The 144,179-nt window shown below is 44.5% G+C and overlaps 5 protein-coding genes and 3 pseudogenes across 12 annotated transcripts; 7 read left to right on the plus strand and 1 right to left on the minus strand.

Moving 5' to 3' along the window:
• Positions 1 to 4,600: 4,600 nt before the first annotated feature.
• Positions 4,601 to 7,854, plus strand: LOC117735853 (kelch-like protein 10). Its single transcript, XM_034540744.1, has 5 exons — positions 4,601 to 4,798; positions 5,494 to 5,977; positions 6,355 to 6,972; positions 7,222 to 7,371; positions 7,501 to 7,854. The coding sequence occupies exons 1-5, from the start codon at positions 4,671 to 4,673 to the stop codon at positions 7,852 to 7,854; spliced, it is 1,734 nt and encodes a 577-aa protein (XP_034396635.1). The 5' UTR covers positions 4,601 to 4,670.
• A 5,009-nt stretch (positions 7,855 to 12,863) lies between these two features.
• On the plus strand, positions 12,864 to 16,065 carry LOC117735854 (annotated as a pseudogene).
• Positions 16,066 to 18,939: 2,874 nt separating this feature from the next.
• LOC117735859 (kelch-like protein 10) lies at positions 18,940 to 23,986 on the plus strand. The gene is made up of 8 exons (XM_034540754.1): positions 18,940 to 18,947; positions 19,072 to 19,096; positions 19,181 to 19,291; positions 21,194 to 21,282; positions 21,622 to 22,105; positions 22,483 to 23,100; positions 23,351 to 23,500; positions 23,630 to 23,986. Exons 1-8 carry the CDS (start codon positions 18,940 to 18,942, stop codon positions 23,984 to 23,986), a joined length of 1,842 nt encoding a protein of 613 aa, XP_034396645.1.
• A 5,124-nt stretch (positions 23,987 to 29,110) lies between these two features.
• Positions 29,111 to 32,259, plus strand: LOC117735860 (annotated as a pseudogene).
• Positions 32,260 to 38,217: 5,958 nt separating this feature from the next.
• LOC117735861 lies at positions 38,218 to 40,533 on the plus strand (annotated as a pseudogene).
• Positions 40,534 to 43,661: 3,128 nt separating this feature from the next.
• On the plus strand, positions 43,662 to 45,401 carry pebp1 (phosphatidylethanolamine binding protein 1). Its single transcript, XM_034541088.1, has 4 exons — positions 43,662 to 43,897; positions 44,192 to 44,301; positions 44,766 to 44,866; positions 45,011 to 45,401. Exons 1-4 carry the CDS (start codon positions 43,763 to 43,765, stop codon positions 45,226 to 45,228), a joined length of 564 nt encoding a protein of 187 aa, XP_034396979.1. The 5' UTR covers positions 43,662 to 43,762; the 3' UTR covers positions 45,229 to 45,401.
• Positions 45,402 to 46,241: 840 nt separating this feature from the next.
• On the minus strand, positions 46,242 to 96,512 carry taok3a (TAO kinase 3a). 6 transcript variants are annotated; one of them, XM_034541084.1, is made up of 22 exons: positions 96,271 to 96,512; positions 81,931 to 82,056; positions 76,981 to 77,092; positions 70,672 to 70,915; positions 68,829 to 68,900; positions 68,106 to 68,207; positions 67,742 to 67,787; positions 67,007 to 67,103; positions 66,564 to 66,677; positions 65,830 to 65,921; positions 65,608 to 65,701; positions 63,448 to 63,529; positions 59,535 to 59,702; positions 58,610 to 58,807; positions 56,820 to 56,957; positions 52,486 to 52,722; positions 52,127 to 52,255; positions 50,919 to 51,122; positions 50,128 to 50,367; positions 49,562 to 49,774; positions 48,988 to 49,170; positions 46,242 to 47,318 (listed from the first exon to the last, which is right to left on the minus strand). In XM_034541084.1, exons 4-22 carry the CDS (start codon positions 70,801 to 70,803, stop codon positions 47,157 to 47,159), a joined length of 2,703 nt encoding a protein of 900 aa, XP_034396975.1. In that variant the 5' UTR covers positions 70,804 to 70,915; positions 76,981 to 77,092; positions 81,931 to 82,056; positions 96,271 to 96,512; the 3' UTR covers positions 46,242 to 47,156. The 6 variants fall into 6 exon arrangements, with proteins under 6 accessions (XP_034396975.1, XP_034396974.1, XP_034396973.1 ...); XM_034541083.1 differs by having other exon boundaries at positions 81,931 to 82,075; XM_034541082.1 differs by lacking the exon at positions 81,931 to 82,056.
• A 2,069-nt stretch (positions 96,513 to 98,581) lies between these two features.
• suds3 (SDS3 homolog, SIN3A corepressor complex component) lies at positions 98,582 to 106,251 on the plus strand. 3 transcript variants are annotated; one of them, XM_034542001.1, is made up of 12 exons: positions 98,582 to 98,783; positions 100,391 to 100,460; positions 100,598 to 100,653; positions 101,124 to 101,195; positions 101,959 to 101,978; positions 102,117 to 102,273; positions 102,517 to 102,612; positions 102,731 to 102,792; positions 102,892 to 102,913; positions 103,645 to 103,768; positions 104,652 to 104,736; positions 105,330 to 106,251. In XM_034542001.1, exons 1-12 carry the CDS (start codon positions 98,672 to 98,674, stop codon positions 105,426 to 105,428), a joined length of 975 nt encoding a protein of 324 aa, XP_034397892.1. In that variant the 5' UTR covers positions 98,582 to 98,671; the 3' UTR covers positions 105,429 to 106,251. The 3 variants fall into 3 exon arrangements, with proteins under 3 accessions (XP_034397892.1, XP_034397893.1, XP_034397894.1); XM_034542002.1 differs by lacking the exon at positions 98,582 to 98,783 and adding an exon at positions 98,835 to 99,536; XM_034542003.1 differs by lacking the exon at positions 98,582 to 98,783 and adding an exon at positions 98,837 to 98,890.
• The last annotated feature ends 37,928 nt before the right edge of the window (positions 106,252 to 144,179 follow it).

A 144,179-nucleotide genomic window follows, 5' to 3' on the forward strand; every position in this document is an offset into this window, starting at 1 on the left:
TACATCACATTCGTATTGGAATCCCCTTGTTCTGTCAAGTTTGGGACATCTTCGAAAACATTAGCTAACCAAGACCTGAACAGACAGGAAGTAGTTTGGTTGATGCTGGAATGGATGGTCTGATAATGAATTGTTAGGGTTAGGAAAGCCTATTGGTCACAAAAACCATCCTGCATAAGGATGTATTATTGTACTTACAAAGGCATGTGTTTTGTGCTCTTTTTCAGCGTTACAAAATTATATTTTCCTCCATTTAATTCTGCCAAATACATAAGAGAATGTATTGTCAAGCTGGCTGTATAGCTGACGAATACGTGTTTTCAACAACCTTTAGTGAGGACAGTACACTCGGGCTATTTGAGCGGCGAATGATGCCCAGGTGCTCCATGGTGTCAAACTCCGCCTTATCGAGAGCAGCCGCCAAGCCTGATCGGAGTCCGACAGTCTTCAACGGGTGGACTTTCAGAATAGCAAATTTGTTGCTGAACGGGGGATTTTTGAGGATGCTCACTGTCATGGGAAAAAACTGACCTTATGCCCTCTGAGTAATAATATAGCCTGAGAACGATGATAGTTACCAGATGTGTTTAATGGATATAAATGGTTTATGATATGTCCAGCGTTCATATAATTTTTTCCACAAGTCAAACATGAATGATTACGACTGACTAGGGTGGCGCAGTGAGACAAAGGGGTATGCTGACATTACTCTGAGCTCCACTTCAAAGTATACCTCTGTCGGCGTCCATTCAATTGAACAGAGCTGTTTTTTTGTCTGGGGAGGGTGGGGGGCTTCCCTGTTGTGTATAAGGATTGTACACACACAGCGAACAAGGTCAGACTATGTTGATCTCCCCTCCGAGAGCGTCTTCATCTTTTTTCCACCACAAATTGGCGACGAGGATGGGATGGACGCCCATATCTGGACTCCGGTGGACGGCAGAAGGCACCTTAAATAGATGATTATTCCCCCAAGGGTGAGAAGCTGCCATTCAGTGGAGAACGGATTGCCGATCCAATCAGACAGTCATTAATAAAAGTTTGAAAGGCCAATTTCACAACTATTGAGAGTTGTTGACAAACGTCATGCTTATCCTGTGGTGTTTTCTAAGAGTTTGTAAGCATCTGGTGAATCCTAAAAAAATGATTGACGCACACGAGCAGGAGATTGTCCACGACCATCTGCGCCCCCGGCCTATGACCTTGAATAGAGAAGGCTGCAAAGTCAGATACCATCGAGTGATCCGGGCGTTGGAATCTTTCATGCGGTGGAGCCATTGGAGCGAGGCGTGGTCCAAACAGAGGGTGAATGAGGGTCCATGGAGGTCATAGCGCAGAGAGTCGACTACCCACCGGATGGCCAGGCACTCCTTCTCCACCGGGCTGTACCTGCCCTCTCTCCCTCGCTCTCCGACAGCTTCCGGCTGGTGTACAGAACAGGGCGGTCAACCCCCTGTACCTGTTGGGACAAAACGGCCCTCTGTTCGATGCGTCAGTCTGCAGAGTAAAACGGACAGAGAAGTTAGGTGTATGAAGGAGTGGTTCCCCACAGAGAGGTTGTTTTATGTTCTCAAACACCAACTGGCACTGCTCTGTCCACTGGACCGGATCTGAGGCACCTTTCCAGGTCAGGTCAGTCAAGGGGCTGGTCAGATCTGCAAAGTTTGGGATGAATCATCTGTAATAACCCGCCAGCCCCAGAATCTGCCTCACTCCCTTTTTAGTCTTGGGCCGCGGACAGGCGTGGCAGAACATTCATTCAGAACATGTCATGAGCAGGTGTGGTGGAACATTTATCATTAGTGTTTTTCCTTAATGTAACTGTGTTACCAAACTCTGGGAATAGAGTTCAGCTCATCTTATTATTGTATAGTCCTCTTGTATATTGTGTCTCTCCCTATCTATCTGCTCTCAAGAATGTCCACAACACCATCTGGGAAAGCAGGTGGTGTCTGTTCACATGGACGCCGTGAGAAGGAGAAAGGAGCAAGAAAGGGAGGAGGGCTGAGGGGCAAACACTTGATCAATAACATGACTGTATAAGACTATGTCGCACTATCTTTTCTGGGTCAGACCTAACCATTTGTGGGACGGAGCTCTCGTCAATCAATTGAATTATTCCAAGTTTCTGTTTAATAAATACTTAAAGACATTTAAGTGTTTGGACATTACACTTGTTTTCTCTAAGGGAAATTGGAAGGGTTAATTTCAATCACATTTGGCGACGAGGATGGGATTGGACATGTGATTGGGACTTCGTTGGACGACAGACGCGCAAAGAGAATAGTTGATTCCTCCCGAAAGGTGAGAGGCTGTCCTCAGACGGAGTTCGAGATTGCCGCTCCAATCCTGCATTTGGGGGAAAGAATCCCGGCCGGTGAGAGAGCATTTTGTGATGTAAACAGACACTTCGAAGGGCCGTAACTTGCTGGCTCGCACATTAGGGTGTCGGACAGGCATGTCCGGGTATGCTTGCTTATTGGTATGCTTGCTTATTGTAGTTTTAATCTTGTGTATCTGATGCACCGCATCTTTCTGAAAATTCTGTAGGCAAGCAGCTGAGGTTTTTGTCTTGTTTTGTCTATCTTAGGGCTCACCTGCCCGCTGCCCAAGTGGTACCCCAGATACCGTACCTCCCTTCATCCAACTGCACACTTCCCTAGGTTGGCAGTGAGACCCGCCTGTCTCATGAACTCTAGCACCGCGTCCACTCGCTGCACATGCTCTGCCCAGGTGGTGCTGTGGATGATTACATCATCCAAGTAGGCGCCAGCATATGCAGCATGCGGATGCAGCACCCGGTCCATGAGGTGTGGAAAAGTGACTGGGCCCCCAAACAACCCAAAGGGAAGCGTGGTGAATTGGTATAAACCAAACGGAGTGGAGAAGGCCGTCACAACTGATGACGACTAACACAAAGCGATGTCCGCGTGCACTCCGGTGAAGTGGCCCGATGGGGTCCATACCGATTCGCTCGAACAGTACCTCCATTAATGGCAGAAGATTTTTCGATCCTTCCCTAATCACGGATTTCCATCGCAACCCATTGGAACGTCAGGAGCCGTTCCTAGAGGGGGAGGTTCTATCACAAATTCCCCTTCATATTAGCTGTTTTCACCCTGTCTGCCTGGTCAATTAACTCTCATGTCATTTCAGATCCTGCCCGTCACACCTGATCATCCCTCATTCCCTTCAGCTGTTCCTCATGCCCGTCTCACCTGCAGCCCATTTCCTCATTAATTCCTCACTACTAAGGTCCCTTCACTTGTACTTGTCTTCTGCCAGATTGTCTTGTGTGTTAGTGCCAAACTCTCCAGCGTAAATTTGTCTCATACCTGATCTACCTGTTCTGACCCTGTTTCGCCTGTCTCGTCGACCCTGGATTTTGCCTTCCCCTTTCGATTTGTTTGCTTGTTTCGACTGACATCATATGTTTGACCATGCCTGAAACTACACTAAAAGTATTTTGCTTGTCAATCTGCCTTTGATTCGTGCTTGTGAGTTCCAGTACCTGTAACCCCTACACACTGTCACTCATATCGTAAGCCATCCCACTTGTCCTGTGAATTATGTCCAAGCCGAGTCCACTGCAATATATTTAATTATATTACTATAGAAAGTCATAGCTGTTCCCTGCCAGTCAGGAGTCAGTGTTGTGATCTTTGCTCAGCTTTATCCAGCATACCCTTAATAATATACTTCCATTTTATATAGTGCTTTTCTGGGTACTCAAAGGCGCTTTACATAGGACAGAGACAAACGGAACAAAAAAAAAAAAAGGCAAAGAAGCAAATAAAACAAACAGAACATTTTGGGTAAAGAAGAAAACCGGAGAAGCTGTGCGGAATGAGTCATGTAATGGAGGGTAGGGTGCAGGGGTCAGCAGGTGAAGGCGACTTTGAAGAGGTGGGTTTTGAGGGCTTGCTTTAATGTTGATAGGATGGGAGCGTGTTGGATGTGGAGGGGGGGGTTCCAGAGGAGGGGTGCAGCAGCTGATAAGGCCCTGTCACCCCAGGTCTGGCGCTTGGTCCTGATGGTCTTCAGAGTGTTTGCACCAGCGGACCTGAGGCAACGGGTTGGGGCTTGGATGGGGAGGAGGTCTGAAAGGTAGGAAGGAGCCATGTTGTTTAGGGCATTGAGTAATATTTTTAAGTCCAGCCTGTATTTGAACAGGAGCCAGTCGAGGTTGCATAAGAACGGGTTGATGTGTTCATAGCGGCGGGTGGAGGTGAGCAGTCGAGTGGCAGAGTTCTGAACATATTGAAGTTTATTGAGGATTTTGTTGGGAGAGCCATAGAGGATGCTGTTGCAGTAGTCAAGTCTGGAGGTTATGAGGGCATGGATGAGAAAGGTCTTTAGTGACCTTTGCTTGACCTGACTTTCTTTAATTGTCATCCTGGGATATTTAGCTTGTTCACCAGCTCTGCAATGTCAGATGAGGATCTGTCATACATAAAACTAATTAAGTTGCAGCATTAGATAATGCATAACTTAATGCATCAACCTGTCTACAGGTTGAATTGGATGATCTCAGTTGATCAGTGATGTAATATGAATCCATTCAAGAATTAGAATTCTAGAATTCTTGCACCTTCCTGGACTCAAAAAAACTGTTTAGATTCAAGAGACCAGTCAACAACCAAGGAACTCTCGTGCTCAAGGAAATCAAGATGAGCGACCACTCTGTGTTTAACGATCTCCGGCTGGAGGGACAATTTTGCGACGCGGTCATCAAAGTGGAGGATGTGGAATTTGAAATCCACAAGGTCATCCTGTGTAAATGTAGCCCCTACTTCCTGTGAGTTGATTATCTGAAGCGTGTGAATGTATATCCTTCAAATTGGCAGATAAAAAGGGGTAATGATCTAAAGTCTGAGAGACTAATCACAATACGTAATGAGTTCATGGAGCATTTGTAATAAAAAACGAATTTTATCAGGTTGAGGATGGGTAAATGAAGGTCCTCGCTGACATTCAGGTCATTACAACTAAATATCAACTTCCATGAAGTGTTGTATTCTACATTGATTGCATTGTTATTCATTATTATTATATTATTATTATTTGAACGCAACAGTAGTCTCTCAGTTCCATAGTAATGTGCTTTTAAGCAGATCAGTAAAGTGTAGTAGCATTGAGTATTTTGTGTGTTCTGAAAAGTCACCAGATTGATTTAAGGCAAACTGAGATGGTCGATTCAACGCACAAATGGAACAGAGAAGCTGTTCACAGATGCAAAACACTGAGATCACAAAAGAAAACAAAAATGAAATACAAATGTAATATCAAATATTTGTGACATTCTTACTGCGAGTTACACTCTGAATGATGTCCGGTGGTGAACGTATTGTATAATTCTCCTTTAATGCATAACAGGGTTGTGTGTTGATTCTATTCATGCTTACTAGAAAACATCATTGTTAACAATGTGAGAAGAAAAATCTGAAGTCCGTTTCCAACCCTTTGCTTTTGCGTCTCCCCATAACCCCACAGTGCTCTCTTCCAACGCTGGTCGAGTTCAAACAAAAAGGTATTCGTCATACCGGGAATGTCTCCCGACATGATGCGGCTCATCATTGACTTTGCGTACACCGGCTCCGTTTCGGTGACGGAAGAAAACGTGCAGGAGCTACTAATGGCGGCTTATCAACTCAACGTGATGTACGTCGTGCAGACTTGCTGCGACTTCCTCGGTGAGCAGCTCCGTGCAGATAACTGCATCGGCATCTTTCAGTTGACCGACATCGTCTTATCCGCCGAACTGCAGCACAGGGCCTACCGCTACATGGCCGATCACTTCGAGGAGGTCGCTTACCATGACGAGTTCCTGCAGCTGCCCCTGCAGCAACTCATCGACATCCTCGAAAGAGACGACCTCAACGTGAGAAATGAGAGCGTCGCCTTCGAGGCCGTCCTTCGCTGGATCGACCACGTACCCGGAGAACGGAAAGCACACGTGGCAGTGCTCTTGTCTAAGGTATGATAACCTTCTGTCACTTTGTTTAGACTTACACCTTCAGCATTTTAGCCTGTGGTGTTATCCCAATTGCAGTAACAGTCAATTAACCACCTTAAATTAAAGTCCCAAGACCAAGTCCAGTTTCAGGGTGCTTTCATTCAGTTTGTGTTCAGAGACAAACTGTTTTAGAGAAGCTAACAGTACGTTAATCCTGCTATCTATTAGTGTATGTGTATCCAAAGCCAGATGTAGCTTATTCCTCAGAGTTTTTTCTTTGAAAGCATTCCTCCACGGTCCGCTATTAAACATTTCCCAGACTAAAATATACTGTATATAGAATGTTACCGGTCCAACAAGTTCAATTTAACGATCCTGTCCCGTTTCTCTCTGTATAGGTGCGACTGGCCCTGACGAGTATGGACTACATGCGGCTCAAGGTTTTCTCCAATGAGCTGGTGAAGACCAACACTGAGTGCGCGACAATGGTCTGGGATGCCCTTAAATCCATAAGTCACATCAGGACAAGCAACTCCTCTGTTGCTCAGCTCAGAAACCCTCTCGCCCGCCCTCGCCTTCCGAATGCCATCCTGTTGGCCATCGGAGGCTGGAGCGGCGGCCATCCAACCAACGGCATTGAGGCGTACGACGTCCGCGCCAACTACTGGATCAACGTGACAAACAATTGCGAGCGGCCCCGCGCCTACCACGGCACGGCTGTCCTCAACGGGAGCCTCTACTGCATCGGCGGCTTTGACCGGGCGGAGCATTTCAACAGCGTGCACCGGTTAGACCTGAGCACGCGCGTCTGGCACGAGGCGGCCTCCATGTGCCACCGCCGCTGCTACGTGAGCGTCACTGTGCTGGACGAATGCATCTATGCCTTGGGAGGCTTCGATGGGCGCACGCGGCTCAGCACCGCCGAGCGCTACAGGCCCGAGGCCAACCAGTGGAGCCTCATCGCGCCGATGCAAGAGCAACGGAGCGACGCCAGCAGCACAACGCTGCACAACAGGGTGGGTTGAAGGAAAGAGTAGTTTTTTACCTGTTGAAAAAACAAAATAAACCAAATTACGAAAAGTTACACAATTCTTGTTTCCGTGGGACCTTATGCAGTTATGTTGAGGTAATAGTTGGACAATTAGGGCGATTCTTCGATGATGGGATTCATCTTGCAATAGAGTAGAAATATCTCTGTATAATTTATAACCAGTTGAAGCCAGGAGAAGTGATTCTTTACTTAAAACCCCTCCTGTTCTCCCCAGGTTTACATTTGTGGAGGGTTCAATGGGAACGAGTGCCTGCAAACGGCTGAATATTACATCCCGGAGGCCAACCAATGGACAATGATCAGCCTCATGAACAGCCGGCGCAGTGGAATTGGCATAGTTGCATATGCAGGTCTTGTCTATGCAGTAAGTACACATGAAACGGTGACACACCAACTTGTGTGAAGTGTGAAGAGATTTATTCAACAGTCAACAGATGAATCAGAAAGAGTTGAGTGTGAGTGTTCTTTTCTTTCACCATAAATTTCACCAAAGGTTGGCGGCTTCGATGGCACTAACCGTCTGTGCAGCGCAGAGGCATACAACCCCGTAAATAACAGCTGGCACGAAGTGTCGCCCATGTTGACTCCCCGCAGCAACTTCGGCATCGAAGTGCTCGACGATCGGCTCTTCGTTGTCGGGGGCTTCAACGGCTTCACCACCTCCTACAACGTCGAGTGCTACGACGCGACGACTGATGAGTGGACGGAGGCTTGTGACATGAATATTTCACGCAGTGCCCTGAGCTGCTGCGTGGTGTCCAGGCTCCCCAACATGGCCGAGTACGTCGTCAGCCGAGACGCCCTGCCGTTTTTAAACGAGGACGCAAACTCAGACAAACAATCCTGAACTGTGCCTCGTGCCATCATTCACCCAGTTTTAAGACTTAAACCCACAAAAGAGAAATAAAATTTCTTTGTGCATTAATCTGCTGTCACTTTCTTTAACTTTTCAGTTTGTGCAACTGATAAGTTGCATGTTCTGGGAGGAGGATACTGTGTCCAACCCGCAGACACAGGGTTGAGCACCACTGCAACAATAACTCCTAAATACGACAGAGCTGTTAGAGGGCTTATTCTAAGCTTCTCCATCATCATCTGAACATAAGAATTGTTGTGTTTCGGGTTTGTAATCACATTTTCGTATCGGCCATCGCTCGTTCTCCTACTCGCTTGGCACAGCTTTGAGAAGTTTAACCGGCTGCAATCTGCATCGTCCCCGCTAGCTGCCGGCAAATACACCGAATACACACATTGCCTTTTTAAATAAATCGCATTCGTATTGGAATCCCCTTGTTCTGTCAAGTTTGGGACATCTTCGAAAACATTAGCTAACCAAGACCTGAACAGACAGGAAGTAGTTTGGTTGATGCTGGAATGGATGGTCTGATAATGAATTGTTAGGGTTAGGAAAGCCTATTGGTCACAAAGACCATCCTGCATAAGGATGTATTATTGTACTTACAAAGGCATGTAATTTGTGCTCTTTTTCAGCGTTACAAAATTATATTTTCCTCCATTTAATTCTGCCAAATACATAAGAGAATGTATTGTCAAGCTGGCTGTATAGCTGACGAATACGTGTTTTCAACAACCTTTAGTGAGGACAGTACACTCGGGCTATTTGAGCGGCGAATGATGCCCAGGTGCTACATGGTGTCAAACTCCGCCTTATCGAGAGCAGCCGCCAAGCCTGATCGGAGTCCGACAGTCTTCAACGGGTGGACTTTCAGAATAGCAAATTTGTTGCTGAACGGGGGATTTTTGAGGATGCTCACTGTCATGGGAAAAAACTGACCTTATGCCCTCTGAGTAATAATATAGCCTGAGAACGATGATAGTTACCAGATGTGTTTAATGGATATAAATGGTTTATGATATGTCCAGCGTTCATATAATTTTTTCCACAAGTCAAACATGAATGATTACGACTGACTAGGGTGGCGCAGTGAGACAAAGGGGTATGCTGACATTACTCTGAGCTCCACTTCAAAGTATACCTCTGTCGGCGTCCATTCAATTGAACAGAGCTGTTTTTTTGTCTGGGGAGGGTGGGGGGCTTCCCTGTCGTGTATAAGGATTGTACACACACAGCGAACAAGGTCAGACTATGTTGATCTCCCCTCCGAGAGCATCTTCATCTTTTTTCCACCACAAATTGGCGACGAGGATGGGATGGACGCCCATATCTGGACTCCGGTGGACGGCAGAAGGCGCCTTAAATAGATGATTATTCCCCCGAAGGTGAGAAGCTGCCATTCAGTGGAGAACGGATTGCCGATCCAATCAGACAGTCATGAGTAAAAGTTGGAAAGGCCTATTTCACAACTATTGAGAGTTGTTGACAAACGTCATGCTTATCCTGTGGTGTTTTCTAAGAGTTTGTAAGCATCTGGTGAATCCTAAAAAAATGATTGACGCACACAAGCAGGAGATCGTCCACGACCATCTGCGCCCCCGGCCTATGACCTTGAATAGAGAAGGCTGCAAAGTCAGATACCATCGAGTGATCCGGGCATTGGAATCTTTCATGCGGTGGAGCCATTGGAGCGAGGTGTGGTCCAAACAGAGGGTGAATGAGGGTCCATGTAGGTCATAGCGCAGAGAGTCGACTACCCACCGGATGGCCAGGCACTCCTTCTCCACCGGGCTGTACCTGCCCTCTCTCTCTCGCTCTCCGACAGCTTCCGGCTGGTGTACAGAACAGGGCGGTCAACCCCCTGTACCTGTTGGGACAAAACGGCCCTCTGTTCGATGCGTCAGTCTGCAGAGTAAAACGGACAGAGAAGTTAGGTGTATGAAGGAGTGGTTCCCCACAGAGAGGTTGTTTTATGTTCTCAAACACCAACTGGCACTGCTCTGTCCACTGGACCGGATCTGAGGCACCTTTCCAGGTCAGGTCAGTCAAGGGGCTGGTCAGATCTGCAAAGTTTGGGATGAATCATCTGTAATAACCCGCCAGCCCCAGAATCTGCCTCACTCCCTTTTTAGTCTTGGGCCGCGGACAGGCGTGGCAGAACATTCATTCAGAACATGTCATGAGCAGGTGTGGTGGAACATTTATCATTAGTGTTTATCCTTAATGTAACTGTGTTACCAAACTCTGGGAATAGAGTTCAGCTCATCTTATTATTGTATAGTCCTCTTGTATATTGTGTCTCTCCCTATCTATCTGCTCTCAAGAATGTCCACAACACCATCTGGGAAAGCAGGTGGTGTCTGTTCACATGGACGCTGTGAGAAGGAGAAAGGAGCAAGAAAGGGAGGAGGGCTGAGGGGCAAACACCTGATCAATAACATGACTGTATAAGACTATGTCGCACTATCTTTTCTGGGTCAGACCTAACCATTTGTGGGACGTAGCTCTCGTCAATCAATTGAATTATTCCAAGTTTCTGTTTAATAAATACTTAAAGACATTTAAGTGTTTGGACATTACACTTGTTTTCTCTAAGGGAAATTGGAAGGGTTAATTTCAATCACATTTGGCGACGAGGATGGGATTGGACATGTGATTGGGACTTCGTTGGACGACAGACGCGCAAAGAGAATAGTTGATTCCTCCCAAAAGGTGAGAGGCTGTCCTCAGACGGAGTTCGAGATTGCCGCTCCAATCCTGCATTTGGGGGAAAGAATCCCGGCCGGTGAGAGAGCATTTTGTGATGTAAACAGACACTTCGAAGGGCCGTAACTTGCTGGCTCGCACATTAGGGTGTCGGACAGGCATGTCCGGGTATGCTTGCTTATTGGTATGCTTGCTTATTGTAGGTTTAATCTTGTGTATCTGATGCACCGCATCTTTCTGAAAATTCTGTAGGCAAGCAGCTGAGGTTTTTGTCTTGTTTTGTCTATCTTAGGGCTCACCTGCCCGCTGCCCAAGTGGTACCCCAGATACCGTACCTCCCTTCATCCAACTGCACACTTCCCTAGGTTGGCAGTGAGACCCGCCTGTCTCATGAACTCTAGCACCGCGTCCACTCGCTGCACATGCTCTGCCCAGGTGGTGCTGTGGATGATTACATCATCCAAGTAGGCGCCAGCATATGCAGCATGCGGATGCAGCACCCGGTCCATGAGGTGTTGAAAAGTGACTGGGCCCCCAAACAACCCAAAGGGAAGCGTGGTGAATTGGTATAAACCAAACGGAGTGGAGAAGGCCGTCACAACTGATGACGACTAACACAAAGCGATGTCCGCGTGCACTCCGGTGAAGTGGCCCGATGGGGTCCATACCGATTCGCTCGAACAGTACCTCCATTAATGGCAGAAGATTTTTCGATCCTTCCCTAATCACGGATTTCCATCGCAACCCATTGGAACGTCAGGAGCCGTTCCTAGAGGGGGAGGTTCTATCACAAATTCCCCTTCATATTAGCTGTTTTCACCCTGTCTGCCTGGTCAATTAACTCTCATGTCATTTCAGATCCTGCCCGTCACACCTGATCATCCCTCATTCCCTTCAGCTGTTCCTCATGCCCGTCTCACCTGCAGCCCATTTCCTCATTAATTCCTCACTACTAAGGTCCCCTCACTTGTACTTGTCTTCTGCCAGATTGTCTTGTGTGTTAGTGCCAAACTCTCCAGCGTAAATTTGTCTCATACCTGATCTACCTGTTCTGACCCTGTCTCGTCGACCCTGGATTTTGCCTTCCCCTTTCGATTTGTTTGCTTGTTTCGACTGACATCATATGTTTGACCATGCCTGAAACTACACTAAAAGTATTTTGCTTGTCAATCTGCCTTTGATTCGTGCTTGTGAGTTCCAGTACCTGTAACCCTTACACACTGTCACTCATATCGTAAGCCATCCCACTTGTCCTGTGAATTATGTCCAAGCCGAGTCCACTGCAATATATTTAATTATATTACTATAGAAAGTCATAGCTGTTCCCTGCCAGTCAGGAGTCAGTGTTGTGATCTTTGCTCAGCTTTATCCAGCATACCCTTAATAATATACTTCCATTTTATATAGTGCTTTTCTGGGTACTCAAAGGCGCTTTACATAGGACAGAGACAAACGGAACAAAAAAAATAGAAAGGCAAAGAAGCAAATAAAACAAACAGAACATTTTGGGTAAAGAAGAAAACCGGAGAAGCTGTGCGGAATGAGTCATGTAATGGAGGGTAGGGTGCAGGGGTCAGCAGGTGAAGGCGACTTTGAAGAGGTGGGTTTTGAGGGCTTGCTTTAATGTTGATAGGATGGGAGCGTGTTGGATGTGGAGGGGGGGGTTCCAGAGGAGGGGTGCAGCAGCTGATAAGGCCCTGTCACCCCAGGTCTGGCGCTTGGTCCTGATGGTCTTCAGAGTGTTTGCACCAGCGGACCTGAGGCAACGGGTTGGGGCTTGGATGGGGAGGAGGTCTGAAAGGTAGGAAGGAGCCATGTTGTTTAGGGCATTGAGTAATATTTTTAAGTCCAGCCTGTATTTGAACAGGAGCCAGTCGAGGTTGCATAAGAACGGGTTGATGTGTTCATAGCGGCGGGTGGAGGTGAGCAGTCGAGTGGCAGAGTTCTGAACATATTGAAGTTTATTGAGGATTTTGTTGGGAGAGCCATAGAGGATGCTGTTGCAGTAGTCAAGTCTGGAGGTTATGAGGGCATGGATGAGAAAGGTCTTTAGTGACCTTTGCTTGACCTGACTTTCTTTAATTGTCATCCTGGGATATTTAGCTTGTTCACCAGCTCTGCAATGTCAGATGAGGATCTGTCATACATAAAACTAATTAAGTTGCAGCATTAGATAATGCATAACTTAATGCATCAACCTGTCTACAGGTTGAATTGGATGATCTCAGTTGATCAGTGATGTAATATGAATCCATTCAAGAATTAGAATTCTAGAATTCTTGCACCTTCCTGGACTCAAAAAAACTGTTTAGATTCAAGAGACCAGTCAACAACCAAGGAACTCTCGTGCTCAAGGAAATCAAGATGAGCGACCACTCTGTGTTTAACGATCTCCGGCTGGAGGGACAATTTTGCGACGCGGTCATCAAAGTGGAGGATGTGGAATTTGAAATCCACAAGGTCATCCTGTGTAAATGTAGCCCCTACTTCCTGTGAGTTGATTATCTGAAGCGTGTGAATGTATATCCTTCAAATTGGCAGATAAAAAGGGGTAATGATCTAAAGTCTGAGAGACTAATCACAATACGTAATGAGTTCATGGAGCATTTGTAATAAAAAACGAATTTTATCAGGTTGAGGATGGGTAAATGAAGGTCCTCGCTGACATTCAGGTCATTACAACTAAATATCAACTTCCATGAAGTGTTGTATTCTACATTGATTGCATTGTTATTCATTATTATTATATTATTATTATTTGAACGCAACAGTAGTCTCTCAGTTCCATAGTAATGTGCTTTTAAGCAGATCAGTAAAGTGTAGTAGCATTGAGTATTTTGTGTGTTCTGAAAAGTCACCAGATTGATTTAAGGCAAACTGAGATGGTCGATTCAACGCACAAATGGAACAGAGAAGCTGTTCACAGATGCAACACACTGAGATCACAAAAGAAAACAAAATGAAATACAAATGTAATATCAAATATTTGTGACATTCTTACTGCGAGTTACACTCTGAATGATGTCCGGTGGTGAACGTATTGTATAATTGCCCTTTAATGCATAACAGGGTTGTGTGTCGATTCTATTCATGCTTACTAGAAAACATCATTGTTAACAATGTGAGAAGAAAAATCTGAAGTCCGTTTCCAACCCTTTGCTTTTGCGTCTCCCCATAACCCCACAGTGCTCTCTTCCAACGCTGGTCGAGTTCAAACAAAAAGGTATTCGTCATACCGGGAATGTCTCCCGACATGATGCGGCTCATCATTGACTTTGCGTACACCGGCTCCGTTTCGGTGACGGAAGAAAACGTGCAGGAGCTACTAATGGCGGCTGATCAGCTCAACGTGATGGACATCGTGCAGAGTTGCTGCGACTTCCTCGGTGAGCAGCTCCGTGCAGATAACTGCATCGGCATCTTTCATTTGACCGACATCATCTTATCCGCCGAACTGCAGCACAGGGCCTACCGCTACATGGCCGATCACTTCGAGGAGGTCGCTTACCATGACGAGTTCCTGCAGCTGCCCCTGCAGCAACTCATCGACATCCTCGAAAGAGACGACCTCAACGTGAGAAATGAGAGCGTCGCCTTCGAGGCCGTCCTTCGCTGGATCGACCACGTACCCGGAGAACGGAAAGCACACGTGGCAGTGCTCTTGTCTAAGGTATGATAACCTTCTGTCACTTTGTTTAGACTTACACCTTCAGCATTTTAGCCTGTGCTGTTATCCCAATTGCAGTAACAGTCAATTAACCACCTTAAATTAAAGTCCCAAGACCAAGTCCAGTTTCAGGGAGCTTTCATTCAGTTTGTGTTAAGAGATGAACTGTTTTACAAATAAACTTGGTCTTAGCCAATAAAACCTTGTTGCTGCCCTTTCAAATGTTAAAACGCTATATGATAGCATTCTGAAAGGAGACTGGTCAAAGCCAACAGTACATTAATCCTGCTATCTAATAGTGTATTCAACGATCCTGTCCTGTTTCTCTCTGTATAGGTGCGACTGGCCCTGACGAGTATGGACTACATGCGGCTCAAGGTTTTGCCCAATGAACTGGTGAAGACCAACACTGAGTGCGCGACAATGATCCGGGATGCCCTTAAAGCCATAAGTCACATCCGGACAAGCAACTTCTCTGTTGCTCAGCTCAGCAACCCTCTCGCCCGCCCTCGCCTGCCGGACGCCATCCTGTTGGCCATCGGAGGCTGGAGCGGGTAGCGATCCAACCAACGGCATTGAGGCGTACGACGTCCGCGCCAACTACTGGATCAACGTGACAAACAATTGCGAGCGGCCCCGCGCCTACCACGGCACGGCTATCCTCAACGGGAGCCTCTACTGCATCGGCGGCTTCGACCGGGCGGAGCATTTCAACAGCATGCGCAGGTTCGACCTGAGCACGTGCGTCTGGCACGAGGCGGCCTCCATGTGCCACCGCCGCTGCTACGTGAGCGTCACCGTGCTGGACGAATGCATCTATGCCTTGGGAGGCTTCGATGGGCGCACGCGGCTCAGCACCGCCGAGCGCTACAGGCCCGAGGCCAACCAGTGGAGTCTCATCTCGCCGATGCAAGAGCAACGGAGCGACGCCAGCAGCACAACGCTGCACAACAGGGTGGGTTGAAGGAAAGAGTAGTTTTTTACCTGTTGAAAAAACAAAAAGAAACCAAATTACGAAAAGTTACACAATTCTTGTTTCCGTGGGACCTTATGCAGTTATGTTGAGGTAATAGTTGGACAATTAGGGCGATTCTTCGATGATGGGAATCATCTTGCAATAGAGTAGAAATATCTCTGTATAATTTATAACCAGTTGAAGCCAGGAGAAGTGATTCTTTACTTAAAACCCCTCCTGTTCTCCCCAGGTTTACATTTGTGGAGGGTTCAATGGGAACGAGTGCCTGCAAACGGCTGAATATTACATCCCGGAGGCCAACCAATGGACAATGATCAGCCTCATGAACAGCCGGCGCAGTGGAATTGGCATAGTTGCATATGCAGGTCTTGTCTATGCAGTAAGTACACATGAAACGGTGACACACCAACTTGTGTGAAGAGATTTATTCAACAGTCAACAGATGAATCAGAAAGTTGAGTGTGAGTGTTCTTTTCTTTCACCATATATTTCACCAAAGGTTGGCGGCTTCGATGGCACTAACCGTCTGTGCAGCGCAGAGGCATACAACCCCGTAAATAACAGCTGGCACGAAGTGTCGCCCATGTTGACTCCCCGCAGCAACTTCGGCATCGAAGTGCTCGACGATCGTCTCTTCGTTGTCGGGGGCTTCAACGGTTTCACCACCTCCTTCAAAGTTGAGTGCTACGACGCGACGACTGATGAGTGGACGGAGGCTTGTGACATGGATATTTTCCGCAGTGCCCTGAGCTGCTGCGTGGTGTCCAGGCTCCCCAACATGGCCGAGTACGTCGTCAGCCGAGACGCCCTGCCGTTTTTAAACGAGGACGCAAACTCAGACAAACAATCCTGAACTGTGCCTCGTGCCATCATTCACCCAGTTTTAAGACTTAAACCCACAAAAGAGAAATAAAATTTCTTTGTGCATTAATCTGCTGTCACTTTCTTTAACTTTTCAGTTTGTGCAACTGATAAGTTGCATGTTCTGGGAGGAGGATACTGTGTCCAACCCGCAGACACAGGGTTGAGCACCACTGCAACAATAACTCCTAAATACGACAGAGCTGTTAGAGGGCTTATTCTAAGCTTCTCCATCATCATCTGAACATAAGAATTGTTGTGTTTCGGGTTTGTAATCACATTTTCGTATCGGCCATCGCTCGTTCTCCTACTCGCTTGGCACAGCTTTAAGAAGTTTAACCGGCTGCAATCTGCATCGTCCCCGCTAGCTGCCGGCAAATACACCGAATACACACATTGCCTTTTTAAATACATCACATTCGTATTGGAATCCCCTTGTTCTGTCAAGTTTGGGACATCTTCGAAAACATTAGCTAACCAAGACCTGAACAGACAGGAAGTAGTTTGGTTGATGCTGGAATGGATGGTCTGATAATGAATTGTTAGGGTTAGGAAAGCCTATTGGTCACAAAAACCATCCTGCATAAGGATGTATTATTGTACTTACAAAGGCATGTAATTTGTGCTCTTTTTCAGCGTTACAAAATTATATTTTCCTCCATTTAATTCTGCCAAATACATAAGAGAATGTATTGTCAAGCTGGCTGTATAGCTGACGAATACGTGTTTTCAACAACCTTTAGTGAGGACAGTACACTCGGGCTATTTGAGCGGCGAATGATGCCCAGGTGCTACATGGTGTCAAACTCCGCCTTATCGAGAGCAGCCGCCAAGCCTGATCGGAGTCCGACAGTCTTCAACGGGTGGACTTTCAGAATAGCAAATTTGTTGCTGAACGGGGGATTTTTGAGGATGCTCACTGTCATGGGAAAAAACTGACCTTATGCCCTCTGAGTAATAATATAGCCTGAGAACGATGATAGTTACCAGATGTGTTTAATGGATATAAATGGTTTATGATATGTCCAGCGTTCATATAATTTTTTCCACAAGTCAAACATGAATGATTACGACTGACTAGGGTGGCGCAGTGAGACAAAGGGGTATGCTGACATTACTCTGAGCTCCACTTCAAAGTATACCTCTGTCGGCGTCCATTCAATTGAACAGAGCTGTTTTTTTGTCTGGGGAGGGTGGGGGGCTTCCCTGTCGTGTATAAGGATTGTACACACACAGCGAACAAGGTCAGACTATGTTGATCTCCCCTCCGAGAGCGTCTTCATCTTTTTTCCACCACAAATTGGCGACGAGGATGGGATGGACGCCCATATCTGGACTCCGGTGGACGGCAGAAGGCACCTTAAATAGATGATTATCCCCCAAGGGTGAGAAGCTGCCATTCAGTGGAGAACGGATTGCCGATCCAATCAGACAGTCATTAATAAAAGTTTGAAAGGCCAATTTCACAACTATTGAGAGTTGTTGACAAACGTCATGCTTATCCTGTGGTGTTTTCTAAGAGTTTGTAAGCATCTGGTGAATCCTAAAAAAATGATTGACGCACACGAGCAGGAGATTGTCCACGACCATCTGCGCCCCCGGCCTATGACCTTGAATAGAGAAGGCTGCAAAGTCAGATACCATCGAGTGATCCGGGCGTTGGAATCTTTCATGCGGTGGAGCCATTGGAGCGAGGCGTGGTCCAAACAGAGGGTGAATGAGGGTCCATGTAGGTCATAGCGCAGAGAGTCGACTACCCACCGGATGGCCAGGCACTCCTTCTCCACCGGGCTGTACCTGCCCTCTCTCTCTCGCTCTCCGACAGCTTCCGGCTGGTGTACAGAACAGGGCGGTCAACCCCCTGTACCTGTTGGGACAAAACGGCCCTCTGTTCGATGCGTCAGTCTGCAGAGTAAAACGGACAGAGAAGTTAGGTGTATGAAGGAGTGGTTCCCCACAGAGAGGTTGTTTTATGTTCTCAAACACCAACTGGCACTGCTCTGTCCACTGGACCGGATCTGAGGCACCTTTCCAGGTCAGGTCAGTCAAGGGGCTGGTCAGATCTGCAAAGTTTGGGATGAATCATCTGTAATAACCCGCCAGCCCCAGAATCTGCCTCACTCCCTTTTTAGTCTTGGGCCGCGGACAGGCGTGGCAGAACATTCATTCAGAACATGTCATGAGCAGGTGTGGTGGAACATTTATCATTAGTGTTTTTCCTTAATGTAACTGTGTTACCAAACTCTGGGAATAGAGTTCAGCTCATCTTATTATTGTATAGTCCTCTTGTATATTGTGTCTCTCCCTATCTATCTGCTCTCAAGAATGTCCACAACACCATCTGGGAAAGCAGGTGGTGTCTGTTCACATGGACGCCGTGAGAAGGAGAAAGGAGCAAGAAAGGGAGGAGGGCTGAGGGGCAAACACCTGATCAATAACATGACTGTATAAGACTATGTCGCACTATCTTTTCTGGGTCAGACCTAACCATTTGTGGGACGGAGCTCTCGTCAATCAATTGAATTATTCCAAGTTTCTGTTTAATAAATACTTAAAGACATTTAAGTGTTTGGACATTACACTTGTTTTCTCTAAGGGAAATTGGAAGGGTTAATTTCAATCACATTTGGCGACGAGGATGGGATTGGACATGTGATTGGGACTTCGTTGGACGACAGACGCGCAAAGAGAATAGTTGATTCCTCCCGAAAGGTGAGAGGCTGTCCTCAGACGGAGTTCGAGATTGCCGCTCCAATCCTGCATTTGGGGGAAAGAATCCCGGCCGGTGAGAGAGCATTTTGTGATGTAAACAGACACTTCGAAGGGCCGTAACTTGCTGGCTCGCACATTAGGGTGTCGGACAGGCATGTCCGGGTATGCTTGCTTATTGGTATGCTTGCTTATTGTAGTTTTAATCTTGTGTATCTGATGCACCGCATCTTTCTGAAAATTCTGTAGGCAAGCAGCTGAGGTTTTTGTCTTGTTTTGTCTATCTTAGGGCTCACCTGCCCGCTGCCCAAGTGGTACCCCAGATACCGTACCTCCCTTCATCCAACTGCACACTTCCCTAGGTTGGCAGTGAGACCCGCCTGTCTCATGAACTCTAGCACCGCGTCCACTCGCTGCACATGCTCTGCCCAGGTGGTGCTGTGGATGATTACATCATCCAAGTAGGCGCCAGCATATGCAGCATGCGGATGCAGCACCCGGTCCATGAGGTGTGGAAAAGTGACTGGGCCCCCAAACAACCCAAAGGGAAGCGTGGTGAATTGGTATAAACCAAACGGAGTGGAGAAGGCCGTCACAACTGATGACGACTAACACAAAGCGATGTCCGCGTGCACTCCGGTGAAGTGGCCCGATGGGGTCCATACCGATTCGCTCGAACAGTACCTCCATTAATGGCAGAAGATTTTTCGATCCTTCCCTAATCACGGATTTCCATCGCAAACCCATTGGAACGTCAGGAGCCGTTCCTAGAGGGGGAGGTTCTATCACAAATTCCCCTTCATATTAGCTGTTTTCACCCTGTCTGCCTGGTCAATTAACTCTCATGTCATTTCAGATCCTGCCCGTCACACCTGATCATCCCTCATTCCCTTCAGCTGTTCCTCATGCCCGTCTCACCTGCAGCCCATTTCCTCATTAATTCCTCACTACTAAGGTCCCTTCACTTGTACTTGTCTTCTGCCAGATTGTCTTGTGTGTTAGTGCCAAACTCTCCAGCGTAAATTTGTCTCATACCTGATCTACCTGTTCTGACCCTGTTTCGCCTGTCTCGTCGACCCTGGATTTTGCCTTCCCCTTTCGATTTGTTTGCTTGTTTCGACTGACATCATATGTTTGACCATGCCTGAAACTACACTAAAAGTATTTTGCTTGTCAATCTGCCTTTGATTCGTGCTTGTGAGTTCCAGTACCTGTAACCCTTACACACTGTCACTCATATCGTAAGCCATCCCACTTGTCCTGTGAATTATGTCCAAGCCGAGTCCACTGCAATATATTTAATTATATTACTATAGAAAGTCATAGCTGTTCCCTGCCAGTCAGGAGTCAGTGTTGTGATCTTTCCTCAGCTTTATCCAGCATACCCTTAATAATATACTTCCATTTTATATAGTGCTTTTCTGGGTACTCAAAGGCGCTTTACATAGGACAGAGACAAACGGAACAAAAAAAATAGAAAGGCAAAGAAGCAAATAAAACAAACAGAACATTTTGGGTAAAGAAGAAAACCGGAGAAGCTGTGCGGAATGAGTCATGTAATGGAGGGTAGGGTGCAGGGGTCAGCAGGTGAAGGCGAGTTTGAAGAGGTGGGTTTTGAGGGCTTGCTTTAATGTTGATAGGATGGGAGCGTGTTGGATGTGGAGGGGGGGGTTCCAGAGGAGGGGTGCAGCAGCTGATAAGGCCCTGTCACCCCAGGTCTGGCGCTTGGTCCTGATGGTCTTCAGAGTGTTTGCACCAGCGGACCTGAGGCAACGGGTTGGGGCTTGGATGGGGAGGAGGTCTGAAAGGTAGGAAGGAGCCATGTTGTTTAGGGCATTGAGTAATATTTTTAAGTCCAGCCTGTATTTGAACAGGAGCCAGTCGAGGTTGCATAAGAACGGGTTGATGTGTTCATAGCGGCGGGTGGAGGTGAGCAGTCGAGTGGCAGAGTTCTGAACATATTGAAGTTTATTGAGGATTTTGTTGGGAGAGCCATAGAGGATGCTGTTGCAGTAGTCAAGTCTGGAGGTTATGAGGGCATGGATGAGAAAGGTCTTTAGTGACCTTTGCTTGACCTGACTTTCTTTAATTGTCATCCTGGGATATTTAGCTTGTTCACCAGCTCTGCAATGTCAGATGAGGATCTGTCATACATAAAACTAATTAAGTTGCAGCATTAGATAATGCATAACTTAATGCATCAACCTGTCTACAGGTTGAATTGGATGATCTCAGTTGATCAGTGATGTAATATGAATCCATTCAAGAATTAGAATTCTAGAATTCTTGCACCTTCCTGGACTCAAAAAAACTGTTTAGATTCAAGAGACCAGTCAACAACCAAGGAACTCTCGTGCTCAAGGAAATCAAGATGAGCGACCACTCTGTGTTTAAACGATCTCCGGCTGGAGGGACAATTTTGCGACGCGGTCATCAAAGTGGAGGATGTGGAATTTGAAATCCACAAGGTCATCCTGTGTAAATGTAGCCCCTACTTCCTGTGAGTTGATTATCTGAAGCGTGTGAATGTATATCCTTCAAATTGGCAGATAAAAAGGGGTAATGATCTAAAGTCTGAGAGACTAATCACAATACGTAATGAGTTCATGGAGCATTTTATCAGGTTGAGGATGGGTAAATGAAGGTCCTCGCTGACATTCAGGTCATTACAACTAAATATCAACTTCCATGAAGTGTTGTATTCTACATTGATTGCATTGTTATTTATTATTATTATTATATTATTATTATTATTTGAACGCAACAGTAACAATGTGAGAAGAAAAATCTGAAGTCCGTTTCCAACCCTTTGCTTTTGCGTCTCCCCTTAACCCCACAGTGCTCTCTTCCAACGCTGGTCGAGTTCAAACAAAAAGGTATTTGTCATACCGGGAATGTCTCCCGACATCATGCGGCTCATCATTGACTTTGCGTACACCAGCTCCGTTTCGGTGACGGAAGAAAACGTGCAGGAGCTACTAATGGCGGCTGATCAGCTCAACGTGATGGACGTCGTGCAGACTTGCTGCGACTTCCTCGGTGAGCAGCTCCGTGCAGATAACTGCATCAGCATCTTTCAGTTGACCGACATCGTCTTATCCGCCGAACTGCAGCACAGGGCCTACCGCTACATGGCCGATCACTTCGAGGAGGTCGCTTACCATGACGAGTTCCTGCAGCTGCCCCTGCAGCAACTCATCGACATCCTCGAAAGAGACGACCTCAACGTGAGAAATGAGAGCGTCGCCTTCGAGGCCGTCCTTCGCTGGATCGACCACGTACCCGGAGAACGGAAAGCACACGTGGCAGTGCTCTTGTCTAAGGTATGATAACCTTCTGTCACTTTGTTTAGACTTACACCTTCAGCATTTTAGCCTGTGGTGTTATCCCAATTGCAGTAACAGTCAATTAACCACCTTAAATTAAAGTCCCAAGACCAAGTCCAGTTTCAGGGTGCTTTCATTCAGTTTGTGTTCAGAGATAAACTGTTTTAGAGAAGCTAACAGTACGTTAATCCTGCTATCTATTAGTGTATGTGTATCCAAAGCCAGATGTAGCTTATTCCTCAGAGTTTTTTCTTTGAAAGCATTCCTCCACGGTCCGCTATTAAACATTTCCCAGACTAAAATATACTGTATATAGAATGTTACCGGTCCAACAAGTTCAATTTAACGATCCTGTCCCGTTTCTCTCTGTGTAGGTGCGACTGGCCCTGATGAGTATGGACTACATGCGGCTCAAGGTTTTGCCCAATGAACTGATGAAGACCAACACTGAGAGCGCGACAATGGTCTGGGATGCCCTTAAATCCATAAGTCACATCAGGACAAGCAACTCCTCTGTTGCTCAGCTCAGAAACCCTCTCGCCCGCCCTCGCCTTCCAAACGCCATCCTGTTGGCCATCGGAGGCTGGAGCGGCGGCCATCGAACCAACGGCATTGAGGCGTACGACGTCCGCGCCAACTACTGGATCAACGTGACAAACAATTGCGAGTGGCCCCGCGCCTACCACGGCACGGCTGTCCTCAACGGGAGCCTCTACTGCATCGGCGGCTTCGACCGGGCGGAGCATTTCAACAGTGTGCACCGGTTCGACCTGAGCACACGCTTCTGGCACGAGGCGGCCTCCATGTGCCACCGCCGCTGCTATGTGAGCGTCACCGTGCTGGACGAATGCATCTATGCCTTGGGAGGCTTCGATGGGCGCACGCGGCTCAGCACCGCCGAGCGCTACAGGCCCGAGGCCAACCAGTGGAGCCTCATCGCGCCGATGCAAGAGCAACGGAGCGACGCCAGCAGCACAACGCTGCACAACAGGGTGGGTTGAAGGAAAGAGTAGTTTTTTACCTGTTGAAAAAACAAAAAGAAACCAAATTACGAAAAGTTACACAATTCTTGTTTCCGTGGGACCTTATGCAGTTATGTTGAGGTAATAGTTGGACAATTAGGGCGATTCTTCGATGATGGGAATCATCTTGCAATAGAGTAGAAATATCTCTGTATAATTTATAACCAGTTGAAGCCAGGAGAAGTGATTCTTTACTTAAAACCCCTCCTGTTCTCCCCAGGTTTACATTTGTGGAGGGTTCAATGGGAACGAGTGCCTGCAAACGGCTGAATATTACATCCCGGAGGCCAACCAATGGACAATGATCAGCCTCATGAACAGCCGGCGCAGTGGAATTGGCATAGTTGCATATGCAGGTCTTGTCTATGCAGTAAGTACACATGAAACGGTGACACACCAACTTGTGTGAAGTGTGAAGAGATTTATTCAACAGTCAACAGATGAATCAGAAAGAGTTGAGTGTGAGTGTTCTTTTCTTTCACCATATATTTCACCAAAGGTTGGCGGCTTCGATGGCACTAACCGTCTGTGCAGCGCAGAGGCATACGACCCCGAGAACAACAGCTGGCACGAAGTGTCGCCCATGTTGACTCCCCGCAGCAACTTCGGCATCGAAGTGCTCGACGATCGTCTCTTCTTCGTTGTCGGGGGCTTCAACGGCTTCACCACCTCCTTCAAAGTTGAGTGCTACGATGCGACGACTGATGAGTGGACGGAGGCTTGTGACATGGATATGTTCCGCAGTGCCCTGAGCTGCTGCGTAGTGTCCAGGCTCCCCAACATGGCCGAGTACGTCGTCAGCCGAGACGCCCTGCCGTTTTTAAACGAGGATGCAAACTCAGACAAACAATCCTGAACTGTGCCTCGTGCCATCATTCACCCAGTTTTAAGACTTAAACCCACAAAAGAGAAATAACATTTCTTTGTGCATTAATCTGCTGTCACTTTCTTTAACTTTTCAGTTTGTGCAACTGATAAGTTGCATGTTCTGTGAGGAGGATACTGTGTCCAACCCGCAGACACAGGGTTGAGCACCACTGCAACAATAACTCCTAAATACGACAGAGCTGTTAGAGGGCTTATTCTAAGCTTCTCCATCATCATCTGAACATAAGAATTGTTGTGTTTCGGGTTTGTAATCACATTTTCGTATCGGCCATCGCTCGTTCTCCTACTCGCTTGGCACAGCTTTAAGAAGTTTAACCGGCTGCAATCTGCATCGTCCCCGCTAGCTGCCGGCAAATACACCGAATACACACATTGCCTTTTTAAATACATCGCATTCGTATTGGAATCCCCTTGTTCTGTCAAGTTTGGGACATCTTCGAAAACATTAGCTAACCAAGACCTGAACAGACAGGAAGTAGTTTGGTTGATGCTGGAATGGATGGTCTGATAATGAATTGTTAGGGTTAGGAAAGCCTATTGGTCACAAAGACCATCCTGCATAAGGATGTATTATTGTACTTACAAAGGCATGTAATTTGTGCTCTTTTTCAGCGTTACAAAATTATATTTTCCTCCATTTAATTCTGCCAAATACATAAGAGAATGTATTGTCAAGCTGGCTGTATAGCTGACGAATACGTGTTTTCAACAACCTTTAGTGAGGACAGTACACTCGGGCTATTTGAGCGGCGAATGATGCCCAGGTGCTCCATGGTGTCAAACTCCGCCTTATCGAGAGCAGCCGCCAAGCCTGCTCGGAGTCCGACAGTCTTCAACAGGTGGTCTTTTAGAGTAGCAAATTTGTTGCTGAACGGGGGATTTTTGAGGATGCTCACTGTCATGGGAAAAAACTGACCTTATGCCCTCTGAGTAATAATATAGCCTGAGAACGATGATAGTTACCAGATGTGTTTAATGGATATAAATGGTTTATGATATGTCCAGCGTTCATATAATTTTTTCCACAACTCAAACATGAATGATTACGACTGACTAGGGTGGCGCAGTGAGACAAAGGGGTATGCTGACATTACTCTGAGCTCCACTTCAAAGTATACCTCTGTCGGCATCCATTCAATTGAACAGAGCTGTTTTTTTTGTCTGGGGAGGGTGGGGGGCTTCCCTGTCGTGTATAAGGATTGTACACACACAGCGAACAAGGTCAGACTATGTTGATCTCCCCTCCGAGAGCATCTTCATCTTTTTTCCACCACAAATTGGCGACGAGGATGGGATGGACGCCCATATCTGGACTCCGGTGGACGGCAGAAGGCGCCTTAAATAGATGATTATTCCCCCGAAGGTGAGAACCTGCCATTCAGTGGAGAACGGATTGCCGATCCAATCAGACAGTCATGAGTAAAAGTTGGAAAGGCCTATTTCACAACTATTGAGAGTTGTTGACAAACGTCATGCTTATCCTGTGGTGTTTTCTAAGAGTTTGTAAGCATCTGGTGAATCCTAAAAAAATGATTGACGCACACGAGCAGGAGATCGTCCACGACCATCTGCGCCCCCGGCCTATGACCTTGAATAGAGAAGGCTGCAAAGTCAGATACCATCGAGTGATCCGGGCGTTGGAATCTTTCATGCGGTGGAGCCATTGGAGCGAGGTGTGGTCCAAACAGAGGGTGAATGAGGGTCCATGTAGGTCATAGCGCAGAGAGTCGACTACCCACCGGATGGCCAGGCACTCCTTCTCCACCGGGCTGTACCTGCCCTCTCTCTCTCGCTCTCCGACAGCTTCCGGCTGGTGTACAGAACAGGGCGGTCAACCCCTGTACCTGTTGGGACAAAACGGCCCTCTGTTCGATGCGTCAGTCTGCAGAGTAAACGGACAGAGAAGTTAGGTGTATGAAGGAGTGGTTCCCCACAGAGAGGTTGTTTTATGTTCTCAAACACCAACTGGCACTGCTCTGTCCACTGGACCGGATCTGAGGCACCTTTCCAGGTCAGGTCAGTCAAGGGGCTGGTCAGATCTGCAAAGTTTGGGATGAATCATCTGTAATAACCCGCCAGCCCCAGAATCTGCCTCACTCCCTTTTTAGTCTTGGGCCGCGGACAGGCGTGGCAGAACATTCATTCAGAACATGTCATGAGCAGGTGTGGTGGAACATTTATCATTAGTGTTTTTCCTTAATGTAACTGTGTTACCAAACTCTGGGAATAGAGTTCAGCTCATCTTATTATTGTATAGTCCTCTTGTATATTGTGTCTCTCCCTATCTATCTGCTCTCAAGAATGTCCACAACACCATCTGGGAAAGCAGGTGGTGTCTGTTCACATGGACGCCGTGAGAAGGAGAAAGGAGCAAGAAAGGGAGGAGGGCTGAGGGGCAAACACCTGATCAATAACATGACTGTATAAGACTATGTCGCACTATCTTTTCTGGGTCAGACCTAACCATTTGTGGGACGGAGCTCTCGTCAATCAATTGAATTATTCCAAGTTTCTGTTTAATAAATACTTAAAGACATTTAAGTGTTTGGACATTACACTTGTTTTCTCTAAGGGAAATTGGAAGGGTTAATTTCAATCACATTGGCGACGAGGATGGGATTGGACATGTGATTGGGACTTCGTTGGACGACAGACGCGCAAAGAGAATAGTTGATTCCTCCCGAAAGGTGAGAGGCTGTCCTCAGACGGAGTTCGAGATTGCCGCTCCAATCCTGCATTTGGGGGAAAGAATCCCGGCCGGTGAGAGAGCATTTTGTGATGTAAACAGACACTTCGAAGGGCCGTAACTTGCTGGCTCGCACATTAGGGTGTCGGACAGGCATGTCCGGGTATGCTTGCTTATTGGTATGCTTGCTTATTGTAGTTTTAATCTTGTGTATCTGATGCACCGCATCTTTCTGAAAATTCTGTAGGCAAGCAGCTGAGGTTTTTGTCTTGTTTTGTCTATCTTAGGGCTCACCTGCCCGCTGCCCAAGTGGTACCCCAGATACCGTACCTCCCTTCATCCAACTGCACACTTCCCTAGGTTGGCAGTGAGACCCGCCTGTCTCATGAACTCTAGCACCGCGTCCACTCGCTGCACATGCTCTGCCCAGGTGGTGCTGTGGATGATTACATCATCCAAGTAGGCGCCAGCATATGCAGCATGCGGATGCAGCACCCGGTCCATGAGGTGTGGAAAAGTGACTGGGCCCCCAAACAACCCAAAGGGAAGCGTGGTGAATTGGTATAAACCAAACGGAGTGGAGAAGGCCGTCACAACTGATGACGACTAACACAAAGCGATGTCCGCGTGCACTCCGGTGAAGTGGCCCGATGGGGTCCATACCGATTCGCTCGAACAGTACCTCCATTAATGGCAGAAGATTTTTCGATCCTTCCCTAATCACGGATTTCCATCGCAACCCATTGGAACGTCAGGAGCCGTTCCTAGAGGGGGAGGTTCTATCACAAATTCCCCTTCATATTAGCTGTTTTCACCCTGTCTGCCTGGTCAATTAACTCTCATGTCATTTCAGATCCTGCCCGTCACACCTGATCATCCCTCATTCCCTTCAGCTGTTCCTCATGCCCGTCTCACCTGCAGCCCATTTCCTCATTAATTCCTCACTACTAAGGTCCCTTCACTTGTACTTGTCTTCTGCCAGATTGTCTTGTGTGTTAGTGCCAAACTCTCCAGCGTAAATTTGTCTCATACCTGATCTACCTGTTCTGACCCTGTTTCGCCTGTCTCGTCGACCCTGGATTTTGCCTTCCCCTTTCGATTTGTTTGCTTGTTTCGACTGACATATGTTTGACCATGCCTGAAACTACACTAAAAGTATTTTGCTTGTCAATCTGCCTTTGATTCGTGCTTGTGAGTTCCAGTACCTGTAACCCTTACACACTGTCACTCATATCGTAAGCCATCCCACTTGTCCTGTGAATTATGTCCAAGCCGAGTCCACTAAATATATTTAATTATATTACTATAGAAAGTCATAGCTGTTCCCTGCCAGTCAGGAGTCAGTGTTGTGATCTTTGCTCAGCTTTATCCAGCATACCCTTAATAATATACTTCCATTTTATATAGTGCTTTTCTGGGTACTCAAAGGCGCTTTACATAGGACAGAGACAAACGGAACAAAAAAAATAGAAAGGCAAAGAAGCAAATAAAACAAACAGAACATTTTGGGTAAAGAAGAAAACCGGAGAAGCTGTGCGGAATGAGTCATGTAATGGAGGGTAGGGTGCAGGGGTCAGCAGGTGAAGGCGAGTTTGAAGAGGTGGGTTTTGAGGGCTTGCTTTAATGTTGATAGGATGGGAGCGTGTTGGATGTGGAGGGGGGGGTTCCAGAGGAGGGGTGCAGCAGCTGATAAGGCCCTGTCACCCCAGGTCTGGCGCTTGGTCCTGATGGTCTTCAGAGTGTTTGCACCAGCGGACCTGAGGCAACGGGTTGGGGCTTGGATGGGGAGGAGGTCTGAAAGGTAGGAAGGAGCCATGTTGTTTAGGGCATTGAGTAATATTTTTAAGTCCAGCCTGTATTTGAACAGGAGCCAGTCGAGGTTGCATAAGAACGGGTTGATGTGTTCATAGCGGCGGGTGGAGGTGAGCAGTCGAGTGGCAGAGTTCTGAACATATTGAAGTTTATTGAGGATTTTGTTGGGAGAGCCATAGAGGATGCTGTTGCAGTAGTCAAGTCTGGAGGTTATGAGGGCATGGATGAGAAAGGTCTTTAGTGACCTTTGCTTGACCTGACTTTCTTTAATTGTCATCCTGGGATATTTAGCTTGTTCACCAGCTCTGCAATGTCAGATGAGGAATCTGTCATACATAAAACTAATTAAGTTGCAGCATTAGATAATGCATAACTTAATGAATTCAACCTGTAGACAGGTTGAATTGGATGATCTCAGTTGATCAGTGATGTAATATGAATCCATTCAAGAATTAGAATTCTAGAATTCTTGCACCTTCCTGGACTCAAAAAAACTGTTTAGATTCAAGAGACCAGTCAACAACCAAGGAACTCGTCGTGCTCAAGGGAAATCAAGATGAGCGACCACTCTGTGTTTAACGATCTCCGCTGGAGGGACAATTTTGCGACGCGGTCATCAAAGTGGAGGATGTGGAATTTGAAATCCACAAGGTCATCCTGTGTAAATGTAGCCCCTACTTCCTGTGAGTTGATTATCTGAAGCGTGTGAATGTATATCCTTCAAATTGGCAGATAAAAAGGGGTAATGATCTAAAGTCTGAGAGACTAATCACAATACGTAATGAGTTCATGGAGCATTTGTAATAAAAAACGAATTTTATCAGGTTGAGGATGGGTAAATGAAGGTCCTCGCTGACATTCAGGTCATTACAACTAAATATCAACTTCCATGAAGTGTTGTATTCTACATTGATTGCATTGTTATTCATTATTATTATATTATTATTATTTGAACGCAACAGTAGTCTCTCATTCCATAGTAATGTGCTTTTAAGCAGATCAGTAAAAGTGTAGTAGCATTGAGTATTTGTGTGTTCTGAAAAGTCACCAGATTGATTTAAGGCAAACTGAGATGGTCGATTCAACGCACAAATGGAACAGAGAAGCTGTTCACAGATGCAAAACACTGAGATCACAAAAGAAACAAAATGAAATACAAATGTAATATCAATATTTGTGACATTCTTACTGCGAGTTACACTCTGAATGATGTCCGGTGGTGAACGTATTGTATAATTGCCCTTTAATGCATAAACAGGGTTGTGTGTCGATTCTATTCATGCTTACTAGAAAACATAATTGTTAACAATGTGAGAAGAAAAATCTGAAGTCCGTTTCCAACCCTTTCTTTTGCGTCTCCCCATAACCCCACAGTGCTCTCTTCCAACGCTGGTCGAGTTCAAACAAAAAGGTATTCGTCATACCGGGGAATGTCTCCCGACATGATGCGGCTCATCATGGACCTTTGCGTACACCGGCTCCGTTTCGGTGACGGAAGAAAACGTGCAGGAGCTACTAATGGCGGCTTATCAACTTAACGTGATGTACGTCGTGCAGACTTGCTGCGACTTCCTCGGTGAGCAGCTCCGTGCAGATAACTGCATCAGCATCTTTCAGTTGACCGACATCGTCTTATCCGCCGAACTGCAGCACAGGGCCTACCGCTACATGGCCGATCACTTCGAGGAGGTCGCTTACCATGACGAGTTCCTGCAGCTGCCCCTGCAGCAACTCATCGACATCCTCGAAAGAGACGACCTCAACGTGAGAAATGAGAGCGTCGCCTTCGAGGCCGTCCTTCGCTGGATCGACCACGTACCCGGAGAACGGAAAGCACACGTGGCAGTGCTCTTGTCTAAGGTATGATAACCTTCTGTCACTTTGTTTAGACTTACACCTTCAGCATTTTAGCCTGTGGTGTTATCCCAATTGCAGTAACAGTCAATTAACCACCTTAATTAAAGTCCCAAGACCAAGTCCAGTTTCAGGGTGCTTTCATTCAGTTTGTGTTCAGAGACAAACTGTTTTAGAGAAGCTAACAGTACGTTAATCCTGCTATCTATTAGTGTAATGTGTATCCAAAGCCAGATGTAGCTTATTCCTCAGAGTTTTTTCTTTGAAAGCAATTCCTCCACGGTCCGCTATTAAACATTTCCCAGACTAAAATATACTGTATATAGAATGTTACCGGTCCAACAAGTTCAATTTAACGATCCTGTCCCGTTTCTCTCTGTATAGGTGCGACTGGCCCTGACGAGTATGGACTACATGCGGCTCAAGGTTTTCTCCAATGAGCTGGTGAAGACCAACACTGAGTGCGCGACAATGGTCTGGGATGCCCTTAAATCCATAAGTCACATCAGGACAAGCAACTCCTCTGTTGCTCAGCTCAGAAACCCTCTCGCCCGCCCTCGCCTTCCGAATGCCATCCTGTTGGCCATCGGAGGCTGGAGCGGCGGCCATCCAACCAACGGCATTGAGGCGTACGACGTCCGCGCCAACTACTGGATCAACGTGACAAACAATTGCGAGCGGGCCCCGCGCCTACCACGGCACGGCTGTCCTCAACGGGAGCCTCTACTGCATCGGCGGCTTTCGACCGGGCGGAGCATTTCAACAGCTGTGCACCGGTTAGACCTGAGCACGCGCGTCTGGCACGAGGCGGCCTCCATGTGCCACCGCCGCTGCTACGTGAGCGTCACTGTGCTGGACGAATGCATCTATGCCTTGGGAGGCTTCGATGGGCGCACGCGGCTCAGCACCGCCGAGCGCTACAGGCCCGAGGCCAACCAGTGGAGCCTCATCGCGCCGATGCAAGAGCAACGGAGCGACGCCAGCAGCACAAACGCTGCACAACAGGGTGGGTTGAAGGAAAGAGTAGTTTTTTTACCTGTTGAAAAAACAAAATAAACCAAATTACGAAAAGTTACACAATTCTTGTTTCCGTGGGACCTTATGCAGTTATGTTGAGGTAATAGTTGGACAATTAGGGCGATTCTTCGATGATGGGAATCATCTTGCAATAGAGTAGAAATATCTCTGTATAATTTATAACCAGTTGAAGCCAGGAGAAGTGATTCTTTACTTAAAACCCCTCCTGTTCTCCCCAGGTTTACATTTGTGGAGGGTTCAATGGGAACGAGTGCCTGCAAACGGCTGAATATTACATCCCGGAGGCCAACCAATGGACAATGATCAGCCTCATGAACAGCCGGCGCAGTGGAATTGGCATAGTTGCATATGCAGGTCTTGTCTATGCAGTAAGTACACATGAACGGTGACACACCAACTTGTGTGAAGTGTGAAGAGATTTATTCAACAGTCAACAGATGAATCAGAAAGAGTTGAGTGTGAGTGTTCTTTTCTTTCACCATAATATTTCACCAAAGGTTGGCGGCTTCGATGGCACTAACCGTCTGTGCAGCGCAGAGGCATACGACCCCGAGAACAACAGCTGGCACGAAGTGTCGCCCATGTTGACTCCCCGCAGCAACTTCGGCATCGAAGTGCTCGACGATCGTCTCTTCGTTGTCGGGGGCTTCAACGGCTTCACCACCTCCTTCAAAGTTGAGTGCTACGATGCGACGACTGATGAGTGGACGGAGGCTTGTGACATGGATATGTTCCGCAGTGCCCTGAGCTGCTGCGTAGTGTCCAGGCTCCCCAACATGGCCGAGTACGTCGTCAGCCGAGACGCCCTGCCGTTTTTAAACGAGGATGCAAACTCAGACAAACAATCCTGAACTGTGCCTCGTGCCATCATTCACCCAGTTTTAAGACTTAAACCCACAAAAGAGAAATAACATTTCTTTGTGCATTAATCTGCTGTCACTTTCTTTAACTTTTCAGTTTGTGCAACTGATAAGTTGCATGTTCTGTGAGGAGGATACTGTGTCCAACCCGCAGACACAGGGTTGAGCACCAACTGCAACAATAACTCCTAAATACGACAGAGCTGTTAGAGGGCTTATTCTAAGCTTCTCCATCATCATCTGAACATAAGAATTGTTGTGTTTTCGGGTTTGTAATCACATTTTCGTATCGGCCATCGCTCGTTCTCCTACTCGCTTGGCACAGCTTTAAGAAGTTTAACCGGCTGCAATCTGCATCGTCCCCGCTAGCTGCCGGCAAATACACCGAATACACACATTGCCTTTTTCAAATACATCGCATTCGTATTGGAATCCCCTTGTTCTGTCAAGTTTGGGACATCTTCGAAAACATTAGCTAACCAATGACCTGAACAGACAGGAAGTAGTTTTGGTTGATGCTGGAATGGGATGGTCTGATAATGAATTGTTAGGGTTAGGAAAGCCTATTGGTCACAAAGACCATCCTGCATAAGGATGTATTATTGTACTTACAAAGGCATGTAATTTGTGCTCTTTTTCAGCGTTACAAAATTATATTTTCCTCCATTTAATTCTGCCAAATACATAAGAGAATGTATTGTCAAGCTGGCTGTATAGCTGACGAATACGTGTTTTCAACAACCTTTAGTGAGGACAGTACACTCGGGCTATTTGAGCGGCGAATGATGCCCAGGTGCTCCATGGTGTCAAACTCCGCCTTATCGAGAGCAGCCGCCAAGCCTGCTCGGAGTCCGACAGTCTTCAGGTGGTCTTTTAGAGTAGCAAATTTGTTGCTGAACGGGGGATTTTCGAGGATGCTCACTGTCATGGGAAAAAACTGACCTTATGCCCTCTGAGTAATAATATAGCCTGAGAACGATGATAGTTACCAGATGTGTTTAATGGATATAAATGGTTTATGATATGTCCAGCGTTCATATAATTTTTTCCACAACTCAAACATGAATGATTACGACTGACTAGGGTGGCGCAGTGAGACAAAGGGGTATGCTGACATTACTCTGAGCTCCACTTCAAAGTATACCTCTGTCGGCATCCATTCAATTGAACAGAGCTGTTTTTTTTGTCTGGGGAGGGTGGGGGGCTTCCCTGTCGTGTATAAGGATTGTACACACACAGCGAACAAGGTCAGACTATGTTGATCTCCCCTCCGAGAGCATCTTCATCTTTTTTCCACCACAAATTGGCGACGAGGATGGGATGGACGCCCATATCTGGACTCCGGTGGACGGCAGAAGGCGCCTTAAATAGATGATTATTCCCCCGAAGGTGAGAACCTGCCATTCAGTGGAGAACGGATTGCCGATCCAATCAGACAGTCATGAGTAAAAGTTGGAAAGGCCTATTTCACAACTATTGAGAGTTGTTGACAAACGTCATGCTTATCCTGTGGTGTTTTCTAAGAGTTTGTAAGCATCTGGTGAATCCTAAAAAAATGATTGACGCACACGAGCAGGAGATCGTCCACGACCATCTGCGCCCCCGGCCTATGACCTTGAATAGAGAAGGCTGCAAAGTCAGATACCATCGAGTGATCCGGGCGTTGGAATCTTTCATGCGGTGGAGCCATTGGAGCGAGGTGTGGTCCAAACAGAGGGTGAATGAGGGTCCATGTAGGTCATAGCGCAGAGAGTCGACTACCCACCGGATGGCCAGGCACTCCTTCTCCACCGGGCTGTACCTGCCCTCTCTCTCTCGCTCTCCGACAGCTTCCGGCTGGTGTACAGAACAGGGCGGTCAACCCCTGTACCTGTTGGGACAAAACGGCCCTCTGTTCGATGCGTCAGTCTGCAGAGTAAAACGGACAGAGAAGTTAGGTGTATGAAGGAGTGGTTCCCCACAGAGAGGTTGTTTTATGTTCTCAAACACCAACTGGCACTGCTCTGTCCACTGGACCGGATCTGAGGCACCTTTCCAGGTCAGGTCAGTCAAGGGGCTGGTCAGATCTGCAAAGTTTGGGATGAATCATCTGTAATAACCCGCCAGCCCCAGAATCTGCCTCACTCCCTTTTTAGTCTTGGGCCGCGGACAGGCGTGGCAGAACATTCATTCAGAACATGTCATGAGCAGGTGTGGTGGAACATTTATCATTAGTGTTTTTCCTTAATGTAACTGTGTTACCAAACTCTGGGAATAGAGTTCAGCTCATCTTATTATTGTATAGTCCTCTTGTATATTGTGTCTCTCCCTATCTATCTGCTCTCAAGAATGTCCACGACACCATCTGGGAAAGCAGGTGGTGTCTGTTCACATGGACGCCGTGAGAAGGAGAAAGGAGCAAGAAAGGGAGGAGGGCTGAGGGGCAAACACCTGATCAATAACATGACTGTATAAGACTATGTCGCACTATCTTTTCTGGGTCAGACCTAACCATTTGTGGGACGGAGCTCTCGTCAATCAATTGAATTATTCCAAGTTTCTGTTTAATAAATACTTAAAGACATTTAAGTGTTTGGACATTACACTTGTTTTCTCTAAGGGAAATTGGAAGGGTTAATTTCAATCACATTTGGCGACGAGGATGGGATTGGACATGTGATTGGGACTTCGTTGGACGACAGACGCGCAAAGAGAATAGTTGATTCCTCCCGAAAGGTGAGAGGCTGTCCTCAGACGGAGTTCGAGATTGCCGCTCCAATCCTGCATTTGGGGGAAAGAATCCCGGCCGGTGAGAGAGCATTTTGTGATGTAAACAGACACTTCGAAGGGCCGTAACTTGCTGGCTCGCACATTAGGGTGTCGGACAGGCATGTCCGGGTATGCTTGCTTATTGGTATGCTTGCTTATTGTAGTTTTAATCTTGTGTATCTGATGCACCGCATCTTTCTGAAAATTCTGTAGGCAAGCAGCTGAGGTTTTTGTCTTGTTTTGTCTATCTTAGGGCTCACCTGCCCGCTGCCCAAGTGGTACCCCAGATACCGTACCTCCCTTCATCCAACTGCACACTTCCCTAGGTTGGCAGTGAGACCCGCCTGTCTCATGAACTCTAGCACCGCGTCCACTCGCTGCACATGCTCTGCCCAGGTGGTGCTGTGGATGATTACATCATCCAAGTAGGCGCCAGCATATGCAGCATGCGGATGCAGCACCCGGTCCATGAGGTGTGGAAAAGTGACTGGGCCCCCAAACAACCCAAAGGGAAGCGTGGTGAATTGGTATAAACCAAACGGAGTGGAGAAGGCCGTCACAACTGATGACGACTAACACAAAGCGATGTCCGCGTGCACTCCGGTGAAGTGGCCCGATGGGGTCCATACCGATTCGCTCGAACAGTACCTCCATTAATGGCAGAAGATTTTTCGATCCTTCCCTAATCACGGATTTCCATCGCAACCCATTGGAACGTCAGGAGCCGTTCCTAGAGGGGGAGGTTCTATCACAAATTCCCCTTCATATTAGCTGTTTTCACCCTGTCTGCCTGGTCAATTAACTCTCATGTCATTTCAGATCCTGCCCGTCACACCTGATCATCCCTCATTCCCTTCAGCTGTTCCTCATGCCCGTCTCACCTGCAGCCCATTTCCTCATTAATTCCTCACTACTAAGGTCCCTTCACTTGTACTTGTCTTCTGCCAGATTGTCTTGTGTGTTAGTGCCAAACTCTCCAGCGTAAATTTGTCTCATACCTGATCTACCTGTTCTGACCCTGTTTCGCCTGTCTCGTCGACCCTGGATTTTGCCTTCCCCTTTCGATTTGTTTGCTTGTTTCGACTGACATATGTTTGACCATGCCTGAAACTACACTAAAAGTATTTTGCTTGTCAATCTGCCTTTGATTCGTGCTTGTGAGTTCCAGTACCTGTAACCCTTACACACTGTCACTCATATCGTAAGCCATCCCACTTGTCCTGTGAATTATGTCCAAGCCGAGTCCACTAAATATATTTAATTATATTACTATAGAAAGTCATAGCTGTTCCCTGCCAGTCAGGAGTCAGTGTTGTGATCTTTGCTCAGCTTTATCCAGCATACCCTTAATAATATACTTCCATTTTATATAGTGCTTTTCTGGGTACTCAAAGGCGCTTTACATAGGACAGAGACAAACGGAACAAAAAAAATAGAAAGGCAAAGAAGCAAATAAAACAAACAGAACATTTTGGGTAAAGAAGAAAACCGGAGAAGCTGTGCGGAATGAGTCATGTAATGGAGGGTAGGGTGCAGGGGTCAGCAGGTGAAGGCGAGTTTGAAGAGGTGGGTTTTGAGGGCTTGCTTTAATGTTGATAGGATGGGAGCGTGTTGGATGAGGGGGGGGTTCCAGAGGAGGGGTGCAGCAGCTGATAAGGCCCTGTCACCCCAGGTCTGGCGCTTGGTCCTGATGGTCTTCAGAGTGTTTGCACCAGCGGACCTGAGGCAACGGGTTGGGGCTTGGATGGGGAGGAGGTCTGAAAGGTAGGAAGGAGCCATGTTGTTTAGGGCATTGAGTAATATTTTTAAGTCCAGCCTGTATTTGAACAGGAGCCAGTCGAGGTTGCATAAGAACGGGTTGATGTGTTCATAGCGGCGGGTGGAGGTGAGCAGTCGAGTGGCAGAGTTCTGAACATATTGAAGTTTATTGAGGATTTTGTTGGGAGAGCCATAGAGGATGCTGTTGCAGTAGTCAAGTCTGGAGGTTATGAGGGCATGGATGAGAAAGGTCTTTAGTGACCTTTGCTTGACCTGACTTTCTTTAATTGTCATCCTGGGATATTTAGCTTGTTCACCAGCTCTGCAATGTCAGATGAGGATCTGTCATACATAAAACTAATTAAGTTGCAGCATTAGATAATGCATAACTTAATGCATCAACCTGTCTACAGGTTGAATTGGATGATCTCAGTTGATCAGTGATGTAATATGAATCCATTCAAGAATTAGAATTCTAGAATTCTTGCACCTTCCTGGACTCAAAAAAACTGTTTAGATTCAAGAGACCAGTCAACAACCAAGGAACTCTCGTGCTCAAGGAAATCAAGATGAGCGACCACTCTGTGTTTAACGATCTCCGGCTGGAGGGACAATTTTGCGACGCGGTCATCAAAGTGGAGGATGTGGAATTTGAAATCCACAAGGTCATCCTGTGTAAATGTAGCCCTACTTCCTGTGAGTTGATTATCTGAAGCGTGTGAATGTATATCCTTCAAATTGGCAGATAAAAAGGGGTAATGATCTAAAGTCTGAGAGACTAATCACAATACGTAATGAGTTCATGGAGCATTTGTAATAAAAAACGAATTGTATCAGGTTGAGGATGGGTAAATGAAGGTCCTCGCTGACATTCAGGTCATTACAACTAAATATCAACTTCCATGAAGTGTTGTATTCTACATTGATTGCATTGTTATTCATTATTATTATATTATTATTATTTGAACGCAACAGTAGTCTCTCAGTTCCATAGTAATGTGCTTTTAAGCAGATCAGTAAAGTGTAGTAGCATTGAGTATTTTGTGTGTTCTGAAAAGTCACCAGATTGATTTAAGGCAAACTGAGATGGTCGATTCAACGCACAAATGGAACAGAGAAGCTGTTCACAGATGCAAAACACTGAGATCACAAAAGAAAACAAAATGAAATACAAATGTAATATCAAATATTTGTGACATTCTTACTGCGAGTTACACTCTGAATGATGTCCGGTGGTGAACGTATTGTATAATTGCCCTTTATGCATAACAGGGTTGTGTGTCGATTCTATTCATGCTTACTAGAAAACATCATTGTTAACAATGTGAGAAGAAAAATCTGAAGTCCGTTTCCAACCCTTTGCTTTTGCGTCTCCCCATAACCCCACAGTGCTCTCTTCCAACGCTGGTCGAGTTTCAAACAAAAAGGTATTCGTCATACCGGGAATGTCTCCCCGACATGATGCGGCTCATCATTGACTTTGCGTACACCGGCTCCGTTTCGGTGACGGAAGAAACGTGCAGGAGCTACTAATGGCGGCTTATCAACTTAACGTGATGTACGTCGTGCAGACTTGCTGCGACTTCCTCGGTGAGCAGCTCCGTGCAGATAACTGCATCGGCATCTTTCAGTTGACCGACATCGTCTTATCCGCCGAACTGCAGCACAGGGGCCTACCGCTACATGGCCGATCACTTCGAGGAGGTCGCTTACCATGACGAGTTCCTGCAGCTGCCCCTGCAGCAACTCATCGACATCCTCGAAAGAGACGACCTCAACGTGAGAAATGAGAGCGTCGCCTTCGAGGCCGTCCTTCGCTGGATCGACCACGTACCCGGAGAACGGAAAGCACACGTGGCAGTGCTCTTGTCTAAGGTATGATAACCTTCTGTCACTTTGTTTAGACTACACCTTCAGCATTTTAGCCTGTGGTGTTATCCCAATTGCAGTAACAGTCAATTAACCACCTTAAATTAAAGTCCCAAGTACCAAGTCCAGTTTCAGGGTGCTTTCATTCAGTTTGTGTTCAGAGACAAACTGTTTTAGAGAAGCTAACAGTACGTTAATCCTGCTATCTATTAGTGTATGTGTATCCAAAGCCAGATGTAGCTTATTCCTCAGAGTTTTTTCTTTGAAAGCATTCCTCCACGGTCCGCTATTAAACATTTCCCAGACTAAAAATATACTGTATATAGAATGTTACCGGTCCAACAAGTTCAATTTAACGATCCTGTCCCGTTTCTCTCTGTATAGGTGCGACTGGCCCTGACGAGTATGGACTACATGCGGCTCAAGGTTTTCTCCAATGAGCTGGTGAAGACCAACACTGATGTGCGCGACAATGGTCTGGGATGCCCTTAAATCCATAAGTCACATCAGGACAAGCAAACTCTCTGTTGCTCAGCTCAGAAAACCCCTCTCGCCCGCCCTCGCCTTCCGAATGCCATCCTGTTGGCCATCGGAGGCTGGAGCGGCGGCCATCCAACCAACGGCATTGAGGCGTTACGACGTCCGCGCCAACTACTGGATCAACGTTGACAAACAATTGCGAGCGGCCCCGCGCCTACCACGGCACGGCTGTCCTCAACGGGAGCCTCTACTGCATCGGCGGCTCTTTGACCGGGCGGAGCATTTCAACAGCGTGCACCGGTTAGACCTGAGCACGCGCGTCTGGCACGAGGCGGCCTCCATGTGCCACCGCCGCTGCTACGTGAGCGTCACTTGCTGGACGAATGCATCTATGCCTTGGGAGGCTTCGATGGGCGCACGCGGCTCAGCACCGCCGAGCGCTACAGGCCCGAGGCCAACCAGTGGAGCCTCATCGCGCCGATGCAAGAGCAACGGAGCGACGCCAGCAGCACAACGCTGCCACAACAGGGTGGGTTGAAGGAAAGAGTAGTTTTTTACCTGTTGAAAAAACAAAATAAACCAAATTACGAAAGTTACACAATTCTTGTTTCCGTGGGACCTTATGCAGTTATGTTGAGGTAATAGTTGGACAATTAGGGCGATTCTTCGATGATGGATTCATCTTGCAATAGAGTAGAAATATCTCTGTATAATTTATAACCAGTTGAAGCCAGGAGAAGTGATTCTTTACTTAAAACCCCTCCTGTTCTCCCCAGGTTTACATTTGTGGAGGGTTCAATGGGAACGAGTGCCTGCAAACGGCTGAATATTACATCCCGGAGGCCAACCAATGGACAATGATCAGCCTCATGAACAGCCGGCGCAGTGGAATTCGGCATAGTTGCATATGCAGGTCTTGTCTATGCAGTAAGTACACATGAAACGGTGACACACCAACTTGTGTGAAGTGTGAAGAGATTTATTCAACAGTCAACAGATGAATCAGAAAGAGTTGAGTGTGAGTGTTCTTTTCTTTCACCATAAATTTCACCAAAGGTTGGCGGCTTCGATGGCACTAACCGTCTGTGCAGCGCAGAGGCATACAACCCCGTAAATAACAGCTGGCACGAAGTGTCGCCCATGTTGACTCCCCGCAGCAACTTCGGCATCGAAGTGCTCGACGATCGTCTCTTCGTTGTCGGGGGCTTCAACGGCTTCACCACCTCCTTCAAAGTTGAGTGCTACGACGCGACGACTGATGAGTGGACGGAGGCTTGTGACATGGATATGTTCCGCAGTGCCCTGAGCTGCTGCGTAGTGTCCAGGCTCCCCAACATGGCCGAGTACGTCGTCAGCCGAGACGCCCTGCCGTTTTTAAACGAGGATGCAAACTCAGACAAACAATCCTGAACTGTGCCTCGTGCCATCATTCACCCAGTTTTAAGGCTTAAACCTACAAAAGAGAAATAACATTTCTTTGTGCATTAATCTGCTGTCACTTTCTTTAACTTTTCAGTTTGTGCAACTGATAAGTTGCATGTTCTGGGAGGAGGATACTGTGTCCAACCCGCAGACACAGGGTTGAGCACCACTGCAACAATAACTCCTAAATACGACAGAGCTGTTAGAGGGCTTATTCTAAGCTTCTCCATCATCATCTGAACATAAGAATTGTTGTGTTTCGGGTTTGTAATCACATTTTCGTATCGGCCATCGCTCGTTCTCCTACTCGCTTGGCACAGCTTTGAGAAGTTTAACCGGCTGCAATCTGCATCGTCCCCGCTAGCTGCCGGCAAATACACCGAATACACACATTGCCTTTCAAATACATCGCATTCGTATTGGAATCCCCTTGTTCTGTCAAGTTTGGGACATCTTCGAAAACATTAGCTAACCATGACCTGAACAGACAGGAAGTAGTTTGGTTGATGCTGGAATGAGGACGAATTGTTAGGGTTAGGAAAGCCTATTGGTCACATAATAGACCATCCATTCTAGCATCACCGAAGAAAAGAAAATTCCTTTTCTTCAGCGTGATCGAACTTAAAATGTGTGTTTATATTTGATATCAGTTTTCACATCATTTCAATACTCTTTTGTAGTACTCATCGGGTAAAGTATAAAGTATGTCTGTTTCCGGATGATCCGACAGCTCAACGATTGAGACTTTGACATGATCAAGTTCTTCTTCGTTGGCATTCAATTTACTTGACTTGCCAATTCAGAAATATAAGTCCATATCGGATACAACAATTATGTATTAATAGATGCCAAACGAGGACAACAGCCTGGAAGAAGTAATCATAGTCCACAGTGATTAATACACATGCAGACATCTGTCCATGCTTCCAGAAAACAAGAGGAAAGACACTCATTTGGACACTATCACTGAGATAAAGATGAACTACTTCAGTGTCAAATATGTCATTCAATGGAAAAAAACATTAGAATAATCTATATTAATGCAAAGAATAGAGAGATGTCGATTGTTATTTCTTGTATTTTCAAAATGTGCTCGTTCACTCTCGCTCAATGGAGACAGTTTATAACTTCCCTTTCATTTGCCTCAAGTAAACCTGAATGTAAGCAGGTAACACTCGTTAACAACTACCGACAGCCACATTCTGTAACTACCTGGACTTACAGGTAAACCTGAATGTAAGCAGGTAACACTCGTTAAAAACTACAGACAGACACATTCTGTAACTACCTGGACTTAGAGGTAAACCTGAATGTAAGCAGGTAACACTCGTTAACAACTACCGACAGACACATTCTGTAACTACCTGGACTTACAGGTAAACCTGAATGTAAGCAGGTAACACTCGTTAAAAACTACAGACAGACACATTCTGTAACTACCTGGACTTAGAGGTAAACCTGAATGTAAGCAGGTAACACTCGTTAACAACTACCGACAGACACATTCCGTAACTACCTGGACTTACAGGTAAACCTGAATGTAAGCAGGTAACACTCGTTAACAACTACAGACAGCCACATTCTGTAACTACCTGGACTTACAGGTAAACCTGAATGTAAGCAGGTAACACTCGTTAAAAACTACAGACAGACACATTCCGTAACTACCTGGACTTAGAGGTAAACCTGAATGTAAGCAGGTAACACTCGTTAAAAACTACAGACAGACACATTCCGTAACTACCTGGACTTAGAGGTAAACCTGAATGTAAGCAGGTAACACTCGTTAAAAACTACAGACAGACACATTCCGTAACTACCTGGACTTACAGGTAAACCTGAATGTAAGCAGGTAACACTCGTTAAAAACTACAGACAGACACATTCTGTAACTACCTGGACTTACAGGTAAACCTGAATGTAAGCAGGTAACACTCGTTAAAAACTACAGACAGACACATTCTGTAACTACCTGGACTTACAGGTAAACCTGAATGTAAGCAGGTAACACTCGTTAAAAACTACAGACAGACACATTCTGTAACTATCTGGACTTAGAGGTAAACCTGAATGTAAGCAGGTAACACTCGTTAACTACAGACACATTCTGTAACTACCTGGACTTACAGGTAAACCTGAATGTAAGCAGGTAACACTCGTTAACAACTACAGACAGCCACATTCTGTAACTACCTGGACTTACAGGTAAACCTGAATGTAAGCAGGTAACACTCGTTAACAACTACAGACGGACACATTCTGTAACTACCTGGACTTACAGGTAAACCTGAATGTAAGCAGGTAACACTCGTTAAAAACTACAGACAGACACATTCTGTAACTACCTGGACTTACAGGTAAACCTGAATATAAGCAGGTAACACTCGTTAACAATTATATTGGGGATTATATTGTTAAGTATGAGGATGAGCTATCTATTGGATTGTAATTTGAAGGTGGAGAAAACATACAAACCTTAATGCACGCACATATGTAGCATGTTAGAGTTTTAAATAACTTGTCCATGTCAATAACAATAAATAAAAATACAACTTTTAAAGCCAATAATGCCAAATTATTTTTTTTGCGTGGGGGAGGGGGGGGGCTGAAGAACATTTTGGGGGTGCTCGCGCTATAAAAATGGGACGTCTGGAAACAGAAAGCGTGTCAACGGAGGCTGCACGTGAGCTGGAGGAGAGACGAGCTGTGATATGATTGACGGGAATTTCAGCCAACCACAATCCACGTCGAGGGTGCCCTCTGGCGGCCACCTGCAGCGGGTGTCGTTTGAGTCGTTCACGTGTAAGTCAGATTGCTCGTAAATTATAAATATTATACCACACATGAACACACAAGAAGAATCAGTAAGTTAAATTACCTCCCACTTCTTGACAAAAGAATATCAGCCTTATATAAGCATACATTACTAATAGTGTATCGTTACTACGTTGAAATCAAACGTGGTAATAATCTATTTGGGAGTTTACATCAAAACTATCCACGCTGCAGTATGGAATTAACTTTAATAACACTATTATCACTTCTGTTTGTTTAAGGCTAATTAGAAATTCCCATATAACGATATTTTGCATCCAGAGAGTTCAACTTTTATTCAAGCATCTCTGTAATCACCCGGTGGTCCCTGAACGCAGCACTTTCTGCAGAGTACATTTGTGCGTTTCTTCAAGCGGCGTCTGAAACCGGACTGCGACGCGAAATGCCGGCGGATTTGAGCCCGTGGAGCGGCCCTCTCGCCCTGCAGGAGGTCGACGAGAAGCCGGCAGAGCCCCTGACCGTTAAATACGACTCCGTGGAAGTGGACGAGCTCGGCAAAGTGCTCACGCCGACACAGGTTCGTCAGCTCAGGCGAGCCAAGCGAACAACTCGGCCTCGTTTCTTTGTTAGCTTAAAAAAAATACACGGCGGCCATCGCTCTAATATTTTATTATTATTATTATTATTAATAAACACTGCTTTGGGTATCGGCCTGTGTTGCAAAACAATGAATCGGGTTCACGTGATGCCTCCAGCGTGTCTGCAGCTTTTAAATAGGTGGATATTCGCGCCCCCTAACGGTGGGGCGGTGGAAGCGCAGCCTGTCAACTGTCTAAAAAAAAAAAAAAACGGAACATTTCAACACCTGCAGGTGCAGAGTCGACCCACCTGTGTCGAGTGGGCAGGATGCGACTCCAGTAAGCTGTACACTTTGGCCCTGACCGACCCCGATGCTCCCAGCAGGAAGGACCCCAAATTCAGGTGAGAAGAGGAGGCGAACCGGGCTGGAGGTGCAGGAAGAGTCCAGTGTTGTCAAAATGAGAGTAATGGTTGTAAATAAAAGGGTAGTCCAGTCTTTCTCTATTTTCATCTGCTAAGAGAACCATCTCTGCATTGTAAGGAACCAAAAGGGTCCAGTCTTGTGGTCGTGGGGGGCATCGGCCCCTTTGTGGACCCTTGGTGGATTTATGGCGTGCAGGTTTCAAACTGCCATGTGGCTCAGGGGAACCTCACGTTGGCCCCCCATTTATCTTGCAAGCCGCCCAGTTTCTGTGCATTGACACGGATGCATTCAAGTACTTGTCAAGCACACGTGTGTTGTTTAGCACAGAGGTCTAGAGTACCGCATGGGTCCTTGTTTCCTTTGTGTCGAAGATATTTCTTTAATATTCACCATGTAAACACAAAATCCACAAGTCTTAGGTTTATTTTATGTTTCATTGTAGGGAGTGGCACCACTTTCTGGTGGTCAACATGAAGGGGAACGACGTGTCCTCCGGCTGCGTCGTCTCGGACTACGTGGGCTCTGGTCCTCCCAAGGGAACAGGTGAGGTGGATTTGTGTCCATGTTTTGCTAAACCTCCTTTTTATTCAAGCTGGATTTTTCCAGTTCTAAGGAGGTTGTTTGTTTTTTTCCCCCCAGCAGCGCTGTAACGCAACATTTAAACCTGCCGTCTCCCCCCCCCCCCAGGTCTCCACCGGTACGTGTGGCTGGTGTACGAGCAGCCGGGCAGCCTGTCCTGCACCGAGACCGTCCTCACAAACCGGTCTGGAGGCGGCCGCGGCGAGTTCAGGATCCAGAGCTTCAGGCAGAAGTACAGCCTGGGAGCCCCGGTGGCCGGGACCTGCTACCAGGCCGAGTGGGACGACTACGTTCCCAAACTGTACGAGCAGCTCGCCGGGAAATAAAAACGGAGGAAATCCCACCGAGGCTAAAAAAAAACAAAAACACAACAAAGCTTTTATTATTTTTTTAAATAAGTGTGGCACTGTTGCCTTCCATAGAGGTGACGAAAATATATCTGCTCCTCTCGATGATGTCACCCACACTCGTCTGCAATAAACGGGTTGAAACACCGAAATTGGTTGCGTTGCGTCTTTTAAATGTTCTCCGTGGTGGCCGGTAGATGATCAGACACATTTGGAGCCGCCATAACGTCTCAGTATTTATCTTTTTATGTTTTTCGTGATTAATCATCAGCGAGAGGATTATTTTTATTTAATTATTATTAATCGTTGCTTTTTGGCCAACAAAGTGTTTATGGGAGGGACACACATTTTAGCTTTATTTGCAATTGTATTATATATTTTTTTTATTTATTATATTACTATATAGATCGTCATATTTTACCTGTTCCCTGGCAGACCGGAGTCGTCGCCCTGACCTTTGACCAGCATACCTTAAGTGACCTCATCATTGCCGTCCCTGGATCTTGGCTCGTTTACCAGCTCTGCAAAGTGAGACGAGGATCTGTGACGCACACAATAATGACACATTAAACTATAACACACTTTACACTATAATACTGCAGCTGGATTTAAAAAGTGGGCCACGTTTAGTCAAGGCTTTAATCATCAATATGATGATATGAGCAATTAATATCGGACATATATATATATATATATAATGACACACCCTTAGTTTGTGTGATGAGCACTTTATTTTCAAATATATTTAAAAGCTCTGACAGATTCATGCTTTCTTTTTAAACTGGAAAAAAAATAAAAATAATTAAAGTGCATGCAATAATGAAGCATCATACTGGTCTGGTTTATAAGAAAATACACAGCTTGGGAGTTGTGTAAAGCCCCAAAAATAACGATCAGATGAAAAACCCATTGATACACGACTGACCCTCAAATACCATCTGAGGAGGAGGGGGGGGGGGGTGGGGGAGGGGGGGCAAAAAAAAGCGCCTTTGTTTTTTTTTTTTCTTCTTTGTTTTTTTTTTGATTCGAGTGACAGTTAAAATACAATACGAAAATAAGTAAAAGCTCTCCATAAATCCTTCTATACACAAAGTACAAGTCCCGCCCCCCCATGAAGCCCTTTGTGCTAGCCTGGAGTTGGACTTCACCTGTACTATTATTCACATTGGCTGCCAGTGCAGAGAAATCGGTCACCCCCCCCCCCTCAGTAATCAAATCCACCCGTCACATGTATTATTAGCGTACCTGTATGTACATGAGATTCGTGTCTCAAAAGTATCAAATTATTCAAATTTTTCATAAAAATGTCCTGATGAATAAATACCAAAAACGGTGGAAAGATTCAGCTCAAGACTATCGGCTGCAGAGGGATCGATTGGCTGTTTGATTTATCGCTCGAGACATCACCCCCCCCCATAATAAAAAAAAATAATGAAACATACCCAAATAAATTTTATCTCCTCTAAAACAGTTTTCTCTCCCTCCTCTCGTCTTCCCACTTTTTAAGTCACAACACAAGAAACACCGTGACATCGTTATTCTTACAAAAAAAAAAAAAAAAAAAACACATGACAACTACAGGAAGTTATCCAGCAAATTTTTTTTTTTTTTTTTTTTTTTTTTTTTGACACCACGAGAGGCAACGAGGGGGGAGGAAGTTTTTGATGGTTTTCGGGGGGGAGGAGAGGTTACTAAAACCATCGCCGTCGACTACGTCCGACCGGCCCAGAAAACACACTGGACACGATTCTGGAGACGTTTATTATTATTTTTTGTTGTTGTTTTTTTTTTTGCGTCCAAGTGTGTTTGACTGAGGGATCCAGCAGCAGTGAACACCTGCACTGTCAGGTAAAAGAAGAGGAGGGGTGTACTGAGGCAGGGTGGGGTCGGGGACTACAAGAGACCCCTCATCTGTAGTCCTCCTTGGGAAGGTCCAGGGTGCCCAGGTTGCAGAAGCCCAGCCGCATGCTCTCCATGTCGAAGCTGTCGATCTCGCGCTCCTGGCGCTCCAACAGGTGCTTGATGCGGTCGGTTCGCTCCTTCTGAATGGAAACCAGCTCCTCTTCAATCTGCAGGAGACATTTTAATTCGTTAGAATTACTTTGGTGGCATATATATATATATATATATATATATATATATATATATATATATATATTAAAGCTTTTTCTTTTAAGAGCAATTTGGGTTAAAAACCTCATTTTTGAGGCTTAATATTCCATTTCTGTAAATATTTGCCAGAAGTTCAATTCACCACATTACAAACTGCAGCCGGTGGTTAAACCGATATACGTCCGACGGTCGGATTGTAACAGTTACAAATGCTGTATTTATATTTAACGTGTTGGTTTCCAAGGTTACCGCAGAGTTGTTCGTGGTGTTTCTGTTTCCCCCCTCGTAGACATTTCACATCCCGGATTTGCATTGTTTGTTACTGTGATGGCGTCTGCGTGGCAAGTTGCATTACTGAGGTCGTGTCTGCTGGATGTTTTCAGTCACGCGTGCATGTGCACGTGCACGTGCATCCACATGCACGTGCATGTGTATCCACATCCACAGGTGCAGACAAAACACCGCATGGCGCAATACGGCAATCTGGGCAACCACTGAAAACTCCAGACTCCTGACCACGAGCCGAGCCGGAGGACAATAGTGCTTCTAAAACCATGACATCATCCCAGTCACCGTAGCGTCTAATCCCGGACGCGGCCAGGAGATGGCGACAGACCACCACGGAGGTCCACTGGGCCCCCAGCAGAACTGGATCCAGGAAGAAGGGGAACGTCTCTCCCTTTGTTGTCGGAGTGCCGTCTACGAGACTGTGGCGATGACGTCGGTCACTTTGGAAAGGAGTCGTGCTCGGCCCGTTGGTGCATATCCCAGCTCGGTTGAGACGGATTTGATGGAGCGGGGTCAACATTTATGTGAATAAATGTCAAATTGTAGTGTGAAAGCCGGTCGTCACAATTGAGGACGTAATAATAATTGATCATAATTGATTTGAAAGTTGAGGCGCGTCTAAAAGAAGGCCGAACGTGTCGTAACCAGAGAACCGCGCGCTGTCGTCACCGTTAGGGACCGTGTGGTCCATGCCACTGTGTGTGTGTGTGTGTGTACTCATGAGTGTCTCTCTAGGTCGTCTTTCCTGCCTGCTGAGGTGGATGCGATTGTGTTTCCAGACCGCTCTCTGCTTCAGCATCGAGGGCGTAGGACTGTTTATATCTCAGCGTGTGTTTGTCTACACACCTGCGTGCTTTGTATCTTTAAGAGGTGTCGTTACTTCCTCCATTTGGTGCTGGAGCAGGATGTCGGAGGACAGAATACAAATAATAAAAGGATTATTATTATTAATACTTTAAAACGACGACGTTTGTGTCTTCTTGTGCAGGATGGGGGGGGGGGGGGGGGGACCAAGACCAACCGGTGAGAAACGCTCCCTTTGAATGATGATATCGTACATTCAGGTTAACTATTCAAATGCGTCTTGTGACACACTATTAGCCATTGTCCCTAAACCGTGTCCTAAACATAACTTTATTTTATGTCTGTATTATTATTTCGAAGCGTGAGGTTGCTTCTCGTCTCTCTCGCTTTCGTCTTCGTTTGGAATTAGTGATTCTTGTTTTTTTTCTCCATTTCTTTTGTTCAATTTTTGTTTGTTTTTTTAGGATTCGAAGGTTCTTTAAACTTAAAAAAAGTAAATAGAAAGGCTCTTTCAAAGTGTTTGGTTCCCCACACCTTTTGTTCCAGGTGAGCCCGTCGCAGCGACACCTTCTGCTCCAGCTTCTGCTGCTCGCGCTCGTGCTGCGCCTCGGTCTGCATCTTGATCTTGCTCTGGTAGGCATTGAGCAGCTCCATCTCCTGCTGCAGCTGCTGCCTCAGGGCCTGGCACTCGGCTTCCTGGGCCTCGTCCAGACGCAGCTGACACCGCCGACCACGGACAGGGGAGAGAGGGGAGGTACAAAGGGAGGGATGGGTAGAAGGAGGAGGGAGGTACATTGATGAGACACCCAGAAAGAGAGAGAGAGAGGAGAGGGAGGAAAGAGAGACGGAAAGTAGGGGAGGAGCGGTGGAGGCGAAGGGATGGAAGAAAATGGAAGGGCAACAGGGAAGGACACAAAGAGGAGGAAGGTTTAGAGAGTTCATGAAGGTGAGGTGACAAGAAATGAGGAGGACAAACAAGGGAAAAAAAAAAAATTGTGAGCAACAGGTGGAGAGAAAAAAAAAAAAACCTCCTACAACACATTGTTGTCCGGAAACGGACACGCGTAAAAAAAAAAAAAAAAGATGGCGCCAACGCCTCTCCGCTCACCGCCTGCGAGGCCATCATCTCGTTGATGCTCTGCTCGTACTGCTCGGCCAGGATGGCCAGCTTGCGCGTCTGCTCATCCTTCAGGGCCTTGAGCACCGTCTTGTGCTCGGCCTTGGGCGTGACCTCCATCTGGTGGTGGCGCAGGGCCTTGTACTGCTTGGTCTGCACCTTGCACGTGTCCTGGAACTGCTTCTTGATCTGCAGCTCCAGAGCCTGCGGTGGACAGTTGAGTGTGTGAGCAATGAATATGGTTGGAGGTTAAAAAGGTGGCAAAAAAAAGAAAGAAACCGAAATGACATTTTGTACTTTTCAACGTTTCTTCCAGATTAACTTGTTACATCCACGTTGCATCACTGCTTTATCAAAAATCTTTTCCAAAATATATATAAAAAAAAAAAAGGTGTTGCTCATGGCTTGCGCCATTCTCAGAGGTGGATCCAATTTTCAAAAGACACAAAGATGAAATCCCCAAAAAATGAATCCAGGCATTTCAAAATAACTTTTTCTTGTCTGCAGCGTCGTTGCCTACATTTCAAAAACGCCGTAACATCCCCGTGTCGACTCACTTTGAGGTTCTTGGGCTGCTGCCGGAGCTCCAGCACGTGTTTGCGGTGGAGCTCGCGCTCGCGCCGGTTGTTGTACTCGATCTGGTTCTCCAGCTCGGTCTGGTGCTGCAGGCGGATCAGGTCCATCCGCAGCTTCTGCAGGATCTTCAGCTGCCTGTACTCCAGCTCCTGCATGGACTCGTCGTGGCGGATCAGCATGGCGTGCTCCATCTCCTTCTGGGTCTTCTTCTTGTTCAGCTCCTAGGAGGACCGGGAAGGGAAGATGGAGAAGGAGGGAGGGAGCGACATTATGGATGACTCGGATGGCTATTGATTAGCATCGTTAGCTTGGCTTGTTTTCAAATCGGACGTTCACGTGTTCCTCTTTGTTTGATTAGAACGTCGGCCGACATTATCAACAGCTGGAAAAATCTCTAAATATCTCTCTTTCTATCATTTAAACACTTCCTTTGTGTCTATTAACCAAAACATTAAAACTATCATGGAAAACGTGACCCCGAAGTGTCGTGCGTCTTCTCACTGAAAGCTTTTGGACCTTCTAAGAGTTACACAACAGCTTTTCAGATTGCGACATTGCTGGCGTCCTTTACTCTGCGCTAATCTTTTTTTAAATGTATTTATTTTTTATAAGAAACACTTCACAGAAGAACAATGGGAGTAATCAGTAGCACACTGCTGGGGGAAAAAAACAAACATTTGGGTGTTACTGGTCACACTGTTCACAGCAACATCCCAAACAATAACATCTCTTTGGTGAACTTCACGTTTAACAAATCAAACGTCCTCCGCACCTCTCGGATCTGCTCCTGCTCCAAGTCGTGCCTCTTTATCATGACTTTGCGCTTGAAGGCGCGGCAGTTCCTGTCGTAGAAGACCCTCTGCTGGGCCAGGAGTTGGGCCTCCTCCTCGGCCTGGGAATGCTGCATGTTCTCCTTGTGCTTGGACAGGCGCTCCTGCTTCTCCTTCTTGGGCGTGCTGTGGTCCTCGTTCATCTCCTGGAGAGAGCGGAGGGGAGGGGAGGGGGGGGGAGAGTTTTATTCGTTATAAAAATACACGACAGAAGAGAGATGCTAATCTGAGGCGTTATTGGTCGGTTTGTCTGACGTGGGTAATTGATCCGATAATGAAGTTTTAATTCTCTATGCGAATATCAGTTTCACTGGTGAAATAAAGACAATGGCTGACGAGTTCATGGCCAAGTGGGTGAGGAGACATTAAAAACCAGACGTGTGACGAGCTAACGTAATCCAAAGCGAGCAGAAAATGGCCAAACCTCGCGTTTACGCACGCGTGTTTTGAACGCCTCGATAAGTGCCGCCTAAATGAAAGAAAAAGTGTTCACAATGCGAAGTGTTTGTATCGAGAGCGTACGGCAAACCCCATTTGACCGTCTGTCTGGAACGACTCTTCATAGCCAGAGGGAGGAAACTACATTCAGCCACATTTATTCCGCCTCAGTATGAGTTCTCTTTCTCTTTCATGGGCTTTGAGGTAATCTACAACTCCAGCTAATGCACTTAACACACAAGCCTGATCCCCCCCCCCCCCCCCCCCCCCGTTCTCTGTGGCGTCTAATTCCATCGTAGCTCAGTTGGTGGGAAATATCTCTCCCTTCCAGCGACGCTTTCTTTTTAACTGCGCTGACCTAAATTTCTGTCACTTATCTCGTAACTGAAAACACACACACACACTGCATCACACTCTCTGGGTCTCGGTTTTGAAGGTTGCGGAGGCACACGAATGATACTCTGTGAGGATGGATTTGTGGTGAACACACACACACACACACACACACACACACGTGTAGGCCCGAGTGACTCAACACAGCTTCCCAAAAGACCACTTTTGGTGGTAGTGGATGTGCATGTTTGTGTGGAGGAGGAGGGCTGGTTCAACAGTGTCACACACACACACACACACACACACACACACGAGAGAGGCGTACAAAAGGAGGAGAAAAAAAACAACACAAACGCGGCACGCACACACACACACACACCTCCTTAATCTTCTCCTTGCAGAGTTTGTACTGCTTCTTTTGATTATCCAGAAAGGTGGTCAGCTCCTTCTTCTGTTGGGCCACGATCTGCTGCTGGAACTTCTTCTCGTCGGTCAACGCCGTCTTCATCTGGGGGGGGGGGGGGGGAGTTATTTATGCATAACTTCCCATAGCATTGGATGCAAGACCACGGTTTAAACCCTTTATGATCAGAAGGAAACTAGCAGCTATCATAACTTTAGCATCATGTCCTAAAGCCCTCCCGCTAACTGCTGCCCGGTGTGATCATCTGTGAACCAACTACGGGGTTACTGTACTGCTGCATCCATCTCATGCCCCATAAACCCCCCAATGCCCACCTCCTTCTCAGAATGCACGGCGTGGCGCTTGGCCAGCTTCTCCAGCTCGATGTAGGCGTTGTTGGCCTGCGTCTCCACCTCCTTCTGCAGCTTGAGCCGGTGCTCGTCCATCTCGGCCTTCAGCTTGTTCTCCAGGGCGATCAGCTGCTTCTGGTGCTGCCGCCGCATGCGCTTGTAGCCCGACATCTGCTCCCGCAGCTCGCTCTCCTGCTCATGCTCGTGGATCTGCTTGGTCACCTGTGGAGGAAGAGAAGTTAGGAGATGTGAGAAAAAAAACATGCAGCGGTTTATTAAAATATAGCGTGCCTCCCCCCCAAAAAAAGAAGCAACTTTCAACACGTCACCCCGTACATTTTTTAATTCATCCGGTTCATCTTTTCCGAGACAAAACTAGAATTCACTCAATGCCGTTAAGCTTCACAGTTCAAGTGCCACAAACACCCGTGAGATCTTTCCGATCCTTTAGATGAAGTTGACGCTAGAGCCCAACAAAAGCTCTTTTATCTGACCATCGTACACACACACACACACACACACACACACGGCATAGATCGGACAACCACAAAGAGTCGAAAAATGTCTAAAACAGCTTTAAAAACAATTTCAAACGGTTACATAATACAATTTAATCGAAGACAAATAACATACTCTTGTGTCTCAACAGCGATGTCAATCATCTTTTCTTTTTTTCTTTTTTTTTTAGCAAAACCTGGCACACCAACCTGAGGACAGAACGGGTTCTCCACGTTCAGGTAGTACTCGCTCCGCATCTTCTCATAACTTCCACCTGAACTCCTCAGGCCAAACATGATGGCGACTTTAGCCAAGTGCACCAGCATCCAGGAACCTTGTGCAGCATCCCATGCCCGGCAGAACCCTGCCTGCGCTCCGATGGCACCCTGAGACCCACCCTCGCTGGACGACGACCCCCCCCCACCACCACCACCACCTCCCTCCTCCTTGGTTCGTGCCCTGGGCACGCAGCGGCCAAGGCAGGCGTGTGAACTGTGAATGAGGCAGGGCGCCGGCGCGGGCCAACAAGAGCACAGAGCGCCTCTTTAGTGGAGCTAACGCTAAGCGGCGGACAGCAGGTGGGTCACATGAATACCTCATTGAGAAAGAGTGAGGGGGGGGAGGTAGAGAATTGAGGGGAGGGAGGGAGGGAGGGGGTGATCGCAAAGGAGAAACAACAAATAGAGAGAGACTGGGAAAGAGTTAGAGCGGAAAAATGTAAATAATGAGAAGTAAAATAAGAGAATCTGGGAGGAGAAAATGGGGTGAGTTGGCTTGGGAATAGGTGGAGGTTGAGCTCCCCCCCCCCCCCCCCCCCCTCCACACTCCTTAATCTGTGCTGAATCAATACCCCACTGTAACAGCAGCTCCCAATCCCAGTCACTTGCTCCAATGCCCCCCCCCCCTTGCATGCTGCCACAAAGGGCCAAGTCACGGCCTCTTTCACACAAGGCTCAGGGAGGGAAAGGAGATCATATTCAGGGCGAGAAGGGCGGGGGGGGGGGGGAATATTCCAGTGAGATCGGTGGGACTTAAGCAGCTGAACTTGAGTTATTCTGCTTGCGTTGCAGTTCAACGTGGTCTTAATTGGGGAATAGAGGAAACGCTGTGCTGGCGGATGCCGATGTGACCGATCTGAGTAATAACCAATAAGTAGGGCATGACGCTTTCTTTTTCTTTTTTTTAAAATCAAAAGAACAACAAGGCGGTTTGAGCGCTGCGTGATCTCCAGGTGTCTGGTGCCCGAAGCCAACGCGTCCTAATAGAAAAGGGCTTTGAGCAATGTGGTATGAAGGTAATATTCATCGCTGTGGAGAACATACGATATTGTTAATCGAATTATCTGTCGGGAAAATAAGATACAGGTGAGCAGCTAATCTTTTATGGGAGAGTATTTCTTCCTCCAAAAGACTCGCAAACACTTTATCACACTCTTTATTATCCGATGTGTTTTTCCTGGAGATGCACAAGATGCCGATGAAGCGTGCATCTCGTGCGGCTGCCTCTGTTGTCGAGCTGAGGTGAAATATCTCACGACGACGTCGTCGTTTCTCCCTTCAGTCGGTTACTCCATCTGACCTATAATAAGCCCCGCCCCCCCTCCCCTCCCACTCGTCCGCTAGTTATTTCTCACACGCGTTCTCCTTGTCGCTCCACATCCATCTCTTTCTTTCTGCCGCCCCCCCCCCGCCCTCCTTTTCTTTTTCCTTCCATCTCCCTTGATGATTTTTCATCCTGCTCTCCTTCTCTTTATTTTCCCTTTTCTTGACCTCACCCCATCATCTGTCCTTTCCTTTTAGATTAATCCCATCCTTTTCTCTCTTTCTCTTTCCATGTTTTCCCTCCTCGACATCAGATCACCCTCTTTTTGCCCCTCTCTCTCTCTCTCTAGATTTCAATCTGCACTGCTCTTTTGTCTCTCCTCTGTTTGTTTACCTGTCCTTCTCATCCCCCTGATATCTGCCGTCGGTGTCCTCCACCTTGACTTCACCTCCTGCAGCCATCATGAGCTCTTTCATTCATTCACTCTTTGATCTCCATCTATCTCCATCTATCGCCCTCCCTCCCTCCCTCCATCACTGTGATGCACTCCTTTGTAATAATAAACACGACACTCGTGAATTTGCGTACTTGTTTTTGAGGACGCAACTTATTACTACCAGTGTTTTCTTAATTCGTTCCTCTGTTGTCTCTTTTCATTTTCTCTCTCTCTCTCCCTCCCTCTCCCTCTGGCGATCCATCACCATCTGGACCCCCCCCCCCTCTCTCTCTCTCTCTCTCCCCCCCCCCCCCCCCCCATCTTCTCTCGCCCTCTCTTTTGTCTACCTGCTGAATCCTGTCTCGGCGAGTCGAGGCCAATCTGAGGACGTCTGCGGTTCGGTAGAAAAAGATGATGTCATCCTTCTCTCTCTCTCTCTCTTTTTAGATACTGAGGGTTTTACGCTTTTCAAGACAGTCACACAGAGCTGCCGACACATTGTGCGCCACCTCAGCTGCTTACAGCCGAGGTATTTTACTTTGATCCAACTTATAAAATTGTTTTGAAGCAGGAATTAATAAGCTGCAAGTCTAAACCGTGTAAAGATAGAGCAGCGGTTTCAAGACGGAAACAAACTGATTGTTTCTAGAGATAATGTTAAAATGTAATTAAATGCATCATAATTATGTGCTGGTGACTTTATGGCTGTATTGAATAAGTCAGTCAAGAGGCTTCTGAGGATAACGATGAGAACTCGGGACCTGAGATGATGCCTCCCACGTGCAGACGAACATTATTGGGATTCATTGTCTCACTTGGGCATTTTTTAGAGCGTCCGTGGCATGTTTTCTTTGTCCATCCCTCAAAGTAAAAAAAAATAAAAAGAAAGATGCACGCTGGAATTGCAGCTGCACTGAATCTCACAGCTCCTATGGGTGATGCCAATGCCGGTGAGATGAACACACAATAACGTCCGGTAGTACGCGCATACACATAACGGCGACCGACCTGTTGTCATTAAAGAAATGTAATAAAACATTATTAACATAGAACATTATTATAAATACTATTCAACTCAAGGACAAAGACGCTCATGTGCTCTCATGTCTGCTTTAAGACCCGACAGCAGAAGGGACTCACTATTAAAACCACTGGGTCATGGATGGGTAAACACACACACACACACTAGTTACTAGAGCCGGTTTCCATGACAACAGACGGGGGAAGAGAGAAAGAGAGAGGACTTGGAGAAAGAGAGAGAAATAATTCCACCCCCTTTATCCCAGGATATAAAGTCAGATCTAAGAATGATGTATGATCAAGAGAGGAAGAAATAAAGGAGAGGGAGGGAGGGAGGGAGGGGGTAATGTGAAGCGTAGTGCCAGAGGAGAAAACAAAAGGAGAGGTGAATGAGTAGAAAAAGAAGCAGAGACATAGAGATGTGTTGCAGAGACAGAGGTAAAAACAATAGATAAACAAAAGATGCACCGGGTGAATAAAGCTCCACAAGAGGAAGTGCTGCTGCTCTTTATAGGCGTTTTGAAACATGGAGCCGCGTCACATGCTTCTTTCTTTCTTTCTTTAGCGCGCAGACATTACGTCACATCCAGACTCGACCGTCGTCCTCGCCGCATTCGCAGCCGTGGTTGTATTAAAAAAAAAAAAAAAAAAAAAAAAAAGAAAACAAGGCCACGCTGCTGTGGTGTGAACGCAACACTGAGAGAGATTTGGGCTTTTTTTTTAAAAAATTTAGCGAGGTGAATGTTATGCACATATGAACGATCCTGGAACCCCTAAAGAAAACATATTAGTTTTTTGGATCTAAAAAAAAAAGAGCTTTTACCAGCGAGGCTGACTTTATGGTGGCGAAGCGGCCCTGGTTCTTGTAGTTTTGGGCCTGGCTGCTCTTGTCGGAGGAGGACGGCCTCAGCCCTTGAAGGTGGTCCCTGTGAATCCCGTCGTCCCAGTTGTACTGATGGTCCTGTGTCACACACACACACACACACGCACACACACACGTCATCCGTTAGTCATCATCTTTTCACACCATACCAGAACAAATGGCACTGAAGTGGTTCATAATGAACGTACACTTGGCAGACTTTAACACTAAAGACTGGGCTAGTGGTTAAACTCTTTGAATGACATTTGATTTTAGTCTTGAAAACTGTAACCTCTCAAAACATGATAAAATGTTGCTCAAGCCCCCCCCCCGTCCCATTAAAAACATGTTCAGAAACCAGGGGACCAAAGAGTTTGTGAGGAGGGAACTTCATAAACGTCTGAAAAACAATGTGTGTCACTTTCAATTGTTCTCAGCTCAGCCCCCTGAACTTGAAACAACGCATCGGCTGTCTGCTCGTGAAGCGACGTCCTCATTCATGCACGGAAATGTGTCAGAAACACAAAGAGCAGACGAAGAAAGAGAATGAAAGAGCAGCGACAGCCCTCTCTTCACAGATGTTTAAGTCATACGAGAATGTCAGACGTCGTGTTGACCTGTGTGTACTGAATGTGTGTGTGTGTGTGTGTGCGCGCGTGTGTGCCGCTTGTCGACCTCACAGTCTTTGTTCTCTGGGTGTGAACGGTGTTGTGAAATGAACTTGAAGCGATCTGCCGAACAGCGAGGACTGTGTCGACCGTTTCCGTGGTTACAGGGCAGGGTGTGTGTGGCATACGCTTGAAAATAGTAAGAGAAAACCCAGATGATGTTTGCAGGGAGCCATGTGTCCTCAGTTATAGAGACGGCGTTGTGTTTATTATACTTGCTGTGTTTTTATGTACAAAGATTCTTAGACACTTAAAAGTACATGCGGCTAAATCAAATTAAAGGACAATTATTGGGAAGGTAAAACGTTTTTCCCCTCAGCTTTAATCAAACTTTAGATTTGTTTTGGCTGGTGTTTACTCAGTTTGTCTCGTGGAATCATAGCGGAGTTGGTCATCTAATTTGAAAGAATAGATTTGGTCTAAAAACAACAACACATTTCCCGTTTAGGAGGAAAATAAAAAATAATCTGGACCACAAATTGGTGTGACGCTGATCTTTGTCTATTCCTATATTAAGTGGGTTCATATAATATAGAAGTGCATCGTTTAGCATAACCACTGAAACGGCTGCCGTCAAATTAACTTTAATTGGCTTTAAGAAGCACAACATAACTATTACACCGAGGCCATTGCAGGCTGTATTAAACATGTCCATAAACAAATGAATCTTGTAATAATACTCTGCCTCCGTGGGTGACTGAGGTCTATTTATATTGTTGTAAGTATTTATTCATTTAAAGTCATATTCCCCCCCCCCCCCATCAGCACCCTATTACTCTTATTCCCCGTCATCAAGAAGTGTATTCTTTAAATAAGCTAAACAATGCAATCTTTTCTGAGTTTTTCCTATAATAATTTGTACCGTGTTTTTGTAGTAAATGCTCAATTTCAAATGCAACGCTTTAAAAAGCTGCGACGTCGTCATCGACTGTGACTGGCGCTGTCGACGAAGGGGGCACCCAAAAGGATTCTGGGAGCTGCTCTCCACCTCCCAGCTCATGGTTTGGCATGTTGTGACCCCGTCAGCACCGCCCTCCGCCCTCCGCCCTCCGCCCTCCGCCCTCCGCCCCGCTTGACGTTTACCTTCTTGGTGTGCGGGGAGGACTCCAGCGTGCTGCTGTAGTCCTGGGGGTGCGTGGCGGTCATGTCGGAGCAGCTGTCGTCCAGCACCTCCTGCATGCTGTTCACGCTGCTGCTCTGGCTGCCCGTGCTCACCGAGGTGCTGGGGATGGAGTGGTTGCTTCCCAGGCTGTTCATCTTACAGCTGGCTGCCTCGCTGTCCTGCACATATTCATAAACACATGCTTCCACAAATCAACACTCAGGAGTCATAAAGTTACACTTTACACACACACATACATGCTTCATCCCCAATGTGCACAGGCCTCTCTAAACTGTCTGCAGTCACCGCAATACAAGGAAAATAACTAATGCCCTCTAGATTGCATTAGAGTCAAAGTCATGTTTAATTGTCTATTAACCTCACCTGTGTCAGCTCTCTTGGCAATGCACACCTGTATGCCTGAGATCAGATTATAGGCCACTTGAGTGTGTGCACGTGATACATGAAGGGAGTCCAGCTACACAGCAGACATGCATACATATTATAATATATTAGGATGTTATAGTGAGTCTCTAGTGCATCTTCCCCCCCCATACTTTGTGAGCTCCAGGAGTGAAAAAATGTTACTAATTGATTAATTGTTTTGGTCACTTTTACAGTATCAAACAACTCGGTAGTTCCGGCTTATGCTGATTTATGCTGCTTAATATCATTATAAAGTGAATCTACTTTAACTTGTAATGTGTCTGTTGGTACGAAAGTTTCTTTCTGTGAGGACAAAGCTGAATTTTATTATTATTTAAATAGAGCTCATACGATTTCATGTATTCAACCCCTTGTTCTCCTCTTGCGACTGCTACTCCTGTTGGAGTCTATAATCCTCATCTCCCAGTTATTTATTTGATAACATCAACCCTTTCCCCTTTCTCTCCCTCTTCCTCCCACCTCCTCTTCCTCCTGGCTCTCTCCCATCGGTCCGTTGTGTTTCTCCTGGTAGAGGATCTTCTTCATCTTGCGGTACTGCAGGTTGTCCAGCTCGCGCACCGCGTCCTTGGTCCTCTGGATGAGGTCGAGGAGAATGCGCGGCGAGCGTTCCCGACGCACAAAATCATGCTGGAAAAGAGAAAGAGGGAGAAAAAGAGAGAGAGAGAGGAAGAAAGAGAGTTAGTGGGGTTGGTAGGGTCAGAAGTTGTATTTGTGTACTTCCAAAGTTGTCACCTTAAGATGATTGTTACACACTACACATTACTATTTAAATACATTAAATATATGAGTGAAATTATATTATATTAAAAACAAACATTTCTTTGGGAAATGAAACAAAAAAAAAAGTGTTTTTCTCTGGAATGATGGAAGAAATGTATACGATATTTATATAAGATGAGTTACTTCTCGTATGTTTTGAAAACATCTCATAACTGGAGGACCTGAAGGTTTTTTTAAAAGAACGTCTAATTTAACCGTTTTGGACAGAACTGCCTTCTATTATTTCAAAGAGCACCACAACTGTGACCGCCACTAGAGGGCGCCTGTGGGTTGCTGCGCTTCATCCTCCTCTTCATACTCAGCGGTGCCGAGATTGTCCATGAAAATCGATTTCCACGAATACTCTTAATCCTTTTCATTTCAATAAATGAAGTCTGAACTGTATTTGCCTCGGCAGGAAGTTAATGACAGCTTCAAATTAATTAGACGACCATTTAGTATAATGCTGGTAATAAATGGAGAGGTTTCAGTCTTCAAATGGAGGAGTTCTTTACCTAGAAGAACATCATATAGCAGAAAAAAGTCCAGAAGACCTCAATGAATAAAAACTTAAAAAGTCATTGAAGAAAGTCGCACAGCAAGAAAGTTTAATCCCTTGTAAAAACTAAAATTTCTATAATTTGATGGAGGTTGGGGGCATTATGCTTTTATGTAATTATCACACACACACACACACACACACACACACACACACACACACACACACACACACACACACACACACACACACACACACACACACACACACACACACACACACACACACACACACACACACACACACACACACACACACACACACACACACACACACACACACACACACACACACACACACACACACACACACACACACACACACACACACACACACACACACACACACACACACACACACACACGCACACACACACACGCACACACACACACACGCAACCGCAGAGTACAGGACTTATATATATTTAAAAACTCTTTTAGGTCTATTTCAGCTCTCTTCCTCTGCACACCGTCCTCTCCGTGTGTCAGATGCTGCTGTAATGGGTTAGTCAGGACACGGGGGAGTGACGTCACACTCTGAAAATAGAGACGGGAGTGATTCGTCCCGTTTTCTGACGGACCGCTCCGCCAGAGTGTGGGTGGTCGGCCTCCGGGACGCCATCGTGAGGTTGGCGTTAAGAAGGAGAGACGCCATCTTCAAGCTTCTCTCTGTTAGCCATTATCAATTTATGTGTGTTTGTGATCAACATTAGGTCCATTATTTAAAGTTGTTTAAGTCATACAATTGACTTCTGCCTATGAACACATATTTAGTTTATTTTGAGTTGGATGTATATTCTTACTGTCCATTTTATTTTATTTTATTCGAAATAGATAAAAACAACTTTTTGGGTTGAGTCCATCTTGTTTACTTCTTCTGCGATTAAGTGACGGAGAACCAGCCCGACATGCTCGCTGCATTAAAAAAGGGATAGTTCAACAGATGGGGAAATACACTTTAGACGAGATGAGCTGAGATGGTTAGCCTAGCTTAGCATAAAGACTGGGGAAACGGCTAGCCCGGCTGTTGTACATGTCGTACAACACAGATAGCGTCAATCTTCTCATCCGTCTTCTCATTTAAATCATTTAAGTCGAATATATCAAGGGAAATACGATCCACCGGTTCCCCACCGCGTCTCAAATGGGAGGATTTGCTCCTTTATGTTATTTTAGATGAATAATTTTGGGTTTTGGACAAATGAGTCAATTACAACACATCCTCTTGTGCTCTGGGAAACCGTTTAGGGAAAGAACCGTCTGAGCTTTGCTACTTAATTTATGGGAATAAAAAAACAAAAAAGCAAACAACCCAGAGCTATTTTTAACAGTTCAACTGTACTTTTTAAAAATGTTTGCCTGAACCTATTGAGTACTTATGGGAGCGGGTCACTGAGAGGTTATTATTTCATTATTTGCATAATTACTATTATTCTAAATGAGGTATAGAGGGAGAAAGTTTGTTTAACCTGAAGCCAGAACACTGATAGCTCAAGGCCCCCAGATTAGTGACCTGATTTCCCCTTTAAAGAGCTTGGGGGGGGGGGGGGCACTATGTGTGTCTGAGAAGAGAAAATGGAGTATTAATCATAAGCCAACCCCCCCCCCCCCCCCCCCCTCGAAGCCTTCACTATAAAGCAGCCTCTCTGACACTGATCTCAAGTCTGTTTGGTACTTATCCATGTTTAATGTTTTTATTTTTTTTTGGGGGGGGGGGGGGAGGGGGGGGGGGCAGGATTTAGGTCACGGGTGTTGGGCAAAGTGAATCCCAGTCTAAACCTCTAAACCTATGCAGACGACAGCCCCTTATCTAACCACCCTCTCACCCTGGGGCGTAAAAGAAAACTCCCACATTGTTGAGCTGTGATCGCCATGAACATTAAACTCTTAGCCAATAGGATTACCTGTTGGTCACACAAACAAAAAGATCAACCCCTCAATTACGGCTCAAGGCAACGAACACACGCGGATCAACGCTCCGTAAGTTCGTTTAGATTTAGTCGGGTGTTACTGGAGGATGTTTAATGCAACAATATATTTTTTTTTTTACAAATATCACGTTAGGAAGACGATTTTTTTTTTGGTTGGGTAGGTAAACAAAAACATTTTTTATGAATGATCATCAGTCCACGTGGACACAATGATTAGTGTGTAAATAACGGAATATAATAGAATCGTCTGTTTACATCACTTTACTTGAATGAAGCCTTTTCAAACCAGGTGAAGGCGACCGTTGTGCGATATGACGACACCCAAAATCCACGACTTCATCTAGTCTGATATCATATTGATACACTAGTGATGTATTGCCCAGCCCTGGCGGGATAAGCTACAAAATGCCATTATTAAAAGCTGATTTTTAAATCTTTATTTTATGGGAACATTTAGTCTTTTAATTGATAGAGAACAGTGGAGGGGAACATCTTCTCAATATTTGAAGCGTTAGCATTCATCTTTGACCTTGAATATAGCAATTTGAGGAAAAAAATCCACCTAAATTGACCTTTTTTTTTTTAGGCCTTCGTGTTTGACGTTTTAATTCTTTAGTACTTCCTTGTTTTGCAATGTTGCCTTTTGTCTTGCTTTAAATATCGCTGTCCACTGCATATGATGGAGCGTATTTAAGTACAATTGTGTATGTGCTGTGGATGAGTTGAGGGGAGGTTTGTGTGTGTGCATGCGTGTGTTTTGTGATGCATATTATTTTGCATCTATAAGAAATTAGGCACCTGGTGACGTAGGCACCAAACATGGACATTGACTCTCTATCTCTCTCTAAAAAGGCAGCAAATACAGGCGGCTCTACGGAGCCCTCAAGGGCCGCGGCTACGAGGCACACAACAACAAGGAAGAAGAGGAAAATAAAGGACGAGAGAAAGAGAGAGAGAGAGAGAATAAGCAGTTCTCAGCGGGGCGCTCGAAGAAGACACTGTGTGTATGCTTGCGTATTAGGGAGTCGTGGGTGGGTGGGAGTGACTCATCCACATGGCTCAGGGACTGAGTGAGACAGGAAGTGAGGTCACAGCTGGAGGGATTACAGAGGAAGCCCACTCACTCGTAGCAGCTCCCCCGAGGAGGGTCTGTCCTGAGGAATTTTCAGTAGGCAGTAGTCGACGAAGCTCCGGAAGGGGTCAGACCTGGGTGAAGAGAACAGTGAGTGAGCGAGCGAGTTCTCCATCGGGCATATTTAAAAATCAGAATAATTTAAATGGCAGTGGCAATCTAATTCTAGGCCGCCTTCAGCCACACCTGACTGTCAACTCGATGAGTAACCTTCTGCCGTGCTTCGTTTTATCATACCAACGGATTAAACCGGAACAATCCTATAAAAGCTTTTCAGTGCATCCCGATGCATGAACCATATATGGATTATGTAAAATATGTGGGGCAATAAGAATGTAGGAGCCACTGGAGCCGTGAAACTCTGATCTAAAATGATCCTCACGAAAACAGTGTATGTATGTATCCCTGCGTGTTTGGATTGAAACATTAAAGTATTAAACTATTTAAGATGTCGGGGTCATTGCGGGGTCGAGTGCACCCATCCTCATCCTCATCCTCCTCATCCTCCTCCTCCTCCTCCTCCTCCTCCTCCTCCACGACATTCCCAATGTGTGTGTACAGTGTGGCCTCAAGTACTGAAGTTAAACTAGGAGCGGCCGACTCCACGAGTCTCATCTGGCGGGATGTTGCTCGCGCCTCGGGGGCCGCTGGAGCTTCTCCAAAAATACCACAACCCTGCGCCGCCCCAAACCAACGCTAATTTCACAACTTCCGTTCTCCATGGGCAGCAAATTTCCAACTAAAAAGACTCAACATGCCTCGCGTTTAAGGTGTAAAAATTGGCTGTGAATTTATTTGAGAGTTGCACTTTCGGGCATGTCTTCAGGCTGCTCTGAGGCAGGCGGGGGAACAACTCGCAGATTCTTGCAACACACGAGTAAACACGACTCTGCGTGCTTATAAGACCGCACGAGCTCCACTCTCATACCACGGTGGCATGGAAGATGAACACACAAGGTAAATTACAGGGAGATCATCAAAACAAAGGGTTAATATTTGATGAGTGTCGCTTCACCCCCCCGTGAGAATCGCACCTCGCATGCGAGTCCCGGCTTCACGAGGATCAGTGGAATATTTGCTGCCTCGCTGATTTCCTGCCCGTGACCTTTTATAATCGCCTACTTTTCTCGTTACATTTACATATTCATCCTAAATTCTGCTGTGTGAAATATGTTTATCTAATCTCGTATTGTGCAAGCAAAATAATGATATATATAAATTAAAAAAATATATATATATATATATAAATAAATATATATATATTTATGTATAAATAAATTTATATATATATTTTTTTTAAATAAATTTATATATATATTTTTTTTTAAATAAATTGATATATATATATATATTTTTTTTTTTAAATAAATGTATATATATATATTTTTTTTAAATAAATGTATATATATATATATTTTTTAAATAAATGTATATTTTTTAAATATATATATATATATATATATATATATATATATATATATATATATATATATATATATATATATATATATATATAACTACAAATATATTAAGTTAAAAAAGGTGCCCATCAACCACGTGGGTGAGATGCTGCTGCAAAGACGCAGCTTAGAGCTCTTTTAAAACCCGCTGGCCTAAATCAAAATTGTTTTTTCATGTCTTGAAGGACAGTCTCTAGAGAATCTATTATGGTCCACAATCATAAGCTGTGAACAGCAAAAAAAACAAAAACAGGATTGGCTGTTTTCCCATAATATCTCTAAAACAAAAACAAACAAAAAACCCAGTTAGAAAATGAGAATACAATTTGAATAATCAAACTGCTTCTTTGTTATGTGGATATTACATGAAGCTATATGCCGTACAGCCCCGGCAGGAACGATGTGGTATTTACACGGTGTTACTTTGGTGGAGGGTTCCCAGGTAATTACATAAGAGACTTAGAGAGTGTGACCTTGCACACGGCCTGTTGCAGGGATCATAGGTGGTGCAGATTAACACAGGGATGTCTTACCCCGGCTGAGCCCCGATCGGATCGGTGCTTTAGTGTGAACAGTTGAGTGGAAGTATTGTATCAGCAGTTTGTGGAGATTTGTTTTCAGCTAAAAAAACTATATAAAAAGAATACGAAATACTATAACTGTAATATTTGGGGGGTGCGCTTAAAACTCACCACTCATTGGACTGTAGCGTGGGAGAGTCGTTCTGTGCGATGTGATATAAGGCACTCATGGCGTTCATGTTGAACAAGGGCGGTTTGCGCTCCGCTAAAATAAGAAAAGATGGCGAGAAGTCAGAGAAAAGAGCCACATTTTCACAAAAATCACCAATCGGCTTCTCCTTTAAACGAGGCCCATCAATGCATCCTTTGACCAGTAGGTAGACGTATGCTCACCCAGTTCAATACAGGTGATCCCCAGGGACCAGATGTCCACTTTCCCCTCGTACTGACCCTCGTCCATGGCTAGGATCACTTCTGGAGCCATCCTGAGGACATGCAAATGCACACACGCACGCTTAGTTTATTAAGTATGAATCCATGAAAATGTTATAATCTGCTAAGCCTCTCAGAGCTTTTAAAGACTCTGCTGTGCTGTGATAGCAGCTCAGTTTTAGGAAAATATGAGTGCGTCTCTGGGACAACTTGTGTGCGTTTGTGAAGTTTAAACATCACAAGTGAGACAAACTTGTGTGCCGCTGGCTTTTTTGGCATCATGAGAATCCATCACTGGTCCAGCTGTTTACGTAATGAATTTCATTCACCGTCAAAGAGCCACATGAAGTGTGTGAGTGAGTGTTACGCTGCGTAAGGTAGAGCTGAAAACATAACGCCCCAGGCCACCGCTGACGCCAACAAAAGAAATATCCTGTGATTTATGGAGGTGGGCTTCAGGTGTCAAAATTTAAAAAAATAACTTGACAGCCTGGTGGCAAACAGACGATAAAGCCATAAAAGCAGCGAACTTGTGCAAAACAGTGATGTAAGCAGACAAAAATATTTAAATCCAAGCTCGTCTTCTCGGCACATGTAGTGGTGTGTGTGTGTGTGTGTGTTCCAGATGTTCCCTGTGTGTGTGTGTGTGTGTGTGTGTGTGTGTCTGTGTGTGGTGTTCTCCCATTTACACTCACCAGTAAGGTGTTCCCACAAAGGAGTTGGCAGGTGAGGCAATGGAGGCAGAGCCAAAGTCGGCCAGTTTGACCTGACCCAGCTCCGTCAGCAGGATGTTTCCAGCTTTCACATCTCTGGATGAGGGGGGAGGGGGGGGGGGGGGGGGGGGGGGGGGAGCAAAAGAGAAACCACATCAGTTCCAACGGGTCTGTAATGCATTATTAATTCATTGTTGGATGCTAATCATATTTGACTGTCATAAAATATGATATCAGTGACACCAGTCAGACAGGAGGGTTGTAACCTCCTCACAGCGAAGGATAACACGTACGTAGAGATGAGGCTTTACAGCTTAATTAGTAAACGCTGCAATAAAAAGGAGAATATGAGCGTCTTATCGTCCGTCTTATCGTGTTTGTGCTTAAGTCACTTCATGTTCCTGATGGGAAACACACTCACTCACCTGTGAATCATATTATGGGAATGTAGGTAAGCCAGTCCTAGCAAGGCACCATGGGTAATGGCAGCAATTTCCATCTCTTGCAGCGGTTTCTTATGAACTGGTGGGAGAAATTGGTACAGAGGAGATGAGCGAGAGACCCCGAAGGACTGTGACAGCTCTCTAGATGATCAAAGTCCCAAAACTAATAGTTTTAGTAAGACAAAAAATACCCCAAACTGCCCCGCTGATATAGGAGTGAGAGCGTACTCTAGTTGGCAGCTACCATATGGACAACATGGGCTCCCTGTGGACTGTTGCAGTAACAGGGAGACTGCCTGCCAAAAGCAAAAGGTCACAGCAGAACTAAAAAAAACTAAAAAAAGTCCCAAAAAAACGGAGGCCGGAGCCAACTGTCGTAACCACGTCAGTGACGGGTTCACACGGCGGTGCTAAGAATAACACGTTAGGTTCAGGGTTACGTCCAAGTAACGTCGATGTGTCCTTCCACCTGTATGAATCCTGTGAATCATACGCTGCGTGAGGACGTGGGTGGAGTCTCACATGTTCTAAATCATGTCAAGGAACCAAAACAGAGACCGAACATGAGGTTTTAAGGGTTTAAGAGGTAAACAGCAGCAATCGTAGAGCAGGTAGTTCCTCGTGGCTGGAGAGTCTAGTAAAACCACATGAACTTGTGCGCGCGCCTGCGTGCGTGCGTGTGTGTGTGTACATTAAAACATGAATGAATACACTCACCCTCTAGTAAATCTGACGCGGAGCCCAGGCAGTACTCCATCACCAGCTGAAACACAATACAGTTGCAGCTGAATAACTTCACAAGGTGTGTAAAACTATCCTCAATACAAATTTGTTTTCTCTAAAAGCAAAAGGGATCACATTTGGGGAGGGAGGGGTTGTCTGCGATGGAGGTGGTACCGATTACAACAGCAGCAGGCAGTAAGAAAACACAGCTAGTAGGAGACGAAAATAAATTTAAAAAAAAGACAAAAGGAGGCAAGAATTCAGACAAAGAGGACGGGAAGAAAAAGATAAACAAACCATGTTGCAAGACTGATACAAAGAGTGGAACAAAGGGAGATGTGGACACGGATCCACTAACCCAGGCAGTGTTGTCTTTCAAGTAGCAGCCTTTGTACTCAATTGTGTTTGGGTGGCGCAGCTGTCCCAAAAACTTGACCTCCTTAATGATGTCCTGCCACTTCTGCAATAAATAAATAAATAAATAAATCAGACACACAGATGTTTTTTGGTGACATCATCATCATGGATTGCAGCGGTGCGGCTGGCTTCACTGTAGAACAGGTGTTGTGAACTTTATACACGCGTTACCATTGTAACACTTATTTATGTTTTAAAATATCACTGCACAACACAGCAATAACATGCAACACATTGAAAGTTAGCTCTCAGGAGGAGTTATTACAGCTAGTTGGGAACAATGTCATGCGAGAGCCCTCACATAAAACCATCACTCAAAAGTATTATAAAAAAGGGAAATAATCACATAGGATGCCTTTTGAAATATATGCTGGTGCGTAAACTTCTTTCAGGCTTGAGGGAGGCCCATGTTTAACTATTTTCACATTAGTTTTTTCCCCTTTAGGGTCACTAACCATCCCAAAGAAATCTCTGTCTCACAAGCTAGAGTCGGGTGACTTTTAGCGTGTGTGTGTTCTCACGGTTTCTGGATTTGTGCCAAAGAGAGACAAAAAAAAAAAATGTTATCCGACTGTGGGCTGACCGAGGAAAACCAGTTCATAGCGGCCGCTTGCTTTTTGAAGGCACGGTTTTGGCGTTATTTGAGCGAGGCGGTCTTTCTTACTTCGGTAGTCTGCTTGCCATTATAGGACATCTTTTTGATGGCCACCACCTCGTTGGAGTAGGAGTTACGGGCCTGGAGGAGGAGAAGAAGAAGAACACAGAGATCACAATCTGGCGTTGTAAAAATGTACACACACACACAATACATACATTTTTTTTAAAACTCTATAAAAAGAATATGGCATAAATAAGTGACTGACACTGACACACTGGTTTAATTGCTGTATGTGACATGACGTGACCAGAACGACCCATATTCCTTGAAAAAAAGTTTTTACTATGCTTTTACTATACTTCATACTAACAACTCTTTACTTTAACTATTTAGCATTTATAAGCACGATCTAAACATTTAAGAGAGTTGCTACTCGCTGTCCGTTTCCACACATCAGAAACACATCAGTAAACACTTATTTCTGTTTACACCTACGTTATGGAGCGTTATGAAACATTTTTTATTTATTGACATGCGCGCGAACGCTAAACAAAGAGGGGGTTAAAGTAAAGTGACACCAACTCGCGTAAATGCCTTAATGCTCGATCCAGATGCGAGCCGGATAAATTCAGCGCATGCAAAGCATCGTAATGCCCGAGTGAAGCGGCAGAAACGGATTCTTTCGTTTTAATCTTAAAAACACACATTTTCGGCCCGCTCAAAAGCACTCGACGGCGAGATTAAAGGGGGGGGTGGGGCCCTGCAGGTTAAGTGATATGCGGTTGTTCGGCAGCTATACTGTCGGTGTTTTGACTCGTCCGAGCGTGTCCACATGCTAACCTCAAAAAGGCATTTGGCCTGAGGAGCAGCTCAGCCTAAGCCCTCTACGCTTCATCCCACTTTCAAATGAATGTTGTTGTTGTTGTTTTGTTACACCGCCGTGACAACCGATGTCATCGGAAGGTGTTATTTGCTACGTGCACGCTCAGTCATTTCAGTGCGTAACTCTGAAGAAAGTGCATGTTATCATCACTAAAGCTGCTCGGGCTAAGAGCTAAAGCTAACGCCGTACGCGGACGGCAAAAGTGTGTCAGTGAGCACATCAGGGCAGGATTTAGACGCATAACTGGAGCCTGTTGGCCAGACGGACACCAGGGTTACTAGTGATGTACTGAGGCTGTGTGTGTGTGTGTGTGTATATATGTGTGTGTGTGTGTGTGTGTGTGTGTGTGTGTGTGTGTGTGTGTAAATGACACGGCAGGGAAGAGGATGGTAAAACCCTGCCAGCCAAGAATACCATGGACAGCCTCTGTTTTTCTATACTACGAAAACAGCTGTCTTCGGAGGGAGGGGGGAGGCTTATCGCCCCTCCAGCCATGCATCTGGAGGAGAGGAGATATACTTTCAACCCCCCCCCCTCCCCCCCCGCCTCCTTCCACACAGTTTTAGAATCAAAGGCTTGAGGAGCAATTAGTGATGACGAGATTAATAAGAAAGGCGACAGAGAAAGTGCGGAGAGGGAATCCGTCTCTACTTAATTGCATTCGCAGAGCCATAATGTGGCGGGCTCCATTTAAAAACACATGTACAAATCTATGAATCGATGCTCATGGATAAATAAATCAAAGCCCATTAAAAATGACCACGTAGTGAAGGGCTAAGAGTGCCTTGCGTAATGGTAGAATCGTGTATATATTAAATGGTTAAACATGCCGTCTTTCTTTCTATAAATGAACCATGAAACTCAAGCTAAATAGACGATACATTCCTCCACCACATCTTTATCGTTTTGAGCCAATAACTTTTAAAAATGTTTCAAGGTTCGATCCACATTCCAAAAAAAAAGAAATAAAAATCGATAAACTTTTTAACTTTGTATGAAATTAAAAAAAATACAGAAGCCACTTACGAAGTAGACGGCCCCGAAGCTGCCATGTCCGATCTCGTGCAGGTCGCAAAAGACGTCTTCGGGGTCATCTTTGAAGAAGAGGTCGGCCAGCTCGGGGTCCTTCGGCACTCCTTTCCGCGTGGACGACGGCATTATGGGCTGGACATGAAGCTAGGCGCCGGGGACGACGCTCACGTACACACTACTGCTGCTGCTGCTGCCGCCACCAGATGTCCACGAGGGGCCCGGCATTGGCCAGCTAGACCTGGAGAAACAGAACGGACATTTGTTGCAGTCAGGCGATGCAGATCCTCTTCAATGTCACACTCGGCCGTTGCCAGAGAAACTAAAAACGCATCACTTCCTGCGTGCAAGAGAATTTTGACCACGTATGCAAATATTGAAACTATTTTAAAAATCAGCGACTGGAGTGATTTACTATTCATGTAATCAGTATATTAATTGACTATTACATGCATCCTAAAGCATTATACAGACACAACGCTGGTTACCGACAGCTGGAAGCATCCAGACACAATATTACTTCACAGCCCCTTCGAAGAATATCTACATTCATGTGTATGTGTGTCTTTCTATTGTGCATTTGTGCGGACACAAGACGGGAAAAAAGACAGTCATATGATGACGGCTAGCTGTCTAGTCCTGCTGCTCATCCAAGTCACACTTGCTCACGTAAACAAGCGTGCACGTACACACACACACTCTATAGCTAAAGCTGAGTCACTGATGCATCATTTCTACACATGCACAAAGTGTAACAGTTGCCTGCGTGCGTGCAGACACACACTTTTGTATCACAAGGCTGCAGCCGGGCTGTGAAGCGTGTACGCATCCTGGACACCCTGCTCTAGTTAGCTTCGCCACACACACACACACACACACACACACACACACACACACACACACACACACACACACACACACACACACACACACACACACACACACACACACACACACACACACACACACACACACACACACACACACACACACACACACACACACACACACACACACACACACACACACACACACACACACACACACACACACACACACACACACACACACACACACACACACACACACCTCTCTCCCTCTCTTTTTCTCTCTACCATGAAATCCATGTGCACACCAGCCAGATGCAGCAAAAGGCCAGCGCCACACAGAGCGAGCTGACATACAGGCAGAGGCAGCAAGACACACAGGCCAAGACACGACGCATCAGCATCACCCTGCTCTCGTAAAGAGGGATCCAAGCCATCACACCCACTCCCAAAATATATCGGTCTTAAAAAAAAGGCAAAGTGCCCTCTGATTAATGGCGCCAGATGTAAACACGGCAGCCCAGAAGTCATAACTTTAGGGTTAAGACCATTTTCATTAAGAAAGTTAAACAATGAAACCGATCCTGAATTGTTGCGCTGGTGATAATTGTTCTATAAATGTTTGCACGTCGCGTCGCGTTTTGGTAAAAATCGAACCGGTGTTCCAAAAAAAATAAAACTTTACGAATTACGAGGCCTCGAGTCATTGGCCAGAAGGTCCATCATACTCTCATGGACCTGTCAATCACAATGTGGCCACGCCCGAAAGCATATTCATCCGCTTCATCCTCTACTGTCCTCTGTGCGTCAGTGGTTAGTAGGTCCGTCTTTCAATCAGGGGGTTGGTGGTTCAATCCCCGCCCTAGTCGATGTGTCCTTGAGCAAGACACTTAACCCTGCGTTGCTCCCTGTAGCTGTTCTACAGTGTGTTAATGTAACATGATTGTAAGTCGCTTCGGATAAAAGCGTCAGCTAAATGACATGTAATGTAATGAATGCTGCGGCACATGCTTGGAAATGGAAACCACCACGGGGTTGTCACACAAACAACAGGCGTGGTTTCACACACACACACAAAACAACTATGTACTTGTAGACGTAAACACACACACGCATACAAATAGAGACATTGCATAGTTTTCTTGCAAGGTCACATTTCTATATCTTTGTGTATTACTCGTGTTTGTGTGTTTCCCTGTGTGTGTGTGTGTGTGCTGTGGCTGTTTACCTACAATAGGAGCTTGTGTGTGACCATGTGTGCGTTTAGTGAATCTGTGTCTGTGTGTCTCCTGGTTGCATCAGTGCTGGTTGTCTCTCATCTCTCCAGATAGCTGGATGATAGAAATAAGGCCTGACAACCCCCATCGCAACACACACACACACACACACACACACACACACACACACACACACACACGCACACGCACACGCACACGCACACGCACACGCACACGCACACGCACACGCACACACTTTGTAAAATGCAACAAGAAGTAAAAAGTTCAAAATGAATAGAGGGAAACAAAAATCAAAGTCAGTTTTACCCCATGTGACGTAGCTTTGAAAGCAGATCTAATGCACAGTGAAGGACTCGGCAGACGAGAAGAAGACAAATGAAAATGGAGCAAATGAACACCGATGTCATGTGATCACCCTAGAGACTTTGCACACCTCCCTCTCGCCCTCTTTTTCACTCTTCCTCCTCCACTTCCTCCGCAAAGATGCGTGAAGTGACGCAATGGGGCGACAACAGGTTGTAACACGGGGGGTAAAGCTGCCACTAGTCCGGCAAAGCCCGGTGTTTGGACAGATCACTGTGCGTGTGTGTGTGTGTGTGTGTGTGTGTGTGTGTGTGTGTGTGTGTGTGTGTGTGTGTGTGTGTGTGTGTGTGTGTTATTGGGGATCTATGAATGGTATTGTGCTGAGAGAGAGCTGATTAGGCAAATGGCTTAGACAGATTTAACGCTCAGTGTGTGTGTGTGTGTGTGTGTGTGTGTGTGTGTATTCTTTACTAGATATGCGCTGCTACACTGCATGACGCTGTACTTGTGTGTAGGTGTGCATTAGTGTGCCATGCGCGCACACGCACACACACAAGTGAGCGAATGATCTGGCGTGTGTGGGTTACTGTGGGGGCGGGTAAATATGTGTTGTGTACAATACATCATTAAAAAAAATTATATTTAAAAAGAGATTATACGGTTTATGATAATCTGGGTTAGAAACACACACATACACACACACACGCACAACGGTTACCTACGTTTACACATCCCTGCACAGCGCTTCTCTTTAAATAGACACATAACTCTTAAATACCAGATATTGCTTATTTATCAGATTTTTTGTAGATTATTTACAATGATGTCTTTATGCTATTGTAGTGTTCATGCACCAGCCACCAATTTAAAATCCTTGCATGTGCAAACACGCGACAATGAAACATCTGAATTCTTTAAAAAGGGTTTTGCACCGAGATTCTTGTTGATACTTTCTTGCACATGAAATTTTAAAATAAACATTTTTTTTTGTAAATTTTCCCCCTTACATTTTATTCTGGCAGCGTTTGAGAAAAAGAAAAAAAAACATTTTCATGTTGGTGAATGCCATCGAAATACACACATTATCCTCTTCCGGGACGGTTGTAAACATACGGAGAAACACACAAACAAATACACACACACTCTCCCACCCCCAGGGCCCCCGTTGGTTCTGTTATGACTAATTTATGTACCAACGTGTTGTTGCAGGACCAAGTCCACCAGGCTGCAGCAGACATAGTTAAATGGGACATCCCACTGTCTCCTCTTGGCTAATAATATGCAAAGAATAAGAAATATATATATACACACACGCCGTAGAAATCGCTTCAAACAGAGCTGAACTGTCCACAAAACATAATCCAGGTCAAACAATATCATAATACTAATGATAATAATCCACTGGTGTGTTTCTTGTACAATTAAAGCATTTGAAAATAATGTCTCTATTTTTAAATTCATTTCAGGTGCAGAGATTTTTGTTTTGAAAAAGAAATTCAAGTCATTAACAGATCTGACGCATACAAAACAGAGAAGAGGATTATATCAGATGACATTATTGTATATTTTGCATCCCTTTACTGGGATGTGTTGGATTGCGTTTGACTTCTCTGTGTGCGTTCATCTATGCTCCCATCTCATCCTACACCAGCTCCTCCAGCCTTAACTCCTTCATTTCTCTCCCACTTCTCTTTGATCTAAAAAGAAAAAGCTTTGAGGAAAATGTGATTGTTCTCATCACTCGTTTCGCTCTCCGTCTCCTGGGCTCTCGCCTGCATCGCGTCTAAAAACTCGTACGAGAGTGCAAGTGAAGTGCGTTCTTCTGAATTTGTGTGCGCACGGAAAAAAACGTATTTGCACCATTACGGTCGGTGCACACAAGCGCGTCCATTACGTGCGTGTGTTTGTGTACGGCCGAGTAGGGGGGGGGTTTAGCGGCTTACTGGCCCCCCTACCGGCTTTAGGCAGGAACAGGAATTAGGCAGACTGTGGGAATTCTTACTGGGATTAAAATCACCAGCTCTAATCAGAAACGGGGAAAACTGGTAAATCCGCTAACTTGTGCGTTGAGACATAGTGAGGGGCAGTATGTGTGTAAGAATATGAATTACGTAACGATTCGGTCCCATCGCGACATCGTAAAGAGCAGGCTTAGCGCTTTGGAGTCGTGTGTGAAGGTGCACATATGAGTGAATATATATAATCATTGCACTTAAAAAAAAAAAAAAAGAAAACGTAAAGACTGCTAGAGAATTACATCTCACCAGAGTGCATGGTCCCTGGAGAGGCATGCATGCTGTGTGTGTGTGTGTGTGTGTGTGTGTGTGTGTGTGTGTGACGTGTGTGTATGCCTCCTGCATGACATTAAATGGGTCAACCCCATTATGAATAATATAGAAGCCTGATTACATGCACAATGCCAGGTTGCATGGTGGTGATAAGCCAATTAAAAAAATATATAAATACATTTTTTTTTTAAAAAGGGCCAAATGTTATATGGTTGTTTTTTTTTTGTCAATGACAAATCTGAAGCGGCTGTTAACTCCTGTGACTCGAATACACATTGCATTGTTTTCAGGGTACAGGTATCCATTGATGGATGAAAATGTCTCTTTTTGTCAGAGTTTCTTTTGTTGTGTTTTTTTTGTGCACTTTTCTTTTTACTGGACTGACTTTCTCGGGTCGAGCTATGCTGGCAAGATACATGGGGGGGGGGTGAACAATCTCAGTAAGAATGATAATAGAAGTCATCCTGCAGGAGGCGATATCAATCAAACTAGCAAAGTAAGGGAACCTGTATGGGTGAACCACGGGCCAGCACCTACCACGAGGCTGCTCGTGTACACAGGCACCCTGTCTGTCCCCTACACCAGCCTGCAAGAGAGAGGGGAGTGCAGACATGAAATCAGCTGTTGTTTTGCCCCAAGGGTTGTACTGTTACCCAAAAAAAAAAAAAAAACACCACACGCGATCCCCCCACCGGCTCCTTCTCCCCACTCGGGGTGTGACTCAGCAGACAGATTTGCCGACGGCACAGAAAGTAAAAAGTAAAAAAGAAAATGATGATTGGTGTTCGTTTGTGTGTTTCTCTCTCTCTCAAGTTGACAGAAGGATTTACGATATTACCCAATTCACAAAAGACTCCAAAACAGACAAAACCTCCATTTTTATTTAATCTCATTTAAAAAATGAGAAATACAGCCTTCAACTGCAATATTTCATTTCTAATCATTTAACAAATACAACTGCTGCGGATCTTCACTTGAATACAAAGGAATTAAAAGTGGCAACATTTTTTTTAATAAATACAGAAATGCAAAAGTCAAAGATGAACAATCTGACACGTCATGGGTTCGTCTGGGCTCGCCGGCTTCCAGTTTAAAAAGCATCCCACAATTTAGTTTCCTGCATGCTGCCAACGGGCAACTTCAAATAGTCATGTTGCAGCAATCCCCACACAGGAATTCAGACACACACACACACACACACAAAGAAAGCCATGGTACAGCATAGGCCAAAGAAACGTAGCCTCCTTTCAGACTCAGCTTTAACGCGGTGTGACAGAGGGCTGGTTAGCTGCTGTGTTCACGAGAGAGCCGGCAGGGCAGCGAGCTTTTTATTACGAGGCAAACAAGACCCAGTTTACATTCGGCTGATGCCTGTGTGCTGCATGACGGAGGGACACACACACACACACACACACACACACACACACACACACACACACACCTTTACAGTGAAACCAGATTAACTGCCGGTGACCTTAATGTCAGCTGCTTCCAACAATCTGCAAACTAGATAAATCTTACTTCACTTTCGCCTGTCAGACATTCTGCAATTGAATTAAAGACGTTATATCGTGATGAGGTGCCCTAATATGGAAAAATAATAGACCAGACGGCGTCAGAGGGGTGTGTGTGTGTGTGTGTGTAACTTACCAGAAGGAAATACCAGAAGGAAATGTGTAGAGGGGATGTCAGATTAGCCTCCGTCTTCTTCTCTCTCTCTCTTTAGTGTGAGACTTCCATCGTGACTGGAATAACACTGAACCTGAGGAGAGAGAGGAAGACGGTTGGTTCAAGTTAAAACGGGTCAGAACATTGCAGCTGTGATTAAAATGTCACTAGAATTGAACTGATAATCGATCAGAAGAATATTAAAAATCAGCAACCGTTTTTTTTTTAAATATGGGTCTTTATGATGTACTTTGGGGCAACTGAGTGCAACTTCTGCAAACACCTAAATGCCAAAAAATAAAAAGTTAGTCTTCCGATCTTTTTGTTTATATTCGTGTATATTTTATTTGCCTTTTTTTGGGGGGGGGGGGGGAATATAACCAAAACAGAAGACTGGAAGACGAGCAGCCACAACAAGAATCTGCGCCGCAATAAACCAGATTTAAGTCAGATTTTATAAAATATTTGCAGGATTGCTTTACAGCTCAACACCCAACAAACATCTCTTTAATTATCCTCTAACCCACAGCAATGACCATTTATTTAAAATCAGACAACAACCACCACAAAAGAAAGTTAGACTTCTTCTTAGAAGTATCAGCAGTGAAGGATAAAGACTGTAATCCCTTTATTTAGCAGAGGATGGTCCAATCCAGCAACGCTCTTCATGTCAATTCCTTTATCAATGTCTATCCCAGAATGCATTGGGCCAACAGGTATCTCAAACTAAATGTCTTGGTGCATTTTCGTACAAGGGAAGTGCTCCACGTTTACAGACGGATGCGTCCTCTTTCAAATGCATGGAGTTCAAGGACGCTACACACAGCGCCGTGGACGCACACAAGCAGGAACAACACACACACACACACACGTCTGAGCGAGTTGTTCTGACAGCAGAGCGCCGTCAGCTACTGGACTGTGTGCCGTTTTTGACAAGCAGGTGGGGCAGCGGCCACGACGTTACCGACGGCAACCCTCATTTTATAAGATTCACTGTTGTCCACCAGCAGCCCCCCCCCCCCCCCCACCTTCCCGACGATCAGGACGTGCGACCCCATGACCTTTACTTTGAGACACTCCTGTGTGGAGTCAAACTGGAACGCCTCGTTTCTTCCTCTCCCGTTTTAGCAATGTTTCACGCACCCCTCTTCTTGGTTTCACCTCCTCATCTCCATCTCTATCTTTGATTGTGTCGAGCGGCAGATTGGGTTCCAGAGGAACCGCAATCAATAATAAAAAAAAGGAGAGAGGATTGAGGGATGTAGAGAAGAAGGATACAAATGTATTGTGCCCCTTCTGAGTGTCCCTGAAAGATTTATAACACAAACTGACGCTTGCATGAGCCTCTGGGGAAGAAGAAGCTCCTCCTCCTCCTGTTTACAAATGTCGAGAAAACAAGTAAAAAAAATAAATAAAAAAAAGATATAATACATTGCTCGGGGGGGGAATAAAACAATTCATTGATTATCAAAAGAAAACTTTGGGAGAATGACTAATCGACTAATCTCTTTTATGGTTGGATGATGTGTTGTATCTGAGTGAGGCTCAGTGTAAACATCACACCATCTGGGAGTACCACAAAGTCCGTCGGCTCACAATTAAAAAAAATAAAATAAAAATCTCGATATCCAACTCCTACTGCGACAAATGCTGCGATATGACTCACGAATCGTGAGTCACGCGAGCAGTCATATCTTTCCGAGGGTTAGGGCCACTTCCTGGGTGACTACCTCCCCAAGGCGTGAAGGGAATTATTCCCCCTCACCGGCAGCCGTTTACAGTACAAAGCACCGTTGAGCAAACGGCAAACAACTGAATATTATCCGTCAGTAGATTAGAAATGCGAGTGCATGTTGTGAACCTGTTCCGATGTACAAACAAGTACACAACTGGTTGTACGACTGTCTTTATAATTGCTTCGAGGCCCCCCGATGACAGTGAGACTCGATGGTCACACATGTAACACTCGATGATTCCCAGAGAGCCCCGACGATGACCGAGCTGGGCTTTTGATGAGTCACGCTGGAGGCAGGTGTGCTTTTAAAAAAAATCACACCTCCCTTAGGAGAATGCTGCTTTGACCAAAAGCTGAGACAACCAAAATGTGAGGCAATTTCCACAATACGCCAAAAAATAAATAAAATCTCACCGGATGAAAATAAACTAATCCACTGAGATAGAAGGAAACTAAACATTATGTCCTGATTATCCTGCCAGGGCAGCATGGTGTGGATTTTTATAGCTGTGACTCATTTTCACAGAGCGACACACACACACACACACACACACACACACACACACACACACACACACACACACACACACACACACACACACACACACACACACACACACACACACACACACACACACACACACACACACACACACACACACACACACACACACACACACACACACACACACACACACACACACACACACACACACACACACACACACACACACACACACACACACACACACACACACACACACACACACACACACACACACACACACACACACACACACACACACACACACACACACACACACACACACACACACACACACACACACACACACACACACCTCTAAAGCAGGATTTGGAGACTTGGGGGCAGCTCTCATTGCAGGAGCTTAGTGACACTATTGAGACATGCATGCATTCATACACACACCTTTAGATTAGCTTAAGGCTAACGCCAACATAAATGTGGGTGTTGGTGGATTGAGGGACAAATGCGAGACAAATAAGTGGCCTGTGCGCCCGACTCAAAGCCCTGGGCCGACTCTAAACCTCGAGTTTATTTGAAGTGATTTCTTCTTGTTGCCTTAAAAAAAAAAATTTTTTTTAAAAAGCCCAAAAAGAGTGGGATTTATTAATATATATTAATAAACGACAATTAAATAAATTCATTTGTTGCACTTCGTTGTAGAAATGTTGACGTCATACAACTCATTCATGAAACAATGGTATCCAGATCTTGGCTATCGCAGCCATAAAAAAACAAACTGTTGAGCAATCAGCCACACTTCCAACAACGATAAAACGTGCAACAACCCTCCCTTCAATACGGCAACTAAAGTAGACCCAAATTATTCACACTGCCAGGCGAAGCAACGCTCAACATCAATCGTATTCTCCATAAAGCAGAAGATAGAGAGAGCGGCTCGCATCACAACACGTGATGGATGGCCTTCACACGTGAGGAAGGTTGTTTTTGTTTTGTGTAAAGTGGCAGCTCTTTGGGAGTAGCCCGGGATAAGATCCCCCCCCCTCCTCTATGCATTATGGAGCGTTTCACATGCCGTGTGCCAAAGTACAGCCGCTGTAAACTTTTAACACCGTTTTTACCTGCGGTTGCAACAAACACAAGTTGATTAACAGAAAATTACTCTTAAGTCTCTTTTGGTAGTCGATCAGTTCCCGCTTTGGAACTATTTTAAAAGACCGAGCCGTTAATGGGTTGATCAGTGATTTCAAGACTGATCAATAATTAAAATAATCCTCAGCCAATGCCATGCAAGGGAATTAAAGAAGTGGAGTATTCTTAGCAACTTCCCTAAAGCTGGAAAAATAAATAAAGTAAACGAATAGTTCCTTTTGGGAGTCTGCAAGGAAGCAGTCATGTGGCCACACACAGACAGAATGATAAAAAAATTAATAATACAAAATCTCCCACATAACCAAACATAAAGCGTATAAGTTAGGCAAGCTAACACACACACACACACACACACACACACACACACACACACACACACACAAAGACCATCCCTCATTTAGCGTGAAAGCTTTTTTTAGACCAATCCCATAAATCCAGAGAGATGTGTGTGTGTGTGTGTGTGTGTGTGTGTGTGTGTGTGTGTGTTCTCTATTAAAGCCATTGATCCTCTCTGGCAACTATCAGTGCTCTAGCGCCTTTTTTCACTAACCTGGTCAATAGTGTGTGTTTGTGTGAAGTCTACTGTATTTGCTTTTTCCAACCTTACACAGTAACTCACACAAAACTCCTCCCCCTCAAATAAATACAAACACACACACAGGAAACAAGCAAACACACTAAGTGCAGTGTCACAGAGCGCCGTCACCCGGATGTTAAATTATTCAACGGTCCTTTACAGACGATTTTGCACATCAGAGAAAGTGAGGGAGGAGGAGGGGAGGAGGGAGGCTGCTCGTGGGTTCAGCTCGCAGGGAGTGTGTGTTATGAGAATCAACAGGTTACACACACACACACACACACACACACACACACACAGAACAGGTTAGAGAGCTGAAGAGCAGGCGAGCAGCACCTTAGCAAACACAGGTAATGTAAGGCTACCAATATTAGTACTTGTACCCTATAATCAGCTGCACACACACTTATTAAAAAAAAAAAAGATGCCAAGGCTTAAAACAAGAAACTAAAGATTTGTTTTCTATTTCTTCAAATATATATGTTCTTCTTTTTTTAACAAAACCTTCTGTATTAAACATTTTTAAAAAAGTATCACTTAGGAATAGATATTAAAAGTTACCATAAGAAATAAAATCTGAATTAACCTTAAAACTGTAGGTGACACCCTGTGACATGCCTGCAGTAAAACACATGTCCAAATGTCGGAGTTTACTCTATTTTAGTTGTTTTTTTTAGAAAACCCTTCTAGGCCCCGAACCTGTTCCCCAGCGCCACCTCCTCTGAGCTGACTCATTGTGCTAAACACCAACAAGCCCGGGGAGTTGGATTTTATGCAAATCATGTCCGGAAAACATTAGCTCAGACTGTGCACCTTAGTTAAAAACTTAAACATTTAAAACCTTAAATAACACTTGAATCAACCCCCGTACACCGACACCACGTCTGCAGCCATTTAAGTCCACGTCTTTGTCTCCACAGGATGTGTTCACACAGTATTGAGTGTAGGTGATTTTTTACTTGCCAACTTCAATTCTTCTTTTCTGTCCACTTAAAATCACTTTACGACCCCCTCAGGTGGACAGCGCGACCTTCAGGAAGGGTCCTCGCCCGCAGTCGGGGTCAACGCAGAGAGCGACGAGGACGGCGTCTGTGAAGAGAAGTCTCGCCTCGGGTCGAGTTCGATAATGACGTTTTGTGAATGGCGACGACGCCTGACTGCCACCTCATTCAAAATGACTACTTTGGCAAACCCCTGCTGTAATTAACATCATTAATAATGACTGGAGCTCCAGGAACACTCAATGAAAGACAGACATCAATTGGGTTGTTAGTTCCACCTGGGAGTGTCCTGCCGTGACGCGTCAACAGGTCTCCTGTCGGCTTACCGATACTGCACTTTGTCACGGATCAATAACTGCAGAACGTAACGACACGGAAAAGAGTAAAGACGGCGCAGCCATGGTGAAGTACAGGGCCGCAACGCCCTTTGTGTACAATATAAAACGTTAGTGCGTTCCCCCCCCCCCCCCTCCGCGGCTCGTCTCAGGTGGCGGTCGCGCTGGCTAACGAGCCCATATCGGGGAGTAAAAGACAGGGACAGTCGATCCGAGGGTTAACGCAGGGTGTAATCTGTGAAGCATCAACCCACACGCAAGATAAAAAAGGTAATCCATAAAGCTCCCCCGGGGGGGCCACAGAGTTCAGCAGAGAATCTGCCTCCAGCAGCTGAGCTTTATTTGTGATATATCAAAATAAGAATCTAAAAATAAAAACATAATTATTCAACTTTTACACTCCTCTTCCCTTGCACCATAATCAGAAATATGTCACCTGAACAAAGCAGATTATTCTCTCAGCTGGAGCGTGATTTGAGGAGAATAAAATATTTTTAAAAAAAGGATAACACATTGTTATCGTCAAGTTTAAAAAGGAAATATGGCAAAAATAAATGGTGCCATTACGTATTTCACGATGCACATTTGTGGAAACAGTACGGTGGGATTTATTTATTTTCTTTTTACCAAGAAGGAGGATGTGACTAATACCGAGAGACTCGGTTACAGAAGAAGCAGATTGATAGATAGACAACGTTTCCGTTGGCAGCTGAGCTTGCGTTTCATGATTCACAGAAGAAAAAGGTGTGTAGGTAGATTTATGTATACCTAACCCTGACCTTTAGTTTGGCGCTTGTATGCATGAGGAGATTGGTTAAGTAAGAATAATTATTTAACACAAGAGGAAAAGAAATCTAGGGGACGTATTTAAGATGTCCGACACTATGGATAACCTTAAATAAGTTTAAGTAGCTTCCCTATAGCAACATGTTATTGTATCCCTGCTGTTGATTCCCTTAAAGAGAAGAGGGCAGACAATTAAAAAAAAGGTAAATGTCCATTAAGTGGTCATTGAGGTCTTGGCCTTTGGGGTTTCTATTGACCCTGGGTAACTCGTTGGCCTGCTGCTGGTGCTAAACTGGTGTGAATGTCAAAGACGGGCCCATTCGATAAGCGTTGGTGTTTTCATCAATGTGTGTGATGCTCACCGCCCATTGGTCACGTCCAGCCGACCTCAGCTGGTGGCGCTGGTGATATATCGACTAGGCAATAACCCCCCCCCCCTCCCCCCGGGGCCCAGTTTGTGACACCATCAATTCCCAGCCGTATTGATTTTCATTGCGGCTGCAAAAAGTACCCAAATAGACGATAGCCGTGGAATCATACGTGCACTCAAAAAAAAAAAGAATATGGGAGGGGGAACAAAGTAAAAACACAAGTAATGATGAGCGTTGTATATTTAGGCTCGTACATATGAGCTCATAAGCGGTGGGACGTCAGATAGAAGAGCGGAGAGGGCGATCAGTCTGGGGCTTTTTTGACATCAAGGCCACATCCCAGCCAATATGAATTAAGTAGGATTTGCTCCCACTGTGTCAGGGCTGAGGTTGTATCCCCCAGTATCAACTATTCTGTCTGAAGGACTCTTTGCATGTGGGTCTTAGAGGACACTCCTGCCGAGGGGGTCCTACCCGCGTCCCCGACTGGTGCTGGTGGTCAAACGCCGGCTGTTGAAGCCCCACATCCCAGAAGGCCATGCAAAAAAAGCATGAGAGCACCACAGAGTTTCCCAGTGCATGAGAGAAAAAAATGTGCACACACACACACACACACACACATATATGATCACATTGATCACGGAGACGCAGCCACACACATTGAAACGCGTATAATCATTACACAAAGTGGTACCGTCGTTGTGCATGGACACACACACACACACCTGGGGAGGTACACACCATCTGATCTGGTTTCAAGTCCAAGTGTGTGTGTCTGTGTGTGCGTGCGCATGTTTGCATGTGTGCACAGGGAGGAGAGCTACACTAACCCAACAGGATTTTCCAATCAAGAGCGGCAGAGAGATTAATCTGTTGCACATTCCACAGAGGAAGCGGCGCTAAAGAGAACTTATTAAGGACATGCAGAGTCTGTTTATTTTCTTTCAGAATGAAATATTATAGAGACTCAAATTAACAGAGTCAAGCTCCCGCCGGCCTTGCGTGTGTTCAGCATTCCCAGTTAGGTTGAGCGAGCCGTCTTTCTCCTCATTCTGCGATTCCAGACTGAGGAGAAAGATTTAGACCCCTTCGCCCGAGGAAGCGTCTAAAGCTTTTCCACGCCCCCTTTCTTTTCCTTAATCTGCCAAGCGAGGTTTTGTTTTTTTTTGACGAATTCAGAGCAACAGCGACCGCCCTCCAGACAAAGCCGAAGCAGTGATCAGGAGTCCGCTCTAAATCTCTCGCCGAATGGATTCCGTGTGAGACGCCGACGCTGGACGAGACGCCCTCTCTCTGACTTCCGTGAAGGCTGTTTTCTTGGAGGGAAAACCATGATGTCATGCAATCATTCGCCGGGGGCCTCCCGGGAATGGCTGAGGGATGGGGGGATTGGGGGGGGGATTGTGATTCAGGGTTATACATTTATGGCTAGGACTCCCACAGCTGTCAGCTCCATAATAGACTCGATAAAAAAGATCCTGCAATCACTAGTGTGTCACAGAGAGACATTTTCAGAGGGAACCTGGGGGGTTTTCGATTGGCCGTGAAGAGAAGACAGAAACATAAATGGGATGGGGGGGTTTGGGGGGGGGGCGGTGTCAAGGTCTTCAAGTGGTTCCAGTGAAACACCTCAAACTTTGTCTTGCATATTCTCATTTGATCAGTGCGATAAAAGAGCCGTCGGCGCGTCAAAGTCGACATGGAAATGGTTTGATCATCGTAGCACTGGATGAAAATTACGTTCCCATATGCAACGAAACTGCATTATGAATTACGGTATTTTATTAACCGTTCTGGTTAAAGAGAGCGTTTAGCTGTATGGGAACATATGTAGGAGACAGGGTAGGAAGTAAAAGGCGATTTGACTCATCTATCCGGCGCTCCTCAACATGATAAGCCCGAGAAGACGAACCTACAACCTCTTCAAAAGAAAAGAGGGAACGATCAGCCAAAATGAGAGAGAGAGAGAGAGAGAGATAGGGAGGAAATTTAGCAGAGGAAACCCCTAAAAAGGAAACATGCATCTAGGCCACTGAGTCATTTCCCTTGTGTTTTGCCTCTTCCTCTCCCTCTTCTTCTTTTTCAAACATACACAGACAGTATAAATTATGTACATCATCACTGAGGTTTACACAGAGCGGGAGAGGGCCCATGGGTTTTAGGACTTAGCATTTCAGCTTTTTATCCCCGGTAAAGTCTGCCCGCAATTAGTTTGGGAATTAATTCAGGCTCAGAACTTAGCCTGCCCCTTTCTCTTTTAGATCTGTACTGGTTCATCCAGGCCTCTTTCACTTACACACACAAAAAGAGAGAGAGTAAAGAAAAGAATTGATCTTTTACCCACACAAATTACTTACATTATAGTAATATGTCTGAATACAAGTCACTAACCTTAAACGACACGTTTGCTAATTCCATGCTGAGTGAGTGAGTGAGTGAGACTCATCTCTGGAATGGTCAGGCCAATTACATAAACAGAAAATCGATGAGCATCAATATGCCAACTGAAGCTAAAGCGTTGGGTCTTTAGAGCCCCGGCCACTGAAGTATTGATGAGTTTTGCTTCACAACCGGTTTGTGAAACTAGCCAATAAAAACAGAGCAGACTCTGCTCTCAAATAAAGATTCCCCCTTTACTGAGCGGGGGGGGGGGGGACAAACTTTTAAAATATCTTCCCTATACTCCCCATTTCTAAAATTGGGTTAGTCGTGAAAAACACCTGATGAACCAACAACCCGCTAAGATATTCACTGCTGCTGCAGGACAGATTCAGAACTTGTACGGTTTTTAATGCTTTTCTAATGCTTTTTTTGAATTTCTACAAATCATCCGTCACCATCAAGATTTCACCAAATACAGAAAATATATACATTTTTACCTTATCATCCAGTCCATGTATATCCATTCGGTATTTATCCATTTGCACTATTTCTTTACAACTTATAGAACACTTGACTTATATGAAGACGTTTCATTTCCCATATTCTATACGTCCAACATCTATGTCAGTACATTGTGAGCATGCATATATATATATATCCATTTCTGCTGCTGTATTCTTTCTGGTGGGATATATTAACTTCTACAACCCCTCACACCCAGTCTCTTTGGGAAATGGAAGTGTTTTTTTATTTTTGGAGAGCAGTCACAAGTTCCTTCCAGTAAACGTTAACTCCAATGCTTTAGCTGTGCAAGTCCGATCTCAACCGGTACACACAGATCACTCGGTCCTGTGTGTTGCCCATCAATAATTAAATCAGGTAAATCTTTATACTGCGTATATATAATAATGAGAACCCTTTATTTATAAACACATAGCAGAGAGAGAGAGAGAGAGAGCATGTGCGTGCTTGAGAAAGACAAAGAGCACCGCTATGCAGACATGATGTCACATGGAGAGTCAGATGTATTCATCCATACCCTCAATCATGTTTATTATCTTGACTTATAATAGTCATGTGTGGGGAAGTATCAGCCTTTTCCATGAATGCAGTAGATTTCTCTGATACTACCGTACTACTATAACTAAAAAGGTTTTACTTGACCCTCTGGACCAAGAGGCAATCAACAGTTTAAAAGCTAATCAATGAACGGCTGCCTAATCATTGCCGTGCGTTACGGCGATAACAAAAGTGTACGAGCAGTAAAAATTCAGCCTGTGATTATTGCCGAGAACAGAAACTTGAACCTTCGACATCTAAAATATGCTTCCTGCTCCTTCACCGCGGAGCGGTTAAGAATGAACAATAGTATCACACCAAGAAACAATAGCTGGACGTGGGTCACGAAGGCTGCCGTCTATGAAAAGCCAGGAAGGGTGTGTGTGTGTGTATCGGCGGCTTTGAAACTCTCGCGGCCTGGTGACTTAACCGTTTCCTCTCTTATCCTCTGGGACGATGTCATCCCTGCAATTATCCCCGGGTTTGTGGCCTCCTGGGTTTGCAGCGCTGCACATCTGGTTTGTTTGTGTATGATGAGGGGAACACGAGAACGAGTAAGGGGAAATAGAGGAGGGTGGGGGTGGGTGGTGGGGGTGGGGTTGACTGGCAGAGTTTCCACCAAGTCACAGTTTAATTGGACATTTGTTCAGTTCAACCTCCGGCTCTCTTGGTTCACAAAAGGCATACAAAGCTGTCCTAGCATGGACTGTTAGGCAACAAAAGGGTGGCGGGAGTAGCCTCAAGAGAAACTTCTAGGTTCCCTTTTGCAAAATAAAAAAATAAATAAAAAACACATTTCACATCCAGTCTGATGAATCAAAGCTCCATCAAAGACATGATGGCAGAGCAACTATGGGAGGAGGCTGAAACTTAAGAAAGTAGCCACGTTGTCCAATTGTTGAACGTCATTCGTTAGCCTTTATGGTGTCTTGAACTTTACATTTTTGGTGGGGGGGAATCCTGCAATAACCATATCGAGCCAGGCCAAGCCACAGACTTAACTACAAAATAAACTAAGTCACATTTAGCCTGAATCACTGCTGGCTGGCTAGAGCGCAACACAATCTCCCCCCCCCCCCAGATTCATCAGAGGCAAATCTCCACTTGACCCAATGGAGGCAGTCCAGTCACAGCATTAGGGCTGCGTAGAGCTTGGGCAGAGGCCTACTTTCTCTTGGAACTGGGGGGGGGGGGGGGAGGGTTTGGCACATACTCTGGGAGCCCGACGGATGAGGAGTTATCAGGTTCTGTGGCAGCCGGAACGAAAAGGTTCTGCGCAATCTTGCCAGGCGACATCAGCCTTAAAAGCCTTTTATCGTTTGTTAATGCTATGGACTGAAAGCTTGTCAGCAGTCATTAAATAATACTAGTATTGGCAACAGTGGCAGCCGCCGCTGCCGCCATGAAAGCGCTCAAACTAACACACACACACACACACCGGTGAAATGTGCAATAGAAATCATGATGTAGAACTGTGAGACACAAAAGCGCTTTGGGCAGGCAAAGGAAGCTCTCAAAATAGACCAGTGTGGTGCAGTGTATTACCCCCCACACACTCACATAAGCAAATGTGTCTATCACAATCACGCATCCTAAGCCTTGCTGACATGCCCCCACTCTGAAGCGAGCGGGCGCAGACACCGGAGTTTTCCCAGCCGGGCTGCATGCAAAGAGTCAACGGACGCAAATTGTAGTCCTACGACGTGACGCTTTCAATTTTGGTTTTAGACCCCTATTACAGTGAACCGTGTAGTTCTAAAAATACGCATGAGCCCTTTTCCTTCATTCCGCTGTGCTAAATTAAGCTCTAGACCCAGGACGAGTGCGGTGGTGGTGGTGGAGGCAAGGCAGCAGTCAGCACTGGTGATGTCTCTTTGGGTGATGATGATGATGATAGCTGCTCTTCATTGCCCAGCACTTCCACTCTTGGCCTTGTCATGGAAGAACAGAAGAGCTGGAGACAGATGTAGCCGGACATAATGGGGGTCTGAAGGGGGGGGGGGCAAACGCATTGTCACAGCTGCAACCTCGCCTGAGGATTGGAGGCGCGCTTCTGATGAAGGGCTGTAATCAAGTCGCTCATGCTAACCTCCTACTTGCCAAAATGCCTCTCTTATGACAAGCCGGGTTCAGTACGCTTGAGGAAGAGAACAATGAAAAAAGGGGAAAGAACCGTCCACGCAATGAACGAGATAGAACGACGTATTTAACAACCAATCTGTTCTGCATTCCCGGCGCGCAACATATCGCTGAGGCGTGCGTGTAAACAAGTTTAAGCCAGGCGTCACACGAGCAGAGCGCCTAGTTGAAAAGGCAATTTTCAGCAGCAGCGCGAAGTGGCTCAGTCACAAGGGAGGCGTGGACTTCCTCCCCTTCCAGACAGGCTTCCAGTCGTCTAAGGTCATGACTCAGGTCGGCCCCAGCTGCTCGGCCATGACTGGCTCCATTTCACATCAACCCCCCTCCCCCCCTTCAGTGACGGCTATCACGGTCATTATTACAAAATAAACAATTTCCATCAAATCCAGAAGAAGTATATGCAGATGTAAGAGCTTCCAATTATGACTCGGCCTTCTGGGGCCTTTTTCCGATGGATCACAGACGAGACACATTTTGCGGTGGAACTGAAATATTTTTCACACGGTTAATTAAATCGCAATGCTAGACAACCCCCCCCCCCCCCCCCAACACTGCCTTTATACCCACAAGAAGAAAGTTGAAGGACTTTGTGAACATCTCTCTATCTCCATCTCTCTCTCATTTTGAAATCATTAAAAGCTGTACGCATTAACACATCTAGGGTGGGGGGGGGGGGGGCATAATTCTCCTTGTCATCTGAGACAGCATTCCTATATTAGACATGCTAAACCAGATCACTGCCGAACATTAAGCCTGACAGCAGCGCTTTAATATTTGATGCACTCTGCTACCGTGGCATAAACCCCCCCCCAAACTGCAGCAGCGCAGGGCTAAACCGACAATTCTCTGATGTGTTTATTTTTTTCTAACGTCAGGCTTCCGTCACGTGGAAGTGGAGAAAAGTTCCATCGCTTTACAGCGGGGAGTTGTGAGAGATGGTGAGATGGATTAGTGCGCTGGGAAGAGGAGAGAAATCTACAGGGGGTTTTTTTGTGGGTTTTTTTTTGTCCTTCAACAAGTCGCCCCAGATGCGAAACAAAACCTGCCAAGATTTTCTCCACGGGCATCAAGGGTTCCAACTTTTGGGAAATACCATAATGGCTGTCTCGCAGATATGTAGAGCTGACCTAGCACACAGCTAGTAAACTCATTACAGGGTTGGTGGAAAGAGATAGATATAGATATATATATATATATATATATATATATATATATATATATATATATATATATATATATGCCTACCATTGTGCCTGTCGCGGCTCCTCGACAGCAGAGCAGGTAAACTTGTTAACTTCAACACCCACATGACCATGACCCCCCCCCCCCCCCCCAAACCAGCCCGCCTGCCAAGAGAAGAGTCATAGACATCACTTACTAAGTCATCGCAGGGGGCCCAGGTTCTGTCAGGCCAAACGCCTTCTGGTTGTTCTTAAATTAGACAAGTCAGGATTCAACCGAGGCTGACAGGAGATTGCATTAGGGCGCTGCAGCACATCAGAAGAGCTGTCAATGGGGAAGCTAAAAACAGGCACACAGAGGTCACACCAGCAATGGAACTACCGCCACCTGTTTTACAGACTGTGTGTGGTGCCGGATCAACGGCCGGAGCCTTTTAGTGCATATATCAATGACATGAAGCGAGGCATGTTTGTGAATGAACGTAACGATGTAAATCGCTCCCGTGAGGAGAAATTCCCTCATCGTGGTCAGAGGCTCAGCAACAGGACAAAGTTACGCCTGGATGTTCCATCTGGATGGGTGGAGGAGGCAGTGGCCTGGCTTCTCACGCCGGATGGGTGGAGGCAGTGGCCTGGCTTCTCACGCCGGATGGGTGGAGGCAGTGGCCTGGCTTCTCACGCCGGATGGGTGGAGGCAGTGGCCTGGCTTCTCACGCTGGATGGGTGGAGGAGGCAGTGGCCTGGCTTCTCACGCCGGATGGGTGGAGGCAGTGGCCTGGCTTCTCACGCCGGATGGGTGGAGGCAGTGGCCTGGCTTCTCACGCCGGATGGGTGGAGGAGGCAGTGGCCTGGCTTCTCACGCCGGATGGGTGGAGGCAGTGGCCTGGCTTCTCACGCCGGATGGGTGGAGGAGGCAGTGGCCTGGCTTCTCACGCCGGATGGGTGGAGGCAGTGGCCTGGCTTCTCACGCCGGATGGGTGGAGGCAGTGGCCTGGCTTCTCACGCTGGATGGGTGGAGGAGGCAGAGGCCTGGCTTCTCACGCCGGATGGGTGGAGGCAGTGGCCTGGCTTCTCACGCTGGATGGGTGGAGGAGGCAGTGGCCTGGCTTCTCACGCTGGATGGGTGGAGGAGGCAGTGGCCTGGCTTCTCACGCCGGATGGGTGGAGGAGGCAGTGGCCTGGCTTCATACGCCGGATGGGTAGAGGCGGCAGTGGCCTGGCTTCTCACGCCGGATGGGTAGAGGCAGTGGCCTGGCTTCTCACGCCGGATGGGTGGAGGCAGTGGCCTGGCTTCTCACGCTGGATGGGTGGAGGAGGCAGTGGCCTGGCTTCTCACGCCGGATGGGTGGAGGCAGTGGCCTGGCTTCTCACGCCGGATGGGTGGAGGAAGTGGCCTGGCTTCTCACGCCGGATGGGTGGAGGCAGTGGCCTGGCTTCTCACGCCGGATGGGTGGAGGAGGCAGTGGCCTGGCTTCTCACGCCGGATGGGTGGAGGCAGTGGCCTGGCTTCTCACGCCGGATGGGTGGAGGAGGCAGTGGCCTGGCTTCTCACGCCGGATGGGTGGAGGAGGCAGTGGCCTGGCTTCTCACGCCGGATGGGTGGAGGCAGTGGCCTGGCTTCTCACGCCGGATGGGTGGAGGCAGTGGCCTGGCTTCTCACGCTGGATGGGTGGAGGAGGCAGTGGCCTGGCTTCTCACGCCGGATGGGTGGAGGCAGTGGCCTGGCTTCTCACGCTGGATGGGTGGAGGAGGCAGTGGCCTGGCTTCTCACGCTGGATGGGTGGAGGAGGCAGTGGCCTGGCTTCTCACGCCGGATGGGTGGAGGAGGCAGTGGCCTGGCTTCATACGCCGGATGGGTGGAGGCGGCAGTGGCCTGGCTTCTCACGCCGGATGGGTAGAGGCAGTGGCCTGGCTTCTCATGCCGGATGGGTGGAGGCAGTGGCCTGGCTTCTCACGCTGGATGGGTGGAGGAGGCAGTGGCCTGGCTTCTCACGCCGGATGGGTGGAGGCAGTGGCCTGGCTTCTCACGCTGGATGGGTGGAGGAGGCAGTGGCCTGGCTTCTCACGCCGGATGGGTGGAGGAGGCAGTGGCCTGGCTTCTCACGCCGGATGGGTGGAGGAGGCAGTGGCCTGGCTTCATACGCCGGATGGGTGGAGGCGGCAGTGGCCTGGCTTCTCACGCCGGATGGGTAGAGGCAGTGGCCTGGCTTCTCACGCCGGATGGGTGGAGGCAGTGGCCTGGCTTCTCACGCTGGATGGGTGGAGGAGGCAGTGGCCTGGCTTCTCACGCCGGATGGGTGGAGGCAGTGGCCTGGCTTCTCACGCCGGATGGGTGGAGGAAGTGGCCTGGCTTCTCACGCCGGATGGGTGGAGGCAGTGGCCTGGCTTCTCACGCCGGATGGGTGGAGGAGGCAGTGGCCTGGCTTCTCACGCCGGATGGGTGGAGGCAGTGGCCTGGCTTCTCACGCTGGATGGGTGGAGGAGGCAGTGGCCTGGCTTCTCACGCCGGATGGGTGGAGGCAGTGGCCTGGCTTCTCACGCCGGATGGGTGGAGGAAGTGGCCTGGCTTCTCACGCCGGATGGGTGGAGGCAGTGGCCTGGCTTCTCACGCCGGATGGGTGGAGGAGGCAGTGGCCTGGCTTCTCACGCCGGATGGGTGGAGGCAGTGGCCTGGCTTCTCACGCCGGATGGGTGGAGGCAGTGGCCTGGCTTCTCACGCTGGATGGGTGGAGGAGGCAGTGGCCTGGCTTCTCACGCCGGATGGGTGGAGGCAGTGGCCTGGCTTCTCACGCGAGAAGTGCGTTTGCGCGCCGGTCAAAAGAGCCGTTCTGGCGGTTTGCTCTCCCCGTTTTGACACAACTGACAAATACGTGGAATAAAAAAATTAAAAAACGTGAACAAACACAATCACAGATAAGACTGACACTAGATCAAGGAAGTGCGAGAGGATTCATTTAGAATTTTAGTAAACCAAAGCATGCACACCAAGCTTCCAACTGAATATCTAAGAGTCACCGTCAGAAAATGGAGGATATTGGGCCTCATTGAAGAACTCGTAAAAATTGTTTTGTTCTAATGTGACATGTTCAAGTGATTTAAGAGAACGCGTGGCATTCACCTTTTTTCTTATTGCTATTGACAACATGCTCCTTAATGACAAGTCTGTGCAGTTAAGAGAGGTTGGTGAATCCCACTTGGAACACTTGTACGTGCAAGCCTCATAAAAAAAAAAGAAAAGTTGCTCCCACATGGGCCCCATTGTGCGTTTCAATTATGTTTAGCTAATAAAATTCAATATAGGCCGACTGTAAGTGAACACGGAGAATCAGTGAGGTATCAAATGCTGCAAGCACTTAATTGGCTAGAGTGACATAATCCGCCTTGTAAATATCAAGAATTTTGAAGTGACAAATGTTTTACATAGCACGCTGTCTGCTCTGGAAATACACATGTACACATACGACATCCCTGTCCCAGGACCTCACATCGGATCAGGAAAACCTCCCCAATAATAGAAAGAAAAAAAAACTTCCACAGGGGAAAAAAAAAGAAGGGAATAAACCTTCAGAAGAGCAACAGAGGATCTAATCTTGAACCCGATTTAAACCGGTGACGTGTGCAAATCAAATGGTCAGCTGACTTTAGTGTGAAAATGTCTGGCTCACACCCCCCACCCCTGTCTCTGACAGCCGCATCAGCCAATTGCCAACAGCAGCTGATGTGTCCTTTCCCAGTGCACCATGAGCGTGCACACGTCAACACACACTGGAAGAAGACCCCTGGCTAACGTCTCAATAATCTCTCACACGGCTCTATAACAATACATGACCGTTAGCCTTATAGAGACCTGTGCCAGTGTTAAACAAAAAGGCCAAATCAAAAAGCGCATGATAATTCACCAAAAAACAGATGTACAAGAAATGTTGTGGCCCGTGTGTAATCTGCCTCTAGCGTCTGACAAAAACACCCTGTTCGGTATCAGTCCAAACAGACTGGTCGAGTTAAGCATTTACCTGAAAATAGCCCACGACAAACTGCTGAACTGCCTATAGATACCATCGCTAATAAGGAAGCATGCTCCTTTTTTTCGGTTCCCTCTCACGGTTTCTTGGTCAATAGGTTTCAAACAAGCCTCCTAGCTGTGGGTGATGTAAACAAAAGGAGACTTGCTCAACAGTACACACACACACACACACACACACACACACACACACACACACACACACACACACACACACACACACACACACACACACACACACACACACACACACACACACACACACACACACACACACACACACACACACACACACACACACACACACACACACACACACACACACACACACACACACACACACACACACACACACACACACACACACACACACACACACACACACACACACACACACACACACACACACACACACACACACACACACACACGGTGTGACATAATGGCAGCATTATTTCAAACGTAATCCTGCGAGAGACTAAAATGTGTGAAACCCCCTACTGTGCGCCTCTAAACTGATCATTAAAAAGTCAACCCGTACTATTAATCGATTTGATTGACATGCAGGTGCAACGTCATAATAAGAGATTAAATGATGGTGATCCTCGCTTTAATAAACGCGTGGTACAGGGCTTCTTAAAATAAATCTTTACAAGTGAAACACATAGGTCCGCTAGCAGCCTCTCACACATGCGCCACACACACACACACACACACACACACACACACACACACACACACACACACACACACACACACACACACACACACACACACACACACACACACACACACACACGCGTGCGCGAGAGAGATGACATCATGTTGGGTCAGCTTGGGTTTTAGAGCTCAGCTTGCTATCTTACATCTGCCATTTCGAGCGCGTCATGTTATCCTGCATTTATTTTTGAACGCTTTACGGTTATTTAACATCTCTGTCCTGCTGCACGGAGGTAATGACCTCGTGTCGCCATCACGCCTGGAAGGACTTAAAAATATATATATAAATATAAAGATGCATGACGACTATTATCTTTGCATTAAAATGAACGCAAGCCAGTGTTACAATCGAAATTGTATAGGGGGGGGACGGGACACAAATAGTGTCAGGGATGCAGACAATGCCCGATTGATTAACAGGTGCAGAGCGACGTAGTAAAATGTAGTCCAAGTCATGTGTAGTGGATGTTACACCGTCTCAACGCAGAGCCATTGTGTCTGTACGTTGGTAGTAAAGAAATCTCACTCACAACAATGCAATGGACGCTACCACCACCTCATTTCGTGTGTGACAGACTCACGTTGGACCCGGGCCCCGCGGCTCATGACAACGCTATGAAAAACGAATTAATAAATAATAATTTAAAAAACAAAACACATAGAAGTTTACACAGTGTTCAAACGTCCACGTCGGCTGCAAAAGAAGAAAAAAAAGAGAGCAAAACCTGTCCGTACCACCCCCTCACACAGGAGCGAACCAACGCGTCCGTCCTGTCAGTTCACCGCGCAGCTTAGATATCCAAATCGCAGTTTGGGGGTTTCAGCAGGTGCACAAAACACGCCAATCAACGTCAGCGTGCGTTTCTTCGCTCCAAAAAAACCCAAAAAAGGAGCAAAACTACGCACTTATAACCCACCGAGCGAGCTGCCGACGCTCGCTTCGCTTCCCCCCCCCCCCCGCGGTACTCACCCCCTCTGAGCGGAGCGGCGTTGAAACCACACGCCGAAACAACGGCGAAACCAGGCGGCGACGGCGGCGGTCATTTTTAAAACTTCAGGTGCAAACCGACGCGACTAAATTTCACGTCCACTCTTAACAAAGTGCGTTGACGCTTAGCTTCGCTAGCTTTAGCCGCTGAGACGAGAGGAAGTGTCATTTCAGAGAGCGAGCGCGAGAGCGAGAGAGAGAGAGAGAGAGAGAGAGAGAGAGAGCGAGCGAGAGGCGCGCGCGCTGTTAACCGTTAACGGCGGTTACGGTCACAAACGGTGACAGCGCCACAACGACAGAGAGGAAAACGAAAAGCTCACCTTATTCTCGGTAAACAAAAAAAAAAACTACGTCGTTGTTGGAGAGCGTGCTCTCCTCCGGGAACATTTAGTCCGAGTCTGTGGACGTCGGTGTGTGACTTTGCTGAGGTGCTGTCAGTTAGTGTGGACTTCCTGAATGACGGCGCAGCGGGAGCACAACCCCTCGCGCCGGGTTTTGACAGCTCTACTTTGACAGACGGGCGGAAATAAAGTTGTCTCGCGCTGTGAAGGGGTTCCCACGTGCGTGTTTAAAAAAAAAAAAAAATTGTACATAATAAACACCAAATGTATTGTTTTGCATCTTGTCCACAAATGCTTAACCAAAATAAAATGTTTTTAAAAAAATAAATAGATCTAGATAGCGTTGCGGAGTGCTGCATTTAAATAACAAGCGCTTATGTAAAAGTAAAAAAGGGACAATACTGACCCTTATAGCCTTTGCAAATCATTAAAGATGCATGGACTGAGTCATACGGATTCTGTTGCAACTTCAGTATTGGCAATCCAGGTCGTCTCTTGGATGTAAGGCAATACAATGCTGCCACCTGCTGTTTAACTGGAATACTTTAATAATAATAATCCTTTATTAGTCCCGCAGCGGGGAATTTTACAAATGTCACAAGAGCAATGCACTGTGTGTTTATTAATTAATACAATATTAGGAATGCATTTGGACCACACACCTTTTTTTTTAAAAAACATAAGGAACTACCTGGAACTATGGTCGAAAATAGAATATTTGAGGAGCATCATTAGGTTGAAAAAACACTTTTATTATTTGAGTATTTTCCTTTATTCTATTTATGAATTACTTTAGCTATTGAACCAATAAGCATTAGTTGAATTGTATAGGCAACTGAATATGATATATTCAAATATCACTGAATTCATCGTATTTGAATATTTTACGTAAATACTTTTCACAAATTCAGATTTTTCAAGCAATCAAATGTCCAAATTCCTCACTTCAATAAATCAAATACTGACCCCAAAACTCAAGTGTGGTCTTTAAAATCTGGTCGGTGAAATTCAGACAGAACCAGGGATAAAGCCGCTGAGGCTGAAGGGAATTGATCCAACATTTGTCCTACGCAGGTTATATATTTGTCAGTAATGTGATCCAAAGATCTTATCTGCCTAAAATACTCCGAGGTTGGAAAGTATCCTTTGTAGCCCGGATGTTTCAAATGAGACATTTTTCATTTTGGCGTGCACGTTGTCTGTGTCTGTTCATACAGTAGATGCTACCTCAGTTTCTTAAATGTCCCTGTGACATAATACAATAAAACAGAGACAGGTTCTGAAAGACCACATTAAGATGGACAATGCAACATATGCAAATGTTTGGTTTGGGACGAATAGTCCAAAACCCAAAGATACTTTGTGTAATTGTATTCTACCCTTTTACCTCTGGATTATAGGCTTCAGCTGCACCACTCTGCTACACACTCATGGGACACTCGCAATCCCTGGTTTAAGATGCCAGTGTCTCATCCATTAGGCCTCTGAGGGTCCATGTACATTGCCTCCTGAAAGTTGTTAATGGTAACCTTTTATTTATCTATGTAAAACGAAAGGCAAAAAAAATACCAGACAGTTTTCCAAAATGTGTTTACAGTCCCAAAAAACTGAATGTATATAATTTGCTATCGCTAAGAATACATTATATTATATTTGAAAAGCTCAATCTGTGGTCTTCAGGCTGTTACCACTGTGATGTTTGTATTGTTTGTTTTAATATAGAAACATATATATAGAAACCGAATGTAACCTATGTTGTTGTTGTTGCAATTATATGTTGCATAGGTTATATGTTACGGTTTTAGTCATATTTTTCTTTCTTTTTTTTTAAAGGCAATGTGCTAAAATAAATGCAGCCTACATTGTACAGCTCTTTTGGTGGTCAAAATGTCTCATGACTGATGGAGTTAATGGAAACACATGTTCAAGTGTGGAAAAACAGACAGGATGCAGGAAAATACATGGTGGCTTAATTGAAAAACGCTCGATTTTTACAAATGACCACCCAACAACTTTCCTCTGGTGTGGAAAAACTAAATCGATAGCGAGAAAACCGGGAGCCAAAACAAAGAGACCACCACAGCCCCTGATGTTCGGCAATATGCCTGATTAAATGTTTTACTGTATATTGTAATGCACATCAAAATAACGAGCGAATTATTTACAGGTATCTATTAACTCAATTTTCTAATTTCAAAAAATCTAATGATATATATGTTCATACACATTAAACGTTATTATTATATACATTGTATACAGGCATAAAGTAAGACAGCTTGTTAGTCGGGGGTCCTGCCAGTTGTAGGCGCTGTTCCAAGCAAGCTGCAAAACACAAATCGATTGTTAATTTTGTGTTTGTTTACATTTTCCAAGCGAACAAATGGCTTCGACTTTGTTATCGCCTATGGTGGATTATTACAACGACGAGGAAGAACTGGACAGCGTGGAAGACGACGACGACCGAAGTTTCAGGGGAAGAGACTCGGAAGAAGGTAACGTTTTAAAACGAATTGACCCAAAAAAAAAAAAAAAAAAGAAGCTCCCTGACAGTGGGGCTCCGTCTGCTTGTGGAACAGAAACGGAAGCGCGCGATTATTGAGTAAATGTAGTTAATTTTAACACCGCGTTTGAAGCGATCTCCAGATTTACGCTCAACTTTCGAGCAGTTTTTTTTCTTTTGCACTTCCGAAAATAAAACTCTGACTGCCTCCCCTTTTAAACTGGGCAGCTAACCGCCGTCACGCGCACTTAGCTCGCAAGCTACATAACAAGTTAGCTAGCCCGACGATCGACGAATCAAGTTCCTGGAAACGTCTCGGGAGCAGGTGGCGTAAACTAACGTCAGATAAACTTGCGTCTCCGCTGCGGATAGACAATTGAGACCCAACGGTTCACGATAATAATGCAAACAACGAAACTCGCATTTGTTTACAAGCTAACTAAAACGTTAGCTGGCGATTTATGAATACCAACGTTAAGCGCGCGGCAGCATCACTGCCGAGCTTTTTAACCACGTTGGCTTCACGTTATTGTGGAATACCAAATTATTTTTTCTCGTCGACGTTATCTTTAGGCACGTCGCAGTTTTTGATAACGTTAGCTTCGTGACGTTAGCTCCGAGCACTGACAGGTCGAGCTGTGTCCGCTGCCCCTCTTCACGCTGCTCGATGAGACGGGACGGGTAGCAGCGAGAGAGACGGGAGACACGACCAGAGGGGGAAGCCAGGCGATGACAGCACTGCAAGGTTAGCTAGCTAGCTCGTTTCGCCGACATCGACTTCCCGAGCCGTGTGTCCACCTCTCCTACTCCTCCTCCTCCTCCTCCTCCCGGTGCACGTCGACGGTTCCGTTGTGCTTAAAAAAAAAGGAAAAAAGAATCGCGTTAGTGATTTAACGGACGAGCTAACTTTAAGCTAGCACGTGAATGCTAACCGAAAATGAAAGCTGCTGTGTCAGCTTTAACCCGGCCGGGGGCCTTGTCCTTCTCTCTCGCTCTCTCTCGTGTGTATGTTTTAAAACAAATTAAAGGTACCGTCGTCTGACCGATGGTTAACAGGCGCTTTATAACAACTTGGCTCCCAAGTTGTGCCGCATCACGCGAGCACAAACATGCTAGCTTCGCCTTGAGAGAGCGAGGGTCGGTTGGTCTGACAGTACGAAGTTAGCCGGGGACCGTTTCTGGTTAATCCCACCATGCGGCAAAAAAATGCATGAAGTATATATTGATTTCGTCTGATTTACATTTATCAGCATTGGCTGTTGTCGAGCTAAACTTTTTCTTTCTTTCTTCTTCGTCTCCTGCTGTCGAGCCGAGAATAAATAATACACGATCATCCGTGGCAAGGTTTGGATTTTCCCCGGTGTCCTATTCTAATTCACCGGTTGGCACCATTACCGTACCGGTGCCACGCACGTCCTTTGACTGGCACAGATCTCCGCTGACTCTAATTAATTGCATTAAGGCTAAACAAAAAACGCATTAAGATCTCGTGGAACAGCGTGCATGCACCTTTAAAAAAAAAAAATCGTTTTTATAGTTTAGTTGAGAAGTGCTTTTTGAATATTGAGTCAATTCTTGTCCTGTCATGACCTTTTCCAGACACGGAAGATGCCAGTGAAACAGACCTTGCCAAGCACGACGAGGATGACTATGTTGAAATCAAAGAGCAGTAAGTGCTTCAATCATGGATCAGCTGTTTTACCTTTTCATTAAAAAAAAAATATATATATATATATATATATTTTTTTTTTCAAGGTGAGTGTTTTGAATGTTATGTGATATTCGCTCTGGTTTATGTCATTGCAGAATGTACCAAGACAAACTGGCCTCTCTGAAAAGACAGTTGCAGCAATTACAAGAAGGTAATCAATGTGATTTTATTTACATCTGAAGTGTGTCAGGAATTGACTGCTAACTCTTCATTTAGCTGGACGGGTTTTTAAGTGATCGTTGGGAATTCCCTTTTCATTAGGGTTTTCCTTTTAGTTACATTTTAACTGATTGCTAATGGTGGGTTGGCATTACATCAACAGGCCACGAATGCTATTTCAGCGATAGCTGCTGAAAAACTCTCGTCTGCTCTTCTTTGAATAGTCATGTCCGCCTGTTTCCTGATTCAAACAGTTTCTGTACAGTGAATGGCGGCGTAGATTTTGTGCTCTAGAAATATTGGAGACGTATTGCAAATAAACAACTCGTGTTGGAGTAACGTCTAACGTTACCGGCTGTCACCCAACAAGAAAAAGAAAAAAAAGTCACGATAAGACAAACGCCACAAAAGTTGTGATTCCATAGATCTTCGTGTTCGGTAAATAGCACGTGCTCTTTGCAGGTACGCTGCAGGAGTATCAGAAGAGGATGAAGAAGCTCGACCAGCAGTACAAAGAGAGACTCCGAAACGCCGGCAAGTATTTAGAGGCAGAACTCGCTTCACTTCTGGTGCGTTCAGCACGTTACCACCACTGTGGAGGGCCTGCTTTAATTTATTGGTTTAGTTTTTTTGCCAGTAGAGAACTTTGGTAATCAACTGTGTGGTAAATCACCAGCTGGGAGATGGGGAAATAGAAAAAAGGAGACTTTCTCAAATGCCAGCGCTTATGGATATACAAATACTAGAGTATGGCCATGGAAGTATGTTGCAAAAACTTTTTTTTATAAACTGTAGGGAACTTGTTTTAGTATTATTGCAGTACTCATGTACATACATTCTGGTATGACTGTAGTCTTGGCTTGGCCTTTTTTTGTTAACCTGCTTTCCTATCAAATTTAGAATTTATTGATTATTTTAAAGACTAACCTGAACCATCTGGTTTTAATAAATATTTGCATTGTCAACAGACAAAACCTATGGGTGGGGGGGGGGTTCAGTGTTGACATTGAGTGTGAGCTCCGACATGTCGATTTAACTTTCCAGTGTAAGGATAGAAATTGTATATTTTTGATTTGCAGAAAAGGGAAATCAATAAAGTAGCACGGTGTCTACCCAGACATCCTTATTTAGTAAACTTACAGATCAAATTAGTTGTTCCATCATTCTACTGTTTTCATTTTATTGGTTTCCATATTGTGTTGTTGACTCATCGGCTTCTTTGTGTGTGACAGAATTGTATGCACTCAGTCAATATTACTTTGTTTGTTCAAAGATATTTATTTATTTCCCTTCACAGATCTGTTTCTACAACTAGAAGTGAGTACATTTCTTCTTGCTGACTGACTGATACAGTTTCTATGGAATTAGCTTGTTATATTTTTATTTTGGCATTACAAGCTAAGCATCTCGCCCCCCCCCCCCCCTCCATCATTTCCTTGTCTCGTCCTCCTGCAGACGGAGCAGGTGGAGAGGAACTACATCAAGGAGAAGAAGGCGGCGGTGAAAGAGTTCGACGATAAAAAGGTTGAGCTGAAGGAAAACCTAATCGCAGAGTTGGAGGAGAAGAAGAAGATGATCGAGAATGAAAAATTAACTATGGAGCTGACGGGCGGTAAGAGATTATTAATCGGGGACTTGCTCAGCAGACGCGTGGAAGTGTGAGTTGTTCTCACTCCGCACATTTTAATGTTAAGTTGTCTGATTTGAAAACGGGACAGTTACAGTAGTTTATGATGTTGGTGTCGGCCCTTTTTTTAAGTTTCTGTTTAGGATGTTTGTTTTTCACGAACCTTTTGAGAATGTTGGACACAATTTGTACGTTTATCTCATTTTGTCGTCGTTTCCTCGCGCACAGACTCGATGGAGGTAAAACCGATCATGACTCGGAAGCTGAGGAGACGGCCCAACGATCCGGTCCCAATACCAGACAAACGGAGAAAACCTGCACCAGATATCCTTCGCATAAACTTGTATTTAGTTTGACAGAATATTCTCACGGTGCGTTTTGATTCCGAGGGGAGATATTTCTCCACTGCGTTGTGTTCAAAACCTTCCTTAACTCTTCACACCTCAGCTAAATTATTTGTTAACAGACGACCAGATAATGGAAGATTTAAGAACACTTAATAAGGTAAGTGTTGCTGAACGTCTCGATATTATGCATGTCCCCGCTGATTAGTATTTCTTTTCCAATCATGTCTTCTAAAAATGTTCACGCCCTCTCTTGCAGCTTAAATCACCAAAACGGCCAGGTATGTGAATGCTCACCTTTTTTTACACCGTTTAAATCCTCTTGAAATGCACAATGACATAAATAGTCATCACCTTTTCTGCTGAGTCTGAGGAGAAAAATCGATCACCACTCCCACTTCTGTTTCCTGAATATGAAGCTACAGCTGGTTAGCTTAGCTTAGCTTAGCACAAAGACTTGAAACGGCTGGATTGGCTTGGTCAAAACGTGAACGACGCCCCGGACCAATTCTTGGCTGTAACTTCCACCGCGACCAGCGGAGGCTTCAGGAAGTCTCCCGGCCGAGAATTAGGAAATCACATAATCCCCAATAACACAGTCGGCAGGAGGTTTTTATACTACTAACTCTTTCCAGGGCTTTCCGGATCTGTAAAACTTGCGTTGCCTCACAAAAGCACCACTTTAAATGTTCTGTTTATCAGAGATGTGCTCAGAATTACTTTGGAAATAAGTCATTTAGTCGAATACAGTCCTTTTTTTTTTTTTTCAATCAAACATCATATACATCGACTAATTGACCAAGAGGGGCGGCCCTACCTGGTTCCAGTCTCTATGCTAAGCTAAGCTAACCGGCTGCTGGTTGTAACTTCATGTGAACGGGGCTATCGATCTTCTCATCCCCTCGTCTCAGCAAGAAAGCGAATGAGCCTATTTTCTCCGAAATGTCCCGAAAGTGCTCCATGAAGCCATTAAACTATTTGTACTTGTGTTCTGCCCGGCAACGCTACCCAGGTGTTTCTCCCTCTCCGGTGTCCCCCTCGTCCCCAGAGCACGTCCCTTCCACTCCCATCGAGAGCCCCTCCCAGCGCTACGAGGCCCGCATCGAGGAGGGGAAGCTCTACTACGACAAAAGATGGTGAATATGTGGCGTCATTCTAAAAACTGACATCTCGCCCAACACACACACACACACACACACACACACACACAGCTCGTGCCGCCACTAGATGGCCACATTTCCATGTGTTTGACGTCTCTGGCTTTGGTCTTCAAAAAAAGACGTTACAACCACTTTGATGGCAGACTGTTTTTGCTCTAAGCCGCAGAAAGAGATATTTCTTCAGGAGCCACTGAATAAGCGCTGGTGCTTGAAGCCACAATAAAAAAATGTTTTTAAAAACACACATCCAGAAAAGGCTGGCTGCATTAGAATCCGCGCTACGCTCTGCTATGATGCCGAGATAAAGAGACTGAATCCTTGACCAGACGCCGCTCTGGTGACCTTTTTTTTTTTTTCCGCCTGACGCGCGTCGGACCACAAGGTCAACGCGAAGACGGGCATCAATAATAGCAGTCTGTCTTATTAGCCGCTGATACAGACGGAGGAAGAGGAGCGAGCTGTGAAGTATGCGCAATTTTCTTTTCAAGGCAAAGTCTCATTTATCCGCCCGGAAAGCCTTCGCGAAAGAGCCGCAGGGAGACACTCGCATCGTTATTCTTCAGCGGGGCCCTTAATGATCAAACGGTTGTCAGTCTCTTCCCCTGGGTTGCTCCTGTCCTCTTGACAGTTTAGAGCCATTAAACCCAAAAAAATGTTTTTGTTGTTTTGACTTTCCAGTCCCAATTATCTATTTAGTGCCATCTCAGGAGGAGGGCGGTGTATTCAGCTGGGTAGAATCATGTATAATGAACCGCTCTCCTGTCTCATGCCCGTACGTCATTTCTCACCTCGAGTGCCAAATTAATTCACTTTTATTGTTTGTGTTTGTTTTTATTTTTTATTTTTTTTATGCTGACAGGTACCACAAGAGCCAGGCCATCTATCTGGAGTCAAAGGACAACACAAAGATTAGCTGTGTCATCAGCTCAGTGGGGACCAACGAGGTGAGTTTTAGTTCTCTTTTGTCTCCTCTTGCACTTTGAACTGGGTTTTCTGCATTAAACACGATGCCCGGGGGAACTCTATATTGTCCTTTTTTTATTATCAATAAATCCCATGAATTTCCGTTAGCTAAGTGTTGTCTGTGTAGCAGAAGCTCGGCGCGTGTTACTCGTCTGTGGCCGTAGAGCTCCACAGTTGTCCAAACCCCATTTAAAAGACACAATAATGAGCCACACTGTTACACACTGAGTGACGTGTTCCTCCATCACCATGAACGTTCATTTTGAGTCCACATGCACCCTCACCAGAGCAACGAATGCGTCTTCATCCACGGCTGAAATTAGGAATGGCTCACTCCTGTTTTGAGTGGTATTTGTCGCCAATCTTAAACGAGGAATACTAATGTTGAAAACAAATGGTTTTGCCTCTGGCGGTCGCAGGGCTGTGATTGGCCCGTCCATTCATCTCATTTGTAGCTTTGATATGTCGGTTGGTTGGAAGGCCACAGATTAATGTGACCAGTGTTTGACCCTCGCTAAACACTGAGGGTGAAATGAGAGTCGTCTCTTAAATGTCTGATCCTTTTGTTCACCAGATTTGGGTGAGGAAGACGAGTGACAGTACAAAGATGAGGATCTACCTGGGACAGCTGCAGAGGGGAGCGTTTGTCATCCGACGACGGTCGGCTGCGTGAAAATATTAACACCCCCCCCCCCCCCCCCCCCCCTCTGTTCATTCATCCATCCATCCGCCCACTTTCTTCATCCTCCGGTTTCCCCCGATTTGCTGCATCTCACATGCGGCGTTGTGTTCTTCCTCGTCGTCACCCTCCATTACGCAAACATACACGTCTTCCGTGGCCAAGAATAACATCTCAACATCTCACCAGATTGGGTCTGTTCCCCCCCCCCCCCCCCCCCCAACATAAACCAAATGATAATCCAGTAGAAGTGGGATCTGACTGTCTCTCCGGCATTATTTGTCACTATGTGGCTCGTGTGTGAAGGCAGTCGGTGGTCATTAAAGAGCCAAATCTTTTCCACGGCGTTCTGTCCTCCTTTACCTTCAACCGCTAAGTTATTGTTTACTTCGACAGCCTCGCGTTGACCCACAGGAACTGTCTTTCACACTCGAGGGGAAATGAAGATGTTGTAGCTGCTGCAGGTTTTTGGATGATTGTCATAAATCACTCGTCAGTTTCCGTAAAAACCAGAAGTCACGTCATTTTTTTTAAACTGTGCCTCTTTTTTCTTTTTTTTTTGTCAACGGGGAAACTGCTGCTTGACACGTTTGTCCTAAAAAACATGTTTAAAAATCCTCCTGTATAAAAACCCTACTTTCTTCTTTTTTTAAAAAAATATTATTATTATTTGGAAAAAAGAAGTGTCATTTCTTTGCCATTTTGTGTGATCCCCTCCGTATGCGAACGATCTGAACGACTGTATTTGCAATGTGGAGCACCGAGTTGACTGTTGATTTGTACCGTTACATTTTATTAAAATGTTTTCTGCATTTTATTCTTTTGATGGGACGGTTCATTGCTGTGATATTTTCTTAAATACACAAAGTTTGCTGGCATTGAAATACTCATCGTAATCAATATTACTCACAGCGACTTTCTAGAGCTTTTCTTTTCACTGAAAACAGCTGCCTGGAAGTCCGTCAAAAACCCCCAAAACACCGAGCTGGAAACCCGGCGGCCTTTTGGAACATTGTTAATATATAAATATTGGTTCGTAGCTGCTTTAAATGAGCACGCTGGAGAGTATATTAATGTGTATTCAAAAACAATAACTCTTCCAGTGACGTGGACCCCCTGATTGTGAAACTGCAACATCTGCAGACGCTCGCGGGGAAACATTTGTGATCATATCTTGATCGTTATAATAATGGGGTGAAGAAACGCATTTGAATCGCTGTGTTTTTCCACCTCAGTGTTCATATCACTTATTTTTACACATCACTTTGAATTGCCAGCATGTAATCCACCCTCTCACACACACACACACACACACACACACACACACACACACACAACCTTCAGCACAGGTTCCCCCCCCCCCCTACTGGATTAGCCCTTATTTAAACAATCAGGTCCGTGTTACTGTCCAGGGGCCCATTTAGAGACTAATAGAAGTTATTTTTTGGTGTTATTTCATAATAGAATTTATATGAACTGCCGTTCATTAATTTCACTGGATAAACATAGTAACTTATTACATTATTATAGCCATGAATTAAATATCAATTAATTTTCAATTCAAACGTCCCCTTTTCTGGAATCAATAGATCATGAGAATATATATATATATATATATAAATAAATATATCACCATTAATTAGGGGGAATTAGGGCAGATGCTGATTGCTCCAGCTTTAACTGCTTCACTCAGATCACACACACTTGTAATCTTCACATTTAACCGAGTAGCAGCTCTCGTCCTCCACGCCACTCCCCTAGTGATCCATGTCTGGCTGGTTGGGATTGTATCAGTCTTGAGCTTCCCACTGCGGGTTCATACCACCAAAGGGGGGGGGGAGGGGGGGGGGCAGCTCTCTGGTGATGAATCAACCGTTTTCCTCGTGCACCACGTGAGTGTGTAAAACACCTGCTGACACTCAACATGTGTGAAGAATAAAAAAAAAAAAGGGCCGCTCTCCGGCTGTGGTTTTTGGGGGCGTGATGGGAAAGTCTCACTGGAGCCGTTATAGTCTTTGGTTGGTTATTGCTTGTGTGCATAAAAAAAAAAAAAAGAATTCACCCAAGGCATCAATAAAAAATACATTAAAAAAAAAGAGGTCCCCCCCCCCCCCCCCCCCCCTCTCCTCTCTATCTTCCACCAGCCCCCGAGTTCCAGCACCGAATTCCCTCTTTCATCCTTCTTTTCCCTTAAATTGAGCATTCGCTCCACTGCATGTTAGCACTCCGCTGCGTGGCCACCGGGCGCGAGCTGCATCTCGCTATCTGGTGGGGACCGAGTGGGATCCAGGCAGACTCCGATTAGCCTCTGGTGGTCCGGAGTGTGTGTGTGTGTGTGTGTGTGTGTGTGTGTGTGTCACTCTCCAGCAGGTCTGCACTGGGAGAGGAATTGATTTATAGTACAAGCTCCTCGTTTGACTCGTGATATTCGTTGTTTGTTTTGGGCAATATCGATCATTTGAAACATCCACGTGGTTAAAAAAAGTTATTTATACGCTATTTGTGTCTTGCTGCTCTTTTGGATGTTTTCTTTTGACACGAGAGCAAAAATAAAATAAAAGTGACGGTACATAAATCCGTCTCTGATGTGGGTTTACTGTATTTCAAATGATACGTTTGTTGGGCGGAAGCGTCTTTCGTCCGTTGCCTAGAAAAGGTTTTCAAATGCTCCCGAAAAAAAACAAAAAACAAGCAAAACTATTTGGAGAACAGCTTAACGCCAATTACCATGTTATTCAAGTGTGTTCTCGTAGTTTGAAGCGTGAATCCGGTCCATGAATCCTGTTAGAACTACCGATTGGAAGTAATGCGTTTTCCCACTTTAGAGGCAGGAAAAGTTACGTGTCTACAAATTAAACTTCTCTATGTGTGTGTGTGTGTGTGTGTGTGTGTGTTTTCTCTCAGCCCTCCTGCTAATTCCAAGAGAGTTGCCTAATGATGATGGTCTCCTTTAAACAACGTCTATGTTTAGCACTTGAAGCACGTCTCGCAGCCTTTTCCCCCCTCACAGGTTTTTTTTACGTGGCGCTGACTCAGCACGTTGTTTTTTGTTTTTTTTCTTTCCGAAGGCTCACAGTTCCCCCATGTTGTCAAAAGAAGACTCGTGTGAAATCTGGTGTTAATTTCACTATTTAAACACAAACACATGTGATCCATGTATAAAGATGACTCACTGTTGTACATTAAAACTACCTCGCGCCAGATTGCCTTGCTCATGGGCCTTTTTTTAATCCTCAGGTGCAGGAAATAATGTGTTTGTTGGATGAAAACTAATTAGGCCAGGTAAGCAATAAATATAATCTGAAATACAGACGAGGGTCAAGTGTTTGAGTATCAGGTGATGAAATCAGGACCCTGTGTGCGTTCATCATGGCAGTTTGATTAATTAATGCATATTCCCAAATTCCCCTCCCATAAAATTACATTAAATGACAATACAACAAGGTCAATTAGCACAGAGATCTCTACCAATACCAATAATATAAATGCGTATGTTAATGCTGGGTGTCTATTCTTACTAATTAGCACCTTTTGATAAAAAACACTTTTACTTTGAGTGAACGAGTGAAGTGTTTAATGAAGTATATCTACCTATATTTAATATGTTTACTCACAAGATCTGACCTCCAGTGGTGGAATTTAATGTAAATACATCTACACAAGATGTTGTTTGTGCGTTCTGTTTGATTGCTAACGTCGGCGCTAACGTCGCACAAACGTTCTCAAGTTACGAATCCTCTCGATTAACTCGTCCTTTTGATTGCGCAACGTTTTGTCGCCCTGTTGAATTATTCACGCCAAGACGCCGATGAATCCCATAAACTACAGCAAAATTATTTAGTTGTATCCAGTGAGCTACTTACTTACTTTCTGTCACCTTTCATGTTGCTCGCGGCTTATTCCCCTGATTTACACATTTCATATACTCTGCATGCTTTTTATGTTCTGTGGATTCGTAACTTGAGAACGTTTGTGCGACGTCGTTTGTGCGTTCTGTTTGATTGCTAACGTCGGCGCTAACGTCGTGACGCGCGCCGTTGTTTTCCAGCCTTCGCTCTGCAGCTTGAGAGCCACTGGAGACGACGAGGAGAGCGCTCGCCGCCAGGCGCTCCGGGACGACCTTGGCTTTCGTCGTCGCTTCAAGGTCACGCGCATCTTCGGAGAATCCTTTCGCTCGTTAAAGAATTCACGTTTCGACACCCCCGGACACCAATTTTTATTTAGATTTTTCTCATCGCGCGACGACGTCTTAAAAACGGAATTAAAGCCTGTTTGGGATTTTGCCTTTTTTTTTTTAAACAAAAGATCTAATAACCTCTCGGTTCTGAGCGACGACCTTCATGCGGACGTTGGCGTCCAGATAAGAGAAAGGAATCGAGTGAGCCATCTCGTGCTCGAGGCCCCAAAGGACTCAAAGCGTCGCTTTCCTCGGTAACCTCTCGAGAGGCGTCTCAGCTTTCTGCATATTTTATTCAGAGGCAGATAAAAGTGAAAGAGTGAAAAAAAGATATTCAGAATAGGTGTGACATGGGGCTCCATCGCCACAGGAAGATGCTGCCGACATACAATTTATATCTCCTATTAAATCGGACTGAAAACGAGACTTTTATTCTTATTTTGAGCTTCATCACATGTGGATATTAAGACGGGATTACTCCTCCTTTATTATATTTTATATTATATTGTTTTGCAGAGTTAGATGAGATAATATTATGCCAATATCCAGCTACCAGCTGTTAGCTTAGCTGAGCACAACAACCTGGAAAAGAGCTTTTTCTGGCTCTCTCCTCAAAGATAATGAAATTCACCTCCCAGCTTCCTCTAAAATTTACCAATTAACACATTCACATGTGGAAGTGTAAAAGCCCGGGTGGAGGAAAACTAGGCCATCTTGCAGGGAACGAGATGGGTATAAGTACTACGAGGGGGATTAGGGAAATGGGAAGCAGGGGAGTAAGTGGGTTGGAGAGGTCAGGTGATGGGAATGCTGGGAAAAGGGGGTCACTGCAGGGCAGGATGGGATTATGTGGCAGATTATATTTTAACGGTACTTTCATGGAGTCTTGTCGTTCCCCGTGAGGTCACCGGCGGAGACTTTGCCCTTTAAAGAAATACTCTGGGACATGACTTACACAATCAAACACATGTAAATGTAAAAAATGTTTTTATTCTTTGTGCTAATAATTCCATCGTGAAACACAATGTGTCCATTCCAGATGTGTTTGACATCAAATCTGATATTTGATGAGCAGAGACACACAAAATGACAGTCAGACTTTCAAGACTTCCTTTTTAAAAAAAAGCGGCGGTATTGAAATGAACACAATTAATTTGACACCTGGCTTGAAAACCTGCCAAAACAATTTGTATTAAGCTCCACTTTTCAATACTTTTTACATATTAAAACCACGTTGGTCACATTTGATCGCCTGGTTGCGCACTCTGGTTGCGCACTTTGAGACGTGATATACATACAGTATATATACTATATATATATATATATCATTTTCTCACAATGGAGAAGAGTGGGCGTAAATGAACGTTGCTCCTCGTCTGCTGGATGCATCGTGGCGATCGTTGTAAAAAGATGTCTCCCGTCGGGCCGGTGCTCGATATCCGCGCGGGCTTTCATGCACCGATGTCCCAATGTGTGTGTGTGTGTGTGTGTGTGTGTGTGTGCGCCGTTCCAATGACAGCGTCTGTGTATAATTGAAGCGTGATGAACTTATGACCTTTCACTGTTCCCTAAATGCCTCTTTCAATTGAGCGAGGGACATTTTCTCCTCGTCACGGACGGGTAAAGAAAGAACGAGGGAACGTGGACGCGATGAAAAAGCCACATCGATTGAGAGAGAGACGTGGTCGTCTGAGGAGAGGACGGGATAACGGATTCCATCTTGGCCAACCGCGCCTACTTCATGGTTCCAGAGGAGCGTTTTCCTCCGGGTTTTTGCACGATCTGAGGTTTCGAGCTAATAAAAAGAGGAAACGTGCCACGATACGATAGCTCCGCTTCCATTAGCTTTATTGGAGCTGACTGCAAAATGACTTTCAATTAGAGTTTCCTAGACAACACACTCGCTGTGCATAATAATATTCTTTGTCTCTCAAACCCCCGCATTCGCACCCACTGCTTTTTGCACTCAGGAAATTGTTTCGCCTCTCCCACGGCCTTCCAGAGGCAACTCTCTGTGCAGCTACGTCTGAGAGAGGCGATTCGGTTTCTTGAAGGAAGGAAAAAAAAGAAGAAAAAAGACGTTTAGATGTGATGTTTTTGTTTTTTTTGAGGTTCCTTTTCTTCTTTGACGCCTCAGTTTTAGCGTGCGACGCGGGCGTTTATTTAATCGTCGTCCCCGAAAAAGATTATTTGCGATGAACTAAAAGCATCGAGATGTCTCTCGTGCACCGAGCGGTAACACGACATCTGTTTCCATTAGGTCCGATTATAGCAACAGACCTCCTCCCCCCCCCCGTCTCCGAATGCATCAACCGAGTTCAGGCGGCGGTGGCGGCGGTCGCGTGCTGATGACTCCACCCCCCCCCCCCCCCCCCCCATCTGCCACAGTTTTGAGTAATGGCAAAAGAAAATGTCCAATTTGCTGGAGAGTGAAACGCAATCACGTAACCTCTCACGGTGGAAGCACATCGAGCGGGCCGGTGCTTAATCTAAAGTTTACAGGCACGCGCTAACGTATCGCTCTGTTTATTTAGCAGCTTTTTATTTATCGAACACGCTTGCGGGGGCAACGTCATGGTGTTGTGAAAAGAAATGAAGAAATGAACGATGCTCAAGGAAGTCCGTCAAACTTTGGATTTAGGCTCATTTTTTATTTATTTTTTTACCTGGCAAAAAATCGACAGCTTGATATTAGAAAGCTTGCGAAAAGGTACGCATACCTTTTTTGTTTGCAATCAACGATCTATTGTTTTAAAAAAGTACTACTTTAAGTGCTAAATCTGCCCGTCATCATTTTTAAATTGTACTGGTCAAGAATAGAAAACCTCAATGGAAACAGAAACTAAAGGGCGTCGGGCGTTACCTCCGTAATTCGGATAGAGACGCGAGTGTCTTCAAAGATGGATCCTTTTCGTCATCTACATGAGATAGATAGATGAACTATAGCTGTAATCTCCGAACGTGACAATGTTGATCTTTTGAAAGGACAAAACATTGTCCAGTTGTCGTTATATTATCCATAAACTGACATTACGGGCCGTGCAAGGGCAAAAATATCCCACAGCAGACAGCTGCAGGCTTCAGAGTGTAACCGCCGTCCACAGGCTCTCTGCGGACGTCTGATTGACTGAGGCCATGTTTAATGACGCTGCTGTGTAATGATGGTTGGCATGAAATGATGCTATTTATATGCAGCAGAAGCACTCACCCGGTGTTTGTGTCATCAAACATTCGGGGATGTTTCTCTCCTCATCATTTCGTCCGCCGATGCATTTTTTTGGAGATGTTAAAATATGTTGGCGGTCTACTGGATGTCTGTTTGGTTCGATGATGCTACGATGAGGTAATGACACCGAGATGTGTCCAATGCCACGACTACGTAACCGGCGAGCAACTGTAAAGAGTGTCTCTCGAGGAGAGGCCCCCCCCTTTCCTCACCAGGCGGAGTGATCCAGCCTGGTGATGAGGTTCATAGATGAGACTGTAAACTTATCACAGCCCATAAACATGAAAACGATGCAGCGGTAAACACGCCCCCCCCAACCCCCCTTATGATTGATTCAAGCAAGTCGTTCAGAGCACTTAACATAAATCATCTCTTCGACTGACCCTCCGCTAAGCCCCTCCCCTCTCGGTTATTGTTGAGATACGTCTCAAAGGAAATGACGGCAGATTTCTGTCATGATCTTTCTGAAATATCTCGAAATTTGACTTCAATATGCATTTGAATACAATTTCTTTGGTTGATTATTATTATTTTTTTTTAAAAGAAGCCCATTCAAATTAAGGGGGAAAGGCTCAAAACGTAGAAAATAATTTAGTGGGATACGATTCTGGCGCCTTACTTTTCATATCTTTAGCGCAAAGAAGACGACACTCCCGTCTAACACCTTGATGGATATCTGTTGTTGGACTTACAGTTGTAAAACGTAGAATTGGACATGTGCCGTTTTTAGGGAACAATTATTATTTAAAACCACTGAAAAAAAAAAAAAATGCATCGAACTTTCAAGGAATTTAATTAATAAATGTTTACATTTTCTTTAAAAAAATGTTAAGAAAATGCACTTCCCCGACTCCACCAGTGTAAAAACTCTCTAAAAGGCAGACCTTTGTATGCCTTTATGTATTTTTCGACATCCTACTTCGGACACCTTTTTAAAAAGAAAACAACTATGAAGCCATGAGAGTCACCGACAATCTCACGGTCGGATGTGATTGGACGGCCAGGTGTAACTCCGCCCATTCGGGTTCAATGCAAACATGAACAGACCCTCTCTCGTAAAAAAGCTGACGTGTCGTCGTGTCCCATGAGAGTTCATATTGGAACTCCTGTGAGGAGGAAAACCTCTTCGTCAGCGCCATAAAACCTTTTTATTGTTTTTCCTTTTTCTCCCCCAACGGCTCACAGATTTCAAGATGGCTCCAAGGCTGAAGATATTTTTCTTCTTCTCCCTTCAAAAATAATTTAAATGTGACTTTCCGGTGCACTCACCATTCACCGAAAGTAGGAGGATCTCACCCAAAACTATACGTTTTCTTCCCGATGAATTTTCAACACAGTTTGCAGTATAAACTGTAAGAACGTGTTCAAATTAGCATATTTGGGTCGTCAAATCCACATATTAATTCATCTGTTAATACCGGAGCACTATCTGTTGTAATTGGGGAGTGCAAAAATAAAAAGCAAGTTTCACATTAAAGCACAAACAACAGACCTAAAACAAAAAAGTTTTAAAAAAAAGAATTAAATCAAAAACTTAATAAACTAGTAGCTTAATGAAATAAATACATAACAGTATTGGGGATAAATGGTTTGCATGGAAAGCTAAAAGAAGCCTACGGGGTAAACGGTTTAAATTGTTTAAACAATTTTAACCTTTTCGATTCATAAAATCTTCCTTTTGTCTGAGTTTGGGTCTTTGCTGCCCTCCTCTTTGGCACAGAAGTAGCAAAAAAGTTATTTTAAAAAAACATTAAAATGCTTTCAATACACAGTTTGAAGCGACAAATATCCAGCTGAATATTGCTAAAAGTTATGAATAAATAACATTTATTCATAGTACGTCCAGCGTCGGCCTCAACGTTGACGGTTACATTGAAGACAGAAATGAACATATTTGTAGTGCCATCAAGAGATATTTAAAACATAATAATAAGAAACACACACACACACACATTCCACATGTATGGATACACAGACATAAGTATCTACGAGCCAATCTTTGACGTTTATTTCTGTAATATGGTAATTGGTAACTCCGAGTGAAATTATGCCATCATGAGCTAAGAGCAAATATCTTTTCATGTTTGATAAGGACAATTAGCAGCCTGGAGACCACCTGCCGTGCCGCCCCAGAAGGAACGAATACTTTATGAATACATTATGTGCTAAAATCAGATTAGTCCCTTTTTTTCTTATCCGCCGCCTGGATTCTTTCTGGAAGAAACACGCCTCGATCTTTTCTCTCAACGCCTCTCATGAACCGCGCCGTCTCTTTATTATAAGTGACATGTCATCGAACTGCTGAATGCATACTTTCTTTTTCTTCTCGCATATTGCTTCAGGTTTTTTGGTTATTTTTCAGATGTATGTTGTTACATTCAACACCACTCTAAGCCCGCCTTGGTCCTACGTGATGTTGGGTTTTCGAGGTTGCATTTGGCTCATGTTTTGGCAGCACGCGTCAGATTTGAGTCATAAAGCAGACGTTATGTGCTGCGCTCGATATGTTTTTATGACTCTGTAACACATGAGACTTCTACCGTATTTCATTTGCTCTTCTTCACCTTTGAACTCTCTCTCCCGAGGCTCTTGAATTTTTAATTTGTTACATATTCGGACCGACTAGAGCCCAATATCACGAATTACACATTTGCCTCAGCTTTACAATCCATACACAAAACTCCCCCCCCAAAGAATGGTCACCTGGCACTCGTTGACCACGTGTGAAGACTTATAATACTTATAATGGAACAGATCATTTTTGTATCTGACTAGATCCTAATTTCAGTCAGTTACAAACTACAACTTGATGTCGCAGAAGAGAACCCCCCCCCCCAAAAAAAGACAACATTCATGCGCTAATACCTATTATTACTGCCTTGAAGTGCATCAACAAATGATGAGCCTGAACCAGAGGAACCAGAGGAACCACAGGAACCACAGGCCCTTTGGCACTCTGCCAGAGAACGTGCCGTACGGAGCTCCTCTCTCTCAAGCTCTCAAAGTAATTGCAGCGGCTCGGACGGCGGACGAGGTGTCTCACTCTCGGGGAGTGCATTTTTTAACCCCCCCCCCCCCCCCCCCCCCCCCCCCGCGCATTCACGAGAGCCAGCGGATCGACTTCCCGGCTCCAGATGTTGAAGCCTCGGAACATGTTTGAGGTGCAAATCAGTGCTCATCAATAGCTGCAGCGTCTCCTTTTCTTCTTTTAAAGGATCTCTGTACATAAAAGACATACATATATATATATATATATATATATATATATATATATATCATATGTGAAGGACCAGGGTACACATAGAACATAGAAAGGTGGATATTATGTGGATTTTATTCACCCAACAATATATACAACGTTTTAAGATGGGGGATAAAATCAAAGTGCAAAATAAGAATAAATAAATAAGCTCCACATAATTGCGCCATAGTCGACAAAAATGTATTTAGCTAGAACTTAAATTATGGTTCAAGAGCCAAGTCCTCTCTCCTTAGTGGTACAGATAGACGGCTGTTGAGGACACCCCTCTGGCTGTGGGAACACACACACACACACACACATATATATATATATATATATATATATATGTGTTTATCATCACAGCTTTGAAGAGCTGCTTGAAGATAAAAATGTTTGTCTGCATCTAAATGTTACGATTTAGAGGTCACGGCTTCTTTTTCTTTTTTAATACATAAATGCAACAGTTGGCTTATTAATAAACACATGTCGACGGTGATTCATTCCGACACACGCGCGTGCATTTGAACCCCCGCGTGTATTACACACACACACACGCACTGCGGACGCCATTGCAGCCGTTGCTTCCGACTCCGCCGTTAATCTCCCGGCGACCCATCAGATGAATTTGTATTCTTAATGAGTTTGATGTAGTTATTATTGCGTGGCGGACTTAATGAGACCCTGTGAAATGCAACTTGTTAGCCGGGCCCAGTGGTCTTAAACGCATCGTTGGAGTAGAAGTCGTCGTGGTTTTTGTTTTTTAGAAAGAAGGTTATTGTCAGTGTTGGGATTACGGTGACATTTAGAGTTTTATTGTGTTTTTACTCCAGTCGCATTGCTTTTGTTGTCTTTTAAATCTCCTGTTGGAACGCGCTCAAATGATGAGATTATGTTGCAGGTGACGGCTTTTTACTGACAAGCTTACGTCACTTTTATTATTCGGGCAATTTTCAATTTGTTTTCTCATCCCTTTTTTTCCCTCCTTGTTGTTGCTGTTGTGTTTTTTCTGTTGATTCATATGCTTTGAATTGCTTTTATCTATTGCTATGTTGTAAATGAGGTCTCTACCTAAACGTTTCATGAACCTAAATCTTCTCCCGTTAGTGAAACACCGATGAGCCTCACGGCCTTCGGGCCTCGACGAGTTATTTGAATCCATCCATCTCAAGGAGTTTAGAAATATATATTTACATTATAAATAGTTGTGTTTTGCCTTATTAATTCTCTCAATGTCAAATTTAGCATTACAAAAATACATATATTTTTAATTGACGTTATTTGTTATAACAAAAAGGTTTTTCTTAAAGTGGGGAACCGGATTTTAGTCCGTAAAGGTTCCACCTGAAGGTTTCTGAAGGGATCATTGATCGGCCCCTACGCTGCCGGCTGACTCTGAAGCCTCTGATCACTGACGGGGGATCAGCGGGACTCACCGTTAATCCTGTGGCAGACTGCTCTCGCACTGCACTGCATTTCTTTCCTCCCGATCTCCTGAACACAACACGGGTCGAAGGAGGGGACGCGGTACCTCACGCGGATGATGCAGTTGCACACGTGGCCATCCGGGGTCACTCGTTAAACCCAAACATCGGCGCTGCGTCGATTGTTACTTCACTGGTAAAAAAAAAAAAAATTCTCAACGACTTCCATACGATCAAATTTAGGAGTCGCCCCCTGCTGGCCAGTAGAGAGAATGCACCTCTTAAGACACTTCTGCGCTTCAGAACCGGAGGTTCCCGTCATCAGTGTCATCCAAAAAAAGGCTCAATCGGACACGCGGGCCGAGAACCAGCGAGAGGAGCTTTCACCTGGCACGGATTAAATGGCTGCTGGCTTTGGAGAGACCTAAAAGTGTCTTAAGAACTGACGTTGTGAAGCCACCGAGCGTGGATCCCGTTACAGCCGCTGACCGGTTCGGGTTTGAAGTCTTGAGCTCTCGAACAGGTGAGAATCCGACGGGATAAAAGCTCAATTTTCTCTCTCTCGCTGGATGTCTGTTATTCCCTAAATTAGGAAACGGCCTCCACGCACACGCATAATAATGAAAGTATCAAGTTCCCTGCGAATTGATTTGTTTTTTTCCTTCATCGCGACATAACAAGTACGTCTTTTTGTTTTCGTTGCACGGTGATGACAACAAGAAAGAAAGACAGTTGTGACCTTCAGTTGAATAATAATAATGATAATAAGTGAGTCACTTTCCAGTTAATTCTCATTTCCACTTTTCCGCTTTCTTCACTTTATTTATTTTTAATGTAGCACCTCGTGTATATTTAGTCTAAATGTAAATGTGGTGTTTCATGCTGCAAGAGAGGTGTTAAAAACATGCAAAAGATTAATATCTCCCTGTGGATTTCTCCATTTCCCTCATCAGCTCCCTTAAGTATTTTTCCATCATCGCTGTTTCGTGCCTTTAAACATTTTTTTTTAAATAAATAACACAAGCAAAGCAGGGAAAGGTTAGCAGAATGTGGTCTATTAACACCTCTTTCGACTTATTATGTTTTCTCAAAAGCGAAGTGATGACATATTTTTAAAGCTGAATTTAAGTTTTCCACAAATCTGCATTTATTTCCGTAAAAAGGAAAACATGCAACGCTGCCATGTTTAAAACGTAGGGAGGAAGAGTTCATCCGCTGCAGCCAATGAGGCGGCTGGATTCCTGTAACCGCACGCCGTGCATTTGGTGGAGCGCCCGTTATGCAAAGCAAAATATAACAAAATGAACGGCTTCTGAAACGTCCCAACTTTTTATCAGCTAATGGCTGCTCGGTCCGGGCTGCTGCCGTCAGCAGAGCGCGGCGGAGCGGTGGAAATAAATATCGCTTTGTTTTTAGTGACATTGCGTCGCATGCGAAGGCCGAAGAGTCGCAACGTTCACGTTTCTGTTTACTGGGACGGTTATTCCTGTTTGTTCTTAGGATTGTACTTTTGATATGATATATATATATATATATATATATATATATATATATATATATATATGTATGTGTGTGTATATAGATATATTATGTTGTTACTTTGTGAAGTGAAAGTGCTGCGGCTTCAATAACAAAATGTTCAGTAGTTTATTGGTACATATTCATAACAACTTTTAGTTTGACCATTGCTAAATCATTATATATATATATATATATCCATGTATATATACATACAGTGTGTATATATATATATATATGTGTGTATATATACATATATATAGTATATATACATACAAAGTGTGTATATATACTATGTATGTATATATATATACACATAGTATATATATTCTATGTATGTATATATATACTGTATATACATACATACACTATATATACCGTACATACAGTGTGTGTATATATATATGTATATATACTTATATATACACACTGTATGTATATATATATATATATATATATCTATGTGTATATATATTTAAAAAATGTATAACTTCTCATTAAAGCGACCGTGAATCAACTTCAAATGCTGATGTTTGTCAAATTAATGATTGTTTTCCTGTTTTATAAAAAGAAGGGAGAAAAAAAGTACAAAACGGATCAGTTAAAAGAATCGTGATTAAAAAGACGACCAACTAATTATTTGGATTAACGCGCAGACTCTCATTTTAATTAAATAAAAAACGGGCTCAGAAGATTAAAAAAAAACAAAACAAAAAAAAACAAACGTCAACTTCAACTCAAAAAATTAAACTCCAAAAAAACTCTGTATACATTTTTTTTGTTTTTTGTTGGTGAAATCGATGTCAGTGGATGAACCAGTCTTCTTCTGGAACATTAAAAACACGCTAAGACTTTCATTTTCTTTACCATTCTCTCTCTTAAACGCAGTGAGAACACGTGAAGTTCTCATGAAAGCCATACGCAATCATATTCTCTTTCTTTTTATTTATACTATTAATACATATCTCAAGGACATAATCGTTACATACGGCAAAGCATTTCTTTTCCCTCACGCCGCAGTTTAAATGCCTCTTGGTACCTTTTGCGTCGGCGGCTGTGTTGATTGAACCCATTGAGCTCAGGGACAAATATATTTATATATATATATATTTATTTTTTTTCTTCAAACAAACTTCGTCCGGTTTAATTTGCATGCGAAAGAATACTCCACAGATGGAAAGAAAGAAGCTTTGTAAAAAGGTCTGCGTCACCACGAGGTGAAGACGGGGACTTCTTAATATATAAAAACACATCAATACGTCAAAAATATCTTCTCCCTTCCTGCGTGGAAACAATTCTCCGTGGTTGTCGGACGCACCTCGCCATCTTTGCATCGGGTCAAATCAAATCCTGTTTTGTTAAGAGGGAACAGAAGAGTTACGACTCATCACTTTCTACGTCCGAGACGCATCAGAAAACGTCTGCTTTTGAGTTATAATCATAACCAGCGCGTTTTGACGTATGAAGGTAAGACAATCGCAGAGGACAAATAGATTATTTTTTTTTTTTTAAACCACCGTGAAATTGTAATGAAAGGGACGGAAGATGGTTTCAGATGTGTGTCGAATACAATGAGGTCACATTATGCTCCTGGCTACTCCGTCGTGCAGCAATAAATGCAACAAGCCAATCAAATTAGCCGTAACAAGGAAATTTCAATTTCAATTCAGTTTATTTTTTTTTGGTGTTGCCTCGGAGGGCTTTACAATCTTTACACATACGACATCCCAGGACCTCCGAAAAACTCCCCAAAAATAACATTTCACAGGGAAACAGCGACGCAAAAGGAGGAATATTCCATCTCTGATCTCATGTGATCATGCTGTGTAGGCTGTATATTCTATATATTAAAAAGGTTGAATGTTGTGTGAATATGCATGCTCATGAAACGAGTCCCCTTGCGTTGGGTGGTGGTCAGGTATACCAGAAGTCCATATTTGGGTAACAGATCCATATTTAGGTGCAACAATCGCAGGATTAAGATATATATATATATATATATATATATATATATATATATATATATATATATATATATATATATATACTGTGTTCAAGGTGTCATATTTATTTTTTTGTTACTGGCCACCGTGTTCAACGACTTTGGGGTTACATCAACATTCTCGCCCCGGCGTCCTCTGGTCCTGATGGGCCCTGCAGGCGCCGATGTCGATCACCCAATTTATATTTTACCTCAAAGGACATCTAGTGGCCATTATGACATTATGAATCTTTGTCACCGGATTAAAACTAAAACAAAAGCAGCTTTCGTGCTCAAGCGCGAGAGGACCTCGCTCAAGAAGTTTGAGGATGAACAGTGGTGTTTGTAGGTGGAAGGCGGCCATTGGAGAAGAAGACGGCAATCGCAATGCTGCTTTCATAGGACAACAACAACAACAAGATATTTGTTGGCTTCAATATGAAGAAAATGCTTTCAACGTGCTTGTTTGGTCTCAAGGCAACTTTTTAAAGGTGATTTTAAAACTATTAGAAAGAAGAACCCTGGAATCTCGGGCGTATACATGAAAAAGTGAGAACATTTGCACCGCAAGCATCGGAGCGTAAACCTGCTTATATTTTGAGCGTCTTTCTTTTGAAAGCATATTAATTATTTTTCAAACTCAGCGTAAATGAACATATGAATATAACAAATTTCCATGGCTTTTTTTTTTTTTTCAATGTCTTTTCCCAGGCCTGGAAATAACCATTTTTTAATAAAAAAAACAATTCCATGACTTTTCCAGGTTTTCCATGACCGTACGAACCCTGTATACATATTCTTTTATCCTGTTGACACAGCACTACCCTCTTGGTAGGTAAACCTATTTCTTTGGTCACACTTCCGAGTCTCGGAGGCAAAGCGGAGGTTTGAAAGTGGAGCACGAAAAGGATTCCCGAACATCCTTTGACAAACAACCCCCCTGCCCCCCCCTCCCCAGACCTGATCCTGCACCCCACTGTGAACCTTGTTGGAATGAAGACGGCTGTGAACCTGTGATAGACGCTCAACTAATCAACTCAAACTGTGACCGACGGAGACGGAGAGAGAGAAACGAGGTACACCGAAGGAAATATTTGACTTCCAGGGAGCTTTGAGACCTTCTTCTGCTCCGGGGTTCGTGACCTGTGGACGGTTCGGCTTCACCTGTTCGGGGTGCTTGTAGTTGTCAGGATTCTTTTCCTCTCCAATAATTCTTGATGCATTTTATTTGGAACGGGCAGTAGAAACGGTTCAGACAGTTTAATTTATAGATATGTTGTAATTATATTCAGATTGTCCTCCCTCATTTAAAGCCAGGGCCTCAGTTTGGTTGGGCTTAAAAGATGTACGTAACGTGAACGAAAGTAACCAAAAACTAAAGCGCCAACGATCTCGAACGTAACTTCCAAAGGAACTCAACAACGCTTCGGGACACGGTTGGAAGTCCTGCGCCACGACAAATTCCTTCTATGTGTAAACATACCTGGCAACTGATTTATTTTCCAACACGGAGGTGAAACACCTTTTTAAAAAAGGCCCCCAGAGAAATGATTTCGTCCTGCGGCTTCCGCATGTGATTCTAGAGTCATCACATATTTTTGTTATTTCATTTGTACTGAAAGCGCTTGAATTTCAGGGCTAAGAATACTTCTTTTAAAAAAGGTGCTCGATACAGAAGTTCCCAACATATTTGCCTCCACGCGGCTCTCAACTTGGCGACGGCTGAGTCGGTGGCTCACGAGTTCATCATTTCGTCGTCATCACAACGACATTGTACTCAAAAGTGACGGCTGAGATCGGGGTGAACAAAACATCGAAAACCTTGAGCGAGGTAACAAATCCATTATCTCCACCTCTCAGTCTTCTGCGTGACATTACATCTTTGTGAAGTATTGAGGCCACTTGGAGTGTTGCTGAGAGGTCTCCATTGTTTTTATTCTTTTAGTATTAAAGCAACCGCAATGAAATGCATATCGGATAAAGTTGACTTTGGTCTCGGTTCAGGTTATTTTTTATTTTAAGCCCACACTCGTGTGGAAATACTTTACTAGCCTGCAGGATTAAGTGTTCTCGTCTCCTCTTTGAGGAAAGGCTGAGATTTAAAAATGTTCATCTGAAGGCAAAAACTTTCCACATAACTGTTAATGTCCTGAGACTCATACAAGAATACCTGGTGTGTTTTATTATTATTATTATGTGTGTGTGTGTGTGTGTGTGTGTGTGTGTACACAACCTTGGTTGTAGCATTCAAGCGCGTTGTGAAGAAACGCTCGTTGACATCGGTCCACGAGATGTTTCATCACAATGGAGCCTTCCACCGCCGACGCATCGGGCTTGAGCGAAGGTCAGGCGCTCCGAATGCAGCGCAGAGAGACGAGGCGGGCGGAGAACACGCCTGGCCTTGACTTCTTCTTCAGAACGGACTGTTTTTCCTTTCAGAACTAAAAACATTGGTTTTTTTCCCCTTCCGTTGTTGAGATTAACGAAGAAAAAAAACTGGAAAATACCTGATTCCTCTCCTCGTGGGTTGATGTGAAGACGTGTACCTGTAACCCTGAACAACAACTGCATTATTATTTCCAACTATGTGAAACATGCGATACAAAATGTGGATAATAAAAAAACATTTTTTTTTTTTAAATTGCATTCAACCTGTAGCAATCTTTAAAAGTTGAAATGTCGGTCGTCTTCACTTAATTTATAAAAACCCTCTGGGGGCAACGTATCCTCATGCAACTGTTTGTAAAGTATCATACAATAATAAATATTTTTTTGGTGAGTTTTCACACAACACAAGCAATGAAATAAGACTATTTCTTAAGAAATCCACTTCTGGTTTACCACGCGACGTGAACAGCGGTCTCCTGGGTGAAAGTCCCGCGTGTGGACTTTGTCCCTCCATTTTTACTGCATCACCTGCCCTTGCTGATGATCACGGCGACCAATCGATTAAATATACACAGATTAAAGTGCAGGTCCATGTCGCTGACGTTGACATGGACCTGCTTCTGCACATAATGCCATCAATCGTTCCACACAACGCGCGCTCGAAAACATGACGGCGACCTCCTGACGGCAAGAAAAAGGCCTTTTTTTTCCTCCGCTTGTTATGTCAGGCTGAGAAGCATGAAAATGTCAATAAAAAATAAATAAAAAGTCTGTGCAGCCACTCGTCAACAATAGGACCAAGAATGAGGGAAACAAACCTCCACGTCCAGTTTACTTAACTGTACTGCAGTTTCTATGGTTACACAAATCACCATGGCGTTAATTTAAATTTAAAAAAAAAAACACATTCAGCCTCAATCAAAATTGCCTATATACCAACTCTTAGTGGCGCAGAGGTAAAAGAAAAAGAAGAAATACTGTTACTAAATACTTTAATTTCAGATCTGATTCTGGAGGCAAAGCACCAAAACTAAAGTAATTACGCGACCGTACGTCTGCTTTTGTGAAGCTCAAACCGCTGACGAGTAAAAGCTACAATAAGTTAACTATCAGCAAACGCTGCTCCTGTGATGTCACCCTGACCTCTTATTAATAACAAAGACAGGATCACGTGTCAAATCTGTCATCAATTTAACTAAAAACATTACATTTACTACAGAACAATCATCGGTACTTTCAAAGGGTTTAAACTTCATTCCGTCTAAGGGAACCAACAAAGACGTACAAAATGACCGTAGGAAGCTCAAATTAACAGCCTACGATGAAGGTGAAGCGTTGCCTTTTACAGGTGAGTCCATATGGACCCCCCCCCCCCCTCCCTACAGATACATAAAGGCATAATTCAGTCCAAAATCAAGCATATTGTTATGAAACCAGCAGACAAGGGCAGCGCCATAGTTATACAAGATAGAGAGCAATATATCTGTGGGAGGACAACTAAATGATAGAAAAATACTATGCTAAATTAAAAGAACCCATCTACGACACAATTCCAGAAGTGAAGACAATTCTAGAAACCTTATATGCAAAAAAACGTTAATTAACTTCAAGCAGAACATATATATCGACTCCCAGGGCCAAGAATATTCTACATGTTACCAAAAATTCATAAAGAACCCGGAAAAATGGAGCAAAACCCCCCACGAGATTCCTCCGGGACGTCCCATAGTGTCGGACTGCAGCAGTGAGACCACACAGCAGAATATTTGGACTTTTTCCTAAAGATGTCCACTCGGCACTCCAGTTATATTAAGGATGATAAAAATTAAAAAAACTCCACATTCCCGGAGAATGCCTTATTATTCACAATTGCTATTGATAGTCTTTATATTGAATTAAAAGAGGGCATATGCAAGCCATAAAAACATCTTTTCAAAAAAAAAAGACCACAAAAAGGAGCTCCTTCAACTATTGGAAATCAATGTAACTAAAAAATGATTTCCGATTCAATAACGGAATGGTTTCTACAAATTAAAATTTCTAAAAACCCTAAACAATCATAGGGAATCAATTAAAAATCAAATCAACACAAAGACATCGGCCATCTTTCAACCACAAATGGGTGTTTGACTACATTTCACTTAGAAATCTTCATTTTCAGGCCGGATGAATGAACATCAGAAAGTGACAGACAGTCAAATCTGTTAGGGATGGGAAAATAATAATAAAACATCCACTCTGTATACTTGTCCTGTCACGTCTTTCTGGGCATCTGCTGCAACCCCCCCCCCGCCCCAAAAAAAAGGGCTGCTGGAAATAATGACTGCAAGTTTTGAAAAGTTGATAATGGGGATTTGAAAGCATGTCAAACCATGAAAGGGGCTGCGAAACGTACGCTGTCTTGATGGGCTAAATGCCACCATTCAGTGGTTTCATGACTAATGGTGCGACTCGGGAGGCTTTTAACATTCCTTTTAGACGGCCCATTTGTCAAAGACAATTCACACAATAACAAACACAACACGCGTGTTTGGTTTGAACTCATTCGGATGTCGACCCAAGATCAGTCTGAAAAAATTGACATTTCCCCACAAAGAGGACATTACATAGTGTTTGATACATCGACAGCATATTAACACGGCTACTTCAGATCTACTGTTTCTCAAAGACAACGTGTTGAGTCCCAACCGGACACGATTTATCTTCTCCAAAAGAACCCCCCCCCCCCCAAAAAAAAAGGTGTCAGAGTCGAGGAGCGATGACTCATCTCGTCGAGAAACCCAAATCTCCAAAATAATGATTCACGATGCAAACGACTTTTGTGGCATTTACATAATTAAAGCAATTAAAATACAGTTGAAACGGCTTCAAGTCACTAAAAGCAGATTCATTTTTCTTTTTCTTTATCTTATTGACATTGGTATATTTATTACAGATATAAAAAAGTAATCAAACTCACAGCATTATTATTTACTGTGAGGCTTCTGACGCGTTGATCACCGTTTTCCGGACCTCGCCCCAACCAATGAGGATAGGATTATTATTATAATACCATCTTAATAGGACGGTAACACCACTTGTTCTGAGCCTCATTTCTTGCCTTAAACAATTGACTCAATCAAGAGAAATGCAAAATCAAATTGTCACTGTGCATGAAAGTGAATGTTGCGTGTTCGACCGGCGAGTTGTATCTGAGCGGGAGGAAACACGAGTGAACGGCATCCAACGAGGAAAAAGAGATGTTTTCTGCCCGTTTTTTTTAATAATGTATTTATAATTTCTTGCCATTGTGCGCACACAGACGGGGATCCAGCGCCCCGAGCTTTTGTGGCGTCACTCCCCAGCAGCAGCAGCAGCTCCGAAGCCCATTTAATCATGTTTCAGGTCAGGGCTCATATTAGCGGGTCGAGGTCGGGTCTTGGAATTGATTTTGACATAACTGCACATGCTTTGCTTTGCTTGATGATTTAAATGCACAATGGGATCAAGCTCGGGGGGGTCCATTTCTCTGCATTTTTTTTTTTTTTTTTTAAATATAAATTTTCATTTGGCGTTCATCCCTCGCGACTCGTATGGAAGCTTCCTCATTTGTGATATTTATTCAGGCTTTTCTTTACTCCACAGTTGTTTCTCTTTATTTGTTCTACTGCCGTCTAGAAAAGCATTGGCGTAGGATCAATATGAGAAGCAGGAATCCTCCTCTTAAGCCTCTCCCGCGAGCGCTAAGCGCTGGTTTCACTTCTGGTGAACATCATCTCTCCCGCGCTCGCCCTGAATCACTGCATCATTCACTTTGATTTGCAATTTCAGACTCAGTGTTTTTGCACAGAGACAGTTCCTCTGCCTTTTTGGTTCATCTCTATGTCCACGTCCTCTCGAGGAGATAATCCCATCACTTAATCCAAGGTACCTACCTTGTGTACTTATTCATTTTGAGCTAACGCAACGGGAACGGTTTCCTCCGCCCGAAGCATGTTTTTCCTCGTCTTAACGTCTTGTTGGCTTACGAAAGGCACCCTGTCGAGGCTTCGACTCTAAATCAGGACTGAGGACAACGCGGTAACCTAATCAAGCGTAAATGTGTCACATTTCCCTCTCAGAGACGCTGCCAAACACAAGAGGAACCGGTTCGGCCGCGACCGAAGGCAGCCGTTCAGTGGAGCTCTGAGGGAGCCCAGAGTGGATGAAAAAAACGCCGTCTCTGTGCTCGCTGTCGCTCCGGGCCAGCGGAGGGATTTTTTTTATTTTTCGGGGGCCTCGGCCACAATGCATTGTGGGGGTTGCCGATGAGTCGCGTTCTGCGTGGAAGGAAGCGTTGATGGAGACGGTGAACAGCTTTTCTTAACGTCAAGTAGTAATACCGGGGCGGACGCGAGGTTGCCTAATCGAGTATGGCACTTCCAAAAAAGCACCACGAGGAACAAGGAGCTCATCTTTTTCATCGTTACTCATTTGTTTTTTGGCGCCCACAACACGGATTAACGGCACTCGGGTTCTCTTCTTTTCATGTCATTTCTTGTTTGATTTAACATTTTCTTATTTTCATGGATAAAGAAAACGTTGCCTCGCCAAAGACGATACGTTAGCCGGCTAATAAAATACCCTTCCGATGTGATTTGAAGCCCGTGTTGGCTTGACCTCCTGCCCTCCTGAGTAAGAGAGTGAAAAGCTAACCGAGCGTGAAGAGGCACATACTGACACATTGCTGATTCATAAACAGCCGCAGTTCTTTTATCTCTTTTTGTCTTCAGGTTTGAATGCTTGACACAGTGGCATAACGAGCAGTGGCAAGGGCGTTCCACCATTTCATGACAAGGACTAGAAATAGAACAGAGTGTGAAAGTACTTATTTTTTTTAGGTGCTGGTCGAGTCCCTTTATGCTTCCCACGGTGATCCAAAGACCGATGTTCTCTCCATTTCAGAGAAAACACACATTTATTCAGTGACATTGGATTCTGCGGGTGAATTCAAAGCGCTGTTTGTCTATTTATGATCGTGACATGAGAAACTATGCAAAAAGAAAAATGCTAGCTGTAAATAACCAAAACTCCCCCAAAAGCTGCTAACTCTGAGCATTTAAAATCCTGCTGGAAAATGTGTTGATAATTTCTAATTAAAATGCAGGTTTTCAATCCAAAATATGAATTATAGAAATTCTAGATAATAACAGTAATATTTCTATAATATAATATTGAAGATGAACTTACCCTACGTGGTTAGTTTTGAAGTATCTTCTCTTATTCTTACTTCATTGTAAATTGCTGCCATTTTGGTTTACATTTGGGAAATAAATATAGATGTGATTATTAAAAATTACACGATTACAACAAATGTTAAAGATAATTTCTTCCTGCATGCTTCACAATTAAATATGATGTGTTAAATTAAACACAATGAGCTACTTCTCAACCAGCTACAACAATAAAATGCTGCTGACATGTTGATTCATCTCCAATGATAATAATTCACTTTAATTATATTTCATATCGTATACTGTCATACGAAAGAGGTCGTTTGAGTATTTTTACACTGTGGTGTTGCTGCTGGAATTTAAATAAAAGTATATAAAAGCTAAATTACAGCTCTGTATGGCAAAAGATGAATACAAGCTACATCTAAATCGATGCAAAGAAACAATAAGAAGCTCTGTAGCGCCTCTCCACACTTCTAATGCACATGCCTGTCTTTGAACTTCATATTTTGGGAACCCAGAAACTAAACACTGAGCAATTTTTCATGCTTTTGGAATTGACAATTGAGGCCTCACACGGTTATGATATTGAATGTCACGTTAAGCACCGTGAAAAAGTTGTAAACAACCTGAGAAATAAATATAGGTAAGAACTAATTAACACAGCATTCGACTGATTTATTTATTTTTTCATAATTTTATTTTGTAATACTGTGATGAAAAAATAAAGATCCTTTAGTCGAGATACTATCTCAAAAATAATGACTTAGCATTAGCATGAGATATTATCCATCTTACCATCTGTTGTTCATAGAAACGATTATTAAAAGAAACGATAGCAGACGGTTCTTTTAATAACAAAGCTCTGCTCTTGAGCTAGAAAGTCATAATTACGAGATACTACGTCATAATTATGGGATGCTATTTTTAATATAACGACTGACAACATCTCCATTTTTTCATCAGCGACGGTAATGAGCTTCCATATCCTCCTCTGTGTTTTTTTTCAGGGGTCAAAACGTTCTTATTTACATGTTACACTTTAAAATGATTGCTCCAGAAACTGAACGATATGTCATTACAGCCGGAACATAAGTTGGTCCCAACTTGGCGTCAACAAGGGAAATCCTCCCCCCCCCCCCCCAAGAGATTTGCTCTTAAATGTGATGATTTTTTACCAATTCATAAGCATCTGACATGACGTGCTGTCACGCCGGCAACTTATTAGAGACGTGTGAATAAAATGGATCCAGATGAAGAACTCTTGTCAGTAATCTGCTCGAAATGTTTTTTCTTTTCTTTTTCTTCTTCTTCTTAATCCTCTCCAGCCTTCAAAATATGATTAAAGTGCACACTCATAAAAATCTCATTTATTGGCTTTGACTTTGTGTGTTTTAGCTTATTTTCGGGGGAAAAAAAAGGAAAAGATAAGCAGACGTTCAGAACATTAACGTTGACCGTCCAGATGCTATTATATTATCGGGGGGGACATCGGGGGGGGGGGGGGGGGGGGGGGGGGATGTTTCCTCAGATGTGGAATATGACAAGTATGGATGAGATCACGTTGAATAAATCAGGGTGTGCATTCAATGCCTCACAGATTCCTCATTAAGATAATGAGAAACTGCAACAGTTACACATCTCAAGTTTTCATTTAAATTAGCAGGAAGGATATTCTCGACTTTGGGGACCTTTTTTTTTATTTTCAGCGTGTGCTTTAAAGGATTGCAGTGAATAAAAGCTTGTGGGCTAATGTCTCCTCTCTGGCATGCTGGGTGTGGCACACCATCAATGTGGAATTGATTTTTTTTCCCTTCTTCTTCTTCTGTGGCTATCCTCAATTGCCTCCAGCGCGTCACACCAATTTGCATAGTAAATTTAATTTAGTTCCATGTCTCCTCTCCTACGTGTGAGCATCATCCTAATCAGGTTCTCTCGCCACTGCACTTTTTTTTGGTTGTAATAATTAAATTCTCACTTTTTTTTTTTATTCATAAGATGACCCTTCTCTGCTGTCAATCATCCAAACTGTTTCCCCCAGCAGGGATTTTACAGCCGAATGAGATTTTGAGAAAGTATGAAGGTATCAATGGAAAAACAAGCATCTCGGGTAAATTAAGCCGTCTGAGCATGAACATCAGGCCAAGTGTTAATACAGTGCAGTTATACATCCAGCATGGAGGGGATTAATGTTAAACAAGGTGTTTATACCCTTTTCTCATGCTTCAAAATCAGTGTTTACCGATCGTGATTATGAGTATTTATCCTTTCTCGAACCTCAACTAACATTAACATAGCGGGAGGAGAAAATGCCAAACTCATATAACTATTTGTATGATATCTTACATAAATCCAACTAAAGCCAGCCAAAGATGTCAATTTTCGCCCACTACACGCATTCATGTCTTCTAATAATCCAAAATAACGCGCCTTTAGCTAGTTAGTGAACTTGACGACCGTACGAAATTCTGAGTCTTGTTGCCATAAATGAATGAAAATAAGCAAATGAGGTCAGTGACAGTTATTCCCAGAGCAGCACAAAGCCTAAACTCTTGCCTAACTCTTGTTTGCACATATTATTATTCAGCATCTGATGTGACTAAACAACCCTGACCAGTTAAGATGTGTGTGTGTGTGTGTGTGTGTGTGTGTGTGTGTGTGAGCGTGTGAGCAACACGCCATCTCCCAGCACATCATTCTGGCAACCATGAAATGTTTGGTCGGACATCAATCTTTTTTTTTTTTCCTTTAATGCAAAATAATAGAGGTCGTGGCTCGTGACGCAATACGCAGCCTTGTCTGAGCCTCAGAAGAAAAAAAAAGTCGAGCTCCGATTTCAAGGTAGACCGCCCGGCTAAATTTAGGAGCCGTAATTCATTCATCACCCAGTTAGTGAATGCACCAGAGAAGCCCATTCTTCTTCCCAGGTGTTAAATCTGTCCTTCAGGGTCTCTCGGCCATGACTTTGAAAGAGTCTGCTGAACAAGGTTTACCGCGTATCTGTATCGCATCCCACAAGTACGCAGTTCGGTCGTCACGTTCGATCCGATTTTCTTTTATTACTCGGTATTAAAGATGTTTCCCCCCCTTTTTTTTAGTTTGTGAGATTTGCACTCACCACCCCTCCCCCCCCGGCAGTGTGTGCATGTATTATGATGCCAATTTGTAAAGACCAAAACACTGCGTTCAGGGCCAATGCCGGGAATCGATCGGAGGGGTTGGGAGTGAGTTTATTGCTGTCGTAAATCAACAATGGGGGATTGAGGGGGTTGGAAATGAGGAAAGGCAAAAAGCTTCTCACGTCGACCATTCACTTAGTTAATCCTCGTCATACAGGAAAACGTGCAAATGAAGGCAGGTCATTTACAGGTCGACTACGCACCACGCATCCTGTTTCATTCGTCACCCTCTGGACTGAAAAAGGGAATTGCGTCGTTCAATTTTTCACTCCAATGAAATATTAACAAAAGAGACTCCTCAAGAGTTTCAGCTCAGAGCAAATTGACATCGTGAATGCAGAGAAGAACATTTTGAAGACTTTCCAGGATGAATGTGACCGTCGACTCGCCCACACGTCCACTTCAAACGCGACTCTCGCAAACGCGCTTTTCATTCAGCCGTCCCGAGACGTAACCGGTTTCATTTATGTACAGATCTTCATTTAAGGCCAATTTTATTTTGTCTTCACAAACGATGATGTGAGAAAGGACGACCTCTTTCACGTACGCCTCCGCCACATTTTCACTGGCATGGCGTGTTCCACGTGGCGACCGCTGGTGATGAAAACAACGCATTCAATTCGATTCAGGTCATTTTGTATAGCCCAAAATCACAAATTAAAGATTATCCTCAGAATGCTTTACAATCTGTAGACATTAACGACAGTCACGTGGGAGATTGTGTGTCATTCATTCACGGAGGTGGCTAGTACCGACATGAGCTGCTCAAGTGAACGTGGTAAAAAGTAAACCATAGTTTAGTAATCGTAATCGATCGCCCAGTCAAATGTTAAGAGTAGCAAAAGTTACATTTCCTTTGGCAGAAGTCTTTGTACCGCAGGTCAACTTCTCCTTTGGAACTGCCTCAGAAGGAGAGACTGAGGCTGACCCACCTCAACGCCTACATCGTTGGAGGAGCTGAAACGATTCGACTACTAGGACGTCTCGGGCTCGAGGAAATTCAGGATTCAATGAATTAAAGTTTAACAATATTTAATGGCAAAAGACAATTTGCGTTCACGATCGTGGGGGCCGGAATGAGACCAACGTCCACAGTCCAATACAACTCTGTGTGTATTAGTTTCGCTGTCTGGCCGGCTCAACCCGAAAAAATAACTCTTCCCCAGTACAACTTCTCCTTTAATTTAGTAATCAGTCACGCCTCTAACACCTCAAAAGTTTGTTATTCGCTGCTTTAAACAAAGCATCACTGACGGGGGTCAAACGTCACACTTACGGTGATAGGACAAGAAGTTCCCTTCAGAATAAAACCTCTTATCTTGCCTTCAGAATAAAAGTAACATCTCGGGTTTCCACCCCGCTTCCATTTTAACTATCATCTCTAAACAATAAAATCATCATTCATTCTCATGCATCATACAGTTATAATAATAACAATGTCTTATGCTTTACAATACATTCATCTTAATATTCTTCATAATATTCCCTATAAATTATCATAACCTTCCTAATGCATTGTACTGTAAACATAAGACTTCTTTTATGTACATGTGCAAATCAAAATAACCTATTACAACTCTACAGAGCACATCCCCCGCTGACCGCCACGAACTTCAAAACGGAGGCCGACAACCTCCATTGGACACAGACGAATTAATATTCTCAAAGTGGTGTGAGTATTTAAATTAAATGTCCCCTTGAACCTGCCACCACAGGAGGGGGACGAAGATGTCATAAATTTAACAGAAAAATACTAATTTTTTTACCAAGGAACAATTCTCAGGTCTACATTTTATCCACGGGAACTAACAAAGAGATGAAGGAACAAATCAAATTGGACGTGCAAAATTAACCACAGAAAATTAAAGTTAGCAACTTTATTACAAGGACGCAGCTGGTAAAGAGAACCCTCCACTAGCACAGTTACCACAAGAAGTAAAAAAATCTTTTAAAACAAATCCGGACAAAAAAATAAACATCTATTTAATGTCCCCATTAAATAAAAGAAGCAATATCACAATGAGTAAGTTAAGTAACAGTCCAAACGTATTGTTGATGTATTAAAAGTCAAAGATATCAATACGAATAATGCAGATTTGCCCATTTATAATTATTCATTTAAAGCTCTATAAAGTTGTATTTTAAGCTACAGTAATAAATTGTGTATATGTTCTATTCCATCTATTAGAAATTGCAAAGTCTTCTAAAATGAATAGTAATAGAAGTTTTTTTCTTCTTTTCTGTTTGGTTTGTTTGTCTGCTGTTTTGTTTTTATGGGTTTCTTTGTTGTTGTGTTTCTGTTTTGTTTTTCTGTACTTTATTATTGTCTGACAAGTCTAACTGATATTTATGTTGAATGTTAATATATTTAAATGAACATAATACTTAAGTGATAGAAAAGTCACAAGATACAAAGTAGGTGGGTGTCAGTCAATGTTTCCATGCATGTCCATTCTCCAAAGCATTAAACATGTAATAGGGTCAAAATAATTTATTCATGAAGGTTTGCTTAACAATCAAAATGCATTTTATGCCATTGCTTCGTATGGTAGTCACATTTGTTTACATCGTTCCTCATCATTAATAGACGTTGCTCGCTTTTATCTTGAGTGCAGTTCCTTCCATTTTTCCTGTCGAGCTATTTACCACCAAGCGGCAGAATGAAAGCGTTTTGTAAATACATTAAAAAGTACATCTTCCATTTATAAATGCAAGGATTCCTGATTAAGATTCCTGATGAGATCTGCAAGCCCTTAATTACACTGAAAACGAAAGCAATATGGTTGGGTTGTGTTAGTGTAGCAGCAATCAATTATTGGCTCTTCCCTGAATAGCATTAATTGATGTGAAATTAGCATCCACGCCTTCAGCTCTGAGCCCATTATCCGGCGATTACATTGCAGGGGAAAAAAAAGAAAAAGAGAGTCAATTCATTTGAGCGATTTCACACTCCAAAAAACACACTCGCCGATTTGGAGGGACAGAAATGATGAAGTGTGCTGCTGAGTAATGATAAACTTCTCAAGTGTCCCGTTAATTAGACGGTTTGGAGAAGTTTAGTCAGCGGGCGAAAGGCTCGGGGAGAACATTTTGGGGCTTAAAATGCACATCGGAGTTGTTGTTTTTTTTTTTTTTTTAGCATTGCGCCTTTTCAAAATGGATCAACGCGAGACAAAGAAAAAAAAGAACAAACGTTTGGGATTATCCTCGCAGCCAAATCCAACCATCAAGTGCAAAACCGGGCTTCCGGTAAAGAAGAAACAAATCCACAGAGCTCGTTCTTACGCTTCCATCGCACGAGGGTCAACCACCTCCTGGCAAGGAGAGCACCGGCGGCGCTTTCTCTTTTGCTCCGTCCACTGGGCAGGATTGGGCTAACGAGAGGGTCAGTGGCATTGATGGAGGAGACGGGCAGCGCCCCCCCCCCCCCCCCCCCCCCCCCCCCCCGAGGGACGCATGACTCGATGCTTTAATCGTCGCAATGATAATCATCTGTGTTGGCAGGAACTGCAGGGAGGCAGTTAGGGCCTATTTGAAGCTCAGTCAAAAGGCGCGCTCGCTCAAATGGACGATCTTCTGCACCGTCTGAAGGAGACGAGGTGGCGGAGGAGGAGGACGAAGAGGAGGCGAAGGAGCGGGGAGGTCGTAACCACCGGCGTGTCCTTGATGGTGACCACGTTGACGAGTTTGATTGGCTTGGATGTTTAAAAGGAGAGGCATTACTCACTTTTTTCATTAGCGTCTGTCTCACTTTAAAGCGATGATTTATATATTTGGGTGGCGACCACCGTCATGAAAACCCACTACAATGTACAACTGAGTATTGCTTAAATCAAATAAACTTCGAAATCAAGTTTTGTTTTGCCTCAAAAGTACAATTACAGACCGTTTGCATAATTTAAATTAAGATAATTGAACCATTGCTGCTCTCAGGAGCTCATTAAGTTTGAAACTCCTCGCCAACACGTCACTTAAAGACTAATCTCATCAGTATGAAGTATTAATCTATCAATAGGAATTTAGAGGTGTCCACGTCTGGTAAAAAAAGTCTCCTTGTTCTTTCCAAGCAATTACTCTAATAGAGCCATCCATGAGATTTACTACTGTTACTAACGGCCACCGTGCTGCTAGTCAAAGCTACAGTACACAGTTAAACTTTGCAGGATTGGAGTCCTAAATGCAAGCAGGATTTTAAAATTAAAGCCGCATTACTAGAGGTGAAAAGTACATTTTGCTCATGCACTGTACTTGAACCCGAGTGATTATATTTCAAATAAAACGTGTCCTTTTTATTACTATCATTATTTAGTAAAGTGAAGTACGTCATGTGGGGACTGCACGAGTCAGAACCACGTGTGTGGCCGCGAACCCCAATCGTATGTCACGGGAAGGCGTATGTAGAGCACAAAGACATCATAAAGATATTCTGCATGTCACGGTAACACATCGAAGGCTCGTGCAGTGAAACAGCTGCAGTTAGTTTACGGTCCTATTCATTCTTAAACAACGTTAAGATACAGAAAACACATCACGAACATAAAATGAGTTCGTAAACTAAGTAAGATGTGAACAGCGCAGCATAACGAGTTATGAGTACAGTGAGTGTACTGACAACATGCAGTTAAATGACAAGCAAAAGGCAAGAATGGCTTTGCAATTGCACGCTGAATGACCTCCAAATTGTTGTCATTGTTGGACAGAAGGTCTTGCACTTGACTGGTGATTTTATTTTTTATTAAAAATTCCCAAAACCAAGAGCTGTGCACAAAACGATAATTATGTGTTAGCTTACTCTTCGTTAGCATTAATATAGCATACACACAAATCCAACGGTTACGCTAATGTCTTTAAAACATACACAGTTATTACATGTATTACAATGAAACTACCCGTGTGTCTCTTCGGGGGAGTGCTAAAACCTTTACCGTCTTTGTTTTGTGTTTAAATCGGACATATTTGCCGTAACCGTTACACATTAAATCCGCGCACAATGCAACTTCCTTTTTAACACCACGAGCCGCCTTCAAAATAAAAGCATCTTCTCTCAAAACAAAAAACAACAGAATTTTTTGACCAGCGGTTTCCAAAGCCAAAACACAAATTGGGTTACTTCCAGTTGTTTTGGAATTACGTATTTTCCTCATGTTACATCATTCATCGTTTACTTAGTTTACGTACTTATTTTAAGCCCAACCATGATGTTTTTTCCCCCCCAAATTGTTGTTGTCTAAACCTAACCAGGCGTTTTAAGATTGAATTCCCAACGTGGTGCGCCGAGCTTTTGCAACAACACATTGCACTTCAGACTTCATCTTTCTTTAATTATGTATTTATTCCTTGAACCACACGTCTTATTACAAACCAGCACTTTTGGCAGCGGGAAACAAAATCCTTTTGTCAATATTTCAATGTCATTACCTTCGATTCATGTCAGATTATTTGAGCAAATTGCACACCCGTATGTTCCCTCAGTTATCCATAGAACCAACAACTAAAATACATGTGACATTTCTCAACTGATTTCAAACAGAACTAGTTTTTCAGATGAGCCTGTTTTGAGAGAAATTCAACTTGAACCTTTGAGTGAATGATTTGCCAAAAGCACCATTTAACCAATTTAAACTTCACACCACAAATTACAGGGTGAAGCGGATAAAAAACAAAACATCTGTCCGTTTGTTTTCCGGTGCCCTCAATACTGCCTGTCTGATGCTTTCCCTATGACGTCCTCTCTTAGACATTAATGAACTCCTAGAGAAACTACTCGTTACCCGTGTTTTTCATCCTCTTCTGCTTTGCATTTTTCTCACACTGAGAAACACCAAACCGCCTCGACCAGTCTAACGACGACTAAAGGAGCTTCTGCCACGATGAGATGTCTAAAAGCCTCCGAATAAATGAAGCAACTGATGTATGGTAGCCATTCCTGACCACGGGGTTGAAACAAAGCACTCGGCTTTAGTTCCTGTCCAGGATTCTCATTACGGTGTTTGTTACGGTCTCTTCGCCCCTTTGCAGACTCACGGCGGTGGAGTTCGTCCTCACACCAGCACATTGGATTCTAAATGAAATAATAACTGCAGGTTTAAGTGCTGACTTTACAGCTTTGAAGGGAGTGTTCGAGGGTGTTCGCGTCTATATTGGGTGAGCAGTGAGCAGGAATCTTTGCTACTTTAATGCAGCGATCAATCAAATGTCAGTTATCTGACTTCAGCGTACTTGTGTTTTACTTTCCAAATACCCGACTCTGACCCCCTCTTTTACGAACCCCATAGCCAGAAAAGGACTGGACGACTTTACCAAATATATCCAACTTTTAACTGAATTCTTGCTCTTAATCTACTGTACTGTGTGTACAGTGTGATTAAGGTCAGGGAGAGCTTGCGGTTGCTATAAATATAGTAGATTTAGGTATGGTTACGTTGAGGCGACGAGAACACTTGGAACTTGAGGTAAAAGACATCGCGTTGAAGGTTAATGTCAAAGTCATGTCGCTCCTCATTGTGAACATCCATCTTGCCCACCGTGGCCTTCACGTTCTGCTTCGGTTTACACAGCGGCGGACGCCGAACCTCCTGCACTGGCAATGAACGGTGGCATCAAACATAAATCGTGAGCTGCAGATTTTCTCCCAACATGGAAGTGATTCACACATTCTGGCTGATTTAATAAAATTAAAAAAAGGGGATGACAGTTGAACATTTTGGCTTTCACCTGCACATTTACATGTCGATCAATGTGAATAAGGAAGTAAATAAATAAACAGACGGATTCATTCATGACTAGTCGTGTCTTGGCCTCATGAGTCTTTAACTTTAAAAGATGCTTTGTAATGTATATAATCAGCTTTGTTTGGGCAGAACAGATCTTTCCTAATCCTCTGAAATGGGCCTTTGCATTTGTTTTGAATCTTTGAGACTCGTACTGTATTTTTTTTGCTTGATTGTTGGTTGTCATACTTGTGTTGATTCTTGTGTGCTGGGTTGTGTGGTTGAATGACAATTTCTCAGGTCTCGATTCAAACAAAAAGATGGCAGCGAAAAATAAACATAAGCCAAAACACTAAAAAAAACGATAGAAATTCGACCTATCAACATGTTATAAACGGTCCTCGTCCTTTGTTCTCCAATGCCAACACTTCATTGCATTTTTCTCAGCAGAAATAGTAATATAATTCCAACAAACATGTTCCATCCAACATCCTGACCTCGGGAATTGTTGACTGTTGTGCGGGGAACTGTTTGGATGCCATGACAAATATCGTACATCAAAATGCAAAAGGGAGCCGCTATATTGTGCCTCAATCCGACTGAAGCTCTTTATATTAAATCTGTCAGGCATAATTGGTTTCCTACCAGATGAAAAACATTAAAATGGCAGGGAAGACACTGTTCCCAAGCTCACCGCCATCTGCGCTCTGTGATTTGACACTGCAGCAAGATTTTATGAATTATTAGGTCGTTACATTGAATGTATTTACAGTCCGGGCTCCATCTACCACCTTTCACTCCGTCTTTCCTCTTTCAGCTCCTATTCTGCACCCTAATTCAACCTGTGACACCCTGTTGGCACCCTGCCGGCTCCTTTTCCCCCCCAACAAATTACAGAAACGGGCGTCCAATCCTGTAACTGCAGAGGAGCTATCAGCCAGAGGACAGCTGTGTTTCCCAGCTACAGCCTGAGCCTGGCGGAAGCCCCAAACCAACACTTCAAACACGGTTCAGGTTGTAGAGACACAGCTCCCCTGCATATGTGCCGCGCTTGAAGCCGTGTTTCATTTCCCCCAATGAGATCGGTCGGAGGCGTTGTTTCCAGTCGTTTTACTTCTTATTTGGCCGGTTGGAGCAGCATATTTTTTAAAAGGTTACACGCAGATATTACAAAAAATGTGGAGCGATATCCCCAAGGACCAGATGTGGATAGAGCAATTTTACCATGAGGCGCGCTCATTATAATACTCTCACACATCCTAAGCCATGAAATCAATGGGACTGAGACCCTGTCACTTACAAAATATGTTTTTAATACTTAGGTGTCTTCAATGCAAATTTGCTGGAAAAATTGGAATCTCTGCCTGGATTATGCGAACTAGCAACGTTTCTTTCAATTCAGAAAGCGTGACATTTCATTACAGAGATGTCAGACGGTCGGACATTTAAAATGTAAGACTTGGACCACGGAGTCCTCGGTTAGCATCCGCCATTAATGCTGGAATGCTTAAGGCTCATTTGGTTATTTTAGAAAAAATGTTTTGCTTATATTTGTGGAAAACTAAGAATTTTATGATCAATGAAATTGCTTGTTTTGTCTGATCAACAGTCTAAAATTGTTTAAAACTTAGAAAATCACAAATCCTCACGCTTGAGAAGCTAGAACCAGAAGATGTTCTGTCTCTTGCCAGGCGGCAACATCCGGTTCTGAAAAGTAGGGCAATTGGGAAGTGTTTTAAACATGCAATAGTACTAATGGCCAGCAGGGGGCGACTCCTCTGATTACAAAAAGAAGTCAGATTGTAAAGATGCTTATGAGTAAATGACTCTACTTCTCACTCGATTTATTATTACCTCACATTGTAAACATGAGTTTATGGTTTCAATTGCTAGTTTCAAGTCTTCAAATTGATAAATTGACTGAATAATTCAAGCACTGTTCTTTTTTTTGTTGTCTTTCAGATTGAAGAAACAATGAAGTGCTTTTACAGAGTATCAAAAAGAAGGTTTGGTTCCAATTCCAATGTCACATTTTATACCATTCACATTCGTATTTAGATTAAAATGTGCTTGATGGGAACCCTAGAGCCCTTTTTATGTGATTTATGCTTTGGGATCTGTTCTCCCGGCAGAATACAAAACTGCACAGCCTCTACTAAGTATAACTATAAATTCCCAAATCCTTTACTTAAGTGTCTGTGACTGAAGTTAAATTATAAACAGCACTACCTGAGAGTCTCCGAGTGGTTTATCTCACGCTTGCTTATCTGACTCAGGGAGGCAAGCAAATTGCGTCTTGTTTTCTCCACAAAAAAAAAAAAAACACCGTTCCCCTTCTCCCCACATTTCTACTTCTCAACCTTTATCACAGTCAACATGTTTTTCTCCAGTCGCAGAGGACGGAGAGGGGGGGGGGGGGGGGGTACCTTTCACAAAAAGGTAGCTAAATCACAAACGGCTTTGTTGACAACAGCATTCCCAAAGCATACGCTTCTTAGTAGCTGAATGTGTGTTTCCAGTGTCACTGAGAGAGAAATAACATCCTGCTTTAAGCTTCTTGTTTCGTTTGAAGAATCGATGGATGGCAATGTGGATGCAAGCCCCACTTGGAAGAGAAAATAGACACCAGATACAGCAATGGAAAGGCAAAAAAAAAAAGGACCCTCTTTCTTCAGTTTGGCTTGTGTTGACATGATGCTGGCACCACGAAGGAGCAGATGCCTCTGATTAGCTGCCATTATTCCTCTGTGGCGTCACAAGAGCATATTCCTTCTTCCTCCCTTGGGCGGTCGGACGTCCAACGTTATCTTCTGCCAGTGTGCGTGTGTGTGTGTGTGACAGAGAGTGATAAACATGGCGATTAAAGACGAAATGGGACAATGAAATTGAGGATGCATGACAGAGAAAGAGAAGACAGAAGTCCGTGTGAGGAGGACAGATGAGAGGGAAAGGCTCTCACACTTCCTCTCTCCGTCCACTGGGACACACATTCAGGTTGGATGGCGACATCAGGCCGGTCGGGGGCAGACGGGATCCGATCCTCGCAAGACCGGTTCAGAAGATTAAAAGCAGGACAGCTAGCTTTGATGGGCGACCGGGATTGTTGTTCTGCCCGGCGCTCGAGCTTCTTCTTCTCGCCTGGCTGCAGAAACGTCCATGGTTTGGACTCCCGACGCACTGATCAAACACTGATAGGAGGCTGGTACCATAAACTAAAATCAACTGGCAGATGAAATCCACTTGGAAGTCATTCAATACAATATCCTTTACATTAAAAAATGCACTCTTAAAAGCAGGTAAAAACACAGGTGAGCAAAATAAAAGCCATTGACGTTGATTTTAACTATGGTTCAGGGGTTAAAGGACATTATTGGTCGGATTGATGGTTCAATCCCGTGCTTAACGTTAATAAGCAAGACCGTGACGTTGCATGTCCAGTTTTGTTTGCATTAAGAGCTTATTTGGTTATATCAAAAACCTTATTAATGTATAATTATTGCGGGTTGGAGTCAGTGTTCGGAGTCGATTGTAAACGGACACTTGGCTTGTTTTCAATAATTTTTTGTCAAGAGGGCACGCATGAGAACATACTGTACATCTGCATTGACCGTAAGAAGTGCTCGAGACAAATTAGACATCACATTTACACATTATTACGCTCGCATAGTGCTGACATGTTCCTGAGATGTCTCCCTTTGGGGGAAAACGCTTCACAATGCACCCGTGTGACAGACTGAGGATTGTTTTTTCCACTTTGAAAATCAAGAAAATCGTTTCCAAAAAAAAAAATAGGTGACGGATTTAACTGCCATAATTATTATTGATGTCATTATTTAATATGCCTGTTTACATCGTATTATTTGTAAAAGGGGTTACATGATTATTGACAGGACCTATGTTTACGTCCTATGTTTAGTCGTGGTAAAAAAAGAAGACGTGAAGTTTCGGTGCTCCGCTCAAAGATTTAAGTTTAAAAAGTGATATTAAAGTGCTACATTTTATGAAGATTAATGGGTTTTTTTCGAGAGAGGAGTCAATTTTCCTCACGGTTGTGCGCAAGCCTGCAATGTACTGACAATGCTGATGTTGACAAGAGAAGGGCGTAAAAATAATAAATCCATCGGTAACAGAAGAACCCACGGTGTGGTGTATTTCCTGCAGGGACTGATCCCCCCCCCGCCCCCATGTTTGGCCACTGCATCATTTTTACCGTGTTATTTATTGAGTGTGAAATGAGCTTCTTCAGATGACAAAGATGAATACCACTTCTAAAATATCAGTGCCTGATAAATTCATACGCCCGTCCCCGTCTCGACGGCACGAGCCACCAGAAGTTATCTGCACCAGACACATTAATGGACGACGCTTTGAGGAGATAAACACGCTGAAATGTGTCACGATCTAGTCACAAAATCAACACTTTTCCCCAGATATCTGTAACGGGTTAAAAATCAGCAAAGACAGGAGAGGAAAAAAAAGACGGGACACGTAACTGATCCAGTCAGCTGCTGTTTTTTTTTCCGTAGCATGACTAGATCACCGAGAGATCCTCGCGTAGCCGGCAGAATGAATCACTCTTTCTTTGCTCGGCAGTGTTTATTTGTGCGCTCTGTCGCTGTTGATGATCTTTAGGGGCATTCGAGTCTGAGAAAATTAAGGCCATCAACGCATATGTCACGCAGACTGGCTGATTGCAGAATTCCCACATCGGGGAGCAAAGTCCATTATCATTAGTTATCCACAGTTATGTGCCGCTGAGACTCAAGGATGATGGAGATGATGGCGCGAGGGGTGGTGGGGGATGGCAAGGAGGAAGGAGAGGGGGAGCACACAGAAGAAGGAGAAAAGAGAGCTCAATAGTGTCTGAGAGAAAATGCACAGCGAGGGAAGAAAAGGAGTGAGGGGACGGAGAAGAGGGGGAACGTGAGAGCTATTGATTGTCGACCCTCTGCACCCGCCGCCGTACTGCAAGAAGAAAGAAAAAAAGGGCCAGGCAAAATCAGATGTCATCATTCGGGAAGAGACTGGCGGGTTCCCTGACTCATCTCGGCTCGAGGGCCACTCCGGCTGTCAGCCGCCATTACCTCCACCATTCATCAAGAATTCACCACGGCCCAAAGTGAGATTCATCTGAAGCGAGCACATGCAAAAAAAGAAATGATAGCGGGAGAGGAACGGGGACAAGCATCAATCACTTGGACACGGAGAAAGGAGGCGACGCCGGAGTACCTTTTTAGCTATCTGAAGAGATAAATAAAATAAATTCTTCTCAATCATGAAGGTGTTTTTAGTGTTCTGGTCATATAATTTATACTTCCATATCCTTCCTGATTTGTCATCTATTTAAATCAGTCACACTAGTGACAAGTTGTCCTGATGGGGTGTTTTAAAATCACATTCCCGGTCGTAATGTGCACCTATTTAACAGTATATACAAAAACTATAATTATTTGTATTTTTATATCAAAATTCAATCAAAAGATCTTTTTGATTTCTGTACAAAATATGAAGTGTGCTTACGTAAACTAGTGCCGGCCACTTTCATTATCTAATCTGGTCCACTATAGTGATTTTATTGGTCCAATCAAATGTGCAGGATTTCATTCGAATCCCTTTTTAAACTTTAAACCGCTCAATGATGTTTAATATTCTGTTTCATTGGATACTGCGACAAATATGCGACAAGCTGCAACTTTATTGACGTGCACAAAT

Source organism: Cyclopterus lumpus, chromosome 9, assembly GCF_009769545.1.
Source record: "Cyclopterus lumpus isolate fCycLum1 chromosome 9, fCycLum1.pri, whole genome shotgun sequence".
NCBI classification, from domain to species: domain Eukaryota; kingdom Metazoa; phylum Chordata; class Actinopteri; order Perciformes; family Cyclopteridae; genus Cyclopterus; species Cyclopterus lumpus.

What these genes read in the sequence shown, in the direction of transcription:
- LOC117735853 (XM_034540744.1), top strand. Translation starts at nt 4,671, where the DNA reads ATGAGCGACCACTCTGTGTTTAACGATCTCCGGCTGGAGGGACAATTT. An exon ending in AAATGTAGCCCCTACTTCCT is followed by an intron (nt 4,799 to 5,493) that starts GTGAGTTGATTA and finishes ATAACCCCACAG; the next exon opens with TGCTCTCTTCCAACGCTGGT. An exon ending in TGGCAGTGCTCTTGTCTAAG is followed by an intron (nt 5,978 to 6,354) that starts GTATGATAACCT and finishes CTCTCTGTATAG; the next exon opens with GTGCGACTGGCCCTGACGAG.
- LOC117735859 (XM_034540754.1), top strand. An exon ending in ACCTGCCCGCTGCCCAAGTG is followed by an intron (nt 19,097 to 19,180) that starts GTACCCCAGATA and finishes CATGAACTCTAG; the next exon opens with CACCGCGTCCACTCGCTGCA. An exon ending in TGCAGCACCCGGTCCATGAG is followed by an intron (nt 19,292 to 21,193) that starts GTGTGGAAAAGT and finishes CTCCGGCTGGAG; the next exon opens with GGACAATTTTGCGACGCGGT.
- pebp1 (XM_034541088.1), top strand. Translation starts at nt 43,763, where the DNA reads ATGCCGGCGGATTTGAGCCCGTGGAGCGGCCCTCTCGCCCTGCAGGAG. An exon ending in AAGTGCTCACGCCGACACAG is followed by an intron (nt 43,898 to 44,191) that starts GTTCGTCAGCTC and finishes CAACACCTGCAG; the next exon opens with GTGCAGAGTCGACCCACCTG. An exon ending in AGGAAGGACCCCAAATTCAG is followed by an intron (nt 44,302 to 44,765) that starts GTGAGAAGAGGA and finishes GTTTCATTGTAG; the next exon opens with GGAGTGGCACCACTTTCTGG.
- taok3a (XM_034541082.1), bottom strand. Translation starts at nt 70,803, where the DNA reads ATGCCGTCGTCCACGCGGAAAGGAGTGCCGAAGGACCCCGAGCTGGCC. An exon ending in ACGCTACAGTCCAATGAGTG is followed by an intron (nt 63,530 to 65,607) that starts GTGAGTTTTAAG and finishes CTCTTCACCCAG; the next exon opens with GTCTGACCCCTTCCGGAGCT. An exon ending in CCGTGCATTCTGAGAAGGAG is followed by an intron (nt 52,256 to 52,485) that starts GTGGGCATTGGG and finishes CCCCCCCCCCAG; the next exon opens with ATGAAGACGGCGTTGACCGA.
- suds3 (XM_034542001.1), top strand. Translation starts at nt 98,672, where the DNA reads ATGGCTTCGACTTTGTTATCGCCTATGGTGGATTATTACAACGACGAG. An exon ending in ATTTAAGAACACTTAATAAG is followed by an intron (nt 102,793 to 102,891) that starts GTAAGTGTTGCT and finishes CCTCTCTTGCAG; the next exon opens with CTTAAATCACCAAAACGGCC. An exon ending in CTCTACTACGACAAAAGATG is followed by an intron (nt 103,769 to 104,651) that starts GTGAATATGTGG and finishes TTATGCTGACAG; the next exon opens with GTACCACAAGAGCCAGGCCA.